The sequence below is a fragment of the Pogona vitticeps genome, chromosome 1, assembly GCF_051106095.1.
Source record: "Pogona vitticeps strain Pit_001003342236 chromosome 1, PviZW2.1, whole genome shotgun sequence".
Lineage (NCBI taxonomy): Eukaryota > Metazoa > Chordata > Lepidosauria > Squamata > Agamidae > Pogona > Pogona vitticeps.
In genome coordinates this window covers 16492459-16636637 of record NC_135783.1, presented here as the reverse complement: position 1 = coordinate 16636637, position 144179 = coordinate 16492459, and the positions used below count along the sequence as shown (strand labels likewise).

At 41.8% G+C, this 144179-nt stretch overlaps 2 long non-coding RNA genes across 2 annotated transcripts; both read right to left on the bottom strand.

Moving 5' to 3' along the window:
- Nucleotides 1–35871: 35871 nt before the first annotated feature.
- LOC144585158 (uncharacterized) lies at nucleotides 35872–120775 on the bottom strand. Its single transcript, XR_013539675.1, has 2 exons — nucleotides 110222–120775; nucleotides 35872–51127 (listed from the first exon to the last, which is right to left on the bottom strand). It is a non-coding gene; the product is annotated as an uncharacterized LOC144585158 (long non-coding RNA).
- A 2846-nt stretch (nucleotides 120776–123621) lies between these two features.
- Nucleotides 123622–143409, bottom strand: LOC144585155 (uncharacterized). Its single transcript, XR_013539671.1, has 2 exons — nucleotides 131065–143409; nucleotides 123622–127694 (listed from the first exon to the last, which is right to left on the bottom strand). It is a non-coding gene; the product is annotated as an uncharacterized LOC144585155 (long non-coding RNA).
- Between the last annotated feature and the right edge of the window lie 770 nt (nucleotides 143410–144179).

Here is a 144179-nt window from a genome sequence, read left to right as displayed (position 1 = left end):
ACGTTTCGCCAGTCTCTGTGGCTGGCATCTTCAGAGGACAGCACTCTGAAGATGCCGGCCACAGAGACTGGCGAAACGTTAGGAAGAACAACCTTCAGAACACGGCCAAAGAGCCCGAAAAACCCACAACAACCATTAGATCCCAGCCGTGAAAACCTTCGCGAATATGTTTTATGATTTCTCGGTTTTTATCCATTTGTATTAGTACTTCTTCATTGGTTGCCTACTTGATCCACCTTTGAAATGTTTGCATCTTTTTGGTTTTTATGGTAGTCCATGAAAAAAATAATCCAAAATCCAAAATGTCTTAATCTTATAACTGCAGAGCCGGAAGGGACCCTATGGATCATTGAGTCTAGCCGCCCTGGTCAAGGAGGCGCAGGGGGGAATGGAATCCCAGCTTACCTAAACAAGTGAACTATCCATGCTGCATGGTGGAACACATAGCACTGTACAATCACATTCTGAAATTTGGTTTTATGTTTTTGTTGCACATTACATCTTACATCTTAAAAAGCAGTTCTAACCCATCTCTATTCTGAACATTATTGCACATATGTAGTCTTCCTGTTTGGTAAACCAAAATCTAGGGCAATTAGATGTGTTAAACACATTCATTTTGGATTTTTAACTGCACTTCTTGGTCTGCTTGCCTTTGACCAATGATCACCATCTGCAGTTGCCACACAATACAGCAGTTAAACACTTAGAAGAACTGTAGGTTTTTTTGTTATTTTGAACCAGTTTCTCTAGCTTTGAGATTGCTGTTTAGTTCCATACAAAGCTCTGCTCATTACCAGCTTCTGGTTTCTATAAGATTTAGAGTATTAGACAAGGACTGGAGGGATCTGGGTTAAAATCCCCACTTGGACCTGAAGCTGAGAGGATGATCTTGGCCCGGTCACTGTCTTCCATCCTATGCTTTAAGACAGGTTAAAAATGGGGAAGACTCCTTATATGCTGCCCAAGGTTTTCTAACAAACAACATAATGATTAATAAAACAAGCTCAGAGGGACCTGGGATTAGAACTCCAAAAAGTTACTTTTCTGGACTACAGCTTCCAGAGTCATTCCAGCCTGTATGCCCATCCTTCAGCTAGCATGGCAAAACGGACCTTAGAACTGCAGAGTTGGAAGGGACCCTATGGATCATCAGTTCCAGCCCTTCTCAAGGAGGAACAGTGGAGAACTGAATTCCTAACCTTTGGTTCCAGGGTGAGATACTGTACTTAAATCACTGAGCTATCCAGCAGTTCATTATTTATCTGAGCTATGTTTGGGGGGGGGGGGGCATGTTCTTAAAAGCTTGCACCAAGAAGTCTTTTTTCTCATCTGGTGCTGCAAAAAGTAATTACAGCAGGTAGGAACCAGATAACACAGATCCAGGGAACAAATAACATATACCATAACCTGACTTAACCTGATGTTCCAAGACAGAATGTCTTTACTGTCAGCATGGAAGAGTTACTGCTGTGGACAAGGACTCTTATATTTTTCTAGTTCTCACGGTTGCAGGGACCATCCTCAATAAATGTCATAGTTACTGCTATGATTTCGAAGCTTCTCTCCTGTGCACAATACAAGAACAGAGTCATCTGCAGTGTAGCTGGCACCGATAGCCTCATGAGCATTGATTTTTACCATGGTTCCCCAGGAAAGATTTTTTTTCTTGGTCCTGTTGACTTCTCTCGCATAGATTAGACGGCTGGTCCGAAAGGCAGCAGAATACGGCTTGGAAGCTTTGAAACCTAGCAAACCTGTCTCTGCAGTAATGAACAGAAAACTGCGGCGGCTTCAGTTCGTCACTCATCCCACAGAGAAGGCTGCGGCTCCATCTGCGGCAGGAGGCCAGACTCCACATGGAAGCTGTCAGCTGAAGTCAACATGATGGAATGGCAGCAGGACAAGAAACACAGAGACCAGCTGACATTTCAAAAGATTGCAGATTAACTGCTTCACTTATAATGTTTTGGGAAGTGCTGCTATTGTATGTATCCTGTCATTGTGCACTAAGATGGAAGATCGGTCTGTCAAGGCTTATGAGGGAGGGAAGACAAGGAGCTCAGTGGCTGAGACTGTGCTTAGCATGCAGACTACGACCTCAGTTGTGAGGCAGGCTCATGTGCGGGTGAAGAGGGAGTTGTTTAGCTATTCTGCTCTCCTACCATTTAAGGCTTCAAAGAAATAAATAACACTTGGAAAGTGCATAGAAACCTACTCATAAACTGTTGGCAACCTATTGATAGGAAAAGCAATGAAGAAATCAACATTGTAACTCTACCATTCAGTACAGGCTGAAGCTTCTGTTGCAGATTTTTGGATTTCTTTTTAAACTTCTCTAGCTGTGCAGCAGAAGTACAGGGATTCACAGAGCGGAGGAGTTTCACATTCTCCAAAGTAACCACTCCTTTTCTCATTAACCGGCACTTACAGTCTCAGTAACTCTGAGACATTGGTAGGAGAAAGAATAAAAGGCTTCATTACTTAACATATCAAACAGCAAACTAACAAACGTGACTGCTTTCAGCATTAGACTTCAGCAAACTCACCACTTCCAACAAACATCAGAGGGGGATAAAGCACTGAGTAGAGAGGCAGGGATCTTTTTAAATTCAGAGACAGGAGGGAACTATTAGTGCTTGACAGTCACTCCAGCCCAAAAAAGTACCTTTTAGTCACACCTACTTGAGGTAGCATGCAAGGCTGTAAGAACTCCAGCATCCTTGAATTCATTTTCAAGGGCAGCCCTACATATAGTATACTGCAGTAATCCATCTGAAGATTTATCTGTAACATGTACTGGCCAGGTTCAAAAGATACACCATTGACCATATGCTGCCCCAGCTTGCCATTAAGGCGCAGCTTGGAAAGAAGAATGGGGACGTGGTGGCGCTGTGGGCTAAACCGCAGAAGCCTCTGTGCTGCAAGGTCAGAAGACCAGCAGTCATAAGATCGAATCCACGTGACGGAGTGAGTGTCCGTCGCTTGTCCCAGCTCCCGTCAACCTAGCGGTTCGAAAGCATGCAAATGCAAGTAGATAAATAGGGACCACCTCGGTGGGAAGGTAACAGCATTCTGTGTCTAAGTCGCACTGGCCATGTGACCACGGAAGATTGTCTTTGGACAAAATGCTGGCTCTATGGCTTGAAAACGGGGATGAGCACGAACCACCTACTTGAAAGAATGTTACTGGCCCAAGGCCACCCAGTAAGGATCATGGCCAAGTGGGAATTTGAACCCAGGTCTCTCGTGCCCATCTCTAAACCTAAGTTACAGGGTTTGTATGAGATTCACCAGAGGAAAGGTGAGCTGCATATAGAACAGGCATTATCCCATAACAAAACCTAACCCCATGAGATGCAAGCCTCCAGCTATAGTTGCTATTACAGGCTTCAAAGTACACCAGGTTGTCTGTTTGTAGTGGGCTGGTAATCCAAAGGATGGGGCTAAAAGGCCAGTCTATTTCAGCTGTCAGTTTCCTTTCTGCGTGCCCAAATTGAAGTCAAATGCAGAGCTATCACCTTCAGAGCTCTTACTTGAAAGAAATGTTTGTTCCAGCTGTGAGGATGTCCCTGAAGGATGAGAAAGCACATGTTGACCTATCAGTGCTTTTGAAAGGAGTCCTCTAGCGTAATAAGAACAGAATTTTAAAGGATGGAGAATCCTTCCCAGTGAAGAATTCAACCTCTTATTAAGCTGCTGCAGCAACGTAAAGACATGTGAGCCAAGAAGCACCCTATGTAGCAGAATCAAGGTACTGTATATAAAACGAGGATGAATAGAATGTTGTTGATCATCAGCTTGATATCCTTCCAAATGAATTACTGGATAAAGGAGGAACAGGGTATTTCAATGACAGGCAATTCTGGGTTGGATTCTTAATGAATGGAGAAAGCAGAACTCTGATGGCATTTTCCAGAGCTTAGAGGGGAGACTTTTTCAGGCTATAATTCTTAACTTGCTCCAGCCAGCATGATGGCTGGGCAGTTCAGTTCAAAAAAGTGTTGGTATTTTCATGATATCTGCACTAAAGATTGGAGATGTTGTTTCCCCCTGAAATGCGGTGTGCGCACATTAATCCTGGAGATGTAGGCAATTATCTGAATGTGCAGTGCCAGCTAAGGCAGCTTCTGTTCCCCAGAAACAGCCATCACTCCCTGGCAGAAATCTATTTGCTTCTTGTTAGCTGGCTGGGAATGCTCGAATTACATTCTCCTGTGCCACTCACAAGCATTTAGCTCCTATAATATCTGAAATGGTGTATTTCATGGTTAATAGCCACCTGCCATCAATGCTTATTTATGCAAGGATGTAGGAAATGTGATATGTGCTATCAAGGCAGTTTTTACTCATGGAGAGGCTACTGGGATTTCCAGTGTATGTGAACGTGTAGTTACACATTAAAAAAAACCTCCTGGGTTTCTGTCTGGTTTAGCGTGCTTGAAATTGGGCTTAAAACACCTGTTTACACGACAGGCACTGAAACGTGCATTTTTTAGGCAGGAAAGTTATTTTAAAGAGACTCCAGGAAGCTGCTCATTTTTAACTCAGTTATGAATGTGATTTATTTTGAATCGTTTCAGCATATAGGAACTCCTCTGTTGGAGTAAATTGTGTCTGTGGGGTTTGTCAAGTATTGTATTGCAAGAACACAGGTTTCAGACTGCAGAATATCCTGAAGTCTCATCTCTCTTTTTTTTCCCCCTAGCTGTTTCTCTTTTATTGCTGAATCATGTAAGCACTGGAAATTGCTGACAGCTGCCTCTGTGTTTTTAGTCACTTTATTAAAAGTAACAAACAACACAGCAGTGGAAGGGAACAGGAAAAGCAGAAGCAGCAGGAAGAGGATTTGTAGTGAGAGTCCCAGAGGAGTCCCCTCCTGTCCAACAAAAGGCTGCTGAGTATTCTCCTGAACACTGTTCTGACACTCTTATCAATTACCTGCATTGGTTGTCTATTCTAGATAGTAATTACCATTGAAGAAACATTTCCTTAGGAACAGTGCAAGTCTTAGAAAAAAGCTAACTTCTTTACTTTGTCATAGGTCAGAATGAGATGTATAAGAACGTCTGCACCTTAAAACAACCCACTCCTTTATCCGAAACAAAATGTTGCAAAAGAAAGTGGGGGATGAATTTGCTCTGGCAGCCATGTATTTTCTGTCAATAGAAAGCTACAACTCAGAGACTGAGAACGTCCCTTTTATGGACCACACTTTGCAGAATTCTTCTGCCTTCAGTCTTTGAAAGTCTTGAAAAGGTAATTTTTACCAACTGCTCCTCATAGTAAGTGATCTTTGTAATCATCGTAGAACTGCAGAGCTTGAAGGGACCCAATGGATCATTGATTCCAGCCCCTGTCTAGGAAGCAGGTTGGGGGATCAAACTCCCAACCTCTGACTCCACAGACAGATACCTAAACCACTGAACTAACCAGTAGTTCATGTAGCTCTCAAAATGAGTCTGGACCTCACCCGCACCTCACACTAGTTTATGCTGAAGCACCTCTTTCTCCCAGAAGGACATTGTGACTCAGTTTTCTGATGCAACAGCATTTTGTCACTATGGTGTCTGAAGCATAATGGGAAGCAAGCATCTTACATTCCATCCAAGGGCACATACTATTAAACCATGGTTGATTGGTTGGTTGGTTGGTTCTCTCTTTTTCAGGGTACTACCAGACATGTACGGAAGTAAGAGCTGGACCATAAAGAAGGCTGACCGCCAAAGAATTAATGCTTTTGAATTGTGATGCTGGAGGAAACTCTTGAGAGTCCCCTTGACTGTAAGGAGAACAAACCTATCCATTCTAAAGGCAATCAACCCTGAGTGCTCATTGGAAGGACAGATCCTGAAGCTGAGGCTCCAATACGTTGGCCATCTCATGAGAAGACTCCCTCGAAAAGGCCCTGATGTTGGGAAAGTGTGTAGGCAAGAGGATAAGGGGAAGACAGAGGACGAGATGGTTGGACAGTGTAATCGAAGCTACCAACATGAATTTGACCCAACTCCGGGAGGCAGTGGAAGACAGGAGGGCCTGGTGTGCTCTGGTCCATGGGATCACGAAGAGTCGGACATGACTAAACGACTAAACAACAACAACAACAACAACAACATATAAATGTCATATATACGCTCCTGGATTTGTCTCCGAGCCTGGATGCCCAGGTTTTGGCTGTGGCCAAAATTGCCTTTGCAGGGGGAGGAGGATGTAACCACACCACTTTGGATTTGTGGACTGCCCAACAGTGGACTAATTGGATGGTTCACATGGTCACAGCCGTGTGTGCTTATTTGTTGATCTGTTCATTAAAGTTGAATTGCAAAAAGACATTATATCCAGACCAGTGGATCCCTTTTGGGTCTCTTCCCCATGGACGACTTAGTGGCGTGTGCAACTGCCATCATTTCCGTGTCACTATGAAAGGTCCTTGTGCTTCAGCATTACTCCCACAGACAGGCTAACCAGCTGAGCATGGACCAGGTCACACCTATGAACCAACAAGTTCTACTTGGTCCTAAAAATGTCTGCTTCGGTGTGAAGTGTGAAGGCAGGAGGATAAGGGGATGACAGAGGATAAGATGGTTGGACAGTGTCATCGAAACTACCAACATGAATTTGACACAACTCCAGGAGGCAGTGGAAGACAGGAGGGCCTGGCATGTGCGCAGGTCCATGGGGTCACGAAGAATAAGTCACGACTAAATGTCTAAGCAACAATAATAACTAGACAGCCAAATTATCCCAGTCTGGATCAATCAAGATCATGCTAAACAGGGTTTCTTTGAGGTGCACTGTGTCATTTAGGGTGATCCTTGCATCCAAATGCAAGGATCAGCCCTGCTGCACTTCAAGCAACCCTGTTTAGCATGATCAAGACCAATCTTCTTTCATTTTAAAGGGAAAGAAAGCTTCCCACACCTCAAGATAAGTAAAGGGAGACAAAACAAATACCTCTCCTGTCTCCTCTGTGTCTTAAGCTGCTTAACGATCTTGAGAAATGGGAAGCATCCTTTCCACTTACCTGCAGAGAGAAAGGAAGATGAAGCATTCCATTTCTTTTTAATTGTTCCTAATTGACACAGTCCATCAGCAATAATTTGAAAGTGTCTTTTAAAAATATCTTTCAAAGCATTGTTGATGTACTGGCAAGAATTAAAAAGAAATGCAAAACTGCCTTTCCAATCCCCTCTACAGTAGAATGGAAAGGAAGCTTTCCATTTTTCAAGATTGTTCAGCAGTTTCAGCAAAGGGACAGCCAGCTACTTTGGTTTGATCCCAGAGGCTGAAACTAAATCAAAATGGAGTGATCCTACCTACAGTAAGCAAAACAAAACAAAAGAAAATGAAAAAAATAATGAAAAAACCCATACCCAAACCCCAAACAAAATAGGAGCCCCTGATAGGGACCGGAATGGTGCTAGTCAGCATCAGTCATGGATAGGCTGGTTTGCAATGGCATGTACACCATATGTTTGCCAGGAGAAAGAGCGATACAGCCTGTCTGCAGCCTGGATCAAATTGTGGGGCAAATGCCTGTGTAATCATACTCTCAGTTTGCTCCAGAGAGCATACAGGAAATGACCATTACATGGAAAGAAAAACACCAAAACGAAGTCCATCTAAAAGGTATTGAAATAATTGAGCAATATATCTGGCTGCTGAGCCAGAGGTTGAGAGTTCAATCCCCTATTGTGCCGTCTCCTTGACAGGGCTTGACTCGATCATCCATAGGATCCCTTCTAGCCATGAAATTCTAAGATGAGTATGACTATTAAATATGTAGTTAGATAAACAGTGGAGAGATGGAAGGAAACGAACAGCATGTTGCATTAAAAATGATTAAAGTACAAGAAGTGAAGCAATTACAAGACAACTATCAAAAAAGGCAGTGATGAAAAGAACAAATGAAACACAAAACGAATTGCATTACCTAATCAAGAGCTAATAGAGGACAAATTTATTGTAAGCCTAAAAATCATCTCCAAAAAGCACCACTACGAGACTGCTTCAGCAAAATTCAGCAGTAAAGATAAAGAGGAGAATTTGAAAAGAGACATAAGTCTTATTCAGGCATTACTAAAAGCCAGCACTGTCGATATGCTTAGTGGATTGCCTTGCCTTGCCCCATCTGTCATTATGGCATTCAAGGGTTCAGCAATCAGGCACAAACACAAATGGTTTTTACTCACAGGTAGGCTCTACCAGTGCCTTAGGGGGAAAAAAACTAGCCCTATTCCATAGTTCTGCAATCTGTGATCATCGACAGGGTAACAAGGGAGATGCTTGTTCATATGAAGAGTAACAGATATGAAGAGAAGGGTTCCTGCTGACTTGTAAGACTTGTACTCAAGCAAGAATCCTGGAAAATCTGGGTTCTTGCTCTTGTGTAGAACCTACTGACGAAGAGGACCCCTTTCTGCTACAGAGTTGGTGGTGAAACATCAACGAATGCAGCAACAAATGGGGCGGTGCTTAGGATTTTTGTCTAAACATGTTCTAAGTGTTTTGCATGTATAACTCATGAATAAGGGCTTAGATCCCACTCTACAGAGATACCGAAAGCACCAAGCACAAAAGTCGTGGAAAGAAAAAGAAAGACGTAACGGACAAAATTTACAGAGTGAAGTTGCTTGGTTTGAGTGAAGGCAGCAGTCAGCTGGAAGGATCAGAAGCCAGAGCCAGCCCTATCATTGGGCAGAATAAGGCCACTGTCTCATGTATCAGATCATCAGGAGGACAACAGTGGCAGCTTCCCCATCCCCCACAACCACCTCAGCTATTTCTCCTGAGATGCTTGGCTTTTAGCCACTCCTGGAGGACAGAGTTGTGGCTTACATTTAGAGAACATGGAAAAACCAAATTTAAATCAAATAAATATAAGTATATTCTGAGGCCTCTAAAATGTGGCAGGATGATGCTCTGAATTCCAAACACTGGGCATGAGCCTGTCAGACACTATCTATACATGAAGCCTATTTGCATTTTGGTTCTGGAGAACATCATCCCATTGCCATCACTGAAAGAGGGTATCTACTTGTGCTTCTGCACATGGAATGCCCTCTGATCCTTTCCTCATGGAGTTAAATGTCTTGTGGTATCCATAGAAGTAACAAAAAAAATGAGAAAAGTCACATCCAACACCTGTTTATGTCTGGTGGCATTCCAACATTTCCTGTCTCTAAAACTGGTTGTTTAATGTTTCAGTTAAAAAAAATTCACTCCAGTCAAAGCTAGCTCTGAATTGATAAACTACTGGAGCAAAACCCCTGATAATTTCTTTGCTCTTTCCTTTTTAATTGTGGCCTATCTTTTGAACTTCCTTATCTTTGTGACAGGAGCCATAAAATATCTGAATTCCATGTTCCGGCCCTGTTACTAAATAAAAAGATAGGCTTTATAAATGACTATAAATCTGCCAACTTCTAACTGAACCAGGGAACATGAGAAGCATGAAATTAAAACGGAAATTAAAAGTAAAATAAAAATGAAATGTTGGAGGGATTTGGAATTTGGCTATTCGCTTTTTAGTGCAGAATAAAACACAGAGAGGTATGCCCCACTCTGTCCTTCTCCCTCGGAAAATGGAAATGGATGCTTTTTGATTAAAAGAAATGAAAAACTTTTATCAACAATGTATGGTTTTATTTTCACTTCAGTGCAGTAAGTTGAAGGTAGAGTCGGCCCATTTGAATTGACAGAATTTACAGATTAGTTGGGCTACTAAATCTCTACTGATTCAATGGATCAACTCTAGTACATATTTACACATGTGTGTATTTCTTTGTAGTCTGGAACTTTGTTGATTAACATATTGTGTCACACTAGAGTAAACTCATTGAATCAGTGGGAATTCGGTGAGCCAACTCCTGTACTATTGATTCAAATGGGTCTGCTCTCCTTGCAATTTACTGTACAGGAGCTCTACATTGGAGAAACCAAACAGGCACTAAACAGGAGAATGGCCCAGCACAGGAGGGGCAATGGCTCAGGACCACAATCCTTCATTTGAAGGACAAAGGACACTCATTTGATGACCAAGATGTACTCATTTTGGACCAAGAATATAGGTGGCTTGAGAGAAGGGTCAGGATACATGTGCAGGAGTGGAGGCCTTAGATACAATCGGTCTCCTATTTATCATGATGCCCTTTCATCCTTCCCCAGGAAGATCAGGACCACACACACCAGAAAGACCACTGTTGACAACCATTAACGACCCATAATAATGGGTGGAGAAGGACTGCAGAAATGGGATTATCCCTCGCCCCCAGTCATTTGTCCTTCTAAGGAGCCTATTCAGACCAGGGGGAAGTGAAACCAACATGTATCAGGGATCTCCTATCAACTCTCCTCAGACTGAAGAAGCTACTTGGATGAATAGCAAAACATTTCAGCCTAAGAAGAAAGAAGTCCAGTTGCCATGACTCAATTTCCAGATAACCTCATTTGGATGACTGAGAATCTTCACAGATATATTACTGCGCTAAAGTAAGTCACCACTAAAGTAGGTCCATTTGAACTAGTGGAACTTAACAGAGGACATGGCTCGCAAATCCCCACTGATTCAATGGACCTGCTCTAATGCCACTTGCTATGTTAAACAACAGGCTTTTAGCCATAGCCTGCCTGCCTGCCTGCCTGCCCACATTCCTTCCTTCCTTCCTTCCTTCCTTCCTTCCTTCCTTCCTTCCTTCCTTCCTTCCTTCCTTCCTTCCTTCCTTCCTTCCTTCAAGAAGAGCCCTGAAGCATCAGGCCAAGGGCCCATCTAGTTCAGCTTCCTGTATCACACAGTCTCTGGGAGTACACGGAAACAGCTAGAGACCTGTCTCCTGATACCACTCTCCTGCATCTGACATTTTGAGGTACCTTCTTTTTAAGCCTGGAAATTATACATCCCCATTCATGGCTTGTAATCTGCGATGGACTTTGTATCAGAGCATTGCATAATTCAGCCACCAGCATCCCTGCATTGCTTCAAGTGATTACACAATCTGAAGTGATGTGAAAGGATCCAGTGTCAAAAATAGTCAAAACCCCAGGGGTGGAGGAAAAATTTATGGGTTTAGGAGTGAAAATCCCAGGCTGATTCATATTTACTTTTACATTGCCAATGGGGAAAAAAAGGCGAATCAGACTGGCCCAGTTCCATAGCATTTCTCACATTTTATGTCAGTGTAGTTGCACCCTAAGCTCATAGCAGCTTCATCGCACGCTCCCCACTGATGTCCAGTGTTAAAAGGAAAAGTATGTGACACTGTCTTTTTTTCAAGAAATAAAAGCTAGGAGTAATACTACTTCGCCGCAATTCAAGAGCAAAAAAAGATTCAATGAAGGTCTATTCCTATATCAAAACCTTAGAATTTGGCAGACTGCTTTGAAACAGCAGAATCACAGTGTAATGGCTGAGACCATTACTAGTAAAACTAAGAAGCAAAATAATACTAATAATGATTCCAGAAACACCTGAGCTATAATGCAAAAACTCATAAATATTCTCAAGTAAGAGATATTTGAAAATCTAACCGTTCTTGTGTTCTCTTCAAAGGACAACCTTTAACGGCAGAGTCTTACATTTCAATGCAGATTTATAGGGAGAGTCATAAATAAGAAAGAAAAATGGGAGGATGCAAAGTTAAAAGGATTATTTGTGCCAAAAACATTTTAAAATCTTTTATTGATTCCGCTGTGCTGACTCTTTTCCTAAGTACCATCCCAATTGGCTATATATTATATCATAAACAGACAAGAACAGCTGAGATAGAAGCCAAAAGAAAACCAACATTGTGTATGATCACTTAAGTTTATCAACACTCGCATAATTATTGATGAATGAGAGTAGAACACATAAACAAACTCAGTTGAAAAACACTGAATGTGAGATGATTCGGAAATGCTCTGTGTGACATATTTCTGACACAGATCACTGGTCACTATGGCAGCTGTCAATATTTTCTTGGATCTTACCTCATAAGATACTACGGAGGGTCTGGGACAAGTCCAACAACAACAGTAGACAATTTTTTCAATACATCCCAAAGTAACAAAACACAGTCCTAACACACAGATCTGAATGAACTCTTCTTAAGCATGATGTACTGGTGAGTGGACCCGGTTGCATTCCTGGAGGCATCAGGTAACAGGGATAGTTCTATTCCTTTTGATAGACGTGGGACGAATTGGCTTACTCCCACAGGCAAGTTTCTAGTTTATCCTGAAGTAAAAAAGTAATTAATAGTCAAGAGGTTTTTTTAAAAAAAGCTCCAGGAGTGAACTCAGGTGCAATGTGTTTATTTTTCTGAGGTTAGTAAATTGAGTACCTTGCTTTCAAAGGGGGGTGGTTAATATGTAGTCTGCATAATTAAAAATTGTAAACTGCCCAGAGAGTGCTTTAGCGCTATGGGACCATATATAAGCAGCAGGTTTTGCTTTTGCTTTGCTTTCATCTCTTTGCAGAGATGTACAAGCAACTTTCCTCTGAAAAACCATTGGCAAAGGCCAGCTCTACCGTTAGGCAGGATGCCACAAACAGAAGCTATTGGGAGTCAGAAAAGAGCAACATATTGTTAGTTAGTTTTGGAAGAGGTAGCAGTGTTAGTCTATGCAAGCATATCAGGCAAAATCCAAAGAAAGAAAATAAATAAAACAAAGAGAGAGAGACCAAAATGTGTGGAAGTGGGCATGTCCACGAAAGCGTACATTAATACATAATATTTAATCTTTAAGGTGCCACATATTTTTGTCTTATTTTGTTTTGCTGTGTTTCTTTGGATTTAGTTATTTAAGTTATCATATATTTATTGCTAGGGATCAGGGGGTTTTCTGCCTTGTCTGCCAAAATAAGTTGGCTAGATGTAGATACTATATACTTTGGCTTAGCGTCGGAGTGCTCTTTGCTGCTACGCCTTCAAAGAAAGCACTCCAATTATAAGCAAAGTCCATAGCAGTAGAGTTGGGATGAGCACAAGATTTCACCTTTCTTTCTCTCTGTCTGGGCCATGGAATCCCACCTCTTCCCCCCCCTTTCTCTTGGATGGGGGCATAGGGGAGCAAAGAAAGTAATTCCTAGAAGAGTGATCTGGACAATATAGACCTTAGATGTATCTAGTTATCAACCATGTAGTTACTTGTACTTAGTTACTTTTGAGTAATGAGTAATGTAACTTGTATTTTTAATATTACTTTTTAGGTGTAGAGAGTAATTCATGGTTACCTTCAAAAGTTGCTTTTGTGTCTTCTTTAGAAGGGATTTGACCGAAATTCTTCAAGTTTTATGTAATTCTCTCATCAAACCCTAGTTTACAAGGGAAATATTCTTTGTCTTCCTCTTTCATACTTTTGTAACTATTTCCAAGGTGCAGTATTAGAATTGGTCGCTAGAGGGAACCACAGAGTGTTTCCCAAGCATTTTCTAGGCTGCTGGTAATAATAAATAATCTACAGTGCAACTTTTCCCAAGAACCTAGCAACTATCATCTCTTGCTTTTCTCATAGATTTTGAAAAGGGCAATAAGAAACCTTGAGAAAAGAGGGAGAAAATCAGTAGTAATGTGTAAGATGAGATAACCATTATCCAGTAAATTGAATGATTAGAGTAACACTAATGGCAGTCTGGCTGTCAAGAAGTAATGAATAAAACAATGAGTTCCTTTTAAAAGGTAACATTCCCAGTTGTGAGTCTATGGCATTCTGAAAGACAGCTCATCCTCAGGGCTGATTTCCCCACCCCAACTTGAAATACCTGCCTTATACAATACTTTTGAGTGACTTTTCTCAAAAGGATTTTTAAGTCTTCAAATAGTGGCCTTTCTCAATACCAGCACAGCCTTTCCAAGTGAGACCTCAAGCAAGTAAGCAACTGCAGAGGTCTGAATCCAAAGGGATCAAAAGAATCTGTGTGCAGTACTGTGCTCCAATATAGAATAAGAACATTTGGCCCATTACCAATTAATTTCCTTTTAAAGTGGCTGTACAAAACTGTCAGCCGGGCACCGCCGGGACTTGGCAAGCCTTAACTTTCTTTTTAAAAACAATGAGCAAGTGGGAAATTATATTAGCCATTTATGTTCAGTGACAAATGTCCTAAATTAATATTTGATCCATTGTTCTGTCTGCTCAGGCTTGGCGTATAGTGAGAAGCGAACATTTTGCCACTTGCAGGCAGCAGGAGTGAAACCGGTTCAACTCTGCGCCGTGACTAGCTTTGCTGTTCCAAAGGCCAAGGCCTATATATTTATACTCCCTAATGTATACTTCAGTGGTGCTGTTTGTGCTTTTAGTTCTGGCACTCACTCTTTGTATTTTCAAAGTAGCGAGCAGGGATTTGAGCTGTGTGACACCTTTGAAGAGAAAAGTGGGCCTCACATAGCTCATGCCACTCAGAAACTATATTACTGTAATAATGTGGAGTTCTTTTCCTCAGTACAGCTTGGCAAGCTCACAGGAAGGAAGATGGGAGTAAGAATCTCCACTTTTTTTGGACTCTGGTATATAACACCATTATATACCACAGCAGAAGGGGACGACAGAGGACGAGATGGCTGGATGGTGTCACCGAAGCTACCAACATGAATTTGACACAACTCCGGGAGGCAGTGGAAGACAGGAGGGCTTGGCGTGCTCTGGTCCATGGGGTCACGAAGAGTCGGACATGACTTAACGACTAAACAACAACACATAACACCGTATACTGCACTTAAACTCAAACCTGCGCAACTCTATATCCAAGGCTGGCCAATGTGGTTCAAATATGGCGATAACTCTGGCCACCATGACAAGATAGTTCCACAAATTTCTGGAGGTCCGCAGTATTGGGGACTCATTACAAAACCTGTTGTACGGTAGCACCTTAATTAGTTTAACAGAGATGTAATACATGGCTTGGGTCCCTGGACCATTTTATGTCTGCTTAATTTTAATGAAAGATGCACATTAAGGATTAAGAAGCAGCTTCAGCAGAGCGAGCTGAAATTGGAAGTCCACAAAGACAAAGAAGAAATTTCGTATTCATGTCTGCACAGGCAACATCCTTGTAAAACCCAGCTGATAATTTAATATCCTAGTATGTGCATGATTAAAAACATTTCCCTCGATGTTCTTATGCAGGTTGTTTCTTTCCACAGACCATTAAATGGTCCACTAAGTGGAATGCCTGGTTATGGAGGCCTGGGCGGGGATGAGGGGCTCCCAAGTGGCCCGGCCAGGATGGCCCAGAGCATATGTGACTGGGCTTGTTGGCCCTCCCACCCGAGCAGCTTTGGGCAGCCTGCCAGTTTCAGAGTGTGATCAGAAGGAAGGCTTGGTAAACCAATTTTCAGGACTTTAGATGCAGCAGACTCCAGAGGTGGGGGATCACCATCAGTTGGAATCGTTTGATGAGAAATAATTATTAACTAGACTGCTTTCATTCTAAAACCACATAGCAGGGCTGGCTCAAGACGATTTGCTGACTGAGGGGGAAGGATGATATTATGTTCGCCTTTGTTCCCTGTTATTTGTTGTTCCATGCTGTCAAGTTGGAACTGACTTGTAGCGACCGTAATAAGGCTTTCAAGTCACTCAGATATTTTAGGAGTGGTTTTACGAGTTCTTCCCCCCCCCCCCGGTCAGTTTCCATGGCTCAGCAGGGATTCGAACCTGAGTCTTCTGAGTCCTAGTCTGTCACTCTTTCCACTGCACAAAACTGGGTACCTTATTCCATATACAGAAGCCAAACAGATTGGCAGGTGAACTTTCCTTCAGCACTGGCAATCCGGCTGGGGTCTGCTGTTTCAACTGCAGGCCACAGTCCCTGTTGTGTATGTGCAGAAATGTTTCTGGGGCATATCACTCTGTCCTCCAAGACTGGAGAATAGTCAGAGAAGCTCAGAATAAATGGTTGGGGGACTACTTCTGTCTCCACCATCTGACTGCGTCCATCTTGCTAAGTTTAAACCTCCCTCCTGAAGCAGGGGCTCAAACTAGTTTTGTTAGGATAAAGACATTCCAGAAGAATAGGCTAGGAGCAGTTATATATATAGTCTATCCTGGGATTTATAGTCTATAAATATTTATAGACTATAAATCCCAGGATCGCTCAGTCAGCATGGCTCGATGCCTTACTAACTTTCATAACTGTTAAGGCTGGACATGGCCAAAGTCTTCTAAAATTCAGCAAGACTGGCTCTTTCAGAATTAAGCCAGAAGAGAAGAGCAAAACACACTCCCTGCAGTTAAGCTTCCCCCCTCATGCATGACAGGAATTCCTCAGAGACGCATGCCTAGGCAATCAGATGTGCAAATTAAGCTAGAGTTTAGGATGATGGTAGCAGTGATCTGCAACATCACTCTGGGCATTTGGTGAAATTAAAATGGCCTCTGCAACCAGCCTGGCTTGGATTAAGGGCAATTATGGGGAACATAGAAGGAGCCTCCCGGAAGAGTAGAAAAGCATTGTGAATACACTGCGGCGTCTCCTGGGCAAGCGAGCAGCGAGTAAACCCTTCATTTCCGGAAGAGTGGCATTGGAACAGTGTTGAACTCACCCACTTTATGGATGCCAACCTGCATCTATAAAGACTTCAGCCACCTGGACGTGGCTGAAGTCGAGGAAAGGTTTCTGCGCACATCTCAAGCTCCGAGTGCTTCTGATCGAAAACAGCCTGATTGTCTTGACATTTTAATTGGTTTTTGATTTTGCCTATATTTCATGTGTCCATGATTTTCAATGGTGAAACGTTCTGATATGAGCAAAGGAAGAAAGTGCAGTTATTACTGACAACTGTGGTAGCTGTCTTGGGTTGCCAGGTCTCAGGGAGTTGCTCTGCTTCCCTGTTTCCAGATGGGGAGACAAATCTTAGGGCCCGTGATGGACATACATTTTTGGGGCCCTGAAGCTTGAACTCCTATGGGGGCCCCTTTGTAATGAGCATGGAGTTCTAGGTAACCATGATTATCTTCTTCAATGAGGTTGCTCCATGAGGGTTCACCACAATTTTTCTCTTACATACACAAAAACACACAACACACACACACACTTTTGCAATTGTTTCACAAGAGTATGCCTCTGATGACATGAAATGTCTCCATCCTTTGGTCTCAGGTTTTGGCTCTGAAATTGTTGCAGAGTTTTGAATTTCTGGTAAAATTGTCCTTTCATTACAATGTAGAAATGCAGAGATCTACAGAGAAGAATAGTTATAAGTTCCCCAGAATCCACCTCTTTCTCATTAAGTTGGCACTTAAAGTCTTAATAGCTCCCTCTGGAGCTAGGAGAAAGAATAACACATATTTCTTTACTTAATTACAGACTTGTGTATGCTGCTTTCCTTACTGCGCATATAATTCACAACCAACTGAACGGATCAACAGCGAACAAACAACTGCTTTCCAACAGAAGAAAGAGAGGGTAAAAGCACTCATCAGAGAGGCAGGACTCTTTGAATTCAAAGGTTAGAAGGAATGATTGATTAGTATCAGGTAGATCATCATCCCAGCCTAAAAACATCCCTCCTTGTCACACAAGTTGCAGACAGCACGTGGGTTTGCAGGTAAAACTCAAACGGAAATCTCAAAGGACAGTGAAGTTGTTGATCTGAACAACTTTAGGAACTGCTTTTTTAAAAAATCAAGCAAATGTAATTGTTAGTAGTGACAAATGTAATTTGTCAAGCAAATGTAATTACATTAAAAATGTAATTGTTAGTAGTGGTGTTATGGTTAGAATGTTGGACTGGGTCTTGGGAAATCAAAATTCTAGTCCCCACTGAGTGGGAGAAAAACCTTCCCTTGGTGACCTTAGGCTAGTCACTCTCCCTTTCTCACACAGCACAGGGATATGAGGTTACAGTTGGAGTGAGGAGCCATGAACGGCACCTTGAATTTAAATGGGGGTAAACGGAAGTAATAAATGCAACAAAACATTTTCACACCCACCCTCCAAAGGAATATTCCACATTCTACCACCTTATTCGGCAACACAGGCAGACTGGATCAGGCCAAAGAAAACAATTTCCTCAAACCCATTCAGTAAGTAAGCTAAAGGTACGGAACAGGGATAGTTTGTGGACCGAGCGGGGGGGGGGCAGGGACCTCACTTTAAAATGTCAAGAGGGGACTCCCGCCAGCTGTGGTCACAAGGTGCCTGTGGAACCAAAGTCTCCCATAGCAGTGGAGCCTCGTGGCGCAGTGGTTAAATCGCTGTACTGCAGCTAAAACTGTGCTTACAACCTGGGGTTCAAATCCCAGGTAGCCGTCTTGAGGTTGACTCAGCCTTCCATCCTTCCGAGGTCGGTAAAATGAGTACCCAGCTTGCTGGGGGGCAATGTGTAGCCTGCATAATTAAATTGTAAACCGCCCAGAGAGTGCTTGAAGCGCTATGGGGCGGTATATAAGCAGCACGCTTTGCTTTTGCTTTGCATAGCAAATGGAGTTTTTTCCATGATCCAGGGTCCAGGGTGAGCTACAGTATGATCCTAAACAATTTGTTGGTGATGGTTGTACACTGAACTGGCAAGACTAAGCACCGTGTGATATGGGAATCTATAGTCTATGCAGATGGCCTCCTCCAACCCTCCCCCATTACCCTGATCCTTCTTTCTTTCTTTAAAGGATTGCTCTCTTTATCTTTAGTCAGCATTTGGGGGTGACGGATCATGCTGTTGCCATGGAGGGCATTGCCAGCAAATAGGATATCAAGCAAAGATGCCAGGTGGCTGGCACCAAATGTCAGGTCACTAAGGAGAAGAGAGAGAAAATGACAAGAGAGGGAAGGAAATTAAAATTTGCATGGGTGCGTACACACCACACAATAGCTTCCCACAGATTGGTAGGTTAGAAGGAGAGAACACTTTAAACACAGTGGCTATTAGATAGTTTTTGGCTTCATCTGAATATGTAATATAATATCCCAAATCCATCTGTCTGTTGATCAATTGATCAATAATTATATCACGTAACATGCAATATATTACATGACATTACACAACGCACACAGGATACATATGACCATTATATCTTATGTACTGTGAAGTCACTTCCAACTTACAGCAAGTCTAATTGAGTTTTCAAGGTATGTGAGATGTTTGAGGAATTTCTTATCATTCCCACCCTTCAGGAGTTTCCATGGCCAAGCAAGGATTTGAATCCAAGTCTTCTTGGATCTTAGTCCAGTGCTCTATCCACTATGCCACACTTGCTGAATAGTTATATTTGTAATTGTTTCTAAAACCTAAGAGCTGGCTGGATAGCTCAGTGGTTTAGATATCTTGGCTGCATAGCTGGAGGTTGCAGGTTCGATTCCCCACTGCGCCTCCTGGGAGAAAAGCCATCCCAACTGGCCTGGGGCAAGCTCCACAGTCTCAAGATTCCCCTTAATAAGGGAATGGTAACCACTTCTGTGTCTTCTTTACCTGGAAAGCCCTGGAAAGGGTCACTATAAGTCAAAATTGACTTGAAGGCAAACAATTAAGACTAAATAGTGGGCTCTTGTGATGTCATGGGGAGGACCCTCCCCGCTGGGAGCGGGGAGCCAGAAGACACTGGGAACAAGGCTCAAGGTTTTCCCTTCCCCGCCTTGCTACAAACAGTACAGTGGGCCAAGTGCGTGCCCCCTCTCTCTCCAGTCCGCTCCCCTCAGTTCTGGCTTTTTGGTGTGTAAGCTCCCCAGAGGGAGACCACAGCTGCGATACAAGGACATCTGCAAGCGAGATCTGAAGGCCTTAGGAGTAGACCTCAACAGATGGGAAACCTTGACATCTGAGCATTCAGCCTGGAGGCAGGCACTGCATCACGGCCTTTCCCAATTTGAAGAGACTCTTGTCCAGCAGGCTGAGGCAAAGAGGAAGTCACAAAAGCAGCAAAATCAGGGAGCTGGACAGGGGACAGATTGGATTTGTCTTCAGTGTGGAAGGGATTGTCACTCTCGAATTGGCCTCCTCAGCCACACTAGATGCTGTTCCAAGTCCTCCACACAAAGCATGTTATCATAGTCTTTCGAGACTGAAGGATGCCTAACTAATTAACTAATAACACACGTACAAACACCTGTGTGCTGAGCCAATGAACCCTGGTATCAGCCTGGAAGGAGTGAAAATGGGTGTTTGGGCTTTAAAGCCACCCTGTTCACCAAGATCAAACGTCCTCTTCCCACGCAGAGCTTTCTCTCCCTGCCTGGAGGAATGGAGAAGCAATTCACTGAGGCTCCAGCTGCTGCCCTGAGACATTGCAAGCCTAATTATATATAACCATCTTGTAGAGGGAAGTTATTAGTTGAATATATCACGGTCCTTCAGATGTTGGCAGACTGCAATTCCTATTAGCCCCAGCGGGCATTGTGGGTGGTAGGGGATGATGGATGCTGTAATGGAATACCACCTGGAGGGTCAAATGTTCCTTATCACTAGTATATAGGATTTAGGAAATGCCTGTCATAAAGCAGCAGCCATCACAGACCACAGAAAGGCGACTTTTTTGTTTTTTAATTCCAGGCTAGCATAGGGATCTGTTTTGTTTCTGAGGAGACAACGACTCATCTATTCCAGAGGGACGAAAATGCCAAATCCCCTTCTTTTGGTTTGTCCCTCTGTATGTGTGCATGTGCACACATATATATGACTCTTGTATAAACGCAAGAGAGTGTGGGCTCTGGGCTCACCTCACCTTGGAGAGTTAGCAAGTGAGTAAGCTGTTTGGTCTCTCAGGCACAGAAGAGGTGTGATGAAGAGAAAGAAGAACTGATGGCCTTAAAAATATGTTTGAAAAAAGTAATCCTCTGTTATTGCACTAAGCTCCATCCTTGAAACAAATTGAAAAAATAAAATAAAACATGCCTCCAGGAGAAGACAAAAAAAAAACCTTGATTACAAATTTGGATACTGTATGAACCGAGCCAAGCCTTACATCATGTGGATGTTGAAGAAAATACCATTATTATCATTGATGGGTGACTCAGTCAAAGAACAAATGCTCCATCTGGAAAAGCCCATTATTCGAACAGTTCATTATTCATAGAGGAAACAAAAAAGAAATTAACTATGTTTTTCCACTCCATCATATCTTGTTGTTTCATTGCCTTTTCCAGCCCAACCCTTCACAGAATTCTTGGACGGAAGTCATGCTGGATTTCATTGGGTTCAACACTCATGAATGTCTGCTTTGGATTGCTGCCTGCAATAGTTTACAGTCAAGTCTGAAATGAAAAGAAACCGCACATTCAAGTTCTTCTAGCTGTACTTCAATAGCGTTCTCACTTGTGAATCTCAGTTTTATTTCAGGAGCCCCATAGATTTTTTCCCCCTTTAAATGCTTATTCTACAACAGTAAAGAAATATGTTTTATTTCCGAAAAGATGAATGTGAAAATGGGATGGAGCAAGAAAATGCTGCAGCCCCCTCTCATCTCTCCCACCTCTTGTTTAGAGAACCAGTCGGCCATCAACAAGATATAGAGCCTGATCCCACGGACAATAAAAACTCCTCCAGTATTTGGTTCTGCTTTTAAAAAATTGACTCAAATTTAGACATACACACAAGATGCACTCTGCCAGGGAAATGAGTTTTTCTTGCTCCTCTACCAGAGGTCATCAGCTTCTTATAGCAAAATTCAGGCTTAAACTGAAGAAAGTAGGAAAAAGGCAGTGGAAGACAGGACGGCCTGGCGTGCTCTGGTCCATGGGGTCACGAAGAGTAGGACACGACTTAACGACTAAACAGCAACAACAAAACTAGAATCCATTTAGTTTTAAGCATATGTGGAATCGATTCATTGTTTGCCCCCCCCTTGCTCACCTGCCCAGTCACTCCCCCCCCAGCCTGATCATCACCCCCCTCACCCATCCACACAATTGCTCCCCACAAGCCCAATTGCTGTTTGCCCCTTTGCTCTTCCCTCCTGCCCCTCACTTGCCCACCCACCAGTCTGATTGCATCAGCAGCAGCCTGACCACCCCTGCCAGATCCATCGCCCGCCTGCCCTCTCGATCGCTCCTCCAACAGTTTGTGAAAAAAATGGGTGTCTGCATTTTAAAACATGTACATTTAAGCCTAGAATGGGGAGGGAAATCTGTGTCTGTCCAGCTGCTCATTGTTCCTGACCGTTGGCCATGCTGGATAGGGCTGTGAAGAGTTCCAGTCAAGCAGCATCTGGAAGGATGCAGGTGCCAAACTAAATACAGCAATGCTGTGTTGAAAGCAGACAGACAGACAGACAGACAGACAGACAGACAGACAGACAGACAGAATAGATAGATAGATAGATAGATAGATAGATAGATAGATAGATAGATAGATAGATAGATAGATAGATAGATAGATAGATAGATAGATAGATAGATAGATAGATAGATAGATAGATAGATAGATAGATAGATAGATAGATAGATAGATAGATAGATAGATAGATAGATAGATAAGTTGGGTACTAGACTGTGGAGTCTGATGTTGAGAGTTCGATGTTCGTAGATCGTTGTTAAGCTCACTCCTTGCTTTCATCACCTAGCCCTTCTTCAAGCACATAGTTTTGCCATGTGTTCTCCTTTCTTTTGCAATGGAAGGTCAGATCTGAGGCTGCCTCAAGATTGGCCTTCCCTACACTTACATACAGAGAAGGTAGTTCTCAAGATGTTTGTACTCAAATGTATGTTTTATTCTGCTTTATCCTGAATGAATATCTTGGAACAATAAATATGTGTTTCTCCTTTTTCCTTTCCTAACTAAGCCTGCAGTCTCATAAGGTAAATGTTTCCTTGTTCTAATGATGCATTTCATACCTTTGTTGTCCTGAATTGCAATCACGTGGTATAAAACACCTTGGAAAATGTCCCAATGTGTTTTAATGTTACGAGTTCATTTTCTCCTATTTGAATAGTTATGGCCAGCTATACTGCAGTACAGATTTGTTTCCTCCTCTGTTTCCTGGGGCAGTACAGCTTCTTACTTTAATTTTTTTAAAAATATATTACTAACCGATACTGCAAAATGTTGGGTAGGGGTTCCTTTTCGGTTAAATTTCCTTTGTTGCGCCAGTGCTGCTGGAAGACATGCATTGACTTGGCTTTGGAAAAGAATTGATAGGGTCATTCACATGTGTCAAATTACTAAGGAATAAATTGATACGCCATCAGAATAAAATAACACAAACCTTCTGATGAGAGGTAAATAAACTGCAGTTACACCACTGGCGGGGTAAATAAATGACCTTGCGTTGTGTGACCACAAATGTATGCAACAATCTAACTGGGGAATAAATAGGGAACCTTTTGTCTCATGTGATCATGCCCCTAGTGGGTCAACAAGCTGCTATACTGGAGAAGGAAATGAAAAGGTTAAGTTTAGAAAGGGAAGAACTGAAAAGCCAAGGAATAGGACTATGTGGGGGGGGGGAGCAGTTTGGGTGGGAAGCGAAGGAGATAAAAAGGAGTGAAATGGAGATTCAGGGCGAAGGGTGATGGAGCGTGGAAGAGGAGGATAAATCAAGAGTGGAGGGCGATTGATTCGAAATTGTGAAAGGGGATCTTTGGACAGGGGAATAGGTTCAGTTTAAAAAGTATTCTGAGACAAAGGAGAGCAAGATTGTAGACGGTAGTTACCTCAAAAGCCTCCTTATTGAGGAAGGACAGAAGAAAGAGAAAGGACAGAGAGAGAGAGAAAGAGAGAGAGAAAGGAGGGAACCTGGGAAAATACAAAATGTCACACATGCCCTGGGTCATCTCATGTAACAAGTCCCTTCAGAACCAAAATCCTGGGGCAGAAGGTTTTGTAGCCAGTTGGGGGAAGGATTTATTATCCTCACAGGCAGTAGGAACAAATTATTGTAAAATGAACCTGTCCCTGTTTTAGGGTGGGAGCTTAAAGATGATCGTTTTACCCCACTGTCTGTTGCAAGGGACTTCTTAGTTGTTAAAGGAGGTATGTTTAAAGATAGACCTCTGAAATCCAGTCCCCTGATCATCCTTGGTGCCCTAATCTGCTCAGTTTGTTGACATCCTTCTTAAGCTGTGCTGTCCAGAACCAGACACAGTACTCTGGATGAGGCCTGGCCACTGCTGTATAGAGGGGAGCTCTGTTTAATAATAGAGCTGGTCCTATATCTGCTGTAGTAACTTAGGCTTCTCTAAACATTGGACAATCCATCCAGACATGTTCCTGCTGCTGGAATTTATCGGCTGAGAACTGTGAAGTAGCCAGTGTCCTTGAGGGCACTGGATTTTATTTCTGGAATCTCTGCATGCCGATTCCTAACCCTAAAGCATATTTTTCCTGTTTTTGTTTTGGTAGATTGAAGTGGTCTGATTTTAAATGCATAGGCTGGTACCCTATATGCTTGTTTTGTGGGCACAACCATTAATTATACAGTAAGATCCCCCCACCCCGATCTGCTGGATCAGCATTCACAGATTCACTTATCTGCTACCCAAAAATATTAAACAAAAATAACACAGAAATACGTGTTTATATGTATTTCCAACAGTGTATTTACCAGAACTAGTCACTAGAGGGAGCGAGAGACAATGCTATGTATAGCATTCATTCTGTGAGACTTGGGACCCATCCCCTGACAGATTCTGTGGTCCTATTCTCTGTGTGTGTGTGCGCGCGCACGCACGCGCATGCATGTGTGTGTACATGCACGCATGGTTGGATTTTTTTCTGAATCACCACCTGCCAGTCTACATACCATAGCTACTGTACTTCTTTGCCAGTGTGTGGGTAGTGCTTGACTACAGATTCCTCAGACCCAAGAAATTGAGGGATAAAATCACTTGGCCACCCCGTGCCCAGTGCCTTGGCATCCTCAAAGCGAGGCATGAGAAATCATTGTGCTGCAGAGACTGGCAGGCAGCCATTCAAAGAGGTGGGGGCAGGAGGCTCCCCACTGCCTTCCAATCTGGATGTATATACATATGTTTTTGAAGTGAGTCCATCTGGACTTTCAAACAGAACAGAGTGTCCCTTGGTTTTACTAGCAGGTGAGCTGAGTAAATATTCAGGCAACTTCCTTTGTACACAGAACACATTTTAAAACCAGACCTCCCTTTACAACCAGAGAGCTTTCAGATCATCAGAGACCAAACCTATATGATGTGTGCTCTTTCGAGCCAGACTCCCCAGTGATTCATAGTAAGCTGTTGGTCTACAGGGCTAAACTCCACAGTATTGAGTTGCACTGTGGCTGAAACAACTTTGGGGGAAAATACCTCTTGCCAGGGTAAAGAAGAAATAGGTCTTCTTAATGCTTTTTAAAAAACCTGCCTACTTACTGAGATAACTTGATTGTTCAGCAATGTTTATTTTATTTTTGCACCGGAGCCTCTCTAATCTTGTGGTGTAGAAGCCTGCAGAATCAAGCAGAACTTAATAAACTACTTGGATTCTGCACTGGATTTAGAGGCATTGTAGGCATCCTTCAGTCTCAAGAGACTATGGTAACGTGCTCCGAATAGAGGTCTTGGAACAGCGTCTAGTGTGGATGAGAAGGCCAATTTGAGAGTGACAATCCCTTCCACACTGAAGACAAATACAATCTGTCCCCTGTCCAGCTCCCTGATTTTGCTGGTTTCAGGATGGCCTCTTTGCCTCGGCCTGCTGGACAAGGGTCTCTTCAAATTGGGAGAGGCCGTGATGCACCACCTGCCTCCAGGCTGAACGCTCAGATGTCAAGGTTTCCCATCGGCTGAGGTCCATTCGTAAGACCTTCAGATCCCGCTCGCAGATATCCTTGTATCGCAGCTGTGGTCTCCCTCTGGGGACCTGTATACTACAAGATTAGACAGTCTCGCTGCATTTCCTACAACTGGCAAGGGACAATCTTATTTTTCTAGATGTGATGTGAACTCTGCTAACCAATGTGATATCCAATCGGCTAAAGTCTATTGTTTCATACAGCTATCTACCGGCTCGCTCTGCAAACACACATTCCCTATTCAGCAGAGTTGCCTTCTGCAGCTCTTGGTCATTTGCCGCAGCCCCTCCTTGCAGGACACACCATTTGTCTGGCAGTGGTGCTTATTAGGAGAGCTGTGCCAGCCCTTGACTTAATTCTGTGGCAGGCAGCCGCTGTGTTTGATTTACCCAAATGCCATGCCCAGCATCGTTGCCGGAGATGGGTTCTTAAAGTGATGGTATGTTGGTCGCCAGCTAGCACAGATTGGAACCAAATCCAGTCTGTTCCTCTGTAATGGGTATTCAATTCTGCGGCCACCAGATCAATATATCTGAAGCTAGGAGGGGAGACAGGACTGACTGGTACAGGCAGGGATTTCTGGCACTGTGTAGGATTCTTACCAGTGCTAGATTGGGCCGGATTGGCAGGCAGCCTATCAGTCCCTGTGGCTAATGGCCTGGGCCTGTGGCAAGTCCCCAACGGTCTGACACTAGCTCTGAGTTAAATATATCTACAGGGTGGATATTGTGGGAAAACATTTTCAATTCATGTTTAATAAGAATCTTCCAAAAAAAATATGACACACCGCTTTGAATTTAGAATGGAAAGAACTTGAGAGTGAAAGAAGTCAAATGCAGGAATGAAAATAAAATAAAATGGTAAGAGTCACTCTTCTAGAGTCGGGTCTTTGGGTACTTAGTGCTTAAAATTTGGAACTAAAATCCCAATAGTAAATATCTTATTGCTATTCCTAACTAGAGTAGATGCAGTGAGCTTTACATAGGAGTCACCCTATGGGTAACAGGCTGATTATCAGGAAAAATTCTTAACTGTTAGAGCAGTATGACAATGGAATTAATTACCTTGAGAGGTGATGAGCCCTCCAACACTAGAGGCATTCAAGAGAAAGCTGGATGGCCATCTGTCAGATCCCCTTCGATTTGGATTCCTGCACAGAGCAGGAGGTTGGACTGTGTTTAGTCGTTTAGTCGTGTCCGACTCTTCGTGACCCCATGGACCAGAGCACGCCAGGCCCTCCTGTCTTCTACTGCCTCCCGGAGTTGTGTCAGGTTCATGTTGGTTGCTTCGCAGACACTGTCCAGCCATCTCATCCTCGGCCGTCCCCTTCTCCTCTTGCCATCACACCTTCCTAACATCAAGGTTTTTTCCAAGGACTCTTTTCTTCTCATGAGATGGCCAAAGTACTGGAGCCTCAGCTTCAGGATCTGTCCTTCAAGTGAGCATTCAGGGTTGATTTCCTTTAGAACTGATAGGTTTGTTCTCCTTGCAGTCCAGGGGATTCTCAAGAGCCTCCTCCAGCACCACAATTCAAAGGCATCAATTCTTCGGCGGTCTGCTTTCTTTATGGTCCAGCTCTCACTTCCATACATCACAACAGGAAAAACCATAGCTTTGACTATTCGGACTTTTGTTGGCAAGGTGATGTCTCTGCTTTTCAAGATGCTGCCAAGATTTGTCATCGCTTTCCTCCCAAGAAGAAGGCGCCTTTTAATTTCAGGGCTGCTGTCTCCATCTGCAGTGATCATGGAGCCCAGGAAGATAAAATTTGACACTGCCTCCATATCTTCCCCTTCTATTTCCCAGGAGGTGATGGGACCAGTGGCCATGATCTTAGTTTTTTTGATGTTGAGTTTCAGACCGTTTTTTGCACTCTCCTCTTTCACTCTCATTACAAGGTTCTTTAATTCCTCCTCACTTTCTGCCATCAGAGTGGTATCATCTGCATATCGGAGGTTGTTGATATTTCTTCCGGCAATCTTAATTCCGGCTTGGGTTTCTTCCAGTCCAGCCTTCCGCATGATGTATTCTGCATATAAGTTAAATAAGCTGGGGGACAATATACAGCCTTGTCGTACTCCTTTCCCAATTTTGAACCACTCAGTTGTTCCATGACCAGTTCTAACTGTTGCTTCCTGTCCCACATATAGGTTTCTCAGGAGACAGATAAAGTGGTCAGGCACTCCCATTTCTTTAAGAACTTGCCATAGTTTGCTGTGGTCCACACAGTCAAAGGCTTTCGCATAGTCAATGAAGCAGAAGTAGATATTTTTCTGGAACTCTCTGGCTTTCTCCATAATCCAGCGCAAGTTAGCAATTTGGTCTCGAGTTCCTCTGCCTCTTCGGAATCCAGCTTGTACTTCTGGGAGTTCTCGGTCCACATACTGCTGAAGCCTACCTTGCAGGATTTTGAGCATAACCTTGCTAGCGTGCGAAATGAGTGCAATTGTACGGTAGTTGGAGCATTCTTTGGCACTGCCTTTCTTTGGGATTGGGATGTAGACTGATCTTTTCCAATCCTCTGGCCACTGTTGAGTTTTCCAAACTTGCTGGCATATTGAATGTAGCACCTTAACAGCATCATCTTTCAAGATTTTAAATAGTTCAACTGGAATGCCATCACCTCCACTGGCCTTGTTGTTAGCCAGGCTTTCTAAGGCCCACTTGACTTCGCTCTCCAGGATGTCTGGCTCAAGGTCAGCAACTACATTGTCTGGGTTGTCCGGGATATCCAAATCTTTCTGATATGATTCCTCTGTGTATTCTTGCCACCTCTTCTTGACGTCTTCTGCTTCTGTTAGGTCCCTCCCATTTTTGTCTTTTATCATGTTCATCTTTGCGCAAAATGTTCCTCTAATATGTCCAATTTTCCTGAACAGATCTCTGGTCTTTCCTTTTCTGTTATCTTCCTCTATTTCTTTGCATTGTTCATTTAAGAAGGCCCTCTTGTCTCTCCTTGCTATTCTTTGGAAGTCTGCATTCAAGTTTCTGTAACTTTCCCTATCTCCCTTGCATTTTGCTTCCCTTCTCCTCTCTGCTATTTCTAAGGCCTCGTTGGACAGCCACTTTGCTTTCTTGCATTTCCTTTTCTTTGGGATGGTTTTCGTTGCTGCCTCCTGGACAATGTTACGAGCCTCTATCCAAAGTTCTTCAGGCACTCTGTCCACCAAATCTAGTTCCTTAAATCTGTTCTTTACTTCCACTGTGTATTCATAAGGGATTTGGTTTAGATTATACCTGAGTGGCCCAGTGGTTTTTCCTACTCTCTTCAGTCTAACCTTGAATTTTGCTATGAGAAGCTGATGATCAGAACCGCAGTCAGCTCCAGGTCTTGTTTTTGCTGACTGTATAGAGCTTCTCCATCTTTGGCTGCAGAGAATATAATCAATCTGATTTCGATATTGCCCATCTGGTGATTTCCATGTATAGAGTCGCCTCTTGTGTTGTTGGAAAAGAGTGTTTGTGATGACCAGCTTATTCTCTTGACAAAACTCTATTAGCCTTTGTCCTGCTTCGTTCTGAACTCCAAGGCCAAACTTCCCTGTTGTTCCTTTTATCTCTTGGCTCCCTACTTTAGCATTCCAGTCCCCTAGAATGAGAAGAACATCTTTCTTTGGTGTCAGTTCTAGAAGGTGTTGTAAATCTTCATAGAATTGTTCAATTTCAGTCTCCTCAGCAATGCTGGTTGGTGCGTAAACTTGGATTATTGTGATGTTGAATGGTCTGCCTTGGATTCGTATTGACATCATTCTGTCATTTTTGAGATTGTATCCCATTACAGCTTTTCCCACTCTTTTGTTGACTATGAGGGCTACTCCATTCCTTCTACGGGATTCTTGCCCACAATAGTAGATATGATAATCATCTGAGCTGAATTCGCCCATTCCTGTCCATTTTAGTTCACTGATGCCCAGTATGTCGATGTTTATTCTTGCCATCTCCTGTTTGACCACCTCCAGCTTCCCAATGTTCATAGATCTTACATTCCAGGTTCCTATGCAGTATTTTTCTTTGCAGCATTGGATTTTCCTTTCACTTCCAGGCACGTCCACAGCTGAGCGTCCTTTCGGCTTTGGCTCAACCACTTCATTAGCTCTGGAGCTACTTGTACTTGTCCTCCGCTCTTCCTCAGTAGCATGTTGGACGCCTTCCGACCTGAGGGGCCCATCTTCCAGCGTCATCTCTTTTAGCCTTTTGTTTCTGATCATGGGGCGTTCTTGGCAAAGATACTGGAGTGGCTTGCCATTTCCTACTCCAGGTGGATTGCGTTTAGTCGGAACTCTCCACTATGTCCTGTCCGTCTTGGGTGTCCCTGCACGGCATAGCCCATAGTTTCTCTGAGTTACTCAAGCCCCTTCGCCACGACAAGGCAGCAATCCATGAAGAAGGAGGTTGGACTAGATGGCCTTATAGGACCCTTCAAAATCAACTATACTATGATTCTATCATCCAGCTGTTGATTCAATGGGCCTATTCTAGCAGGTATTAGCAACAAAATACTGGCTTTTGTATTTAACCAGGGATGTTGTTTATTCATTAGATTTATACCCCGACCATGGTCTACTGTGGGCGGCAAGTCTTTGGGTGCGAGTCCCAAGTTCGAATCTCTATTAAAAACAAACTTTTTCCCCCCAGGAAAAAAGGGAGAGATGGATGGGTTGAGTCTGAGTCAAGTCACCGGTGATTTGACAGAGGATATTGCAACTGGAGTCGACCGCCCTGCCAAATACTATGTAACGTTCTGCTCCGCTGGAAGCGAAGTTTTCACATCCACGTAATGTAATTCGTCAGCATTTCAACATATTTTCATTTTCATTTTTTTTCTTTTTCGCTGGAGATGAAGTACAGTACTCATAAAAAAAACCCAACAAAATCTCATCATTCATGCTATCATTTCTGCATCTGATATTTAAATCAGAAGTATCTCCCATAACATGTCCACCTTCATATTATCATCACATCATATAATTCTCAACTGAAAGCATGTGTTCAGCATTCTGTAGCAATCTTTTTTAAAACTGGCAAAAAAAATCTACTGAAAGAAATCCATCATGACTGGGAGAAAAAATAGTTGGGCATTTTATTTTTATTTTTTTTAAATACAAATTGGCTGTGTTCCCCACCACCACAGACAGGACCTCTTGCAATAATCTTCTTTTCCCTCCATCTATTCTTCTTCTTCTTTTATTGTCCTCTTCTCCAGAACTGCATTGATTCTTGATTTAGAGATTTCCCTTTTCCTCTTGTTAACACATATTCCAAAAATCTACCCCATATATCATAAAAATTATTCTTTTTCAACTCTCCTTTCTTAACCTTTAAATTACAAGTTAGCTTACCATTTAGAGCTATATTCCATATTTGATTGTACAATTCATCCATTCGAAATTCAGATTTTGATTTCCATTGCCTAGCTATTATTAGTCTAGCTGCAGTTAATAAATTGTTAATCAATTCTTTAGTCATCTTATCATATTCTACTTTCTCAAATATTGATAACAAAGCGATCTCAGGACTAAATTCTATATCTTTTTCACACATGTCATTTAATTCTTTAAAGATTAGTTTCCAAAATCTTTGTACTTTTTCCACATTCCCACCACATATGAAAGTATTTACCAATTTCTTTCTCACATTTCCAACAGACATTCAGATAACTAGCATTTACAGTATTTTATTTTATTTTGTCAGTGTTAAATACCGTCTTAAGCCCAATATTTAAAGAATTTAAAATTTTAGTTGGGCATTTTATACAGTTGCCTTATAAACTACAGACCTGCAGGTCTATATACAGTCATGTGAAAAAGCAGGTACACCCTCTTTGAATTCTATGGTTTTACATACAGTATCAGGAGGACATAATAAAAATCATCTGGTCCTTAGCAGATCTAAAAATTGGGTGAACCTCAGCTGAACAACAACACATGACATATTACACTATCATGAGTTATTTTCCAAAAATAAAGTCAAAATGTAAAATTCTAAGTCCCTGAGACTGTGCGATGCTTTTCTAAGGGCAAAACTATACCTTTCTCAGTCTTATGGAGCAGTGGTTAAACTGCAGTACTGCAGTCAAAACTCTGCTCACGACCTCGCTCTCAGCCTTCCATCCTTCTGAGGAGAGTAAATTGAGCTCCCAGCAGATGGGGGGCAGTATGTAGCCTGCATAATTAAAATTGTAAGCCACCCAGAGAGTGCTTTAAGTGCTATGGGGCAATATATAAGGAGCACACTTTCCCCCCTCACCATTAGAAGCTAAGCTCTGTTAGTGTGTCAGAGATAGGACAGAATATTTCCTCATATTTTTCTGACCTGCTATAGTAATGACAAGGTGATGCATTAATAATACGAGGCACAACAAATGACTTGTGTGATCAAAGTAACAATAATGAAAACACCAGTCTGGCTGTCAAGAAGCAAAGAGCTCAAGTTCCATTTACAGTGTAATATTTTGAGCTCTACTTTTTTCTGAGGCTGCGATCGGATGGGCATTTAGCCTGCATTTTGGTCCACTGTGGGAAAGAATTGATTCATTCCTTTTTCTGGCAATCACACAACGTAATCACTATTATCCCCAGAGGGTTCCTACCCATACCTTTCTAGGACCCTGTCAGGCTTCTACCTATTTGGTAGGATCACTCTAGTTTGGTCCATTTCCAACGTATGTGATTACTGGGAATGGATCAAAAGTGGTCTGAATGCCCGATATCGTGAAGTGCCTTAATAAGCGAGCCGCTTCAGGATATCGGCAAATGTAAAATTTTCTCCGCTCCTCAGCAGTGGGACACAGGAAGTGAAAAAAATATTTTTTTTTTAGACTGTAATAGACCATTGTTGATGTGCTGCATCACTTATTACATTTTTAATGTTATTAAAAATGGATTTATGTTATTATAATTGTATACTTTTCTGTGTTAGCCGCTCAGAGTGGTACCGATTTACCAGATGGGCAGGACATAAATCAAATAAATAAATAAATAAATAAATAAATAAATAAATAAATAAATAAATAAATAAATAAATAAATAAATAAATAAATAAATGTATTTTCTTTGCCTTGTCTGAAAGGCCAGTGGAGAAACTTTCTGCAGCTGAATCCATGGCTCCAAAAAGGCCATCCAAAGACAAATCCTGAGTCTCAAGGCAGAAACACAGATCTTAGGGCATAAGATACTGAAGGAAGAAAAAGTTTGGTATTTGTGTGTGAAGTGGCTTTAGACCCACAATGACCATTCCCGGCAGGAATCTCAGGGGCTCAGTGGTTCAATGCAAAGCTGTGTGCTTGTGTGTTGGTCCCATTGGCATTATGGGACCAGATGCACGGACGCACTGGCTCTCTCCCCGATGCACTATGCTTGTTTTTGGCATCTTGGGATATTGACACTAGATCTATCATGTCACATAGAGCAAGGCAGAGAGTGGGATGGCAACGTCACCTCTCACAAGTCATCTTTTTATTTATTTATTTATTTATTGCATTTATATGCCGCCCATCTAGACGTAGTCTACTTTTTGTGTTGGTCCAAGCATCAACAACAATGCACGGCCTGGGGTAGGGGGAACAGCCACTCCTAAACTTTTCCTGCCCTCCCTCTGTCATAAGGGGCCTCAGTATGGCATCGAAAGCCCTCTCAGGTTTTGACCCTGACATCTCAGGGAATGGGATCCTAACCATCTGCCCCCCCCCACATCCCATAGAGATTGCTTATCAGGGGCTTGCACTTTAGATGTTAGCTTGGCCTCTTCTTTACCTTTCTTGAGCAATGTACAATGAGTGTCTTCCTTTTTCAGCTCATAACAAGCATCAACAGTAAGCAATGAGAGATTACAATGCCACTGCAGGATTGTCAGTCTGCCCTGCAACTGAACTGGAAGAGTTCAGACAGTGAATCACTGGAGACTCGCTGGTGTGTTAAGAAACAACAGGGATTGCCAGCTCTCCCCATTTTGTTTAGCTTTTTTAAAAAAAACTCTCTCAGCTGAAAGAGAGTGTATATATTTGTGGATATGCTTACATGGCATACCCAGAATGATACCACAAAGTAATTATTTTTCGGATGATATCATAATGCAGACTAAAACTGATTTAGCTGTGCAAACAGAATCCCCCAAAACAGAAAGAGGCATTTTTTTGATCTGTTGGAATGAAACAAAATGCAGATTTCACAGATGAACAATAAATGCAGAAGACACGCAGACCTGTGAATTCTCCGGAGCGTTTCATGAGGCTGGTAATAATAATTGTTGTTATTATTTTGTCCATTCCATGTTATGTTGATCTTTTCCAGAATTTCCTAGGTGTAAAGTACATAGAAATGGTTTCCAGCCCCTCTTTCATGTGGCACTCTGAACTTGTGTAGCTTACTCAAGACTGCACAGTTCTATTAGAACTTTCTCAGTTGGGATAACAGGAGAAAGCACTTTTTAAATAACATCCAACTGATTCTTGTTCGGACTTCCATGCTTGTTTGGATCCTGCCCAATACTTTACCTCTTAACCTGATTAAGTGGAAGCAGTCTTGGTGGGAATTGGGTTGGGGATTCCAGTATCTTCCAAGTAATGTGGGTGGAGATGATGAGAGTTGTAGTCTGAAGGGCAATGATTTGAGGGAGCCTGCCTTAACTTGTTTTAATATCTCACCAAAATCCTCTTGGTTTTACTGTATGTTACTCCTCTTCCAGGCTTCTTCATTCCCAGAGTCTAGAAATCCTAAAAGTACTGAAAAGTTTAGATTTCTGGCTTCGCAGCCAGAGGTTAGGAGTTCAATTCCCCACTGTGCCTCCCTAACAGATACTGGACTCAGTGATCTATAGGATCCCTTCTTGCTTCGTAGTTCTAAGGTGATGGCTCCCTCCTTCAAATAACTTGTTGACTCACTTCTTACAACTTCACTTGCAGATGGTAGAATTCTCTCCCTCCCTCCCACTCCCTTGCAAATTGCTGGCTCACATTCAAGAGACCTTAAACCTTGCCTGTTGGATCCAAAGATTTCCAATCAAATCATAAGATATTAATAAGAATCAACACTCTGGAAGAATTCTGTGGGAGAAGCTGTAGAGCAGCCTCCGGTGTCATCTGCTAGGGCATGGTGTGACTTACATGCCATCAGGAAGAGCTTCATAAAGTGAATTAAAATGTAAAATAGCAATTTTATGTTAAGTGCTGTCAAGTCACATCTGACTTATACTGACCTTAGCATGATTTTCAAGATATGCAAGATATGTAAGGATTGGTTTTTATCAGTTTCACTCCACACTCGCACCCCAGTGAGTTTCCATGAAGGAGCAGGGATTTTAACACAGGTCTCTTGAATCCTAGCCCAGTACTCTGTCTACTACACCACACTTGCTCTCAAAAATAGCCATAGCCAAATTCCCTGTTCAAACAATAGCCATTTCAACATCAGCTCAACCTGCTCCACACCTTCTTCTGCTCCTGGAAGATAGAACTGTTGCACGTTTTGAATCCTGCTTGTCAGCTTTATAATAGATGTGGGCCAACTTGTGGATGAGTTTTTGTAGGTTTTTAACTGCATAATTCAGAAGCCTTAAATATGACATTGCCACCATTTTCCTAGACTTTTGGCCTCATTCTAGTTTCCAACAGCTCTTTTATCATTAATAATAATTGTGTGCCGTCAGGTCATTTCTGACACGATGGCCCTTTTCAGAGTTTCCTTGGTAGAGGGTAGAGTGGTTCACCATGTCCTTTTTCTGAGAGCATCCTGGGACTGCGCAGCTTGCCCAAAGCCACACAGGCTGGCTCATCTGAAGTGCACAGAATGTAATTCTCAACTTCTAGCTCTATATCCTGATACTTAACTCACTGAGCTATCCAGCCAGCTTTATCATTAACACAACTTCATAATCTTCTTCAGATGGAGTGTGTCTGAATGAGGCGCCTCTTTGACGACAGTTAAGAAAGAAGAATAGGAATCCATTATAGCAGTATAAATATCTGATTTTATTAAGTTTCAATCCACATTTTCACCTTCCTTTATAACAGGGCTGGCGTCTGTTCCAAAGAACATGCCTTAGCTCCTTCAATCCTGAAGCGTTTTCTTTCTAAAGATGAAAAATCTGTGGAAGCAGGATAGGTGAATTCTATAGCCCCAGATACTCGGAGCAACTTTTTCTAGGGTCACTTTCAAAGTCTTTGGACATGGAGTGTCCTACATCTGAACAAAAATAGATCTTGCACTCCATAGAATTGCAGGGCAAAAGGGGTGGTTTCTGTTGTGCAACAAAATGTGAAGGCTTTTTCGTTGTGTCTCATTTAAGCAGAGCTTTTCTGCTGCCGATGCTGCAGTGAGTGTGATGGTGTTAGCAGCAGGGGCTGTAGTGCTGTCGGGGTGGGGAAGGGAGTAATACAGGCACTGAGCCCTCAGAGGTGCTCATTCTATGCACTACAACCAATTTGCCCACCCTGCACTGCTGCTTAGGCAACAACCTAGTCCTCAAGATAAACCTTTTGTGGCTCTTATCATAGAATCACAGAATCATAGAAAAGTGAAGTTGGAAGCGGCCTACAAGGCCATCAAGTCCAAATCCCTGCTCCATGCAGGAATACAATCAAAGCATATCTGCCAGGAAATAATCCAAGTTTTTCTTGAATGCCTCCAAGAGACTGCCCAAGTTATTTTGCTGCCAGGGGCAAAAAGCCAAAGTGGTTATCCTTCCCATTTAGCATACCAATGCAGACTGCCCTGGGAACAGAAAGATAATGGTAATGGAACAATACCCTCCCCTGACCCGAAGCGAAAGTTATCTAAGTGTAGGAGAGACATCACTTGCTCCATTCAGCTCCATTCTCAAACACTTCTTAATCAAGTACATTTCCATGTTATTTTTCTATAGAAAAGGTTTTTTTTAGAAAATGTAGTCTGAAGCTTTAAATGGGAAAGCGGCTTCACAGTAAATCACAAAAGAATCAGCAGAGGCAGGACCAGAGGAAGGAAAGAAAGGGGGAGGGATGAAAAGTAAGTTACACCACATCCAGTATGAATGGTGAACTCCCAAATCAATTGGTGGCCCTGTGTGACTGCTGATTGAGATTTCAAATGTAATGCAGGCTGCGAATCAAATCACAGCAATGCGGTTTCCTGTGCAGTTGCACCCTTAGCCATTTTTGTGTTGGTTTTTTCACTCCTGGATCACTTCCAATTCTGTTTCTGGGAAAGAATTTTCCATTTCATTTTAGGAGAAACGGACTCTCAACTGGAGTGGCTCATTGTGACAGTAAATTACTGTAAATTCTGTGAGGCCTAGGGGATGCATTTTTGATCTACTGCCCTGATGTGTGTAAGAATAATTAATTTGTAGATGACTGACACAACATTTTGCAGCTGCTGGTTAAGCTCACCGGGTATTATTTTTAGAGGATGGCGAATCATGCAAATGTGTATTTTTAGATCTATGACACAATCATTGTGGTACTTTATCAACAGAGTTGGTGCCATTTGTTATCATCATGTTCACCATGGAGCGTTAGTCCTCCAGTGGCTTTTTCATTAACCTTGGACAGCCTCTTTTAAGACTCCATATTCTTAAAGTGTGGCATATTGTTATCGCACAATTAAAGGGCAAATGAAACATAACATGCACAAGCACATGGCAATGTTCCAATAGTTTCTGTTTTTAACAGAAGGGGCCACAGCAGGCTGCCGATATGGAACAGAGAGAGCTTCAGGCGACAGCTTAATTCTTTCCTCACTGTCCATTTTTCTTTTCAAAATCACCCTAAAAGCTGCTTCTCCCCACTGTAGGATTTGAGATGTGTCTGTATGTGTAGTGGGGAACTAAATTGGTTGATTTGCAGAAGAATAAAGTATAATGGAATAAGAGATTAGAATTGTGGCCCCCTTTCATTCCTCTAGTGCAGTGGTGTCGAACTGTGGCCCTCCAGATGTTCTTGGCCTTCAACTCCCAGAAGCCTTCACCACCACCTCTGCTGGCCAGGATTTCTGGGAGTTGAAGGCCAAGAACATCTGGAGGGCCACAGTTCAACACCACTGCTCTAGTGGGACGTGTTGGCGCTGCGAGTTAAACTGCAGAAGCCTCTGTGCTGCAAGGTCAGAAGACCAGCAGTCGTAAGATCGAATCCACACGACTGAGTGAGCTCCTGTCACAGCTCCTGCCAACCTAGCAGTTCGAAACCATGTAAAAATCCGAGTAGATAAAAGATACCACCTCAGTGGGAAGGTAATGGTGTTCCGTGTCTAGTCGTGCTGGCCACGTGACTACGGAAACTGTCTTTGGACAAACACTCCCAAGCCAACTACACCAGAGCACAGAGTGCTGTCCTCTGAAGATGCCGGCCACAGAGACTGGTGAAACGTTAGGAAGAACAACCTTCAGAACATGGCCAGAGAGCCTGAAAAACCCACAACAACCATGTTGATCCATGGTTTGGCACCCCACTCCGCTCTGCCTCCTCCAGCTGCTGCTGCAGAGTGGGCTTCCACTCAAGGGGATGGGGTACCAAACCACAGATCAGCTATTTGGGCAGGAAATGAACCATGCCAAATTGCCAAAGCAGCAGTTCATGGTCATGTTTAATTACAAATGAGCTTCATATAGAGAATCAAACCTGGATTCCTTTATTCTAAGACTACTATCGCAAGATACCATTTCATTGGCAGATGATGGAGTGAGAATGTAAACATATTTATAGTATAAGCTCAGTTGGGGCACATGCAGAAGGTATAATCATTAGAGATGGGGAGATTTGTCCATTTTGCTTTCTCCTGCATTTACGTGTTTCACACATTTTGCCTTCCAAATATGAAGAACTGGCTTAAAAATGAAAACAAAAACCAAACATTTTTTCCCCATTGGGATCAGCCATACTGAATAGCAACAACTGTTCCTAGCAGGACAGGGCCGTGTTCTACCTGTCTGTCATATAGGTAGGTGTTAAAGATGAGTAGCTTCTTACATAATCCTGAATACTAACATGACCAAATAAACAAGATTTAAAAGCCAAACTTTCAGGAGTCAAACATTCAATCTCCTGATTCTAGGTCAGTGGTCAGGGAACAGGGGTAAATTACCCCAAATGGGGTAAAAATGAAAATCCTGGGGGTAATGAGATGGTCGCAGCAGGCATTTTACCCCCAGGCATTTTATTTCTGACCATGGTGTGTGTAGGCGGGCGTTCTGTCACGGGGAGAGCGAGCCCTGGCAAGGAACTGCACAGGGCACTCTCCTTCAAAGTGTGGGGGGGAGGGTGGTGTACCAGGCCAACTGGACTCTTTGCCCGGCGGAGCCCCGGCTGGGGCTCTCCTTCCTGCCCACACCCACCTGCCTGGTGCGCTGGCGAGGAGGCCCCCTTCCTGCCCCGCCTCATCTGAGCTCATAGCCGGTGGACCTGCGGCGCCTGCCTCCCCTCGCCAAGGATGTACTTTCCCAGCGGTGTGGCAGCTCCAGAATGGCCGCCTGGGTGGCGGTGGCAGGTCCCGGGCAAGTTCAGAGGCCGGGGGACAGGGTCGGCCACGGACAACGAGAGCCGGGGGGGGGGGGATAATGTATATAAAAATTGGGGGGGGGGAATGAAAAGTAAAAAAAAAAGTTCCCTGACCCCTGATCTAGATGAAAAAACAAGACAAAAACTAGTTCACTTTGCTTTTCTTCCACGTTAGTTTTTTAAAAACTCAGTTTCTTTCCATCCTCAAAGTGGATCTGTTTGCAAATTGTGCTTAATTTTTATGAAGAAAGCTAACCAAAATGGAACGCTCTTCTGTCCCTAAGAGGCTGCTTGCTAAACGGGCCAGTTCCTCGCAAGGAGCCAAAGAGGCTTATGGGCTGTGCACTCCAAGTTAGAAAAATTGTCCTTTGGAAGGATTTCAGTTGCCGCTCACTTCTCTTCTCCTGCCGCAGTGCAGCTGTATCCACATCTCTGGCTGGAGGAAAACCAACAGCCACAGCTCTGCAGTTTAATCCAGAGTGAGTTCCAAGAGGCGACAGTGAAAAGTTGCATGGATCTTGGGATAAAGGAATAACAAAATGTTGTATTGTTTCATCCTGATCCCCCGATGCACACCTGATGTAGCATACAAGTAATACAATGACAGATTATCTGTCTGACTGCCTGGCTTGTTTCCTGTGGCAGGAATATATATATATTAAATGCAACAAAAATCATCACAGATTTTGCAATTTTTAAAATAAAACAGTTTCATCAGGTGAAATGTGTAAAAGGTTCAAAATACTAGAAGGTTAACAGCCAGTATTAAAAAATAAACTAGAAGCTAAATAAATTTTAACAAAAATACTATAAGTGATTAACAGGATTTAAACACTGTAAAAGCCTAAAACAAGTCAAGTTCTTTCTTGAAAGAATGGTACTAAAATCTTCTGCCTCTCAATGTTGAGATTTGAAATTTAAAAATACAAATACCTAAAATATAGTAATTTGACATACAAACATACTTTCAATTTCAAAAGTATAACTGGAAAATGTTAATACAGTATGTTATACATTTTTATTCATCGGTGGTTTGGGGATCTGGCTGCAGAGCCAACAGATGGGAGTTTGATTCCCACCATGCCTCCTGCTAGTACAGCCAGCCTAAAGAAGGGAATTGTAAACACTTTTGAGTATTCTCTACCAGCAAAACCCTGAAAACGGTCACTATAGGTCATAATTAACATGATGGATAATGATGGCGACATTTTTATATTAAAGGGTGATGTTTTTACATGTTTGTATTAAAGTGCACTATCGAAAAGATTTTGTGTTAATTTCAGTAGTACTGAGGAGTGTGATACCTTAGTACCCTTTAAGATAAAGGCCAACCTATTTTACTATTTTGTAGTCTTTAACTCCTGTTGTTCACTAACAGCTAGCAACAGGGGGAAAACAGTAAAATGAAATGCAAAAATGCAAATCAGGAAGATTAATGCCTGCTTGAAGAAGAAGGCCTTAGCCTGGTGCCTAAATGTTATGGATAGGGACACCAGATCAATCTCATTTGGAATGGCATTCCACAGATGGGGGGAGGCACTGTCTCCTTATAGGTGGTGGTGCCGCTGACAGAAGTTCTCCCAAAGATGAGCTTAATAGTTAGCAATTATGCTTCACTGTTGGATGTGCCCTCAGTCTGTTTAATATATTAAACAAATTCACGAATGAGGGGTTTACCAAAGTCTGCTAAGGTCGAGGTGCCATTTAGAACCTCTACGTGTTCAAAGGCACGTTACCATCTCTGAGTACCACACAGCCATTACACCAAGCCCCAGGAGTCTGGGAGTTTCCATAACTATTGACCACCCAGCATGATCAGGGGCTAGGATGATGTTGACTATAGCTCATCAACATCAGACAGCTACAAGTTTCCTGTGTCTTATTCCTAGAACAATTTTGTTCTGATCCAACGAATCCTCTGAGGTGACACAGTCTGTTAACTAAAAACACTTAACATCTTTGTACTACTCCCTAAAAACCTATGCCAAGGCTTTGTATCCCCTGTCTACATGTGTGTAACGGAGGGATGCAACTGAGGCTCCTAGTGGGAACATCTAGTGCAATACCTACACTTTTAGAGGTTTTCAGAAGGAGGGGTACAAGATTTGGGGCGTCATAAGTAACAGAGTCGCTTCCATACTCTTTGTAGCATGAGAACCATGCTCTGTTAATTACCCTCTAGATATGCAAGACTGGTGTTAAAGCAGCAGACATTACCTGGATTCCTCTGTCTTTGCATAACGAGTGAATTTTGTGAAAAAGCCTGAAGAATTAAGACGATATAGATTCCACATGCCCTGGAATATACAAATTTGATTGGAGGTTAATGAGACAATTTGTAGGCCAACTTTTAGTGCTGGAATAGAGAGATCTCCTGTAAAAACAATTTACTTGTTTAGGGATATTACAAAATGCCTATGCACATGTGAGTACAGTACTTGAAACCAGCAAATCTGGTGAAACGTGTCATGATCCTGAAGATTTGGCTCTTCCGCCAGGCTTTCGCTGCGCATTAAGTTTTTGAGATCTCAGCCTCCCTTTTGCCATCCTTTTTATCACCCTTTCATCATCCTTTTTACCATCTTCATAGCCATCTATTTTAATTTATCCTGCTGCTTATTGTATTTGTTTGAATATACGTATTATTTTATTTTTATCATGTTTTGATGTTGTGTTCTCGAAGGCTTTCACGGCTGGGATCTGATAGTTGTTGTGGGTTTTTCAGGCTCTTTGGACGTGTTCTGAAGGTTGTTTTGCCAGTCTCTGTGGCCGGCATCTTCAGAGGACAGGAGTCACTCTAAAGATGCCGGCCACAGAGAGACTGGCAAAATGTTAGGAAGAACAACCTTCAGAACACGGCCAAAGAGCCCGAAAAACCCATGACAACCATTTTGATATTGTGTTGCTTATCCTGTTGTTAGCTGTCCAGAGTGGCCTGGTTGCCAGATGTGCGGGGTATAAATCCAATAAGTAAATGAATGCATTCTGTATATAATGCCAGGAGAGGTCTTCACACCAGAGCAGCTATTTCCTACTCTTATTTCAGAGCATTAATATAGCCAAAGACTTCAATGCTGAGCCCTTCTTTGTTGTCAGCTTGCTTCCACATACTCTTTCACATTCCCTATTTGCTGGAACAGCAGGGAATTTCAAAGTTGCTACATTTTATAGTGCCACTTCATATGTCTTGGGAGGAAAAAGTCGCAGAAACATAGGTATCTTGTCTTTTACAAGAGACAGAAAACATTTTGGGTTGACCCCATCTTCTGCCTTGTATTAAAGCAAGCAGAGTATGAGAGGGGCTGGTTTGCTCCTAAAGACGGTAAACAAACCATGTCTTGGCTGCCGCAAACCAGACCATCACCAGAATGATCCTACCCACAACTTTTCTGGCCCCTTTCATTGCAGGTAGGATTGCTTTGTTTTGGTTCATTTCCAGTACATGTAGTCATTGGAAATTACATGAAACTTTTCCGGGTGGTGAAGACCAGAAGGGATCATGGAGAGCTCTAGAGGGATCCCTCCAAACTGGGAGAATGGGTGGCAAGAGGGCAAATGTGTTTCAGTATAGGAAAATGTAAACTAATGAACATTGGGGCAAAAAAATTCAAAACTTTACGTATCGGTTAATGGATTCTGAGCCGTCCATGATGGATCAGGAAAGAGATCTTGGTGGGCTGGTGGACAGCTCGATGAAAGTGTCAACCCAGCGTGCGGCGGCAGTGAAGAAGGCCAATTCCATGCTTTGTTGTTGGTGTTGCTTAGTTGTTAAGTCGTGTCTGACTCTTTATGACCCCATAGACCAGAGCACTCCAGGCCCTCCTGTCTTCCACTGCCTCCCAGAGTCTGGTCAAAGTCATGTTGGTCACTTCGAAGACCTTTTCCAAACATCTCATCCTCTGTCTTCCCCTTCTCCTTTTGCCTTCACACTTTCCCAACATCAGCGTCTTTTCCAGGGTCTCTTCTCTTCTCATGAGATGGCCAGAGTATTGGAGCCTCAGCTTCAGGATCTGACCTTCCAGTGAGCACTCAGGGTTGATTTCCTGCAAAATGAATAGGTTTGATCTCCTTGCAGTCCAGGGGACTCTCAAGAATCCATGCTAGGTGTCATTAAAAAGGGGATTGAAAATAAAACAGTCAACATTATAATGCCATTGTAGAGTGGTCACAAGACCAGATAGGTGGGATATAAATAAATAAACAAACAAACAAATGCTGGTAAGGCCGCACCTGGAGTATTGCATACAGTTCTGGTTGCTGCACCTCAAAAAAAACAGACATTGTGGAAATGGAAAAGGTGCAGAAGAGAGCGACTAAAATGATGACTGTGCTGGGGCACCTCCCTTAGGAGGAGGCTACAGCATTTGGGGCTCTTTAGTCTAGAGAAAAGGCACCTGAGAGGGGGGGGACATAATCGAGACATATAAAATTATGCAGGGGGTGGATAAAATGGATAGAGGGAAGCTATTTTCCCTCCCAAGACATCCACTCCAATTGAGTGTTGGGAGAGTGAGAACAGGCAAAAGAAAATATTTCTTTACCCAGTGTGTTGTTAGTCTGTGGAACTCCTTGCCACAGGATGTGGTGATAGCATCTGCCCTAGATGCCTTTAAAAGAGGATTGGACAGATTTCTGGAGGAAAAGTCTATCACAGGTTACAAGCCATCGTGGGGATGTATAATCTCCAGGCTTAGAAGGAAAGGACTTCCAAATGCCAGATGCAGGGGAGGGGGATCAGGAGACAGGGATCTCATTGTCTCATGTGCTCCCAGAGGCATCTGGTGGGGCCACTGTGAGATACAGCAAGTTGGACTAGATGGGCCCTTGGCCTGATCCAGCAGGGCTCTTTTTATATTCTTATGAACCAAAGCAAGCCTTCTTATTGAATCTGCCAATATCGTAAAGTGACTTAAGAAGACAGCCACTTCAGAAAACCAGGTAATTAAATACTTCCTTGGCTCCAAGAGGAGCTGAAGAAGTGAGAAGAAAATTGTAAGTGTATTAGGGCAGCAGCATATATGTGCTGCATTGGTTTTTAAAAATAAAAGCCAAATGGAAAGCTTCTTCCTGAAAGCGGGAAGAGACAGGAAGGGGCATCAAGGGGGATGTGCCAATATCTTCAAGTGGCTCCTTTCTTAAACCACGTCACAGTATTGGCAAGTTGATAGCAGGCTGTTGCAACAGGGTGGCTTGAGGTCTATTTGCCAATGGATGTGAGGATCTGACTAAATGTCATACTGGACCTCCTAGCAACTCTATTTAGTCTCCTCCAGACCATTCTAAAATGGTTATGTAGACCAGTGGTTCTTAACCTTGGGTTACTCAGGTATTTGAACTGCAATTCCCAGAAACCTCAGCCAGCACAGCTGATGGTGAAGGCTTCTGGGAGTTGCAGTCCAAAAACACCTGATTAACCCAAGGTTAAGAACCACTGATGTAGACAATCGCCATGAATGTTAACTAGTAGCCACCAGCTATCACAATATCACACGTGGTCAGCAGTGCACCTTAAAATAAATGTACTTTGGGCTCATCCAAACCAAATGCATAAACTTTATATTCTTTCCAGCTTCTGTGAAGCCATTCACTGGAAACTATGTGCAGTGGTGCCTCGCAAGACGAGCGCCCCGTTTAACGATGAAATCGCATAATGACGAACTTTTTGCGATCGCTTTACGATGTTTTAAATGGGTTTTTTTCGCTTTGCAATGATGGGTTCCCTGCTTTGGGAAACGATTCTTGCAAAACGACGATTTTCGGCCAGCTGATCGGTGGTTCCAAAATGGCTGCCGGGTTAAAAAAAAATGGCTCCCTGCTCTTTTCTGGGACGGATTCCTCACTGCACAGGCAGGGAAAATGGCCGCGCTATGGAGGATCTTCACTGGACAGTGAGTTTCAAGCCCATAGGAACGCATTAATCGGGTTTTAATGCGTTTCTATGGGCTTTTTTATTTTGCATTATGACATTTTCATTCTACAGTGATTTCGCTGGAACGAATTAACATCGTAATGCGAGGCACCGCTGTACTGTACGTAGATCCCTGTGCCATAAAGCTGTGTGTCATGGTAGGATGAGCACTTCCAAACTAGAGTGATATCTCTGAGGGCAGAAACAAGCAGAGCAGATAGGAATAGTCTGTATCCTTCAGAAGTGCTCAGCTAAAGGCAGTGAGTGCAGTGTTGTTCAACTGGCAAGTGTGAATCATTTTAAGATCCTTGCCATATATTTAGTTTAAAAAAAGAGGGAAGAATGACATCATTAAGTAACATCAACCCTATGATCTCATTTGCCATAGCTAAAAATAGAAATCACTTTCGTCTGACCAACAGGGGCAGTACAAAAGAAGAGAAAGGTTGTTATAGATGAAGGAAGCAACAATTACAATCAAAAAGTTTCAGTTATTCTCATGTGAGACAGCCAGATGTTCTTGAACAATTTCCCAGGGGCTGCCTTTCGGCTCAAAATGTAAACTACCCAACTCAGGCTGTTTCTTATCTTGATTCATGAGAGAGCACAGGGTGATCAAGAGAGACCATGCCTTTTGATCAAAAGGATATAAAGCAGTTTTTGTTCTTGGACTACAATTCCCAAAAGTCTTCACCACCTGCTGTGCTGGGCAGGATTTCTGGGAGTTGCGGTCCAAGGACAGGCGATAGCCAAGGGCCTGCCTACACAGGAACAATAATGTGGAAAATAGAGAGGTTACTTACCTGTAACTGGTTCTTCAAGTGGTCATCTGTGAATTCACACTAATGGGTTTAATCTGCGCCTGTGCAGAGGTCTCCAGAATATTGCAGTGGTGTCCAACCTTGGCACTCCAGATGTTCTTGGACTTCAACTCCCAGAAATCCTGGCCAGCCGAGGTGGTGGTGAAGGCTTCTGGGAGTTGTAGTCTAAGAACATCTGGAGGGCCAAGGTTGGACACCACTGTAAGAGCTCATATATGCATTCACCAGGACCCTCCTCCTTAACATGTTGTCCACCCGTCCTGGCGATTACCTCAGTTCCCAACAGCCCGCCGCTGCACATAAGACAGACATGACAGAGAGAGGGGAGGATGGGCAGGAAGTGTGAATTCACAGATGACCACTCGAAGAACCAGAGTTACAAGTAAGTAACCGTTCTTTCTTCTTTGTGGTCTCTGTGAATGCACACAAATGGGTGATTAACAAGCTTACCTCAAAGGTGGAGGGATGTCACAGCAAAACTGAGGACAAGACCACACAACCAAAAGCTTGGCCCTTACATCCAAACGATAATGGGATGCAAAGTGTCGATGGAGTAGACCAAGTGGCAGCCTTGCAAATATCTGGAATAGGTACACCTCGCAGAAAAGCCATGGAAGTGGCTATTGCTCTGGTGGAGTAAGCCTTAATTTGTGTAGGCAGAGGCTTTTGAGCAAGCTGATATGTGAGGCATATGGTTTGAACAATCCATTGAGGAGATACATGTGTTCCTCTATGTGGCAAATGTATAGAAGCAGTGTCTTAGACTTCCAAAAGGGGAAAGTTCTTTTGACATAGAATGCCAGAGCTCTTCTCACATCTAGGTGGAGAGATTGCTTGAGATCCATTACTGGTGACGGGAAGAAGGTAGGGAGGACAACAGGCTGACGGACATGAAATTCGGAAACAACCTTAAGGAGGAAGGAGATGTCTGGATACATCATGACGTTATCCAGATGAAATTGCAGGAAGAGAGGGTCTACTCGTAGGGCTGCAAGTTCGGATGCCCTACGGACTGATGTGATAACAACTAGAAATAACACCTTAAAGGAGAATAGACGCTCAGAAGAGGTGGCAAGAGGCTCAAAGGGCGGTAATGAGAGGCAATGGAGAACAGTGTGCAGGGACCACTGTGGTGGAGGGGAAGGTCAGGATGGATGTAGGTTGGTGACACCTTGAAGAAACTGCTTCAGAGTAGGATGTCTGAAGAATAAGGCAGCATCTGAGTCCTTTGGTTGGTGAGCTATAATCATGGACATATAAACTTTGATCGTAGACAATGAGAGATGACAATCGAAGAGATAGGAAAGAAAAGCCAAAAACCACAGGAAGGGTAGTTGGAGCCATAGGGAGATCATTTTGAAAAGTGAATTTCTGGAAATCCTGACCATTTATAAGCATAAAGCTGATTTGTGGCAGGTTTTCTCACGTGATCGAGGATGGTGCTCAACGAGAGTGGATCCTCCATGCCGTGAGATGGAGAGATTGTAGGTTGGGATGGTAAGTTTGCCCCTGATGCTGGGTGAGAAGGTATCTGAGGAGGGGTAGACATATGGAGTGAGAGGTTGTTGTTCTGAGCATCATGAACCATGTTTGTCTTGGCCACCATGTCCAAATCGCAAGCAAGTTGAGGTTATTGATATGCAGACCTTTCTTGTAAGGGGACCAGGTTGCATGAACTTGCAGATTGTTGCAATGTGCGCCCCAGCCAACAGGGCTGGCATCGGTTGTAATTTGAGTCATCAATTGGAGAGGTGCAAACAGTCTGCCAAGAAAGAGGTTGGCTAGGGTGATCCACCAAATTAACTGAGAGGCAAGTTCCTGTGTGACCTGCAGAAACATTGTGGGTGGGTCAAGAAGAGGGTCGAATAGGGAGAGGTACCATGATTGTACCAAGCGCATTTTTAGTTGAGTGTGCTGGATAATGGATGTGGTGGAGGTGATGAGGCCAAGAGGCGTTGTACTTGATGAGCCATGATGAGCTCATGAGACTGGAAGTAGTTGACAAGACTACGTATCTTGATTGCACATTCTCGAGGGAGATAGGCTCTCATGTGACGTGAGTCTAGAACAGCACCTATGTAAGTAACACTTTGAGAGGGAGTTAGTACTGACTTGGTGACATTGACTTTGAGGCCCAGATCTGCTAGTAAAGAGAGGGTGAGAGCAATGTCCTTCAGCGCTTGTGAGTGTGACTGAGCTATGAGTAACCAGTCATCGATGCACGGAAACATTGAGATTCCTAGAGTGCAAAGGTATGCTGCTACGGGAGCCATGCATTTCGTAAATACTCGCGATGCAGTGGAAAGGCCGAATGGAAGGGCATTGAATTCATAGGTAGTGTGACCTAGGGAGAAGCGAAGAAATTTGCGGTGATCTTGTCTGATGGTAATATGGAAGTATGCGTCGCTCAGGTCGATGACTGAGAAACAGTCTCCCTTTTGCAGAAGAGGAATACGTTCTAGAGTCACCATGCGAAAATGCTTTTGAATGATAAAATAATTGAGGTTGCGAAAGTTGAGAATGGGCCGCAGACCACTGTCTCATTTCGGGACAAGGAAATAACGAGAGAAGAATCCAGGGTCGGAGGCACTCGGCCTGATGATTGAAATGGCTTCTTTCAAAAGGAGAGATTGAATCTCTAGCTCAAGGGCGCTGGACAACGGGATTAGGACGGTCCACGGTGGGGGAAAGGAAATGAACTCTAGTGCGTATCTGGTGGATATAATTGACAGTACCCACGAATCGGTGGTTATGCATGCCCAAGATCGAAAATAGGCTGCTAGGCGGGTGGTGGGAAGAATGGATAGGGTACGAATATGGATGGTAGGCGAGTCAAAGATTCTGTTTGTTCTTTTTATCAGGACACCTGAAGGATTGGTGAGGACGCTGAGTGTGCTGACGCGGTTGCAACGTGGAGGATGATTGAGGTAAGTAACGTTGTTTTTCAAAACAGAGTGATCCTACCCACCCCAGAAAAGTAGAAGCCCCTGATAGGGACCGAGAAATGTGAGGGTAGGAATGCTTTGGGAGATGGCTTAGTTCACTCCAGCAATTGCATCATGTGACTGCTGGAAAAAACAGCAAAGCAACTTGTCCCTGCAGTGGACCAAACAGTGGGCTAAATGCTCACCTGATGGCACCCTAAGTTTTCTTTTTTCATTTGCCATCCCTCTCCTCTCTTCCAGTTTGTGTTGTGGTTTTTAGATACAAGCTGGAGGTCAGGGAAGTTCTTGTCTTCTTTACTGCCAGGAAAGCCACATCAATAAACTTATTAGCTGTAGAGTTGGATATGAAAGCTATAAATAAATAAACCTACCACCTAGCCAACCTCCAGAAGCTAGGGAAAGGGTCAAAGATTTATTTTTTCTTAGCAATTGCTCCTGAACATACATTTCCATTCATGATTTTTCTATTTCTGCAGCCCACAACTGAGAGGTCTGAGAAAGACTTCCTCCTCCATCACATAGATTTTTTTAGCATTAATGTGCCTTCTTTCTGTACTATACTTGTTCTTCGGAGATATTGCGCATCCCCCAGTCTTAGCAGGTGTCTATCATTCAAAAGAGCCAATTACTACATGCAATGCAGTTAAAGGTAGGAAAACAAACCTCTATTCCAGGTCTTTGCAGCTACTATTTTAAATGCAGATTAATATTTGATCCACTAAAAGAAAAGATTATGCTGCGGACAAAGAGCATATCTTAAAATAGATCGTGTGTGTCTCTAGCACTGGGGAAGAGATTTGAGCCTGTAGAGATAAATTAAATATTTAGAAACCTGCCTGAGCTGAAAAGGGCTGTGATTTTTCACGTTACCTCCTGCTGTCCTACCAGAGGACTTCCTGTCCCACATAAATCAGCTAAGCTATTTCATTGACTTTTCCAGATCCATCATTTATAGTCAATATCTACCAGAAGTCTGGCAGGAGACTGGCGACACTTGGAACGCTGGCATTCTGTTCCCGGCTGCTTACAATGATCTCCATTGCCACTGCTTGGACTTTACTATTTGAGACTACAACTCCCAGGATTCCTGAATGAGCAAGTTTCAGTTCAGTACCTCATGTTCTGTTGTGAAGCAAACTGTCCTCCGGTCTCTCCAATTGGCTGACTAAGTCCTGGGAATAGCGTTGGAAGTGCCCTTTGACCCCTTGGCTGCCTTTTACATTTAAGATGTGTGTGATCTGCAGCAAAGAGAGAAAGGGAGAAGTAAGGAGAGCCTGTTTCGCTCCAGGCCACCAAAGGCTTCTTCTCCTGTGTGGAGGGGATGCAGGCATGCAAGCAGGCAATGCAGAGACTGAGAGATGAATTTAAAAGCCATCATATGAATTCCGGTAGCTCTACAGAAAGCAAGATAATGAAAAAGACAACAGTGCTTCAGGCATATTTAAAGGGCATGAAGCCTTGAGAATAACCCCAAATCTAGGACTGGTACTACTTTGGGAGTTACATTTTGGCAGAGAATCTAGAGAAAACTTTTGTTAATTTGTGTGCCTAACAATGTATGCCCAAAGACCTCCTTCAAGGGATATTATTTTATACATTATGAAGCTGTGCATATGTCTGGGGAAAATAGAGATGAATACGTATTTGAGGGCGGCCAGGGTATAAACAAATACTGGTTGAATCTTTTGCTCTCATCAGCTTAGACTGTGAGATTCCTCTCCTCCAGGTGAGGGCGACACCAGGTGTTTTGTCAATTTTTCATCAAGGTCTCAAAAATTTATGCAAACCACAGAAACTTTTCCCTTCAGGAAGCAGAGAACATACAGAGGATTTTTTTTTTAAAGTTATACCTCACCTTTCATCTAAAAAGGACCCACAGAAAGCATAGAACCACTGCTGATTGTTTAGAAAAAGTATCACCCTTAAAGGCCTTTCCTAATAGTTGTTGCTCTTTGCCACCATTTGTGTTGTTTGCTTAATTTGTGTTAAGAGTAACCTCTGCTGAACTCTCCTTTTCCTTGAATGTGAAGACAAGCCAAAGGGGGATTTCCACTGGGAAGTGAAGTGTTTTTAAAAAAACCACTTTTCAGAGTGTTCTTTCCCAACACCCTAAGGCCATGTTGGCTGGGATTCTCCTTGGTTCATGATGCTCAGCAGCTCTGACAGTGCAGTTCACTCTCTTGGTTTGGATGCTTGTGTTTGTGGGTTGACTTTATCCTGCTGTCTCTGAGGCAATCTCTCTCCCTGCACACTCTTCATTCTCCGCTCTTCTCTGCTGTCTCTCACATCTTGAGAGCTCCACATGCAAATTTCTCTCCGTGCACTAGATGAGCTGAAGACAAGGGAAGGAAAAAGGCATAAGATACTGAACTTGTTCTCAAAAATCCCCAGGGGGTGGACCCAAGTAATTCTGCAGCAACACTGATGGACTTCAGTATGTAAGGCTTGCGAGTAGAGAGTCCGAACCTGCTTTCAAAAGAGTGTCAGAAGGATATGTTATGATTAAAACAATTGGGCCATGTTGTAATTAAGCCACTCTTTGCAAAGACAAGAAAGAGGAACCTTAAATAAAAGCACTTTATGCATATGATTGCTAGTGAAGATCTTCTGCGAATAGTTGTCTCCTCCGAGAAATATGTCATGTAATTAATAAAGAGTATAAGGTAAAAATTGTACAACTGGCTGTTGTTGTTTTTTTGGGTTTTTTTGGGTATTTTGGGGAAAAGCCTCGATTGAATTTATTTATTTATTTTTTAACATGACTGTTTCTTGGTCAGTTCACTAAGAGACATTTATTGGCAGCTATTGTAATAAAATTGTATTGACTGCGGGTTTAATCCGGAACAATTCAAATGAAACATTCAGTACATCCTCCTCTGTCCTCTTTTTTTGTCTTTCTATGTCCTCCTTTTGGTATCCATGTATCGGGCAGCCCTACTCATATCAGATAAAAGAGAAGATTGAAAACAGGTAACATATAAATAATATAAATAATAAAATTAATGAAATGAGCAGAACAGACCAAACAGCGGCCTATTGGTGACTTCTGAATAAAAGACTCATAATCAGGATGTTGCCAAAATCTGTTTCACATTGGGAGAATAACCAAGTAGGACCTTGACTTGGCTGAGATGAGTCCATATTAGAGATGGGGATAGTCCTAATTGTTAACGAATATGAATAGCCCTGTCCCAGGTGTGCCTAACACGGCTCAGGCCCTCAGAACTAGCCCGTCCACTTATACTTTACCGCACTGCCAGCTGCCTACTTTTCGCGCCAATTGCGGAAGTCGCTCTGCCATCTCCTTGATTGGCTAGCCACTCAGCAGCCATGTGTGGAGATTTGTCCTCCCGTCCCCTGCCAGGAGTGGCCAGCCAAGCAGGGAGATGGCAGAGCGACTTCTGGGACTGGTGGGAAGAGCGGGAGGCTGGTAGGGAGGCGAAGTGTGAGTGGACAGGCTGGTTCTACAGGCCAGACCGGCATTAGATGCACCTGAAACAGAGATATTCATATTCATTTACAAATATCCCCATCTCTAATCCATATCAATCCTGAATCTAGCTGAAAAAAATACTAGTCTTATTACTGTTAGGTTAAAATGACATACCCATTTTAGCAGTTAAAGATGGCATCTTTTGCTTTGATTTCTTTCCTTTGATTGTATTTTATTCATTTGGCTTCTATGTCATTGTTCTATAATTTCCCAGATTATTTACACATAGTAATTCTGTGCTTTGGTTTCCTACAATTTGCTCATTTAGAACCACAGCACAACCGCTGCAAAATATTTATTTGGCTTGGTACATCATGATTCAGATGGAAGGTGGGAATCACTTGCTTCATGGAGAACACACATATATTTAGTAACTCCAAAACTATTGGCTCGATCACACTTACAAAAATCCACTGTTGTACTGGGTTCCCCTTTTTTAAAAATTTTAAATTTTAGCCTGCAAATGATGAACATATATGTGCAGAGTAGTCTGCTAGGGGAGCGAGTTTTTCCACTCCCTTGCCACAGGTCCGTTTATTTTGGGTTGGATGTGGAATCAATTTATTGGAATCAATTCCACATATATGAAAGCCCCATCCACTTAAAAATGAAATAAATCGCCAAAAAAGCTGGCACCCGCCGTACCCTTAGCCCATCTGGTCTCCCTGCTTGCTTCCTTGCCCCTCACCAGCCTGATTGGCCCTTCACCCACCAGGTCACTTCCCCTTGCTTGCTCCTCGCTTGCAACCTCACCCACTTGTTTGTCCCCCTCACTCGCTCACCCTCGTGCCCACCCCCACCCTATCCCTCACCCACCCACCCACCCCTCAGGCACCTGTCTGTCCGCACCATCAGTCATAAGGATAGTCTTGAGCCAGATCTGGCTTGATGGCTCATAATTATTATTAATTATGATCCTATTTTCACTGGGGCAAGTTCCAGGAGTGTGGTCAATCAGTCATAAAGTGAGCCAGGGAAAGCCACAGACAAACCAGCAAAGAATCCATGGGGGAGCATCCATAGTTGAGTCTGGTAAACAAAGCCAGATTCATGCACTGATGTAGGTTGGAGTAGGGGACCCTAAGGAACATCTCCAACTCTACAATTCTATTATTCTTAAGACACTATAATATGTCACATTTATTTGTTCCATTTATGCCCCAGCTTTCCTCAAACTTGCTCAAGGCAGTCTCCTTTGTACTCCTCCTCCTAGTCACATTATTTGTCTGTTTCATTTTTACACTGCTCATCTGGCCAAGTGCCACATTATCCTCATAGCATCTCTGCAAGGTAAGTCAGACTGAAAGAGAGAGAGAGAGAGAGAGAGAGAGAGAACTGATCCAAGGTCACTAGGTGAGTTTCATACCTCAATGGGGATTTGAATTTAGTCAATGGGAAGAGTGCAAAATGTCAGTAAATATACAATTATCTTATTTCAAAGAAACCAAATATGAGATAAGAACTGTCTCTGTTTGGAGACTTAATTGTGTGTAACCATATTATTAAAAATAAATTGGACAATTTATGTATGCAGTTCCCACAAACTGTGCTTAGTGCTTTTCTTGGCTTCACAAGTATTGGTGGGGAGGAACTGCTAATTATGTATGCATTTTTATCACCTCCTCCTCATCTCTATTTTATTTTTATTTTTTGGTCAGGCTATGAGTTACGGAGTTAGAAATGACATTAATGAAGGACAGTAACAAAGATAGCTGCAAGTAATAAAATAATAGACAGAGGGAGAGACAGACTATAAATTAAATTTTGCCCCCAAGGTGAGATCCCCTACGTCCTCTGAGTGTCAAAAGGTGCTGCCAGAATCCCATAATAATATGCAAGAAATGGATGAAAACGTCCAGTGACAAATTCAACAAGTTGTGTGGATTTTTTTTAAAAATCCTTCTCATTTAAGTTCTCTTAAAACTGCTGTACTGCAGTCAAAACTGTCAGCCTTCTATCCTTCCAAGGTCAGTAAAATGAGTACGCAGCTCTCGGGGGGGGGCAATGTGTAGCCTGCATAACTAACTTGTAAACCGCTCAGGGAGTGCTTGAAGCACTATGGGGCGGTATATAAGCAGCATGCTTTGTTTGCTTTTGTGTAAAAAGATGTTCAAGATTCAATTGAACTGAGGTGTTCTAGGCCACACAACTGTTCTAGGTCTTCTTTAAAATGGAAAGCATCTGAGATGCCCTCCTAAATAAATGCCCCATTCACAATTTGACAGTGATACCATTCTAGATGTGGATTCATCCATTGCATTGAGTTTGGACCTCATCTTAGGGCCTTTGATGCAGCTTAGATGTTGTGACCTGGTGGTGAACCTTCCTCTGCAGGACAAAGCCTGGAAAATTATCCATGTGTCATTTGTGCCATTTATAAGGCCACACAACATCTGAGCCATAGTGGGAATGGTAGCAGTGGTAACAACAGTTGGACACATTTGCCCCCTGGCTGGCTGTAGAAAATCTGTGTTACCAAATTACTTGGTTAGCCATGTTTTGCTACAGCTGTGGGCTGATAGATTCAAAAATGCCTTGTGCTTGTTTCCACCATTTGCTGACCCCAAAGTAGTTCTGGACTTCTCCCAACCCTTGCCTGCCCTGTTTTTGTGACGTTAAAAGGACCTACTCCATGATCTCTCACGAGCCCATCCTCTGGTCGCATTTTCTGGTCCTGAACTCCAGGAAATGGAATTTTGTGATCCAACAACTCTTAGCCACACAAACTTTTGATGCATTATAGAAACAAGTCTTGTAGTCGTTTGGGGGAAATAAGCAGGTGTTTGAATTGTTGTAGTTTTAGAAGAGGTAGCCACGTCAGTCTGTGCAAGCATATCAGGCAAAATCTAAAGAAACAAAACAAGGACAAAAACATGTGGCACCTTAAAGACTATTATATTTTGATGTGAACTTTTGTGGATCACAACCACTTCTTCAGACATATGAGGAAAAATGAAATGGAGAATGAAATACAGACATTGTAATATCTTTATTTCATTCCGCATTTTTGCTTCCTCCCATATGTCTGAAGAAGTGGATGTGATCCACAAAAGCTCACATCAAAATGTAATAGTTTTTGAGGTGCCACATGTTTTTGTCCTTATTTTGTTTTCTTTGTTTGGAGTCTGCTTGAAATTGTTCTTTACTGTGGCTTGCATGTAGTGCTTTTACTGTATGTTAGCAAATGCTGGTAATTTGAGGCCTCAGAGATTTTTAATTTAGATTACAGAGAAGAAGGGTGCAAAGAAATGTCACCTCCTTTGTCCTCTATACATACACAAATCCCTCTTTGCAGTTGAAAGGATGCAGGTTCCGTTCCCAAAGACAAGCGAGCTTTCAGATTTGACAGATTAATCCCCCTGACACCAGTAGGGAAATTTGCCTTCTAGAGTTCAAAAAGTAATACCGTATTTCTTCGCTCTACTGCCAGGCATGTGACTATTTTGTGGCTGTTGTTTTATTGTTTACTGTTACTTTATTGTTTATTGTTTTATTGTCCCAATTACTTATTTTTGGTTTAAAAAGAAAAAAATTCAAGAAATGTGAATATATTATTATTAGGACATGTTCTCAGAGAAGGTTGTGGAGTTTTTATACCTTATGCTAGCACATAAATCACTGTCACAACTCACACATGAATGTTTTATTCTCCCAGGAAGGTGTTTTTCAAGTGTCCACACATCACAGAGGTTCCATCTGCCTCTGACCCTCCTTTATCGTTATTGTGACCCTGCTCTCCCCCCCACTTTGGCTGCCCATTCATTTTACTGTTACCCACCATGACAGAATGTGGATATCCCAATGTCCATAAGACAGACAGACATATGATGTATACACATACCTGGAACATATACAAAACTCTTGTCCTTTTAGCTTATAACTAGGCATTTGTGGTGCTGCTGCAGGTTAAACCGCAGAAGCCTCTGTGCTGCGAGGTCGGAAGACCAGCAGTCATAAGATTGAATCCACGACAGAGTGAGCTCCCGTCACTTGTCCCAGCTCCTGCCAACCTAGCAGTTCGAAAGCATGTAAACGCAAGTAGATAAATAGGTACCACCATGGTGGGAAGGTATCGGCATTCCGTGTCTAGTTGTGCTGGCCAGGTGACCATGGAAACTGTCTACGGACAAACACTGGCTCTATGGCTTGGAAACCAGGATGAGCACCGCCCCCTAGAGTCGGACATGCCTGTCAAAGGGAACCTTTCCCTTTACCTAGGCATTCAAAGTCCTTTTCTTTTTATGTTTAGCAAGTGAACTAGTGCTAAACTGACAAGACACAGTAAGCATTTGAATCAGCACTACTTCATTTTTGGGTAATACGGTTAAACTAGAAGAAACATATATTTTTAGAAAAAGATTCTACAAATTGTAGTGCAGCTGACATCCTCAACCATGCAAGTTAAGGGCAGTCAAAATGAGAAGCATTTACCCATCCACACACCCACACACCCCATGGCCCACTCTGCAGATCATCATTGATGTCATCTGGACATATCCAACAAGAGCCAAAACAGGCAAATATCAGTTATCTCTCACACACCAAGACAAAATATGGTGAATATAAATGCTTTTTTAAAAAAATCCCACAAACCCTGCTTGCTAAACAAAATCTACTGAGTCCTCAAACCAAAGGAGTGGATTGACTCACAATTAACACAAATGCGATGGTATGTGATGTCAACTGCCCTGCCCAACTCTTGTAAACTCAAGCCTGTGGCTTCCTTTCTGGAGTCAGCCTATCTTGTATTTGGTCTTTCACTTTTCCTGATGCCTTCCACCTTTCCAAGCATTATTGTTTTTTTCCAGAGGATACAGTACTGCCTTCTTATGATGTGCTCAAAGTAGGAGACCCTCAGCTTCAATATTTTTGCCTCCAGAAATTGTTTAGGCTTGGTTTGATCTAGGACCGACTTATTTGTCTTTCTGGGAGTCCAGGGTATCTGAAAAGCTCTCCTCCAGCACCACATTTAAAACCAATCCATTTTTTCCCTTTCAGCTTTCTTTACTGTTCAGCTTTCATGTCCATACATGGTGATTGGAAATACAAGACTGTGGATGATTTTGGTCTTGGTTTCCAGTGGCACATCCTTATAGTTGATTATCTTTTCTAATTCCTTCATCGCTACTCTTCCTCATCTCAGTCTTCTGACTTGTTTTGGCTACAGTCTACATTTGGATTAATGGGAATACAATATCTCAAAGTAGAGCATAATACAATCACATTTATTAAATTGGAATTATAAAGGAACAAACTTTAGTAGGAAGAGTGGGAAACAAGAACAATAAATAAATGAAGAAATATAATATACTAGTTCTGATTGAAATTCAGAACAGAAGAAGAATGAAATTAAAATAGGTTGGGAATATAAAACACACACACACACACCTTTCAACAAATGTTTAAATTGGGAAAAGGTGCACTGGATTAAACTGCCCATCAGCCTCACTTTACATTCTGCACAAAAGAAAGCAAAGGTACCGTAGGCTGTTGTTGTTGTGTAGTCGTTAAGTCGTGTCCGACTCTTTGTGGCCTCATGGACCAGAGCACGCCAGACTGACAAATTTTAAAGATGCTTGTTCAATATGGTGATTATTGAAATACATGCAGAGAACTAAAGCCAGCAAGAATGGAATTCAAATTGGCATGTTTTTCCTAACTGGGAGACAGGAGCATGGATTTATCACCTAAATTCTATGCAGTGAACGTACACAGAGACCAAGCAAGTAAACTTAAATTGATAGACTGAGATCATGAATAAAAAAGTGTTTTCATTGCAGGAAAAATTCTGAGAGGGGCTGATTAAGAATATTTGAAATAAAGAAAGGAAAGCAATTTTGAAATTATGATTCAACAGAACTGGAAGCCACCAACCTTAGAGCCCAAAACAGACACACCTATTTGTGACAGAGCACCTAAGCCACCAAGCAAGGAGGCAAGAATTGATAGCAATGGCACAGGGATTGTAAAGCCTCTGATAAAAAATGCCCTACGATTAGACATGGATCCATCAGCCATCCAGTCTCATTTCTCCCTGCTAAGCATGTCTATAGAAATGCAAGCTGGAACACTGCAAATGAAACAGCATCATTCAGAACAAACCCTCAGAGGAAGTGGATATTATACCATGAAAACTGTAGATTACAATAAATTGAGTTGTGCCACAGAATTCTTTCTGGAGCTGGCTCTTACATGAAAGATTGGAATAAAGGAGGACCGGTCTTTTGGAACAGTAAGTATGCAGAAGGTCATTAGAAGGTCTCTAGCTTCAGTTCTGGTCACTCTGGAGGGAAGCACCTGAACCACTTGTCCATTAAGCATCCGAACATGTCCGAAGGAGCTCAATTAATCTGACCCACATTCCTGCTTCAGACACACTTGGAGAGGATAAGGCATAAAGAAGAGCCAGAGCAGCAAGAGATGTTACTGCCCGAGGCAGTGGATAAAACAATGGCTCTACGTTGCACGTTCTGTCCAGATTTGCAGCTGAATCTTATTTCAACAGTTGTGACAGTCCGTGTCTTCTGTCTCAGCTGAGGGCAGCAGAGTAGCTAAGGGTCTACGGAGCAGGATGCTTGGCAGTCACCACTCTGGCCTCCCAGGTCTTGCTCCTGTCTCTTGCTCCATTCCCAGCATCTGCCAACGTTCTGAAAACGGTAGTCTTAAAAGATAACTGTTTTCTCTGCAGTATGTCTAGGCTCACATTTATGAATTGGCCTGGTAGCTAATTGTATCCAAGAAAGAATTGCATAAGCTGAATGAATGGGCTGGCAGAAGAGACAAGTCCTTCTATCCCTCCATATTTTTATGCTGGGGATCCCCTCATCCAAAAAAAAAAAAAAAAAAGAAAGAAAGAAAGAAAGAAAGAAAAAAAGAGCTCATCATGTTCAGTCGTTTAGTCATGTCCGACTCTTCGTGACTCCATGGACCAGAGCACGCCAGGCCCTCCTATCTTCCACCGCCTCCCAGAGTTGTGTCAAATTCATGTTGGTTGCTTCGATGACACTGTCCAACCATCTAAAGTGGTCCAGAAGAGATAACATTCAAATATTCCAATGGAAATTAAGATCAAGGCTTCTTGGCATGCTACATACATTAGTAACTCAGTTATCTGCAATATCTTAAGGGTATAAAATACAGTTTTCTCCCTTCACAGGCTCTAGTCTGTGGGAAGCCAGTTTTAGCAACTCTATGGTAGCCAAATCAACCTTGTACTATACAGATTATCATACTGTCTACGTCCTACTTTTGAAATAGTTTGCATTTGGATAGTCCCATTCCTATGTTAATGGATCCATTGTCATTCCGTCTGTTGTCTGTACCCCCACCTGGTCATGACCCCATGGGGATATGTATAACTACCAATTGTGTGGTCTCAGCACACCCATATATCTGAAGAAGTAAATTGATCCATGAAAGTTCACATGAAAAATCTGTCAAACAAAGTATATCAATATGCTGTGAACGTGACATTGCCATCTTTTAGTTACCTGAGTGGTTCTTAGGCTCCATTGAAATGATCATTTGTAAACTGAAAGGAAATAATAACATTGGGGGGAAATGCTATAACAGGGGTCTCAAACACACAGCCTGCAGGCCATTTGCGGCCCGCCGGATGATAGTTTGTGGCCCCCGCCCTGCTTGCCCTCCCTGAAGCCCCCATGCATCCTCTGCTGTCAAGAGTCAAAAAAAGCCTTGCCTTGCTCGCCGGCTCTCTCCCAAGACAGCCCCTCTTGCACCCTCCATCCGGAACTTTGGCCTGCCAGCCAGCCCGCCTGTCTGCTGGCTGGCAGGCTGCAGTTCCAGATAGAGGGTGCAAGAGGCGCTGCAAGGCTGCAGTTCCGGATGGAGGGTGCAAGAAGTGCTGCAAGAGCCGGCGAGTGAGGTGCACTGCTGGTCCTTTTCCCCGAGTGCCCGAGATGCCACCGAGCGATGCGCGCTGCTGGCCCTTTCCCCCTTTTTCCAAACTCTTTGGGAGACCACAGCTGTGATACAAGGACAATTGCAAGCAGGATCTGAAGTCCTTAGGAATGGACCTCAACAGATGGGAAACTGACATCTGAGCATTCAGCCTGGAGGCAGGTGGTGCATCATGGCCTCTCCCAATTTGAAGAGACCCTTGTTCAGCAGGCCGAGGCAAAGTGGAAGTCACAAAAGCAGCAAAATCAGGGAGCTGGACAGGGGACAGATTGTATTTGTCTTCAGCGTGGAAGGGATTGTCAATCTCGAATTGGCCTCCTCAGCCACACTAGACGCTGTTACAAGTCCTCCATACAGAGCACGTTACCATAGTCTTTCGAGACTGAAGGATGCCTAATGGTAATGGTAATGTGAGCAGATCAAAGAAAACAAATTTCGGCTGTTTGAAAATCAACAAGGGTCAGGCTTCCTCTGAATTGCAATATTTGCTCAAACTGAGAGAATAAATTTTTAATTTATAGATCTATGAAATGTATAAATCTTGCTCAGATGTTGATGGCTTTCTCATTGGGTAACCTTACTGAATGGTTTGTTTCTCATAAGCTAAGTGGTGACTGCATATGGCCAGAGAATTAAGTGTTAAAAACGAAAACTCAAAGGCTGTGCTGGCTCGGTTAAGTGGATACGTGGTGTCTGGCATACACACCTTAGGTGGTCCAGGTAAAAACTAGCCAACCAGGTTATATGGCAACCCTAACAACAACAAATGTGTGCTGTCAAGTCAATTCTGATTCGTGGTGACCCTTTCCTGGGGGTGCAAAGCAGAGAGCCCTCTGGGACTGTGCAGCTTGCCTGAGACCACATCGGCTGGCTATTCTGGGAAGCACAGTGGGGAATCGAACTCCAAACCTGTGGCTCTACAGCCATATGCCTAATCACTGAGCTCTTCTGCCAGCTATGGCAACCCTAGAAGGGGGAAAAACCAGAGTTATCTCTTACCACCTCACCCACTCTCTTTTCTGCTTTTAATGGAGCCTAGTACACCAGTTTCTGTTCATGGAGTTTTCTTGGCAAAGATACTGGAGTGGCTTGCCGGTTCCTGCTCCAGGAACTGGCAAGCCAAAATCCTACAAGGTAGGCTTCAGCAGTATGTGGACCAAGAACTCCCAGAAGTACAAGCTGGATTTCAAAAGGGCAGAGGAACTAGAGACCAAATTGCTAACATGTGCTGGATTATGGAGAAAGCCAGAGAGTTCCAGAAAAAAATCTACTTATGCTTCATTGACTATGCAAAAGTCTTTGACTGTGTCAACCACAATTAAGATTGCCAGAAGAAATATCAACAACCTCAGATATGCACATGATGCCACTCTGATGGCAGAAAGTGAGGAGGAATTAAAGAACCTCTTAATGAGAGTGAAAGAGGAGAGTGCAAAAACGGTCTGAAATTCAACATCAAAAAAACTAAGATCATGGCCACTGGTCCCATCACCTCCTGGAAAATTGATGGGGAAGATATGGAGGCAGTGACAGATTTTACTTTCTTGGGCTCCATGATCACTGCAGATGGAGACAGCAGCCACGAAATTAAAAGATGCCTGCTTCTTGGGAGGAAAGCAATGACAAACCTCGACAGCATCTTAAAAAGCAGAGACATCATCTTGCAGACAAAGGTCTGCATAGTCAAAGCTAGGGTTTTTTCCAGTAGTGATGTATGGAAGTGAGAGTGGACCATAAAGAAGGTTGACTACCGAAGAATTTATGCTTTTGAATTGTGGTGCTGGAGGAGGCTCTTGAGAGTCCCCTGGACTGCAAGGAGAACAAAACTATCCATTCTGAAGGAAATCAACCCTGAGTGCTTACTGGAAGGACAGATCCTGAAGCTGAGGCTCCAGTACTTTGGCCATCTCATGAGAAGAGAAGACTCCCTAGAAAAGACGCTGATGTTGGGAAAGTGTGAAGGCAAGAGGAGAAGGGGACGACAGAGGATGAGATGGTTGGACAGTGTCATCAAAGCAACCAGCATGAATTTGACACAACTCCAGGAGGCAGTGGAAGACAGGAGGGCCTGGCGTGCTCTGGTCCATGGGGTCACAAAGAGTCAGACACGACTAAACGACTAAAGAACAACAAGTGCACCAGTCCAATATGTGGCCAAAGTCTCTTATTTGGGAGTTTGGGTGGGTTTGCTTGGTCTTGTCCGCCAACTTGAATTTCTTTCTGGATTTGGATGGGAACACTGTCCCATGAGTAGCTGAGGCATATTTCAGGAATATGTAAAAGAGGCATTCTTCCCCTTTGTTTTGGCTTTATTTCTGACAATGATGCATTGAGGTTTAATATAGTATAAATAAGGCTGCCGTGTGGAGATTAATTGACTGTATCTTACCAAGTTCCACATGAACTGTTTTTAAATATCTGGAACACCCTTTTTTAAAGGAGAAAGAGTTTGTTAACTTGCAAAAATTTTTGCTGCAGCTTGTGGAGAAATATTATGTGAACTATATAAAATATAATCACTCTGGCCGTAAGGCATCATTTACAGAGAGTAGCCCACTGTTTGAATGTATGTTAAGCAACAGCCTTCCATTATTTAAAGGGCTGTCTAGACCAAATCCAGTTTATGATAAAGAATTCTAAGAAGGGAGAGCAGGGACTTTGGAGCTGGTCATCAATCATTACAGCAAAATGTTTTTGACTGGACCTAGTTAGAGCTAAAGTGTAGGAAATATAGACTATAATGGAGAGGAAATCTGTCATAGACATCACTGTAGCAAAGAACAGCATGTATGCAAATTCTAAGGGATAATATGTTTAGCCCCACCAGCAAAGTCAGAGCTCCATCCATGCTTTCATGTGTTGGTAGATAACATCTACTGAGATGAGCCATTTCTGTCAATAGAGATTCCCCATGTCGTTTACAACAAGATCCCAGTGTTCTTGAGGTAGCAATTTGCAAGAGCAACTGCACAAATCAAGTTTCCAGTGATGGTATCACTGCCAGGGGGCAATTTTTGATATTTTAAACATCCTCTTTCTGTCCCACAGCTCCCTTGGCTTCCATGTGATAAAATGGGAGTCAGAGAAGCTATGGGAGGAGGTTTTTCATTTTGGATGACATCTTCCATCATCCCGGACCATTGGCCATGTTGCCTGAGACTGAGGAGAGTTCAACAACATCTGGAAGACCACATGCTTTCCATCTCTGTTCCCATAAGTGCATTGGATCTGGACCTAGCCATACACAGAACAGATCCAATGAAATCAATAGGACTTAGACATGACTATCTGCATGGGTCTCATCTTAATATGACCATCTCACCTCTGTTATGTAACCTACATAATAAGAATGACACAAGAAAAATTACTCAGACACATCCAATTTTCAACAGTTTTGGAAGGTAGGTTGATATGTTAATTCCCACATTATATTTTCCATGTTTTAAGATGTAGAACAATTGTTTGTGCCTATGGCACCCCAAGCCATGCACCTGTGTTTTCAGAGGGAGCGTAACCCCATTCAGCACAGGATGAATCCCTGTTCCTTGATCTGCCTTTCAACTGACCAGAAGCATGTCTGTCTTGTCTAGATTAGGTTTCAGTTTATTCATGCTTATCCAGTCCAAACTGAAATATTATTCATATTGTTCAAAGAACCAGCAGCTTTGCTTCTGCCTCCTCATTATTCTTGTTTCCAGGAATACGTATATCGTGTTGTTCCCTGGTTTAAATAGCCCTGTAAGGATCCATTACAGCTTGAGAGATGTTTTCCCTTAAAGGATGCCAGAAGGACAGTGGAAACAATGGAGATAAATTACACTACATGTCGCTGAAATTGAGATGCTATCAGATCCATTTCTGAGAGCGAAGAATAGTTACAGATGAGACAGGCCAAGTGCAAACATCATTGGTGGCATGATCAGAAAAAGTGTGAGCTCCTCATATTCTGTTGGCTGCACACTTTTCTCCGAAACCCGGGTCTTAATTACAAGCCTAGGCAATGCTGTAAACTTGCAGAATCCACTTCTACCACGGTATCTAAGCAAGTGAAAGCTTCTCAAATGGAACACAGAAGCTCTGTTGCATGTTTTTTTAAGGTTCGTGGCATTCATCTGTGTTGAGACAGGTGTGCTAACCCCACCCAGCTATCAAGATCATGGAAACGTGAGTGGCTGTACTATGGGAGGCACCTTTCAACTTCTGACATAAGCGAGAAAACTATTCTACCCCTGCACCCTAGGTTTGGCGTACATTGACAGACTACCGTGGCACAACAGTCTCCCCATCTTCAAATGATCATGTTTTAAAAGGATGGTGGAAGGGACATGGCTAGCGTGGTCCCATCAATATATGTTAATATACTTTAAAGTGCAATTGAATACAGTTTTGCTCAGGTAGGATCCACATTGTTCTATGATTTTTGAATATTGCAGCAGCAGTAATAAGAATAGTCCAGATATTTTGCTACCAGTGTAAAATAATTGTCCATGCTGGAGTATTATTTACAGCCTTTTATGATGTCTGTAATCTGAATGACTGAGTAGGACTTTTCTAGGCTGGGGTGATTGTCTATCCATCCAGCACAAACCAATTGTTCCTCCTAGCTTTTGAAACTCAAGGAGAGCCCTACATCTCTGCTGAATGTCGTACCCCTGTCTGTTGTCAGTTGTCAGCAGTTATTTGTTGCTGTTGATCTGTTCAGTTGTTTGCTAGTATGTGTGCACTAAAGAAAGCAGTGTACACAACTCTGTAATTTCATGCACCCATAAGTAAATAATGTTTTTATTCTTTCTCTTACAGGTGTCTCAGAATGAGTTACTGAGACGTTAAGTGCCAGTTAATGAGAAAGAGGTGGACTCTGAGGAACTTGAAGCTATTCTTCTCGGTTGATCTCTGTATGTCTACGTTGCAGCAAAAAAAGAGAATGCTACCAGAAATTCAAAGTTCTGCAACAGCCAATATCTGCTAGATTGCTTCCTGTGGGAAAAACTCAGTGAGTTTGTAAACTCATAATCTTTCCTACAGATTTTTAGGACATTACTCCTAATTTTTAGATTTCACCATTTTCTCCACCCTTATACTAGCAGTGTTACAGAACAAGAAGCGCAGTATGTCATCTTATAATCAAGCACAACATCCAAGATGCAGATAGTTCATTTTGGGTTCACCATCTCCATACTGGATATTTTAACTATATTGGATATTTTAATCCACTTGCACCAAGATTAAAAAAAAACCTTGCATTGACTGAGTTAATAATAACCTGCAGAGCTGGAAGGGACCCTAAGGTAAAAGGTAACGGTTCCCCTTGACATTTAGTCAGTCGTGTCCAACTCTAGGGGGCGGTGCTCATCCCCGTTTCCAAGCCGTAGAGCCAGCGTTTGTCCAAAGACAGTTTCCGTTGTCACGTGGCCAGCACGGCTATACACGGAACGCTGTTTACCTTCCCACCGAGGTGGTACCTATTTATCTACTCACATTTGCATGCTTTTGAACTGCTAAGTTGGCGAGGAGCTGGGACAAAGCGACGGGAGCTCACTCCGTTGCATGGATTCAATCTTATGACTGCTGGTCTTCTGACCCTGCAGCACACAAAGGCTTCTGCAGTTTAGCCCGCAGCACCACCATGTCCCATAGCGCCGCCACATCCCATGGAAGGGACCCTATGGATCATCAAATCCAGCTGCTGTTAAGGAGGTACAGCAGGGTATCAAATTCCCAACCTCCGGTTCCACAGCCAGACATTTAAACTGCTGATCTATCCAGCAGTTCTGGATAATTAATGACTCTACTGGAATTCCAGTGCAGTGAAGGCTAACAGTATATTTAAACATTAGTGTTGTTATAGAATCATAGAATAATTGAGTCGGAAGGGGCCTGTAAGGCCATCAAGCCCAACCTATCTGCTCATTGCCGATCTGATAGTTGGCTGTCCAATTTTCTCTTGAATGCCTCCAGCACTGGAGTGCTTACCACTTCCTCAAGTAATCGGTTCCATTGTTGTACTGCTCTAGCAGTTATGGAGTTTTTATGTTCCATCAAATCAGAACTGACATATAGACATCCTAATAGGGGGTTTCAAGTTAAGTGTGATATTTAAGGGGTGGTTTTACCAATTCCACTCATCCAGTGAATTTCCATGGCTGAGCAAAGATTCAAAACCAAGCCTCTTGAGTCCTAGTCTGTCACTCTATCCACTACACCATACCAGGTATTTTAGAGTTGAGTTGAATGTAAACCTGTCGATGAAATATAATCCTGTACATGAAAACTGACTCAAACCTGGGGACCATCTTACATAGCCATTATGTTTTTGAAGTAACGACCTTAATGTGAGTTTAGAGATATGCACACTGTCTGGGAAATGATGAGAGCAGTACCCAAGAAATGCCAACATTCAAATCCCCATCAGATCTATTACTCTTAAAAAGTAATGTAATGAGACTAGTAACAGTGTTTTATTCTAATGAGCAACCTTTACTAGCTGTGCCCCAATCTTTGCCATTCATGGTCATATGGCAAGATTTGGGCTGTCTTCATAGTTTTACATTTTTAAAAATAATAAATAATGTAATTTAAAACAGCTTGGTATGAATAATATACAGTGGGGTCTCTACTTAAGAACTTAATCCGTATTGGAAGGTGGTTCTCAAGTTGAAAAGTTCTTATGTTGAATCTGCATTTCCCATAGGAATGCATTGAAAACCATTTAATCCGTATCTGCTCTTTTCCATCCATAGAAACTACAGTGGAACCTCTACTTAAGAACTTAATCCGTTCTGGAATGGTGTTCTTAAGTTGAAACGTTCTTAAGTTGAAGCAAAATTTCGCATAGGAATGGACTGAAAACCAATTAATCTGTTCTGGCTGTTTTTTTGTTATGTAGAGGTGCGTTCGTACATTGAAGCATTAGTTCCCATAGGAACTAATGCAAAGCTGGTTAATACGTACTCTACTACTAGGGGGAGATTTTTTTTTAACCTAAGATGACCTAAGGTTAAAAAAAGAGCAGGAAAGGTTTTTTTTCCTGTTCTTATCTTGGATTTCTGTTCTCAAGTAGAAGCAAAATTTAGCAAATGGAGCGGTTGGATTGTTCTTAAGTAGGGACGTTCTTAAGTAGAGACCCCACTGTATTACTTAAAACTGATGGCCTTTTTTGCTGAAGCATATAATTGGCCATCTCAGTATCCACCAAAGTGAAGTGGATTGTAATGAAAGAATGGGCCCTTTTTGCATTAGGACAAACAACCTATTTCCTTAGGTCAGTATTTTATTGTCTAAACAAGGAGCGGAAGGGCTGTGGAACACTCTTCCAACTGAAATTTGGCTGGCACCCTCGCTGGGTGTTTTCAAAAGCCAGCTAAAAACTTGGCTATTTAAGCAGGCCTTCCCTCCAGTCAATTAAGTGATTTCCATTTCTAGTTTTTCCTTTTTCCTTATGGTATGCCACCTTGGTAATATTTTGGTTGGAATCAATTGTTATAATTGTTATAATTCTAATTATAATTGTAATTTTTATGATTTTATATATGTTATATTGCTGTGTTTTATTTATGTAAGCCACCCCAAGTAGATATCGTCTAGAGGGGTGGGGTAAAAATCAAATAAATAAATAAATAAATAAATAAATAAATAAATAAATAAATAAATAAATAAATAAATAAATAAATAAATGTAAGCATGCAGCCTTCTCTTGCATGTATCACCTCACAGAACCAGTTGCAAGACCAGTCTCGCAACCAACACAAGAATCGGTGCATGATAAGAGACTGCTGGAACAGGAGGGGATATTTATATGATTGGCCAATTTATTTTATATGAAGGTTTGTGGATAACACTTTTTAATTCATAAAATTAAACATTAAGGCCAGAATCCAATTGCTTTTTGCCAATTATAGAACTGAAATTGTGGAAGCTGCCATGGCTAAATTCTACTAATTGACAAGATGCCAGTCATGTGCTGGGTGTGTTACCAGGTGCACAACTAACGGGGGGCACAGCACATCATCCTGTAGTTGCAGCAGCTTCCATGATTTCTCTTTCATGCATGGTGACAAGCAACTGGAGTCTAACTTAAAATTGTTAGTTAATTTTGAAAAAAACTGTAGGAGAAAGGCAGTAGGTTACTATAATCTACACTCTTCCCTCACAGCATTTTGTTTTTCTCTTTTCTTTCTTTCTTTCTTTCTTTCTTTCTTTCTTTCTTTCTTTCTTTCTTTCTTTCTTTCTTTCTTTCTTTCTTTCTTTCTTTCTTTCTTTCTTTCTTTCTTTCTTTCTTTCTTTCTTTCTTTCTTTCTTTCTTTCTTTCTTTAGTCCTTCAGATTGGCTCTTTCTTAAGTTGCTTCCCCAACCTGGAACTTTCCAGATATCTAGACTACAAACCCACCTACCCCTGGATGCATTTAGAAAATGCAAACTTGAATAATACTGCCCTAAAGCATTGATTAATGGATTCTGTTCACATAAGCTTTGCTACTGATCTGCAAGCTTTGTCTAAACTGAGAAATGGGAAGCTTTCTTTCCACTCACCAGTGGAGGTGAAGGGAGAGGTTTCCCATTTCATTTTAATTATTGCTAACCAACAGAGTGAATCAGCAATGCTTCCAAAGCATCCCTGATGCGTTAGCAACGCTGAAAAAGAAAACTTCACCCTTCCCCTTGGCAGACGAGCAATCAGGAAACTTCCCATTTCTCAAAAGCATGAAGCAGGTTCAACAAAGTGACAGCCAAGCAGCCACTTTGGTTCGATCCCAGTGATCACACATGCCGGAAGCAAACCAAAATGGAGTAATCTTACCTGCACCAAAAAAAACCAAACACATTACCCCCTGGCAGGGACCCAAAAAGGTGCTGGTAGATATCAATCAAGGGCATATTTGTTCATGATCCCATGTAGCCCTTCCTCAACCCAGACCAAGCTGTGGGAAATGTCTGTCTGATTGTACACAGAGAGAGGAAGTTGTGGAACGGACAACAAATTATAAATAAACAAATAATATAACTGTGTAATTAATTACCATTTAATTGATATTTGCATAACAGTATAAACAAAAGTCCTTTAGTCCTAGATGTTCAAATTATTGAGAAGGGGTCTAGTAGAAACATGCAATTGGACAAAACTCTTCCGGACTTCTAGGCAAACCTTTATGGGGGTGCGGTTCCTGCCTGTGTCCTCTGAATGCCAGTTGATGGAAATCCATTCCTGGCCTCCCCTCTCAGTTTTCAATATAACTGTGGATTACTGTGAAATTGGACTCTCCCTTACCACACATACCCTCCCTTAACCTCTTGAAAGGTATGTCCAAATGGACAGAACATTATGTTTTTCCTATTTAGGAAGATTCTATGATCAGTGTAGTTAGTGAGGTGAGAAATACGCTCAATTCTTCTGAAAAGAATAGGACCTCACTACTTGTTGGTTTGGGAACTTGCTACATGTCAGACCATCTTTCCCTTCCGCCTGTGTGACCCAATCTTCACAGGCCATGCTCTTACAAGTTGCCACACCGAAAGAAGCCAGGAAGAGATCTGCTTGAAACGGCCTTCTCGGTTGTGGCTCCTTCTGTGTAGAATGGACTCCTGGTTGAGCTATGCCTAGCCCCCTCCCTAGTAACCTTTAAGAGGATGCTCAAAACAAAGTTCATCGCTGAACCCTTTATGGGCATTCTCTCCTAATGATTTTTATGGTCTCATTACACCAATGTTGCCCATCTAGCCATAATTTGGCATGTTTGACTTATAAATGGCAGTGTGGATCAGTTTTTGATTTATTTGATTTAGTTGTATCTGGTAGTAGTTTACTTATTATATTATTTTATATGATCTTTACTTTTGATGGAAACTGGCCAGAGTAGAGCCCAGCACTAATCAAGCAGTATACAAGGATATGAAAAAAAACACAATCTGACTCTTAGTAAAATAGCACTTACCAAAAAGGCGTTTGCTTTTTTTGTTTTGCTATATTTTACTGTAGTTCTCAGTGCTATTTGTTTCTTTGAAAAAGTAGGGCAACAATGGATGACCCTGTTCACTGAGATATAATTTAAGTCACGCTCCAGAGTAAATGGTTCAGAGAATGCTTGTTGTCCAGATTTCCAGCAACCTGAAAGCTAAACAACATGATAGATATTAAATGCTCAGTTGTTAGTTAGGGATCTCTTTCTTTTTCACATACATGGTTAGAACCACTGGAAATTTTTGATTATCAGGGATGAAGGCATTGTCCCTAGGACCCCCTCTACAACCCGCTGATGCCATGCCTCTTGGCCTTTGCTGTTCTCTCCAAGCTTGGCAGAGATTCTCACAGTTGCACTGATGAGTGTTGTATTGATTTTCTGAGCAACAATATAGTGCTGGGAGCCAGGGAGTGGAAAAGGAGGTTGGGTTAGATCAGTGGTTCTTAACGTGGGCGATAATGCCCCCCAGGGGGCGATTTCATTTTTCAGGGGGGCAGTAGAACGAAAAGGGGCAGTGTGGGGGCGCTGGAGCAGAAGGGGGCGGTAGGGGGGGCGCTGGAGCAAGCTAAACCTGTGAAGATGGCTGCAGCCTTTTTACAGTGTGCATGAATATATATTTTCCTCCAATCTTAATTTAGTTTCAGAGTTTTTGTCTTGAAATTTTTAGTTCCTGCATTGCGGTTTGTTTTTATGCCCTTTTTATATTTCTTTTTGCGTCTTAAAATTCGCTTGCAACTAAATAATTAAATGTTACTTTTTGGGAGCATTTCATTTTCTTGGAATTGAATTTTGTTTTCAGCGGTCATTGGATTTAAGTGTCATAAATAAATAAATAAATAAATAAATAAATAAATAAATAAATAAATAAATAAATAAATAAATAAATAAATAAATAAATAAATAAGATATCATCACCGTGGGGAGGGGGGCGATGATAACTTCTTCAATGGCTCAAGGGGGCGTTTCTTTCAAAAAGGTTAAGAACCACTGGGTTAGATGAATGGGTGCTGTGTATCATGGTGCAACAGGCTGTTTTTGCACTCTGGGTCTGGGAGCTATGAGTAACAGGCAATTTAAGCAGAGAAAGAAAGAAAGAAAGAAAGAAAGAAAGAAAGAAAGAAAGAAAGAAAGAAAGAAAGAAAGAAAGAAAGAAAGAAAGAAAGAAAGAAAGAAAGGAGAATTCCACCTACTTTTCTCTCCCTACTGCTTGCTTTCTGAGTACCTCTCTTCCCCCCTCCCCAGGAAATGTTAAAAGATTTGCCCAAAGGAAATTGGTACAATAGAAAAGTGAGTCACACAGGGAATAGTTAAGCGCCTCTCCTCTACCCACAGCTGCACTACCTTCTCCTTCGGCTAATCTTTGCAGCCCTTTGGCATAGACCTAGTTCTGCTGCTGGCCATGTAGTTTCATGCTCTAAGAAGTTTAAGGCTAGGCCCTTCTCCCTCCCTCATTTTATCACTGTTAGCATCAACAGGAGACTAGATGTTTTGGCTCCCAGGTTGAAAGGAATTGGAGTGGTCATTTTTATTAACTCCCAACTTCAAGCAATACCTTTACCCCGTGGGAGTCATGGACTGGCTTCTTAGCTGATCCGACATCTCTAAGCCCCAGATTGTCTTTCTAGAAGTACATGAGAAAATGATCATAGTTACATCAAAATCCCAGATCCCAGAAATGACTTGTCAAAAGTAATATAGTTATTGGTAATTGTTACTTGTAAAGCAATGAACAATGCAACTGGTGATAACAAAATTATTTATATTAATGAGTAACACTTAAGTTACTCAGATAGAATGAATAACTGTTATCTTCCAACACTACTTTTAAGGACATTTTCAGAGGCATTTTGATGGGAATTCTTCAGCTTTGATGCCAATCTCTCATCTGTCCTAAGTAGCAAGGAAATTGTTCTTTGTTTTTGTCTTTTATATCTTCTTAAAGTTTCTAAAATGCAGAATCAGAACTGGCCATAAGAGAAAACAAGAGAATACTTCCCTGTATTTTTCTGCTTGCTGGTAACCACAACACAAAGCAATAATAAGGTGCAATGCAACAACCTGCTTTTGTGATCACAGCAATGATAAGAGCAAACTGGCTGTCAGAATGTAATGAACAATGTCATTAGTTGCTTTTAAATGTTAGAGTTTTGAGCTCTGGAAAAGTGTAAAGGTGGAACATAAAAGGGTGAGCCAAATCTCATTGGGGGGGAAAAACGCCGAAAGAGAGCTGAAATCATTAGCCACACAAAATATGAGGTGGACACATTTCTTCTTGAATCAATTTACATTCCATTAAAACCGGAACCTAGATACGTTATCCAGGGTTCCCAGATTCTTTGTCCAAAATAATTCTACACCTGTTTGCTACAAAACTGTAGGGCTTAGAAAAGTTGCCATTTGGATTACAATGTCCAGGATTTGGTGGGAGGTCCTGTGTGTTGTAATACGACAAGATTACTTTTCCAAGTTCTGTTCAGTAAGGAAATGACTAGTTAGTATAAATGCTGAAGGCTCCAATGGAAAAGAACAGAACAAGAAAAAAAAAATTCATAAAATGTGATGTTCGGAGTCTCAGGAGGCTTCATTAGTTTTAAAATTCATCATTCCAAGTGGACATGCCACGTCAGTGATTCTGACCCTCTCAAACAACTATCACATCCTCATCTCATCTGTCTCCCTCAGAGGTGCTAACTTGAAGATAATTGCTTTACACGCCAGGCTGAGCACCAGCATGTCTGGGAGAGGAATGTTTAAGCATATAGAACACAGAGTGATACAGTGGAAAGACGGAACAAAGTGGGCATCAGCTATCTTGTCCAACTCCTGTCCCTCCTTCTGTCTACATGACAACACCAAACATATTGCCTGGGCCATCAAGCTCTGTGGGTCATGACGAGACGTCATTCTGTCATATTCAAAATGCTATCAGCGCTGTTGGCGCATTCTGGTCATGTGTGCAAATAAGAAAGGAGAGGTAATGTGTAGCAGACAGTGAGTCGCATAGGTAAAGAGAAAGGAGAAGTAATGGCTAACAGGAAAAAAGTAGATTTTAAAAAAACCCTCCTGACTTCTGCATCCCATATGATTTTTGTGTCAAAACTGAGCTTCCCTTTAGTGGCTATAGCTCAGCTTGAAATATTTACCATCCACCAACATGGAAACAGAGCCTGCTGCGATCATGCCTGATCACTTTTCATTTTGTTTCTTACCCTTCAGGTTCTCCCACCCCCTAATTTAGAGGAATTTTTAAAAACAATATTTAAGTATGTATTCGCGAAGGCTTTCACAGCCGGGATCTAATAGTTGTTGTGGGTTTTTCGGGCTCTTTGGCCGTGTTCTGAAGGTTGTTCTTTCTAATGTTTCGCCAGTCTCTGTGGCCGGTATCTTCAGAGGACAGCACTCTTCAGAAGATGCCGGCCACAGAGACTGGCGAAACGTTAGGAAGAACAACCCTCAGAACACGGCCAAAGAGCCCAAAAGACCCACAACAACCAATATTTAAATAAACCATTCAACTGCACTGCATCACATAGGCACTAGTCTAGCTGGCTTGTTATTGGCATGTGATTTCCACCCATCTGGTAACTTTATTTTCTTCATACAAACACTAAGCCAGTTATTTTCTTCTCCTTCCTTTTCCCTTTTCCTTACATTTCATTCTTTTGGAGCTTTTTGTCATTCTGCCTTTCTTTATTGTTGCATTAGCAAGCTTTACCACCATATTGCACATGAAGGTCTATAGTTAATAGCAGATTCTCAAAGGAGATGAGGGATAAGTCTGAATTGCAGACAAATATACTATTTGCAACACTGATGCAGCACTATGCCACTTAGAATAAAAACAGAGAAAATAATTACTTGAAAATTAAATCAAAAACAAAAAAAAATAACAACATGAACAGCAACAAACCTTCCATTGCAAATGTTCAGAAAAGCATAAACTCCAGACAAGACAGTTATGGACAAGGATAGAATGCAGGTGGAGTCATAAGAACATAAGATCATAAGAAGAGCCCTGCTAGATAAGGCCAAAGGCCCATCTAGTCCAGCTTTCTGTATCTCACAGTGGCCCCACCAGATGCTTCTGGGAGCACATGAGACAATCAGATACCTGTCTCCTGATGTCACTCCCCTGAATCTGGCATTTTGAGGTCCCTTCCTTCGAAGCCTGGAGATTATATATCCCCATCATGGCTTGTAACCTGCAATGGACTTTTCCTCCAGAAATCTGTCCAATCCCCTTTTAAAAGCATCTAGTCCAGATGTCATCTCCACATCCTGTGGCAAGGGGTTCCACAGACTAACAACACACTGGCTAAAGAAATATTTTCCTTTGTCTGTTCTCACTCTCTCAACACTGAATTGGAGTGGATGTTTCCTGGTTCTAGTATTGTGTGAGAAGGAAAAGAACTTCCCTGTATCTACTTTATTCATCCCCTGCATAATTTTATATGTCTCAATCATGTCCCCCCTCCCTCAGGGCAGATTCATGGATGGATCAAAGTGTATTAAGAAGACTTAAAAAACAACGATTCAACCCTGCATTGAATCAACTTGATTCAATTGAAGCTGCTCCATGAGGGCAGAAACGGTGACACAAAAAACACATGACACAAATGAATACAATAATATCCTGTGAAATGCTCAGATATTATAGGCAGTGTAGCCAAACCCTCAGTAAACAGGCAAGGGTGTAGAATTTTTTTGTGCATGTACATCCTGGTAGGTTCAGTCCCAGAATTCAGAAAAGTTACTCTCCTTTGACACAGCTCCTAGAACAGTGGTTCCCCAGATGTTCTTGGATGACAACTTCCAGAAATCCTGGCCAGCACAAGTAGTAGTGAAGACTTCTAGAAATTTCAGTTGAAGACCATCTGGGTATCCAAGGTTGGGAACGACTGGTCTTAGAATCCTTCTCTTTGTCCTTTTGCTTACAATTAACAGGATCTATATGCTATCCAATAAAGTAAACTTTCTGGCCAGGAAAACAAAAAATAGATGTGCAAAGAATGATATTGTTATGAGCAATGTTCCCTCTAAGCTGTGCATACATGTTTGCCCAGCGCTCTCTCAGGGTTGCACATCGGAAGCCAGTTTGTTTACTTCCCATTTTGAACGAAGCCCCATCCATCCCCACACACATGGTGTGAGGCTTCCGCACAGCAGAACAGAAACGTAGAGGGAACGTTGGTTATGAGCACAGTATTACTGTCACAATATTCAGCAAAATATTACTGTTTTTATGCACGGCTAACCGTATATTGATTGAATGTCTTCTTTGTAACTATTTGTAGTCGAAATGTTTGCTAAAAGAAACCACTTGCAACTCTTTCCAGTGGGAGAAATACTCTTTTTTTCGCAGAAAATGATTAATTTTAATTATAGTCATCACTACTTAGCACTCTGCTGAATTGCATGGTCTGATTAATGTATAATTATATTATAGTGCATATATCAAAAGCTTAATTCAGGCAATTTCTCTGTAAGACAAGAATGGCAGAGACTTATTAATAAAGCTGGTGAATTATGTCAGGCTAAAAAAGTAGGAGGATAATCTGTGGACACAGGAAATGGAACTCCTCCTTACCCCTTTTCCAGTATGTTGTGCATCATCTTAGCTGAATTGCTAAAGAAGAAATCATACATTGTCCCTGACCATTGGTGCAGCTAAACTTCCATTGTCTCTGACCGTTGGCCAAGCTGGTAAAAGTGATGGGATTTGTAATTTAACATAGAGATGGGCATGAACCTAGTTTATCTCTATTTGTCCCAGTTTGTAATGGTGGCAGTACAGGTGCTGCTGCTCCCCTCCCCTGCCTCCTCAGCCGATTCAGCCACTCATCAGGCCCAGTTTGCTTGCTTGATCTCCCAGTCAGGAGCAGGAGCACAGCCTTCTCTGCCACGCCCTTTTGTCTGAGTAGGAGATCAGCCAAGAGGGCCAGGCAGAGAAGCCTGAGCTGTTGCAAGAACTGGAAGATCAGTTGAGGAGGTGCAGGAAACTAGGAAGCTGGGCTTGGTGAGTGGCTGGTTGAGCCAGAGGGAGGCAGTGGAGGGGAGCAGCAGGACCTGTCCTGCCACCTTTATGAACTGGGACGATCTAGGATGAACCGATTTGTACCTATCTCTAGTTTAACATCATGTTGAGGTCCACAGGTTCCCACACCTATCCTAAACCCAACTTACGGTTCCTCCTTTAGGAGTACTTGGTATCCTTAATATATCTGACTCATCACTGAATCCATGACATTCTGTGCGGCACGTTTTATTTCTGTTTTCAGCATTTTTTCTAAACTTGCTTTTGGGGGGGGGGGGACGGAACGGTTCAGTGATTTGGCACTTAACAGTGAAAGCTGAGTTATTGAATCAACGTCCTAGTCAGAGGTTTTCAGTTAGCTTCTGATTAGCTGCAGTCACACACAACAAATAGCTCCAGTAGTGAAAGAGGATTTTCCTCTCTAATTTTTGAAATTCCTATGCGAAATAATTTATCTATGGAGAGAAGTTGCTTTTTAAGCAAAGGTTTGGACATGAATAATTATCAGCTCTGTGACTGTTGGTTAACAAACTGAAGAAAGTTGGAGGAAAGGACATGGAACTCTTCCCCCCAGCTGGAAAAGCTCTAGGTCACAAATTAGGTTAGTTTTTTCAAACTTGATAGATGCCTTTCTCTGTTTAGAGTAAGTATGGTCCAATTAACGATAGCTGTCAGTTGGCACCATCTTGTCTATAGCTTGCAGTGTGAGAAAGTCTGCTTAGGTGCCACAAATTCACCAAACACCCCAATATACAAACAAATCAACAATCTCTAAAACATAATTATCTTTGTGCTTGTGTGACATTAAATCAAGAATAACATTTCCAGTGCCCCTACTGCTTGTATAGGTATCTGCATGTGGTGTCAAGTGTTAAAAGTGTACTTGATCCACACTAGTTGTGTTTCATTTGTTTGCTTGCCTATTGTTTTTGTTTTCAAGAAAACAAAAATGATTGCAGTGAGCAAATGAAGCAGTAAAATATAATTTTCTTGGGTGAAATAAATACAGGATATATTTTGGTGGGAAGTAGGGTAGAGAAGCTGTGCATTTCAGAGGCGCCTGTAAACTCCAGGAATGGTTTAATAACTGGAGTGCACAAAAAGCGACAAATGTTGGCATATGTATTTTTTCCAGAGTAATGCAAACAGCATAACTTTTGCAGACAAATTGTCTCAAGTTAAGAAATTAACAGACAACACATAGTTGTTTCTCAGGTTGAGGCAATTGGCCTCCACAACTCACACTTTTTGTGTTATGCTGCTGCAACTACACAAGAGGATATATGTGACCGATATTACTTAATTTATTTTCTAATACCACCTATCTAGCAAATTGCTACTCTGAGCAGTGTACAGAAAGTCTTCCTTTAAAAAGCTCTCTTTTTACTTGTTTATAAAAGGCACGGAGGGAAGGCGGCTGGTGCAACTCCTGTGGGAATACATTCCACACAGAAGGGGCCACAGCATAAATGGCCCGACTTTTCTGGCAGTTTTCTGGTCCTCTTGAGGTGTTAGTGTTTATAGGTGCATCATCTGTGAGGACCTGGTCAGACGGGCAATCAAACTTGGCAGAAGACATTCAGACAGGTAGTGAGGTCCCAAACCATTCAAGACTTCGTATGTTAGAGCCAGCACCTTAAACCTGGCACAGACACAGTCCGGGAACCTATGCAGGCTAGCCAGGATCATTTCTTCAACCACTAGCTTTTTGCAGTGTTTTCCAGTCAGGTCCAGGGAAGCAATATTTGGTCCAAGGTGACATCATGTTCAGGCTGGCAAAAGGGAGATTGTCACAGGCCCACAAACTCCAGAATGGGCAAGTGCTAGGCAGGCATAGGCCAGGGATGTGGTGGCGCTGCGGGTTAAACCGCAGAAGCCTCTGTGCTGCAAGGTCAGAAGACCAGCAGTCGTAAGATCGAATCCACGCCACGGAGTGAGATCTCGTCGCTTGTCCCAGCTGCCAACCTAGCAGTTCAAAAGCATTTAAAATGCAAGTGGATAAATAAGTACCACGTTGGTGGGAAGTGACAGTGTTCCGTGTCTAGTTGCGCTGGGCACGTGACCACGGAAACTATAGACAAACGCTGGCTCTATGGCTTAGAGATGGGAATGAGCACCGCGCCCTAGAGTCGGACATGACTGGACTAAATGTCAAGGGGAAACTTTATGTTTACCTAGGCAGACAAGCTGGGGGGCCAAGGAGATGGTGGGATGGTTACACAAGCAAGAAATTGACCCTGTCCCTTTTAAACCCATGGTTAAGCAGGAGATGCCAAATTCTGCTTTTCCTGTCTAGTTCTTCCCACTTATTTTTATCTGCTTCCTCTCTGTTGCTGCACGGCAGACAATTTTGTCCTTTTCAGTACAGCAACAGGAGGATTAAGGTAGATGAAAAGACCAAGGATGGCACATGGCTTAAAATCTCCTCCTTAATTAGCAGTTTCTAAAGGCCAGGTCAAATCCCCAGGTTATGATCTGACCACAAAATCTGCAGCCAGGAACAAAGATGGCCAAAGGATGTCATATTCTAAACTATATTTCTGTCAGAATAGTGTTAGCTCAGCTCAAAATCATAGTGGTTCAATGCTGTATTGCTTTTTAAAAGTCTGGCACATTATGATTATGGCAAAAATTGTCACGACTGTTCACGGTAGAATGGGCAAATGCAGACAATTAGTACATTGCCTAAAGTGAAGAGTATATTTTATAAAAAGCTTTCAGTAAATGCAAGCACATCCTGGGCATCATATTTATAATAATGGTTTAACTTTCGGCTTGATCTATTTTTATTTTTCTTCCTTTTTCTCCTTGGTTTTTTAGACATTTAGATTTGTCTTTACAGTGATATACAACAATCATTCTTCTGCTTTTCTGTGCAAGTTTGTCTCTTTTTTTATTTTTTAAGTGGTTGTGAAGAGACTGAGTGTTTGGGAGAATATGAATGAGGGAATATGATTGTTTCACCTGTGCTTGACCCTACGGATATATGAGAATTGGAAGAAAGGTCAATAGGTGAAGGGAAAATTTGCACCTTGCCGCCTTCTCCTGAACACTTCAAAGAGGAAGCTGGCATTCCTATGTTATCTTTATCTTCAAAGTACTCTTTCTTATGTATAATGAGCATCCTGAATGTGTTCCCTTCCATGACTCAGGGCAGGGGTCCCAAAATGGGTTCCCTGGATATTCTTGGACTGCAGCTCCCAAAAGCCCTGGCTACTAGCTGTACTGGCAAGGGCTTCTGGGTGTTGTAGTCTAAGAATATCTGGGGACCCAATGCTGGGAACCACTGCTTCCAGGGATGTAAATGTTGGGAGGTGGGAAGGAAAGGTATTGAGGAATGTATCCATTGTCCTGATAAGAGATGAAAGAAGAATATAAGGGATGAAGGGTCATTAAGTATTAGTGGCAGCATCCCACCCAAAATGGCCCATATAACCTGTCTGTATAAAGAGAAGCCAGCAGTGGTGCTGCTTCATTTGTACTTTCCAGTGAGGGAACTTTGTCTCCCCATAACTTGGTCTTTCTCATGAGGAGACTATGTCCACAGTATCCTATTCTGCTTAGGTGTGAGTAGGGAATAGGTTAGATTAGATCAGAATTTATTGTTTTATAATATGAAGAGTGGTAGAATCTACCAGATGGGTGGGATATCAATCAATCAATCAATCAATCAATCAATCAATCAATCAATCAATCAAACAAACAATCAAACAAACAAACAAACAAACTTTCTTTGCCTTGGCCTCACCAAGCTCCTAGGAACTGGTCAATGTTTAAAGGTGTGGTGGCAGTGGTTTCTTTAAGTTAAATTCCTTGGAAGCACTGCCACAAGAGAGGACTGGGGTACAGCGGTCTCCATCAGACTTGACAGACTCTCTCCCCTCTACCACTTCCTTGAGTGTCCCCATCTCAAGACAAAGAACAGCAGGATGACTGAGAGCCTATCAGAGGAGTCTTCCCCAGGAACTGTGACATTGATATGAGGCGATACATACCTCAGTAGCTTTTCCAGACATACAGAGACAGGGTGTCAGTGTAGGGAACCAGGAAGTGATGCATTAGCCAATCTGGACTACAAGGGCGAGATCTTGTTTACAAGTGAAATGTCTTTAGGAATTGGCTCTTTAAAACACTAATGGAGACACATTCACCTATCAGTAAAGAAAACAGCATCACTGAATGATCTTGTACCATAGCTGTTTCCTGGAAAAGTTTTATCCTAAAGGAAACATTCACAGACATTATAACAGAAAAATTATAAACAGCATTTTTCCTAGACAGACTGTAAATGTGTAACAGTTTGCCAGCAAATCTCTAATAAATAGGCCAGATTGGCTTTTACTAAATTACATTTTAGGAGCCCTGGGCCTCTGATTACAAGATCCAGAGTTCAGTGAATTGAGAACATAAGAGGAGCCATGCAGAATCAGACTGATCTATCTAGTCCTGTATGTTATTTATAAATCGCCTACCAGTTGTGAGGGGGAAGCTTAATGGTGGGAGCTTTTCCTGTCAGCTTTTTTCACCGCCCAGCTTTCAAAACCATACCTATGAGCGTAGATTATTTTGGTCTTGGTGTCCAGTAACATGCCCTTATATCTGATGATCTTTTCCAATTCCTTCATTGCTGCCTTTCCAAGTTTCAATCTTCTTCTGATCCCTGAGGGTAGCTGTTGGTTGCAGTAGCAGATGTTGTCCGAATCTGCCAGTGTTCAAGTGCTGCTTTTTGTCAGTTGTTGGGAGAATGTTGCATCTCAATTACAGAAGGGAAAACAAGCAAAAGATTCTGTTCACTGTGTAGATGGCGCTGACCATTTAAGTTCCAGATGACATAACCAGATGTCAGAGATTTGGGAAACTGAAGTCCATAGTGGTTTCGTTATCTGGCTGCAGAGCCAGAGGCTGGGAGTTTGCTTCCTCACTGTGCCTCCTGTGAGTAGAACCAGCCTACAGTGGTGCCTCACTAGACGATGATAATCCGTTCTACTGAAATCGCTGTTTACCAAAATCATTGTCTATTGAAAAGCATTTCCCCATAGGAATGCATTGAAACCAGTTTAATGCGTTCCAATGGGGAAGAATCGTCATTGTCTAGCGAAGATCGGCCATAGAAAAGCCGCTTTGAGAACCGCCGATCAGCTGTTTAAATAGCTGTCTAGCGATGCTTAGGTCCCAAAAACACCCATTTTGCGAGCACGGAGGAAGCTATCAAAATGGTTGTCTAGCGAAAATTGGTTTGCAAAGCAGGGACCAAACATTGTCCAGCGAAATTCCCCCATAGGAATTACTGTTTTGCTAATCGCTATAGCAATCGGAAAAAGTCAATGTCTAGTGAAAAAACTGTCTAGCGAGGCACCACTGTATATGGCCTTGGGCAAACTGCACAGTTCCTGGATGCCTCCATAAGAAGGGAATGGTAAACCACCTCTAAGTATTCTGTACCTAGAAAACCCTGAAAAGGGTTGCCATAAGTCAGAATTGACTTGACAGCACACAGTGACTATTATTGAACATGACTATTTAACCCAGCTCTACCTCTTCAGTGTAAAAAAAAAAAGTCCTACGAGGCAATCACTCATTTCACCTTTCCCATATCTCTTTGCCCTCCAATGATGGGAATGAATATTGGATTAATCAGGAGAAGCGGAGAGTCCTAAAGGTTATGATAAGAATAATGAACAAAAGAGATTTATTGAAAGAAATGTCAGTGACAGGGGCAATGAGGTGGCTCAAGGGAAGGAGGAGGAGGTCAGGGTGGGGGGCACAACTACCTGCCTCCCGTTGCTCTGATCATACTAAGCGAGAGTACAAATGTCATTTCAGTCGGATATAATGAGCCTCTGAAGCCAAATAGTTCCTTATCAAGGTCATTTTCCTATGGATCTATTTAATTAGTGGTAGATATTTTGGAGAGATAGAAAGTGACTCAGTGGGCAGAATATTTAGTGGGAGCAACAAATGAATTTGTTCACAAAAATAGATCCTTTTAAACATTTTAGTACCCCAAGAAGCCAGGTTGCCCCCCCTTGCCCTACCATCTCAGGCAAAGACTTTCCTCTTCTTGCAGGCTTTTAAGCAGTGAGTTGTCTCAAGAGTGTTGGTTTTTAACTTACAGATTTTAAAATATTTAACATGGTTCTTAATCTTTGTTTTTAATCTTAATATAGGCTTAATTGTTAAGATCAAATGGATTTAAACTGTGATTAAAAACACGATTTAAATAAAAATGATTTTTTAAAAATTTCAGTCATGTTTTATATCAAATTCACCCTATTTTAATACATTTATATAATATTTTAAAACTGTGTTTCTTTTATAGTTGCATCCGTTGTGAGCTGCCTTGGGTCCCCTATGGGGAGAAAGGCGGCATATACCGTACATAATATAAATAGTAGATAAGTTTCCGTGACAAGCATTTAATCATAGGCAATCTATCATTTAAGCAAACTCCAAATTGAATCCTAGGGATAGGCTAGTAAAGCCAGAAGCAAATCTTTAATAAACTCCTTAACATTTCAGTGGTTTAGGTGTCTGGCTTCAGAGCCAAAGGTTGGAGGTTAATGGTTGTTGTAGGTTTTTCGGGCTGTTTGGCCATGTTCTGAAGGTTTTTCTTCCTAATGTTTCGCCAGTCTCTATGGCCGGCATCTTCAGAGGACATGAGGCAGAACTCTGTCTGTGCTCTGGAGTTCTGACTCCTGTCCTCTGAAGATGCTGGCCACAGAGACTGGCGAAACGTTAGGAAGAAAAACCTTAAGAACACGGAAAAACAGCCCGAAAAACCTACAACAACCATTGGATCCTGGCTGTGAAAGCCTTTGAGAATACGTTGGAAGTTAAATTTTCCACTGTATCTTCTTGATGGGAGGGGTGGGGGTGGGCTCAATGATCCATAGGGTCCTCCAGCTCTACAGTTCTAAGATTCTGAGGTTTCAACTGCAAACAGCAGGCACATTATGTACTGAATGCCCAAGGCATGCAAATTAGAATATGAAATGGTCCATGAACATATAGGAATAATGTGAAGGGGTCATGGATAAGGAACCTGTGAAAGAAGGTCTGTGAAAGAAGGCCTCACTTGATGGCACTTACCATGGTTCTTTAAAAGAAGCTGCAACAATTAAATTCGTACAAAGCTCACATGGTTTCTGCAGAGCAGATATGCCTTAAGGCAGTCATTAGCTGCATTTGCACATAATGCTAAATCAGGAACAGAAAACAGCCTGTGTAGAATGCCAGTCAAGCTTGCTTGCCCCTTGTTCCATGCAGAGAAACAACGGCTGCAATCCTATTGCTTAGTATTGCTAATCAGCAAATAAAAAAATCCCCGCCACGATTCTCTGGGGTATTCATGTCTGAACACGATTCTCTGGGGCGCCCACAAGAATTGTGACAGGGACTCTTCATTTCCTGGCTAGGAATGGACTGAAAGTGACAATTTTTCTTAGGCCAAGCACCAGGATTTCAGTCGACAAACCAGAAACTCACTTTCACTTTAGGAGATTCATGGCTTGCCACTACGTGCATTGTATTACTAATTTTGCCAAAGCTTCACTGCCCTATTGGGTAAGCCTAGATCATAAGAGATTGAAGAGAAGGCAAATAAATAAATAAATAAATAAATAAATAAATAAATAAATAAATAAATAAATAAATAAATAAATAAATAATAGAAAGGAATGTCCAGGACTGGGCTTAAAATGATCATATTGCTTCTGCATTAGGCCTGCTTGTTTTGTTTATCTAGGAGAAGTCTCTATTAAAGTGTCTATTAAAAAAGTGTCTATCTAGGAGAAGTGTCTGGAGGCAATTGATTTGCTTGGGTGGGCAGCCGGAAACAAATGCCACCCCCTTTCCATCACCAAAAGCCAACATTTTTGCTCCCTCCAAATCCTGCATCAAATCCTTTGTTGCCCCACTCTTGTTAAAGCTCTGTACAAACCAGAAATCATGATATAAGGAAACTCTAGTCTGTTAATGAAGCCATAAAAGAAATCCAGAGTTTGTACTTGACTCAGCAACTGGCTTGGTTTTTATCCTAGCTACCACAAATATTTTGCCTTTAATGAGTTTTATCGTTTGTTATTTTCCCTTTTAATTGTTTTGTACTTTTTAGTGCATGTCTATCTGATCTCTTTAGGGGAGAAAAATAGGGTATAAATGATTTTAATAGATTTGCATGTAATGTGATGACAAGCCAGGATTACTAAAATGAAGCTGAGGAATATGTATTGCCCTTAATCCCAAACAGGCATTTAAACCCAATCTATGAAGATTCTCAATCATCCAGGTGTAGTTACCTGGAAGTTGAGTCATGGCAACTGGACTTCTTTCTTGTTAGGTTGAACCATTTCACTGTTCACCCAAGTAGCTTTTTTAGTCTGAGGAGAGTTAGTAGGAGATCCCTGATACATTCTCCACATTGGTTTCAATTCCAACCTGGTCTGAATAGGCTCTTTACATAGAAGGACAAAGGACTGGGAGTGAGGGATAATCCCACTTCTACAGTCCTTCTCCACCCATTGTCATGGGTCGTTAATTGTTGTTAAAAGTGGTCTTTCTGGAGGGTGTGGTCCTAATCTTCCTAAAGAGGGATGAAAGGGCAGCATGATGAATAGGAGACAGATTGTATCTAAGGCCTCCACTCCTGTTGAGTGAGGTATTTTCTATATGCACATGTTTGGCCTCCCTGACCCTTCTCTCAAGCCACCTATCTTCTTGGTCCAAAATGAATACATCTTGGTCATCAAATGAGTGTCCTTTGTCTTTCAAATGAAGGAACACTGCTGATTGTGGTCCTGAGCCATTGCCCCTCCTGTGCTGGGCCATTCTTCTGTTTAGTGGCTGTTTGGTTTCTCCAAACAGACCTCCAAACACTCCTCTTTGCATTGGACCGCGTATACTATATTTCTCCTGTTGTGTTTTGGTATCCAGTCTTTCGGGTCAGCCAGTCTCTGCCTTAGTGTGTTTGTGGGTTTGAAGTGCACGGGTATGTGGTGTTTACCAAAAAATCATTTTGAGCTTTTCAGACACACCCACCATGTAAGGAATGACCAGCTTCTTCTGTCGTCTCTGGGTGTCTCTTCCATTGTCCTGCTGGGTTGGGACATTGCCTTGTTAAAGGCCCATTTTGGATATCCACAGGCCTTAAGGGCTGTCTTCAGATGTCCATCTTCCTTCTTCTTGGCTTCTGTGGAGGTGAGGATGTTTCTTGCTCTGTGGTTTAGTGTCCTGATGACCCCTAGTTGTGTTGCAATGGGTGATGAGAGTCAAACCTCAAGTATTAATCAGTGTGTGTAGGTTTTCTGTAGATTTCTATTCCTAATCTGCCGTTGGATCCTATGACGACTGCACAGTCCAGGAAAGCCAACTGATTGTCTTTGGTGTCTTCCATGGTGACTTGATATTTGGGTCCACATGTGTTTATGTGCTCTGTGAAGGCCTGTATCGCTACATGTTGCTCAGCTAAGATACCTCCATGGCACAGTGGTATTTTGGCATGGAGGCGTGGTGGCGCTACGGGCTAAACCACAGAAGCCTGTGCTGCAGGGTCAGAAGACCAAGCAGTAGTAAGATCGAATCCATGTGACGGAGTGAGCTTCCATCGCTTGTCCCAGCTCCCGCCAACCTAGCGGTTCGAAAGCATGCAAATGCAAGTAGATCAATAGGGACCACTTCGGTGGGAAGGTAACAGTGTTCCGTGTCTAAGTCGCACTGGCCATGTGACCACGGAAGATTGTCTCCGGACAAAACGCTGGCTCTATGGCTTGGAAACGGGGATGAGCACCGCCCCCTAGAGTCGAACACGACTGGACAAAAATTGCAAAGGGGAACCTTTACCTTTACCTTAAGATACCTCCATGGCACAATGTCAAGCAATCTTTACTCTGCATCACATAATGACTTATGAAACCATACATATCTCTGTGTTGCATTAATTAGGACACCGTGGGGAAACATTAACATATATATGGATAATCAAGCTACCAGAAACAAATTTATTCATATCTATCATCTTGCCAACTGGGGAGAAGGGATGTTTACAACACATTGGATGACAATATTTATTTTATTTGTTTTTTATTTTGGCATAATCGCGAGGCTTGCCTGTCATAATATCTAAGTTTTAGATTAGCAATAGATGCAAAGTGATAAAACACAACATGGCAATACAATTTAAAAATTGTAGTAAACAACCACCCTCCAAAAGAACAAAATAAGCTTTGAATTAGGCCATGTGCTCCTCCACACAGTAGTGTTGTCTCTGGTTATTCTAGGGTTGCTCTTTCCAAATACTGTATCAGGAAAAACCTCTTAACTGTTAGAGCAATACAACAACAGAACAAATTACCTCAGGAGGTCGTGACACTCCAAAGCTGGTGGTGACATTCAAGAGAAAATTGGACAGCCATCTGTCAGATCCGCTTTGATTTGGATTCCTATACTGAGCAGGAGATTGGACTCGATGGCTTTATAGGCCCTTTCCAACTCTGTTATTCTATTATTCCAGTGAAACTAAACAAGGCTTGGAGTGGTGGAGACCGACCAGCTTAAACACATCCATAAGGAAACATAATTAAATGATACAAAGTGCAGGGCTAGCCATGCATCAATGTGGTAACAGAGTCTAAATGCACAGACTAAGGACTGGAAGCTACTGGAGCAAACAAAAATACACTACCAATTGTGTTGTTGATGCTAGTTTCAGCCTTGTATTGTGTGGACCCTGGGATGCAATAACAGTATCCTGGGTTGTTGTGAGTTTTTCAGGCTCTTTGGCCGTGTTCTGAAGGTTGTTCTTCCTGACATTTCGCCAGTCTCTGTGGCCGGCGTCTTCAGAGGACTGGAGTAGGAACTCTGTCATGCTCATCAGAGTATCATGGGTACAAGGAAAGTTAATCAAATGCTTAGTGTGGCTGGGCTCTTAAAGGAGAGTGTGTACAGTATTCCATGCATTGGATGTGAGGATCTTGAGATTTTTTAAAGTTCCAGTTTGGGAGGAAACCAAATGAATGGATTTCTCAATTTGTAATGTAAAAGCAATATATGTCTTAGTACATAGGAGCCATCAGATGTGCGCTCTCTCTCTCTCTCTCTCTCTCTCTCTCTCTCTCTCTCTCTCTCTCTCTCTCTGTGTGTGTGTGTGTGTGTGTGTGTGTGTGTGTGATTGAGAGAGAGACAGAGACAGAGACAGAGAGAGAGAGAGAGAGAGAGAGATGTGGAGAGTAGAGGAGAACAAGCTTAAAAGATCCTGCAGACTTGCTGTTGGGGAGCTGTGCCTGCAAGCCTTCTTCCCTGCACAAGCAGGAAAGCAGAATTCCTTCTGGATTCGTACCAAGAACAGCATATGTCGAGCAACCCAAGCTTCTCCTTGCATGCTCCATTGAACTAGAACTAGAGGCTGCAGCTGGCTTCTGCTGCTGGAGACCACCTTCTGCTCTAATCTCTCCTGCCTTGTTCGGTGAGAAAGAGCAGGGTGAGGGTGGAGAAGGAGATGTGGACCTCATGAATCTCAAAGGGAAGTTTGAAAAGGGTCAAAGGCTAGCTTCAGTGCAAATATATTCTGATAAAGATGTTCTCGAAGCAAGCGACATGGTGATGACTTCAAAAACCTGGTGTTATCCAAGCTTTTTGCCCCTGACACAGCCACCAGCTATGAACGTTTGTGTTCTTTTCTTTATGTCTTTTTTTAACTATGTGATTTGTGCACGTTCTTTATTGACTTCTCTCTCTTTTTCTCTCCCAGAGAACAGAAGCACCTAAATCAGCATTTTCAATTCCTCAATGGGTGACTCATGGGCTGAGAGAGAAGGGCGTGGCCTCCTAATTTCAAAGTGATCCTCTCCCCATGCCTTACCCCTTTGCAGATCATGCCCCCCACCCCGTGTTCCTTCCTAAAAGCTGAGAACAGACTTTTTTGGCAATCCCTGTACAACTCAGGTATTGTCCCTCCTTTGCTGGCTGCATTTCTGCCACCAAATTGGTTCTCTCCCAGCCTCGCCCTAAAGGTCAGACATTAAGTGTTTAATCGCTAGCATCTAATGCATATTTAAGCAAGTGTCTTCGATGTGGTTATTTTTAGTGATCTTTAACTATTTGCTGTGCACAGACTCCTAGCAAAGATTGTTTCCCATATACAAAAGCAAAGGATGCTTGTACCAGTATTTTTCAGCTCTTAATATTAGGAATGATTGAGCAAGTTCTAAATATAGACACTGGGAACTCAGGAAACAAACACCTGTGCTGTGATGTACTGTATTATCTTAATGGAAATATGCTGGGAAAGCAGAATGCCATAGTAATTCCTGCTGTCTTGTATACTCTTTGGTGACTCCCCTAAACTGCCCATTTGTTTGCTGTTGTCTGTTAAGTGTTCCATTGAATTATTTGTTGTTTGTTTGTTTATTTATTCATTCGTTCATTCATTGTTTCAGTTTGATATACCAAACCTGCTAGTGCCACAGCACTACATTGGATTGTTGCCATAAATTAGACAATCAAATAGTTAATATGATAGAAACCATAAACATCTAACCATGTAAAAACAGAGGGTGCCCAAGTGTTAATACAACTGTATAAAAACAGGGGGGGAAACCCAAATATTGACAGCAAATAACTGAATGGAGATGTAAAAGTACCTTGGCTCAACTAGGGTCAGAGTGGAAGGCTTCCCTAAAGAGTCATGCTTCTAGTTGCCTCTTAAATGTCTCGAGAGGAGGCCAGGCGAAGCTCTTCGAGGAGCTGATTCTACAAAGGTGGAGCCACTGTGAAGAAGGCCCTACCTCTCATAGATTTATGGGTTTCTCTTGGGGGGGCGAGGGAGCTCCCCAGAGGAGCCTTGTCTGCAATGACATTGTAGGTCAAGCAGTTGACATTGGGGCAAGATGCTCTGACAAGTAATATGGGCCAACAATCTGGTTGTTTAAAACGGAATCTAGTTTTAGAAACATAAAAGGGGTGGTGAATTCAATGCACTGGGATCATCTTCTGCCATTTTATTATCACATCTGGAATACATACGAATACGCACTTTATCTTTCATCCAATATCCTAAGCAGATAGAAACTTGTAATTGATTTATTTTAAATGATACAAGTATGGATGTTGCCTGAAAGTACTTAATATTTATGTTCAAGACAAAAAAACTGGCATGAGTTCAACGCACAGCAAATCGAAAGGCAGGATTTATTGAATTGGAATCATAACTGAAAGTGCAAGTACATAGTGAGAAAAATAATAATGAATCTGCTAAGAAGCTGCACCCCAGAAGTTGGGTTTCCCAAGGTTAATTCACTTTAGCTGGCCACATAGGAGTCAGAAAAGAATGAGGAATTTGTCATTTTGCCTTATTTTCAGTTTGTTAAGGTCGCTCTGCTTTTGATATCCAGATTTGCAGGAAGCATAGCTAGAGAAGAGCTACCTTTCTAAGCTGTTCCCTAACAACTTCCTCTTTTCTTCTCATCCCCTTTTATTTCCTTTGGTCTCCTACATGCCTAAGTGCAATGGCACAAAGTGTTTTTTTTTCTTTCAAAAGAAAAGAAAAGAAAAACACAGTGAAAGAGGGAAACAAGCAGATCTGGACACCAGTTTGGGGTAGGGGAGAGTTCAAATGGCAGCCAGTTTCCCATCTGAATGGGCCCATTGCTCTGCCTCTCTCACTGCTTCTGTAGCGAGGTAGAATTGATATTGGAGCAGAATCGAACTAGATTTTAATATAACCCTTAGCAGAGAAAACACAGGCCTAGGCCCAGGAACATTCACACATAGCTCAGGTAAAGAGAGCTAATGAGCCAAACAGAAATGTTACAATGACATTCCATTCACACCTCGTATGGAATGTCATTGAAACACTTCAGTTTGGCCCACCCTCTTTTTGATCTGGCAGATGGCCTGGTCCTGGAAGGCAGGCAGGAGGAAACCAGTGATGACAGGACAAAACATTCACACCAGGGAGCCAGAGTGTGAAGGCCCAGGAAGAAAACACATAAACATACCAATTGTTGTTGTTTAGTCCTTAAGTCTTGTCGGACTCTTTGTGTCCCCATGGACCAGAGCACGCCAGGCCCTCCTGTCTTCCACTGCCTCCTGGAGTTTGATCAAAGTCATGTTGGTAGCTTTGGTGACTCTATCCAACCATGTCTGTCCAAACATACCAATAGATAAGGGAAATAGACACTGTTGTCCCCAGACTTTAAGGTGCATCGTGGGCCAAGGAAAGATAGGGCACAATATGCATATTCACAAATGATCAATAGATTAGCATAGTTGGCATCATTTGCCCAATGAGGGACTGGATCGAAAGTTGGGGTACAAGTGACCAATAGAATTGTAGTACTTTTATTGCTCTTTGTTTGTATCATTATAAAACATATGCATTCTGTATTCTCGGAGTCTTCTCTGCTTTTAAGAGAAGTCCCAGCTGACATTTTCTTTGCTGCTATTCAAATAAAATTGGGCCTTTGGTTCAGCTGTTGCATCTGCCTGATTCGGGTCTGGAAAAGCGAGACCCGAAATTGGCCGGTAACAGAATGGCTTGGGAAAAAAATGGCTACAAACTCCTTCACAGAAGGATCAAACAATATGCAATGGCACCAGTTATCACACAGCCTGGTCTGGTACAAATGGATTTGCTACTAAAAAAAAGTGGAAGCCCCAACTGTAGAGGGGAAAAAATTGGATCGGCAGGAAAAACTCTGGGCTGATTTATATTTACTTGTACAGTTGTGTTCAAAATTATTCAGCCCCCGCTGAAATTGAATGTTTTGGCCATTTTGACATTGATTTTGATCATTCAGTCATCTTGCTTACATTTACATGAAAGAGGCACTTGTAGGTCAGAGAAATATAACCTTAAGTTTATAATGAAATAACCACAAATGTCTTTTCTGTGCTCACATCATTATTAGTTTTTATTCAACCCCCAAGTGACATTCAATCTTAGTACTTAGTACAACATCCTTTTACAGTTATAACAGCTTTTAAACGTGAAGCATAGCTTGACACAAGTGTCTTGCAGCGATCTACGGGTATCTTCGCCCATTCTTCATGGGCAAAAGCCTCCAGTTCAGTCAAATTCTTAGGCTTGCGCACTGCAACTGCTTTCTTTAAGTCCCACCAGAGGTTCTCAATCGGATTTAAGTCTGGTGACTGCGATGGCCACTCCAAAATGTTCCAGCCTTTCCTCTGCAACCATGCTCTAGTGGACTTGGAGGAATGCTTGGGATCATTGTCCTGTTGAAAGGTCCAACGTCTCCCAAGCCTCAGGTGTGTGACGGACTGCATCACATTTTCATCCAATATCTCCTGGTACTGAAGAGAATTCATGGTACCTTGTACACGCTGAAGCTTCCCTGTACCTGCAGAAGCAAAACAGCCCCAAAGCATTATTGACCCTCCGCCATGCTTCACAGTAGGCAAGGTGTTCTTTTCGTCATATGCCTTGTTCTTCCTCCTCCAAACATAGCGTTGATCCATGGGCCCAAACAGTTCTAATTTTTTTTCATCAGTCCACAGAACACTATCCCACAACTTTTGTGGTTTGCCCACATGACTTTTGGCATACTGCAGTCGACTCTTCTTATTCTTGGGAGACAGCAAGGGGGTGCGCCTGGGGGTTCTGGCATGGAGACCTTCATTACGCAGTGTGCGCCTTATTGTCTGAGCTGAAACTTCTATACCCACATCTGACAAAACTTTTTTCAGTTCCTCAGCAGTCACACGGGGACTTTTCACCACTCTACGCTTTAGGTAGCGCACAGCAGTCGAAGTCAGCATCTTCTTTCTTCCACGTCCAGGTAGCATTTCAACAGTGCCCTTTGCCTTGAATTTGCGAATGATGCTTCCTATGGTGTCTCTTGGTATGTTTAACTTCTTTGCAATCTTCTTATAGCCATTGCCCTTCCTGTGAAGACAAATCACCTCTTCTCTTGTCTTCCTGGACCATTCTCTTGACTTCACCATGTTTGTAACCACACCAGTAAATGTCTAGAAGGAGCTGAGTATCACAGTCATTTTAAAGCTGCCTAATTGGTGCTTATTATGCTTGATTGGTGCTCAGTGACATCCACAGGTGTTTTCAATACCTGTTCGAAAACACCTGAATGAACCTCTCTTCTTCAGAGTGGTAGTCTTTAAGGGGTTGAATAATTGTGGCAATGAAGAAACCACAAAAGAAACATTTACTACTGTATTACATAAACAATTGATGTTATTTTAGTTGCATTTGGTTCTTTAAAACGTCCTTGTAGGATTTCATTCTGAATACAATTCCAAATGTACACTATAGTCCCTAAACCCCTTTACAGCATTGGGGGCTGAATAATTTTGAACACAACTGTATGTTATGTAGTCAATGGAAAACAGTATGAGTCTCATCATTCCAATCCCAGAGCAATTTCTACATTATTTGCTACTGTAGTCACTCTCTTAGTCCAAGTGAAGATTTCTCGTGTAGGATATCTGCAAATAAAGAAGGCTGGTCTTCACTTTGCTTTTGAAAAAGCAGCTGTTCTGCTAGAAAGGCTTCACAAACACATGTACTTCATTAAAATGAAAGGGGTGAACTGTGTGGCCATTACAAAATACAAATGCAAGAATAGGCAATACCTTTACAGTATAGGCTAATAATAATAAAAAAATTAAACACCATACACTATGCCAGTTTTCGTGGGTAAATCCCACTTCTTCAAAGCAAGTATCAAAAGTCTGTGGAAAGATGAGATTTGCTCTGCATTAATTACTATACTCTCCACCATTGATGGTTAACCTTGTGTGAAATGATTCAGCTAAGAAGTTCATATGCATTCGTATGATATCATGATATTAACTGTAGGTGTTTGTTACTTACAATACTATTTTGATAAAAACAGATCCCATTTTTCCACCTGGTACTCCCAACTTCAGTTGAATTATGCAAAATCAAGTTACTTTGAGTCACTGACTTTTCCTGAGACCCGCAGAGTGTTCACAGAACTTAGATTTGGGCAGATGGCCACAACATATCTTGAAGGGAGGTATAAAGGAATCCCAGCAAAGAAGTGGAAATGGGTCTAAGGCTGCTATCAGATTGAGGACCTAACTCACTACTTGTTACTCTGTCCTCTCTATGAAAATCTCAGAGAAAGGTTTTTGTCTACCGTTATTCTGCTGTATCCCAACTGTACTTCAATGGAAATAATAGTAAGACTACTCACTGATAAAAAGGTAAAGGTAAAGGTTCCCCTTGACAATTTTTGTCCAGTCGTGTTCGACTCTAGGGGGCGGTGCTCATCCCCGTTTCCAAGCCATAGAGCCAGCGTTTGTCCGAAGACAATCTTCCGTGGTCACATGGCCAGTGCGACTTAGACACGGAACGCTATTACCTTCCCACCGAGGTGGTCCCTATTTATCTACTTGCATTTGCATGCTTTCGAACCGCTAGGTTGGCGGGAGCTGGGACAAGTGACGGGTACTCACTCCGTCACGTGGATTCGATCTTACGACTGCTTGGTCTTCTGACCCTGCAGCACAGGCTTCTGCGGTTTAGCCCACAGCACCACCACGTCCCCTACTCACTGATACACAGCTGTATATTATGTACTCTGTTGCACAATTTGCTCTGGTAGCTAAGAAGTTAAGGATTTGATTTTTTTTAAGGTTCATTATATTATATTTGACTATATCTGTATTTTAAAGAATTGTGACGGCTTTTAGCTAATACAATAAACTTGAACTGACTGACATAAATGTTGAATATAGTGACTTTGATATTATACACTGTGCCACCATTCCCAGAACAGGTTTGTAAGTCTGCCTTTGTAAAGGCCTATGGCCAGAAACAATAAAGGTACAATATGAATGTGGAAAAAAAAATTTTTTTGATGATACAGTGGTCCAAGGGTGAATACACATGTGCAAGCTAACCCTCAGTCACATAAGGCTCCCCCCTACACACACACACACACACAGAGAGAGAGAGAGAGAGAGAGAGTCTGTGAAACATATATGAGACAGTCCCAAAAACTCATGGCAGATTATTGTTCCAGTTTGCTTCTTGAGCAATTCCAATTTGCTTCTTGAGTTCATATTCAAATTGCAAACACCATTGGGGGTGTGGATTGAAATTCTACCCCAGGTAGCATTTGGCTGGATTTCTCCTCCCAACTCTTTAAACAAAGAACCACCAAATAATCATGTTTTTTGAGACTTCTGTTTTTAGAGCATATATTTTCCTCACCTATGTATTTTGTATTTAGCATGCTTTGTTTAGTGATATATCACTGAAAGGTAAACAAGGGCTTAATTTTCATGTCTGATTGTTGATCTCTGAGGATATTCCCTTGTGGAAAGCAAAGGGGGTTAATGGTAGGGAATATGTATTGCCCTTAATATCTAATTTGACAGAACAGACAATTGCCAACTTCAACAAATCATGATTCTTTGGATCAGGACACTCTGACTGTTGAAGGTGTTCTAAAACTGAAATAACTCAGAATCTGACTATATAGTAAGGGAAATGTGAGTTAATGTGAGTCTGTGGAACTCCTTGCCACCGGATGTAGTGATCCTCTCTCTCTCTCTCTCTCTCTCTCTCTCTCTCTCTCTCTCTCTCTCTCTGTGTGTGTGTGTGTGTGTGTGTGTGTGTGTTCATGTGTAAACTCCTTGTTCTCCATCTAGAGGCAATAGGTAAGGGGAAGTTCCTTTGTTAAAGCACCACTTTGTGTGAGTGTGAGTGTGCATGTTGTTGTTTGTTCCTTTTTGTATCAAAGTGATCATAGGATCACTTTGATAGGATCATAGGATGAGATGGCTGGACAGTGTCTGCGAAGCAACCAACATGAAATTGACACAACTACGGGAAGCAGTGGAAGATAGGAGGGCCTGGCGTGCTCTGGTCCATGGGGCCACGAAGAGTCGGACAGGACTAAACGAACGATCATATGCTTTGAAGCAAAGTGAAAGAATTTGTTTTTTTTAAAAAGCAGAAGGGTATCTCATTAAAGCTACAGATTGGAGCTGTGGGACTCCAGGCCGATTTACATTTCCCATTGTGTCACGTGAACAATAGGAAGAATACAAGTGAGCCCACCCCGAACCCTGTATTTCCTTCATTCACCTCCCCCCATGTAGTTAGGTTCTCAGTGGAGTAGATATGTCCTTGGTAAAAAATTTGGCTTTAGCTTGTTTGGTGACAGATCTGTAAGAGCTAAATGTCAGCCAAACCCCAAAATTAATTGATTTGATCTTCCAGCAAAAGCCAGGGAACTAAGCAGCTATAAATTACACTGACTTTGGAACTGCTGGTAGTCTAGAAGATGTCAGTTGAAAAGAAAATCTCCTGACCTGCAGCAGAATGGTGATAAGAAACTGTGTATATATAGTTTGTTTATGACAAATAATGTACAGTATGTACCTCTGTATAATGTCTATAATAGTCCAGATTTGTGTAGTTCTACAGGCAATGGAAACACAGCAGGAGAAAAACGCTCAGGCTATAATCTTCCACCCCTGAGTACCGTGACCACAATCTGTACAACTGGTACACAAATGTAGGCAGGGGATTTGTTGAGCCAATGCAAGCAGTATGATGTCCTGGAGAGAAGAGACCACAGAGTACCAGGCTCCATGCCAGAGATTTATCCTTTCAGGAGTCAGAAAGCTCTGTGTCTCATTTACTGGCCCCAGGACCTTCTAGGAGCAAAATCAGGCCCTCCACATGTCACATCTAGTTTGGGGGAAAAATCAGCTTGGTTTCAGGGAAATTCCAAGAGCTTTGTGTGGGGGGTGGGGGAAACATATTGTTTTAGAAGAGAATAGTGCTTTTCCAAGAGACAACTATTTTTAAAAAAACGAAAAAGAGAGGATCTCTGTGGTTTTGGGGACCATAAATATAGCCCTGAGGTACAGCTTGTTTCGCGCACCTGCTTTGACACTTCCATTTTGTAAGATGGGATGAAGTCTGTCTGTTTCTGGATATCAAGGCATAAGGAGCTCAGACCTCAGTGGAGCAAGTGGTTCATAAGGAGGCCCCTTGCTGCTATGATGTCCACCCACTTTTGACAATGGTGGTTGTCCTGTGGGACAGCATGTGATAATGTAATATGTGATGACTTTAATAAAAATCAACATCTAATAACTTTATTGTGCGTCCTAGTTCTTACTTTACCCAGGCTTCATGCTCTGGAGAGGACACTCCTCAATACAGAGCTTGTTACCATAGTCTCTTGAGACTGAAGGATGCCTATATAAATGCATGAGGTGACATTTTCATTTGGTTTATATGTGGTAAAGGGTGCTGGTAAAAACTCTTCTGAGCACTCCCTACCTGGAAAATTCTGGAGTCGGTTGCCATATGTTGTGCCCCATATTTAGAGGAGCCTCCTGTCTTCCATTTTGTGCCACTAAACAAAGCTGCTTCAATATTCCCATGATTCAGAGATGGAGCAAACACCAGCCAACACTGCATTATGTTTTGGGAAAAACAGAGGGAGCTGGGGACAGGCGTGCTTATCAGATGTTACTAATGAGACTGTTTATACTTCAGCTGTGCATACCTGAGTTTATAATAGAAAGATGCTGGCTAAGGAGTAGTTCACACACTGTGTTACTCTTCAAAGCATAATGTAGTAATGATGTATTGCCCAGCTGCAGCTTATTAGTATAAACAGCAAAAATGTATAAAGTCCATTTGCTCAACCCCAAAGAAGGTTTTGGCTTCGTATTGTGACTTGTGAGCCACACTATCGTTTGTTCCAACCTATTGGGTTCATCTGCGCATTGCAAGCTTCCCAATGAACATGTCCTTGTAAATAAACCTGGAGCTTGTCTATTGTTTCCTTGGGATTTTCTCAAATCCTGCTCTTACACCATGAGTTGGAATCAACCTGGCAGCACACAGTGATAATGATGATGATGATGATGAGATTGGTTGTTTTATTTTGTTTATATTGAGCCACTTTTATGTTTAACATGTATACCATCCAAAACAGTGCTGTGTACTAATGGGGTGGCATATAAGTGATTGATTGATTGATTGATTGATTGATTGATTGATTGATTGATTGATTGATTGATAAATAAATAGACACATGAAGGCACAGTTAGATGAAATAATGAGGAAACAAAGTTGAAGTGACATTTATTTTTTATTTGTTCATACCAGAAGCACCACAAAACAACTAATAGAATGTCATATAAAATTAAGCAGTCACCTGTATGTGTGTGTGTGTGTGTGTATGTGTATGTGTATATATATGTGTATACACACACACATGTATATGTATGTATATGTATATATGTGTGTATGTGTATATGTACTGTATATGTATTATGTATATATGTATATATGTATTTATTTGCAATTTTATTTTTGTCTAGCCAGCTTTGACTAAAAGCTGGCTAGACAATAACAAAATTGTAAAGCTTAGATAAGTATGTCAGACAATTTTTACCAGACAATGGGCAGCATCAAGAGGCAGCTGACATCAAGTCTTCCATGGTACAGATGGATTTTTGATTTAGGAGGAGGGAATCTAGGAAATGTTTACCAGGCAGATTGGTTGCGAGATGGATGGGTCAGGGAGCAAGTGAATCTCTCTTGGGAAGGGAAAGAGATCAGAAACCAAGATTTAGGGGAAATTTGAGGGGAGAAAAACTTTTCTCACAGCACAATGGGTTTTTCCCCACACTGGATTTCCTGTGTTCTAATTCATCCTGGTTCCCATTTACCAACCACAAGATGGTTCTTCATTAGTGCATAACATGTAGGGGCCAAAACCAGTTGAGAACTTTCTGTATAATTTTCAGGGGCTGATGGCACCATATATCTGTTTAGGTACATCTCTAACTCACGAGAGGCCAACACATTTAAGTATCCATCTCCATAACTAGGCCATTGTTCCAGGCCCAAAGAAACGTCATAATCACACTGAAGTTCCCAGCATCCCATTTTCCAAGCATTTAGGGTTTCCTGCCCTATATGACAGCCACGCCTGCTTCTAAGCCATCTTCCTCCCCCTTTTTCTGGCACTTTGCCCTTTTAAGCCCTCTGTTCCTGACATCAAGATGCCTTCAGAAATAACACTTGCTTCTGCTGACTCCAATCTGTAGCCGAGTCCTGATGGAATACTGAAGTAATAGAATAATCTCAATATGATTATTTTTAAAAAATCAGGAAGAAAAATGTAAGCAGCGCAGGTGCAGATTCTAGCATTACTAGTCAGAAAAGAATAACACGGACATTATATAACATCTCAGAATTCAGGGGTTCACATTTGAATGTATGGCCAGTTTGTACTGAAAAAAAATTACATTTGAGATGATGTGAGATAATATGAAAAACTGTTCTCTGCTTTTTGACCTGTGATGGCTGATTGACAGATGTAAGCCATTATTTATTTTATTTATTTATTTATTTATTTGACTTATATCCCGCCCATCTGATAAGGCTATATCACTCTGAGCGGCGAACAACAACAAATATACAATTATAATAACATAAATCAAAAAATCAATTAACAAAACATAACATAAATCATAAGTAATAGATAGATAAGGAAAGTCAAATAAATTAAATTAGATTAGATGCTGGCAGGAGGGAAGGCCTTAACATAGAACCATGTTTTTAATTGAGTTTTAAATGTACCCAGGGTAGGGGCTGCGCGAATCTCAGGAGGGAGACTGTTCCAAAGGCGAGGAGCCACCGCCGAGAAGGCCCGGTTTCGCGTCTTATCTGCCCCATCATGTATTATCTTCAAGATTGCTGTAAGATGGGCCAGTGTTACTGCTATTGCTTAGCACAGTAAATTGCAACTAGAATAGGCCCACTGAATCAATCAAATTTATGGCGGAACTGACTCACCAAATCCCAGCTGCTTCAATAGGCCTACTCAAGTCAACAAGATTTCAGTCATAGTTTCATGGCTGAAATGTGTAACCATGTGCATAGGTTTAAATTGTATAGACATGAAGAAGAGCTAAACAGAGAAATGATAAAGGGTAATTGTCTTTCTTGACCAGAGCTTTGAAAAATTACCTTTTTAACTGCTATTCCCAGAATTCACCTGAGTATGCGTGCTCACTAGAGCATTCTGAGAATTATAGCCCCCCCCAAAAAAGAGACTTTTCTAATCTCTATTCTGTCAAGATTTTCACAGAATATCATTGCTTTTTCTAGTTTTGTGATTTGTTGTGATTGCTGCTGCTGTAGTTTAGTTTCTAGTGTGAATTTGAAACAATCCTTTTCAATGTTTCTGTAAACTAGTAGAGGGGAAATAGAAAGTAAATTAATGAATTATTAAAACAGAGCTGGGTGCATATGTCTGTTGAACATGGGGCCCACCTTTGAGGTGCTGAATGATCAAAATGCTGACCATAGGCCTCTCTCTTTTTATAGTGTTTGTTAAAAATTGGCAATATATTCTTGTATACCCTTCAAAAATCCTCTACAGTGTATGGCACCGCTATTTGGCTTGCCTTTCATAAAATGTCAAGATGTATTTTCTTGCCTTGCTTTTTAAATTAATTAGTAGACAGTATTTTGAAGTGGTTTTTTAAAGAATAATATATACACATTTTAAACATACTTCACTTCCTTTGCTGGGACATCTTTTTTCAGAAAATTAAGCCAGATTTGGCAGGCAAAAAACTGGCTTCTTCAATTGCTGTCTGGAGCCAGAGGATATGAATGAGGATAAATCTTTGAACTGCAGTATATCAGACGTGCTGAACAATATAGATCCTGGTAGTGTCCAGAGTATTCAAATAGAATACCAATGGATGTAGCAAGTGATATGAGTTAATGGGGTAGTTGGGTATAGACATAGTTCAGGTGTGTTTTCCAGCTTGTCTTTTCTAGATCTAGCTGTAGATTGATAGCCTCCCTTACTCTTTTTTCCTCTGAGGCCATTTCCTACTTCCTTTCCTAGCAAGAGAGAGGCATGCTCACATGGCTTTTCCATAACAGCTGAACTGACCAGTGTGTATAGCAATCCAGACGTTTATAATGTGAATTTTAGTGGTATAGTTCTGTATGGGGTCAAAGTGCCAGCATTTTTCCTGAAACCATAACACTGTAGAATCCCTTCCTCGTGGCTCTGTCAGATCACTCCCTCTATTCCTTCACCTCCAGCAGCTGCCAGCTCTATAGGTTGGCTTGTCCTTCAAAATTACCATACCTTTGCAGTTTGCACCTCATAAGGATGGATATACATTTTCCCTCATCCTTTGGACTTTCTCCTTTGTGTTGAGGAGGAATCTTGTCCTGCCTCCATGCAAAACAGCAGGCGCTAGCTCACCCTCTTATTTGCCTGCCCGTTTGTCTGATTTGGATGACTTGGGGGCTGGTTGGCTTTCTGCAACCCAATCTTTGTCTCTGTGCACATGCAAAGTGTTAACCAAAAACCCAGAAAATGAACCATTCATTTGTTGGGCTGCCTGGAAAACTCTGCTTCTCCCTCACCCAGTTCTCTCTCTCACACACACACACATTCTCTATGTGTTTGTGTTTTTCAGTATTCTGTTGACGAGCCCAGGAGAAGGAGGAAGGGTAGCATAGATGTGTGGGAGGCAAAGCAGGAAACTGCAACTACATTTTGATAATATTATGGGGAGAGCAGACAACGTTCTGCCCATATGCTGTGAATAATTTTATAGGAACTGTACTTGTAGTCTGTACCTGGTGCCACAAAGGCTTCCAATCTCTGATTTTCGGATGACACCCAGAATTTGGGATCCATTCGATATAGCTTAGGCTGTGGGTTCTAAGTCTCAGAGAATTGGATGCTGCCAATTTAGCAACCCTAGACTGGGAAGTTTGTCCTCATGGCTTCTGGTCATGCTAGGAGCTGGCATTTTTTCCTGGCTAATCACTGTGCTGTAAGGAACTGTCTTCCTGGAACACTTTCAGAAGAAGTGTGAGTTTTCAGCCATGTCCTAATGGAAGGGTGGGGAAATTTTGTGGATCCAGGGACCAATGTTCTGTCCCTAGGATTCTCTGAGAGGCTGTATAGTGAGAAGGGTGATTAAAGACACCAAAGCATAAGTAGCTGGAAACCCACATCTGGTTTCGTAAACATGAGTATTTTAAATGTTAAACTCTGCAGTGGGATCTCCCATTATGTACCTAAAAGGCGACTCTCTGCTGCTGAAGGCCTGTAAGATCAGCAATTGACTTTTTTTTACTGGATAAACTATTTTTTTCTGTGGGGACAGGACGGGCCTGATGGGGTCACAGGCCATTGCCTTCAGAACAGAAGGCATCCGTAAGGGACCTCCTTTGTATACTGTACAGTATTGTGCTAGCTGAATGTGAACTGCCAGGATGACTGGCTGTGATTTTAATAACTCTTGCTTCTTGAAGCAGTTATTACAGAATGAATCTCTGCAAAACGGCAAGGCTGCAACTTTTGGAACAGACATCTCCTTCTTGTGGAATCAATATTCTGCGGCATGCATGACATTTGGATTGAATTTTGCACAGAAACAGGACTGTGGAATATGGCATCAGTTAGGTATTTAACCCATCTTTGAAGAAACAGGAGTGAGAAGGGGTGAGGGGAAGGCTATAGCTGTCAAGAGCTTTTTCCATTTAGAAAAGAGAAAATGGCTCAGATGAGAGAGGTCTAGAAAATCATGAACAGTGTAGAGAGAAAGAGACTGGAGAAAATTTCCCTGCTCCCTTTCCTGCTTGGACTATTAGAATTCAGGGACATGGGCTCGAAATTGATTGGCAGGAAATCCAAGGCTGAAGATACAAACAAGCAAGGTACAACTGCATGTAGCCAGTGAATTAGATTTATTGCTATCAGCCACGGGCCTTTGCAAAATATACAGTACAAACCACTGAGAATCTATTTTTTAAATGACACAGTGTGTAAAATAGGATTCTCAGAGCGGATTGTCTGGTTCCGTCCCAATACTCTTTTCTGTGCCATTTATACATCCATGGCGAAGGAGGACAAAGAAAACACTGGTTTGCCTAAAACTGGATGCCGATGTATCTGTTCACATGAAAGGTAATTGTAATAAATAATAATAGTCTTAGAACTGCACAGGTGGAAGGGAGATTTCTTTAAAAAAAAATTAAACAGAATTACAGTTTATTTTACTCCAGTGGGGAATTTTATTTTATTTTTTATTGTAGAAAAGGGTAGCTGTGTTAGTCTGTGCAAGTATTATAGGAAAGTAGCAAAATAGAAATAAAAATAAAAAGACAAAAATGTGGTGGCACATTAATGACTAACTTTTATATTTTTTTTTAATGCCTGATGAAGTGGGCCTGTCCATGAAAGCTCACATTAAAAAATTGTAAAAGTTGGTCTTTAAGGTGCCATGACAATGTTGTCTTTTTTTAAAAAAAGCTTTCAATGGAGCTTATGGAGGAGTTGATTCACCCGAATCCCCACTGGTTCAATGGGCCTAACTCCAGTGGGACTTACTCCTCTAAGCAATAGAATTTCAACCAATGTGTGGTTTATTCTTGCGTAGGAGTTCAAGTAGTTCTTTTGTACTTTTCTCCTTCTGCTCTTGGAGTGCTGGTGCGTGGTTGTATTTTTCAACATTGCAGCAGCAAATGGAACACGCAGTCATACACAGCCATAATATTTACTGATGAATGGACAGATCACCGTTTTGAGAATCAAAATAAAATGAAGAACATAGGTGTCTTCTGCAATCAGAAGGAAAATAACTACCTGGAATTTTCCTCAACAGCCATATTTGTCTTTGCTGCCTGTTTAGTGCATGTGTTTTGGAGTGGGAAATGTTCCCCTTACTTCTGCTACCTGATTTTTGACTATTATTGGAGCCAGAGAACTAATTATGTTAATGGAGGAGGCCAAGGTGTACATTGACTACTGAACAACTCCACTGGATGGACAGCAACGGGCTCACCTCTTTAGATTGTGAATCAACTTGAGCAAAAGGTCAGCATTGCTATAAAATGAGACAGGGCCTTCTCTGCGGTAGCTCCCAAGACCCTGATATTGGGAAAGTGTGAGGGCAAGAGGAGAAGGGGTCGACAGAGGACAAGATGGCTGGACAGTGTCATCGAAGCGACCAACATGAATCTGACCAAACTCAGGGAGGTAGTGGAAGACAGGAGGGCCTGGCATGCTCTGGTTCATGGGGTCACTGAAGAGTCAGACAGGACTAAACAACAACAACAAAGGTTCATAACAATAAATGCAAACTACTTCCTTGTGTTTTCTTCTCTACTAGCAAGAGGTCTTTTGCAGAACTAAAGTCTTAATTGCCCACTCTAGGCCAAGCCATAGAAAATACTTAGAATAGTAACAGGGATACTTGAGGGATATTGCATAACAATACACTGTTTTGTTGGGAAAGTTCATAACAGTGGTTCTCTGCCTTGGGTAGTCCAGGTGTTTTTGGACTGCAATTCCCAGAAGCCTTCACCACCAGCTGTGCTGGCTGGGGTTTCTGAGAGTTGAAGTGCAAGAACACTTGGGTTACCCAAGGTTGGCAACCACTGCTCAGAAGGAAGCTGGGGGTGGGTGGTGTAGTGGGGTGGCAGACGATGCCACTGCCCCTACTGATCACAGCATTTTGTCTTGAAGAAAGTTTATGAACTAAAATTCATTAAGAAATTAAAATATTTATTGAACTGGATGTTATGAGGCACCTGGAAGACAGCTTCTGCAATTTAGAGATGTTCTTTCTGTCCTTTAGTTATAGACGTACTTTAAATAAGGCCTTTATAATTTAGTGATTATATTTCTTATTAAAACAGTGCTGGTCACTTTTCCGCTGGCTATGCTCTGTAAGGAATTAGAAGGAAACTGGGACTTGTAGTCATACAAAGATGGAATCTGTTAGGTTTATTGTGCAGTTGGATTTAAACTACTGAATATGTTCTCTTGGGATTGTTGTTCTAAGCTTGCTCTGCCTGGCACTGAGATAAGAAGCAAGGTTGAGAAGATCAAGGGGAGAGAAACAGCACATACCACTTAATTGGGACAAGATTAGCCACCTGGAAGATCTCATGTGAAATGTGGGCAGTGGGCTGTGTACTTGATCCTAATTGGTTGACAGCTTGGAAGAGTCAGAAAGAGGGAGGTCTAGAGACACGTAGAAGAATGGTTGTTCATGTATGTGACAGATGAATGGGACTGATGGTGTGATGTTGTGGAATGTGAGGAGAGGTATGACTTTTTGAAAGAGAAGGGGGAGAGAGAGAGAGAGAGAGATCATCCAGCTTCTCTAGATGCTAAGCTGTAGATGCTAGTCAAAACGATAACTTAACTTAGTTTAGCTATTTATTATTTTATATAAGAAAAATTATTTTAATCATAGTAATTGATTGGATATGACATGTTTTATGATTTTTAATGCTACAACTGCATTCTAACGAAACTACTTTATTTTCTCAATAAAAACAAATATAATTCTTCAACAAAGGACTGGTCTCTTGAACAGCAGGACTTCACCTAAATCCAGTGGAGATGGGAAAAGTTACTCATTGGTACTAAATAGAGAGGTCCTACCTAGCCAGTCTGTTGTGCTGTCTAAGGAAGCACACAGTCAACGGTTGATTGCCTTGTAAGCAAGCAAGAGTTCTTTTTTAGGTCGAGCTTTGTCCACAGGGCAAAGACTATGCCCTTCTGAGGTGAAAGGACCTACCTCAGGTACTAAAAGTGGTAGTCTTGCATCTACAGTGACTCCTCGCCCGAGATCACATTCTCTTTAGGGAGAAGTGATTCTGACATGCTCTTCAAACAATTTGCAACTTTTCAAACAGCCTCTGCAGTTGGCAAAAATCACACAAGTGTCCAAATGATATTTAGCTTTTTGGTATTTCTGAAATGCTGGTTTGCAGATCTGAACTTTGGGTGCTAATAAAAGAAAAGTGTTTCAGGAGGGGAGAGAAGGAAGAAAGGGCATCGACATTTCTGCAGAAAGGTAGCAGGAACATCACGTTGCAGGCAGTGTGAAAAAATAATGAAGAGAGGGTTGAAAAATTATAGTTGTACTGCCAAGCCCAGGAATGCTCCTGCATGTACAATTTTTCACCAGGGTACACAGTCAAATTAGTACGAGGCCATTGGAGAGGCTGATTAATGGCCATTGAGTCCAGAAATGCATATTTAATGATACTACACAAGTTTTCTGGCTTTTCAGAAAAGTTGGGAGACGTCTGAAGCAGCCAAGAAAAGACAGAACACAAGACCACACAAGACGCTGTCCTTTCATGAAAATGACTGAGGCCTTAATATGATATTTATAGGATGGCTATATAGTCACTGTGAAGGAAAGGAGGAGGATAGTGAGCCATCCTCACCCATAGAGACACCAGGGGAGGAGAAAGGGAAGATAAGAGGTCTGTCTGGTAGAAGAAAGAGAGGGAGGAAAAGGGGAGGAGCTAGAAATGTCAGTATAGGAGGGAAGTATAAAAGATCAAGGAGAGAGGAGTAGATTCGAGAATGAAGGAGTAGATTCAAATTATGAGAGAACGTGTGGTCTTTTGAAAGACTTTCCTAACCAAAAGGTCGGTGGGTTGTTACCGGACCCAGAGGTGAAAAGAGAAGGAGAAACAAAGTTTGAAACTCAAGAATGGACGGTGATTGTTTTCCCACGGGGACAAGGAGGTGGAAGGAAGGTGATCCGACCGGATCAGATGTACAACAAGCAACTGAAAGAGGGAGACTGGGCTCAACACCCGTGTTGCGGTACCATTTGCGCGGTACCAATGGTTACATTTTATGTGCTGCCAAATCGTATTTGAACTTGTGTGAGATATTTAAGGAGTGGTTTTGCCATTACCACTCACCAGTGAGTTTCCAAGACTGAGCAAGGAGGTGAATCCAGGCTTCTTGGGTCTTTGCCTGACACTCCATCCACTACACCACACTGCCTCTCATAACATCAGTTACTGGGAAGCTGAATATGATGTAGCATCCTGGATCGCTGATGCTGCATTGAGCAAGGGGACAGACTGGATGGCCTTGAAGGTCCATTAACACTCCAGGATTCTATGAGAATCAGCATGGTGTGGTAGTTATAATGTTGGAGTGAGACTTAGAAAATCTGGTTTGTAGTTCTCACTGAGCCATCAAAGTCACTGGACGACCTAAGGCCAGACACACATGGTCAGTCTAACCAGACTCAGAGTTATTGTGAAGAGAAAGTGGGGGCCCAAGACCTATATATGTGATTTTGTAGTCACTGGGGGAAAGGTGGGATATAAATGTTACAACAACGACGATGACGATGGCAGGCCAGAATCCTATTTGTAGATTTACATCACTTGCTGTAGATAATTGACAAGATGCCAAGGAACATTCAGGCCATGTGCCTGGTCACATGTTATCTAACAAAGGTTTACCACAGCACCTCATCAATTAGGCACAGTTAGCAGCAGCACATTCACAAATCCTATGTGAACACTAGTAATATTCCAATATATAATGCTGTGACTTTGCTCTACAAATCCCCTTTCCCTCAAACTTATTCCCAGTGATGCAGGTACACAGAAAGACTGCATCTTTAATTTTCAATGTTCAGTCTGCTAAGGTTTTAATGTAAGGGGAAGAGGAAGATGTCTGACAAAAGCAGCCTGTCTTGTACAACACCATGTTTGAAATTGCTACACGGCACAGATCTTCTTTGATGCATTGCAGAAATTCTATCCTGAACTTGTACACCTGTCTGATTCTGGAGGAGAGCTAACCATTGACTGACTTATATATATTAATTCTCAGATGTTTCCAGAGACCTTCAAAATCCACTGGACATGAAATGTCTTTCTAGAAATACCTTGCTACAACGCCTCAGGGTTTTACCTATTATGGCCTCAGATAAAGCATTTCTGATTCACAGAAGTCTGACTTCCACATCAAACAGGGGGTGTCTGAGCAAAATCAAGTTGCACAAAGAGTATAGCCAATTCCAGCTTCCCAGTCACCTGCCAAGAAACACACCAGGCGGATATTTTAAACGTTACCTAAAGAATAAGAAAAAGACAAGTTGGAAAAAGAGGAAATACTCTTTTAAATTAATAAGCCAATTCAAATAAAAGACAATTGATACCGGAAGCACCCACACAGGAAAATAAGGTACATAGCCTAAGATAAACACTGAAGGTCCTAAGAGAAAAAAAGTAAAATAATTTCTGAGCTAGTGTAAAGTGCCAGTCTTCTCAACTTTGTAATTAATGAATTAATGCTCCCCCCCCCCACTAAGGTATTTGACTAACTTTATATCCTGTTGGACAGACTCTGGGAAATTGCCCCAGAGGGAGACCACAGCTGTGATACAAGGATATCTGCAAGCGGGATCTGAAGGCCTTAGGAATGGACCTCAACAGATGGGAAACCTCGATGTCTGAGCATTCAGCCTGGAGGCAGGTGGTGCATCATGGCCTCTCCCAGTTTGAAGAGACACTTGTCCAGCAGGCCGAGGCAAAGAGGCAATCCCGAAACCAGCAAAACCAGGGAGCTGGACAAGGGACAGATTGTATTTGTCTTCAGCATGGAAGGGATTGTCACTCTCGAATTGGCCTTCTCAGCCACTCTAAACACTGTTCCAAGACCTCCATACAGAGCACATTACCATAGTCTCTTGAGACTGAAGGCTGCCTACAGGACAGACTCTCAGATGACACTCTTTGGCCAATCAAATTAAATCTTCCAACTTTCCCAAAGACCACTCTCTGACACATCCCTCTGACCGAGGTGCAGCTGGGGCAATTTACAACTTCACTTTGAAATTATACTCCATCCTTGAGTTGAAGCTTATCTCTTCCCAGTCCAGATGGCATACTATTTATCACCTCCCATATTGATCACTTATCACCTCCATCAACCCAAATCTCCCAACCGTTCTCTGATGATGCCTGGCTGTTTGACCTGGGAGCCATTAATTACCTTTTTGTGTTATTTAGGGTTTTTCCTCTGAATTCTTTTACTGCAGGATGTTTTAAATAAGAAAGAGAGAAGGACTGAAGCTGATAGAGGAGGAACTGCCTTTCCATGAGCACTGTCCTCTGAAGACGCCGGCCATAGAGACTGGCAAAACGTTAGGAAGAACAACCTTCAGAACATGGCCAAAGAGCCCCAAACCCACAACAACCATTAGATCCCAGCCGTGAAAGCCTTCGAGAATACATTCCCTTTATCATTTTCCTGCCACAACTTGAAGTATCTCACATTTTGGCTTTGCCTCTTATCACCTTTTTCAAACTCAACAGGAAAAAGTGAAAGAGAGAAAGAGATTCTATTTTTATCAAACCATCACTCCAATAAGACAGTGATGCTGGTTTTGATATTAAGTAAAATGTGTTTCTTTCTAAAATGAGCTAATGGGTAATGGATTCCATGTTTCTAAACATGGGCATGTTGAATAGGGAGAACTGCTGCTTGACAAGGATCTCCAAACAAATAATCTGTCGGTATTCCTGTGATTTCTTTTTTCCTAAAATTTGGTCAGGGTCCAGAACTGCCAGTCAGATCTTCTGAGACCAGCACTTAGACACTAGCATATCTCTCCAGTGGGGGGCTCCCTACACGATTTAAAATGGCAGGCAGAGTGCAAGTTACCCCAGGTAATTACTTTGATCTCCAGTTTGGGGTTTCGTAAACCAGAGATCACTCTTGTTATTTTCAGCGAGCCTTGTGCTTCGTCAAGGAGGTCCTGGAAGCCTCATTGTGCAAAGTCTCAAAAAGTCCCTTTTTACAGGCTGATAAAATAAAATCCCATCAGATATGAATGACAAGTTTGGGGTTATGTCAGTACTGACTGATAGGCAGTCTCTTGACCAAACCTCAGTAGGATTCCATTCTGTTGTTCAAGGAGAGCATAATTAAACCAAGCAGTTTAGACACCTCACAGTTCCAGCCAAACTCAGTATCCACGATCCTAACCTGAAATTTAAAGTATGTCGCTGTAAAGGCAAGTAAAATACAGTAGCTTTCAAAGATATTCAGGAAAAAGTTTGGCTACTTAGGAGAGACAGCTAAAAGTGGTAGAAACCAGTAAGGACAGCTATTGCTATACCTGTGAATGAAATTAAAACCCACCCTTAGTTAAAATCCAGAGACAATGTTACTAATGTAAACAATTTAAATTTCAACTTCTTCCAAGAAATTACTTGGTTAGAGAACTGTATTTCAGGTACATGAGAAATTATGGATTTATACTAAGGATAAGATTATACAAAAATGTATACTTTTTATTAGTATATAATTCAGAGGATGAAAGAGCGAAAACAGTGATGATTAAATGGGCACAAAATTTTGGTTATAATATAGATATAGACGATTGGACTCGAATGTGGAATGAAAACTATAGATGGCTCAAAACAATAAACTTAAAAGAAAATGTTTTAAATATGTTTTATATAGATGGCATTTTACACCTGTAAAACTGGCAAAAATGATGCCCAGGACTAGCAACTCATGTTGGAAGTGTTCTCAGCAACCAGGAACTTTTTTATATATATGTGGTGGACATGTGATAAAGCAAACAGCTTTTAGAGACAGATAAAAGATATTACACAAGAAGTTATACAACAAGAAATAGCTTTTTAACGAGAACTGTTTTTGTTGAATATTGTAACACCCAAGTCCCCCTGAGGAGGGTATGGGGCTTGGACTGGGAGTTGCTCTGATCACAAATCTACCACTTTTTCACTGAGGTAAGTCTGTAAGCCTCAGCAGTGCATAGCATCTGTGACAAGGATAAGCCTGACCATTAAATACCACGTTACTCTGTACTTTTAAAGTACTGAAACATGGGTTTTGTGATTCCTCAGAACAGCTCAGTAACATAGGACTTCTCTATGGTAGCCAGTTAGTGATCTTTTCCACTCCTCTGGATTTAGTTTAACCTTGCTGTTTCAAGAGACTAGTCCTCAGTTGAGATTTTATAATTATTTTTTATTAAGAAAATAAAGATACATAGAAACACTTTGTTTGCAAAAGCAGTAGCAAGAAACATGTCCAAAAATTCCAATAGTTAAATAAAGCTGCTATTTCTTATTAAAGGAAGAAATACTACAGATCTAAGCTATGGCAGGCTATTCCCACCCATTCTTACCGTAATACATTCTGTAAACATTCCTTCACATAGCTTGATCCATTTGAAAACTCTCCAAGCTGGCAAAGCTAAGAGAAGCTCTCTTAACACCTCCTATCATCCATCTTTTCTTACATTCCTAGGACCTCCTTCTTCTTGACGCATCATAGCTGTAAACCAATTAGCTTCAAAGAGGCATGACCCAACTCTCCACCCATAATTCTCATGAGATGCAGGTGCCTTATCTTCTCCCAATTAGGATGGTATGTGTTGAGTCTTCACACTGGGCCTTGAGTCTTCTTGCTCCCTTATCTGAATCCTCACTGTACCAGGCTAGCAGAAAACATATTCCAATGCCTTCAAATCATTTCACACAGAACCTATCTGACTCCATTTTCTCTAACTACAAATCCTACTCTGCTTCATATGATCACAAATACAATGCCAGAAATTGTTGATAAAAAATTAAATATATGTTGCTGCACATATTTACAGCGGCAAGTCTGATCTGGGCCCAAAAGTGGACAAATCAGGAAAATCCAGAGAAAGAGGAGCTATTAAAAAAATTATTTGATATAGCAGAAATGGATAGACTGTAAGAGACATTATGTGAGAATCGGAGAACATACGTTAAAGAAAGCTGGAAAATGTTTTATGACTGGGCCCAGAAACAGATATGACTAGAGAATATAATATAGGTTATGGATTCTAGTATTGTATCACAACCATAGGGTCAAGGGTATATTAGATACTATATGAATGCAAACACTTCCTTGTGTTTATGTTTTGTTTTGTGTTACCTCCTGTGATGGGGTTCGCTACCTCCCTCAGGCAGTCCCTCATTTTTGGCGGGAAACAATAAAGGCTTAGTCTTTATAACTTTCAAACTGTGAACTTTATTCTCCCCAATGTCCACCAGCACTTCACTTGAAGGTAACAACGGTTCCAACTTAGGCAACAGGCCACTATTATCAACATAACTCTTATTAAAGTCCCACGGACTTAATGGTGTTGCACTCCACGCCATTCCTTGTCCTCCGACCGCGTGGGTGAGGCACTCCTGATCGCACAAATCATCCCACAACATGAGTGCCTCACCCACCCCCTCTCATCTGGACCCTCAGGAAACGGAGAAGTGGTTTTCTCCCACCCACGCCGCAGCTCAGCCTCTCTTGGCACCACTATCACTGTCCATTCGTGGGTCACCACTCGCCTCAGCTTCTCAGCTTCGCGTTCCAGATCGGGGAGGAGTCCCCTTACTTTTAGATTGGGAAAGTCCTTTAAGAGTCCTTGGGTGCGAACTCTTTCCTCCTTCTTTTTCCGTTCGTATTCCTACACCACAGTGCTGAACCAAACCACCCCTTCCTCGCTTTTATCCTCCTCCCACACTGACACCTCCTGCTCTGCCCACTCCCCTTCCACCAAACAGACCTCCGCTTTTCCCGCCTTTTCCTCAACTTTCAAATCTCCCACCTTTTCTTCTACAGCCCCTGTCATCTCCTGGTGTTCCCCTTTTTTCCTCTGTTCCTCCGTCTTGGCAACTAAGGACGGCACACTGTTCACCTCTGTTCCTTCACACCCCCTTTTCTCTCCCTGTATTTCTATCCTTTTGATGGTTGTTTGTGTGTTATATAACAGTAAAAATTTCTAAAAGAAAAAAGAAATTATGAGTCACAGAATTCTTTCTTTCTTCAAGACATATTAAATGACCAATAACCAATGCTGCAATGCTTAACAACATCAGCATGGACCAATGAGAGTAACCAAACCTCCAAATATTTGGGGATTTAAATAACCAGGGTTTAATGGAGCTGAGTACTGGCATCATCTCTGCACAGCTATATTCTAAGTTCATCACACCATAAGAGAGGTCTAGCCCTGTCTGTGTCATCTTTAGCATCATGACTAATCTGGCCTTGCACTCACAATGGGAAACACAAGTAGTCTCCTAAAGCAGAAGTCATGTACAATTTTAGCTGTCGTTAAAACCACTAGGTACATTTTACTAAATATAAATGACCTGATCTTGAAATGGAAAAGGTTCACAGTGTTGCTGATAATATAATCACTTCTTGGGGGATTTTTAGAGAGCACTTCATTAAATTGTCCCCGACCTACTAAAGACAAGATGAATGCAGTTCCATCTATGAAGGAAATAAATGGGAAGGGAAGTCATCCACCCTTCAGACACACTGTGCATGACAGGAGACACACATTCAGCTGAAACAGCAGAGGCAGAAATTGCAACCAACGAACCAACTAGGAATACTGAGTTAACTGAGAGTCCCAAGTTTCATTGATCATTCAGAGAAATCAGGGATGTGAAACGGAAAGCAGATCACATAGAAGCAGAACACAGCAACTGTAAATCTCAAGTAGCATCATAGAATAATGGAGCTGGAAGGGGCCTATAAGGTCATTGAGTCGGCTCCCCCACCCTGCTCAATGTAGGAATCTGTCAGGTGGTTGTCCAATTTCCCCTTAAATGTCTCCAGAGTTGGAGCACTCCCCACCTCCTGAGGTAATTGGTTCCATTGTCATGCTGCTCTAACAGTTAAATGTGGCTTTCTGTAGCTGAGCCCATTATTACATGTCCTGCACTCTGGGACGGTCAAGAACAGATCCTGCCCCTCTTCTGTATGGCTACCTTTCAAGTGCTTGAAAAGTGTTATCTCAACTCAGTCTTCTTTTCTCAAGGCTAAACATTTCTACAGTAGTTGAAAAAAAGATATCATAAGCAAGAGGTGTATTTGAACATACATGCTTTTGCAGTTTGGTTCCTTACTCTGAAAATATGGTGGATTCTGAGGACCAGTTTTCAGCCTCATCTCTAAAGGGGCAGCTGGGCATGGCCAAAGAGGATAATTACATATTTTTAATTTAAAAAAAAAGAAATATGCAATCTTAATGTAAAGCTCACTGTAGTGCATGTTTGCATTTGCATATGTCTAAAAAAAGTTATAAGCTTGAATTTGTGAGAGCTGAGGAGGGCTATCAAGGACAGGACATTTTGAAGATCATTCATTCATAGGGTTGGCATACGTTGGAGGCAATTTGATGCCACATAGCAACAACATCAAGAAGAATAAAGTGTAAGAACACTGCAGTATGTTCTCTGTCTTCAGTTCAGTGTCTGGTTCCTATCATGTGTAGACAGCTAATGTTTGACCAAAACATCCAGGTCACTGCAGGGGCCGTGGCCATCACAACAAGTTTCTTCACCTTCCCTCCTGCATTTGTAACGGTTATCCATATGAATATAGCGAAAGACATGATGATGGCAGTTAATTCTGTAGTAATTATCTCTAAACAAGGGGGACCAAAATCCAGATGTGGCAGTGATTAGCTCTAGCCAAGTGGGACCTGCAAGTTGATTCCAGTCTCGACATTTGTGCAAGGAGAACAAACCTATCCATCCTGAAAGAAATCAAGCCTGAGTGCTCATCGGAAGGACAAATCCTGAAGCTGAGGCTCCAATACTTTGGCCATCTCATGAGAAGAGAAGACTCCCTGGAAAAGACCCTGATGTTGGGAAAGTGTGAAGGCAAGAGGAGAAGGGGACGACAGAGGAGGAGATGGTTGAACAGTGTCATTGAAGCTACCAACATGAATTTGACCCAACTCCGGGAGGCAGTGGAAGATAGGAGGGCCTGGCGTGCTCTGGTCCATGGGGTCACGAAGAGTCGGATACAACTTAACAACTAAACAGCTAGAACAACAAAACCAAATGAATCCCATAACCAAAACTGCAAATGCTGGCAGAAATTAGTGCAAGACATTTTGATGCGGTGGGTATTTACATAGGTAGCATGGGTAACAAAACCTGTGGGCCAGTGGCTATGTTAGGGGGTTGTATGGACACTGCTTTGTCTTTCAATTCCTTGCTGCCAGTTTCCATCATGCTATAACTTCTGCTTTTTAAAACTGCTGTCTCTCTTTGCCTGCTGGTAGGATGAGCTCTGAAAGCTAAACACACTGGCCTAAAATAATAGCACTACAAGGCGGTATCCACACTAGCAGTGCTCTTTCACTTAGGGTGCACTGTTAGTGCTGGGTTGTACTTAGGACTGTTGCTGGACCTGCTTGGTTGAAGGCACTAACCAAATTATTGATTCCCTGCCCCTCAGTTTCTGAAATGATAAAGTATAACCAGATCTTTCTCAGGAACAATTCTTAAGTCTCTGCTCATTTATACTTTATGGCTTCAACATAATCATGCTTCTTTCCGAATGATCCTTCTCCAAACCTGCTTTTTGTTACATCTTGCTTGACGTCTATTTTCACTCTTCTCCCTTTTGAAGAACTTGTAACTGGATGAAAGAAATAATTCTCAGAATAGGAAAGAAATAATTCTTAATATTCCTCTGCAATACAAAGAATCTCCATGCTTGATGCCATTCTCCCCAGACGGTGAGCCCAGCTCTGAGCATAGAAAAATTACTTTGATGCACTGCAACTCCCATGCTGGAAGATTCCGGGTGCAATAAGTCCAAAAAAAGTTACTTTCCTCTTATCTGGTGAGTTGACTACTCTCTCTTCATCACCAAATAAAAATGTTTTCACCCCCACCCCACTTTTAAGTCTATGTGTTTGGAATTCCCAAGTGTTCTGTTTTTACATACTCTTCCTTTGATAGCTAGGATACATATTGTTTTACTTGGCTCTACCACTTTCTGCTGGTAAATTGGATTTAAAATCTATTGATCTGGGTTGGATTGGGCTGTTCTTTATAACTTGATTTCTGTTTGATTTCTAATTGACTTTTAAAAGCTCCAGTGGTTGGATATGGTTGTTTGCCATTCATTCCCCCAATTGTGCCCTTAGCTGTTACAGCAGTTAGCAAGCTTTTTCAAATTATATTAATTAATATAAGGAGAAGGACTTATGAGAAAGACTGCTACTCAGTGTTTTGCTTTTTGATGGCTGCTGTGATCCAGCCATTCTGGAAAATAAAAGAACGCTACCATAGGCCCCTTGTGAACCATTGATTCTATTTATTCAGGACTCAGGGGCATCTTCATTGAAATCACACTTGTGCGACCCATAATGCACAAATTGTCATCAGATTGTTTCCTGGCTTCTTATTATTTATAGCAGTAGGACACCAGGCTGCCTTTGAAATGCCATTGGCTGTACGTGCTGTTTATCCACGTGTGATCATTTATGCTATGTCGGGTTGCACTTGAATCCTGGTGTGTTTGATCTCCAGGCTGTAAATTGAGAGATGAAGAGGCAGTTGGATCCATGCTGTTTGCACTTAGCAACGTTCAAACAGTATTTTGGGTTCTTAACTTCTTTGTTTCTGAGTGTTTACTAGAGCAAGCTACTAAACAAAAGAAGGAATGTATTACAAATGTGCACAAATGCAACAGGATCCTATAGCACTCATGTTATTCTAAGATGTACATAAGGAACATCAAACCTCCAACAGTGTTTGTGCCATTATTCTTTCTGGTCATGCCTAATGATAATAAGTCAATTTGTCATAGATACTGTACTACAGGCTTCAGGCAACCATTTGAGAAGGAATGTAACTCACTGGTAAGGTAAAGGTAAAGGTTCCCCTTGACATTCAGTCTAGTCGTGTCCGACTCTAGGGCGCGGTGCTCATCGCCGTCTCCAAGCCATAGAGCCAGCGTTTGTCCATAGACAGTTTCTGTGGTCGCGTGGCCAGAACGACTAGACACAGAACACCGTTACCTTCCCACCAAGGTGGTACCTATTTATCTGCCCGCATTTTTACATGCTTTTGACTGCTAGGTTGGCGGAAGCTGGGACAAGCAACAGGAGCTCACTCCGTCGTATGGACTGTTGGTCTTCCAACCTTGCAGCACAGAGGCTTCTGCGGTTTAACCCGCAGTGCCACCACGTCCAGCATGTTAAAAACTCCCCAGTTCCACTTTTGGCATCCTGGTAAATATTCTTGTCTAGAGCCCCAGAGCAGTAGCACAGTGGTAAGTTCAGATGTATACATAAGTGCTCATCATGATAATGCCCATAGCGCTTCCCACGAGGGCAGTCCAAAAATGTAAGCAGCTGGGTCAGTCCATATGAAGATTTTGCACTGCGTCTACATTGTCTATTGGTTTGTGTTATCATGCATGGTAAGTAACTGGGCTTGATTGGGAGTTGAATTCAGGAGGAGTTGTGCCCAGAGTGGCAATTAGGCCACTTGAGAAAGAATGTTCATGAATGGAACTGCAAGCTGATTGGTCTGTATAGTTCCTGACCAGAGAGGTTCTGTTTTGCATATGTGTGAGAGAGTTTGTGAGGGCTAGCCAGCCATGTAAGAGCTATGTCTTGGTCTGTCTTGTGAGTTAAAACGGTGAGTTCAGTAGAGTTTGGGAAGAAGAATGGATGGGGTCTGTTTGTGAAGAGGTTGTTATGGTATTGATAGTACTTGTGTTAACAGTTGAACCAAGGATCAAGCTGTCTGTCTGTGGAACAGTAAATGTGTACAATTACAGAGAAAAAAATTATGATTATACAGTGAAGATATGACTTACTTGAATTTTAACTGTTAACTGAGGTTAACCTGTTAATTTTTATATGATACTTGTTTAATTCTCTTTAAATATTTGTATACTTACTATTTTTAGCATTAAAAGATTGTCCTTTTAATGATGCAAGCTGCCTTGGGTACTTTATTTATTTATTTAACTTCTATACCACCCATCTGGCTGCCAAGACCACTCTGGATGGTTTACACATTAAACAAATAGAACATCAAACAGCAATTTAAAACAATGAACATAATAATTATAAAATCAAAATTAAGTGCATATATAATTAAAATTAAAAATAATTAAAATTAGATGGAAGCAAGACAGCGGGACTGATAAGATAAATGTTGAACCAACCTCTGTGTTATAAAGTACGGAAAGGCCTTTTAAGGAGAAAGACAGGGTAAAAATATTTTAAATGTTACAATTTGTTTCAGAAACAAGTGTTTCCCTAATTTCCCTGTATACATGCAAAAACAGAATTTGTTACAACAGGTTACCTAAAGACATTGTCTGATGTAAGTCCTTTCAATTTATCTATAATGCCATTTCAAATAAAATCTGCTTTCTGTGTACTAAGGCAGTCTAAAATATAAGACCTTTTTATGCTCAAATGAAAAATCTGAGACTTTTCTTCCTGGCCCAAATTGAGGGCAATGTAATGCTTAATTCCCTGGTGGCAGATCAAGACTTTTTAAACTTCAGTGTTCAGTAGACTTGGGCAAACACTGTGTTTATGTGTGTCAATCTTTCTCTTGGCTCCTGCAAACATGGCATTTATATCACTTTAACCTCCTTGTTAAGCACTGACCTTATTTCCTTGGTACTTTTGCTTTCCTATCTTGCTATACATTTGGAATCTAGAGACTGAGTGGCAGTTTATAATGATGAAGCACAGATATCTCCTTTATTTTACCTTATTTCGTTTCTGTGGCTTTAGCATGGGGGGGGAGGCAGAATGCAGTTTGTAGTAAACTCCACACTCTTTCAGAACAAAGTAGATGGGGTGGGGGACACTGAAAAAGGCATCACAATTGCAATGAGCCTGATATCTTGCTTCTTGCCAGTATAAAGTTAGTAACAGAATGTTTTCCTGATTTTGTTAAATACTGTACTGTATTAAGATGATGTCCTTTCAGATAACCTCTATCCTCTTCTACAGTGATGCACTTGCTGCTTTTCGATGTTGTGTAAGTAGCAGGGCTGGATTAAGACTTCAGAAGCCCTAAGCACCAAAAAGATTATGGTGGCCACTACAAATATAATAAGCGGCAGGTCCCATGGCTTGGGAAAAACATATAATACACACATTATTTGCTTGAAAATATGGTAGTTTAATTGTATGTTGTTGTTTAGTCGTGTCCAACTCTTCATGACCCCATGGACTAGAGCACGCCAGGCCCTGCTGTCTTCCACTGCCTCCTGGAGTTGGGTCAAATTCATGTTGGTCGCTTTGATGACATTGTCCAACCAATCCTGTCTAATTGTATAATATGTGGCAAAGAAGAACTACATATTATATTCAAAATCGTATGTACAATCAAATTACTGGCTTCCAACTAAATCTTGCACTTTCATGCTTTGATTAACGTAGACAGATTTTGTCAGAATCTGTAAACTAAAAAACTCAAATAAGAGCTTAAAACTCCTTTTGGGGCACTCTTTAACAGTAGCTGCTATTACTTTGATTTGCAGATATAGTGCAGAAGCCATGAGTCTAAAAGACCAGCAGCTTTTTTTATCCCTATCCCCACCGAACATCCCAAAATACAGAAGTAAAACTTTAAAAAAAACACAAAGCAATAATAATTGATTGATTGATCATTTCACTCAAAACACGAGTTTTCTCCCTAGGGGAATCTCTATACTTTTTAAGGTTTTGCTCATTCATATTCAGTTGCTTTAAGTAGGGAGATGGCTTTCTTGGGGCTCTTGAGGGAACGGAGGGAGTTTGATGGTTGGCTGGATGTGGTTTGTTAAGGAGGGTGCACCATTTGCACCAAGGTCCGTGGTAAATCTGGCACCCCCCAAAAAAAAACAACCCCTGTGTGGTGCCCCCCTTTACTTGTTGATTACCAAAGCATATGCTTATTTTGTTTAATGGGGTTGGTAAGTGTCCATCATTAAAAGATGGTCCATGGGGTCACGAAGAGTCGGACACGACTAAATGATTAAACGGCGGCCACATCTTCTACCAGCTGAAATTCTTTTTCTAATTAAACAAACAAGGAACCAAAACCTACCTTGAGTGCCAAAGACTTGATGGCATCAGTATTCTGCAAGCCTGAGAATGCAGATTTTCTGTTTATTAAATCCAGCTCATCCCCAGAACATGCTAACAATATACTGTATTGTAACAGGATTAAATCAATTCCCATGGAGGGTCTCCTGAAATCTATGCTACCGTGTGACCTGGGTTGCTAAGCAGTTTGGGAAAGAAGAGCTAGATCTGATTCCCCCTATTAAGGAACAGCTTTCAGCAGCTTATGTCATAGGAAGTTTTCCTGCTGTACAATATAACTCTTGATAAAATGGGGATTTGCTGCTGTGCCCTATTGATTCACTTGTGGTCTGCTGGGACAGAGGAAGGCTGAGGAATGATATACGAACTGTGGAGTCACTCCTGCTTGGCCTTTTTGCCATTCCAAGCACCACGGTGGCCTTCACGCTGTGCTTTTTCTGAGGGTCGGACTGTTTGATACATTAATTACACCGCAGAAGGAGAGCTACTGCAAGGGGTAAAAGACATTTTTAAAAATCCTACCACAAGGTTCCCTTGCTCTACATGGTGCAGATTAGTTTGCTTTTGTTTTGTGATCAGTCATCAGCATATAAATACACGCTATATTGGCAGATCTGATTATACAGGCCTGGCTGCTTGGAAGGAATTAATCTCTGGAAGAATAACATCTGATCACTTTCTGATTGTGCAGCTGGTGGTGCCCCACCTAGTTTCACCCTGAGCTGGGTAGAGGCTGCCGGCTGCCTTGTTCTTCCTCTGATGTGAAGGACCTCCTCAATGAAGAGCAAAGGCCAGATATAAGGAACTGGCTGGTAACTACCAATGCAGTTTTACCAGGGTTTACTCAGAAGGAAGTCCTACAGAGTTCAGTAGGACTTACTCCCACATAATGGTATATACAGCACTGCATTCCAAGTGTCATGGAAGGTGTAAGTACAAGACACATCCGTCAAGCAGGCAGGTAAAAACTTAGATGATGACAAGGAGATATAGGCTACCCTACTCTGGGGAAACCCTTCCACACCGGCCCCAGCACCTTCCCCAGCCTGAGAACATAGTCATTCCGTTTTTCTTAGAGGGTGAAACCCATTTCTTTCCCATTTGATTTGCAGAGCCAGCTAAGCCCCTTAAAAATACAAACAGCTGTTCCATGCAGTAGAGCCCTTGTCAGCCTTCATATGACTTCACGAAGAGACTCGCAGCTTTCTACTGAGACATGCCTCCATAGATCGGCAGTTAGGAGCTGTCTATGGGCCTGAGTTTTCCTTCAAGAGATCTGGCTCAACTGTGTGTAAGGGACCCCACTTTTGCTTTCGTTGTGATCCCCAAACTAGATTGAACAAGATAATCCCTGTAGTTTTGCCCTGTACAACCTGTCACCTTCCTTCCTCAAGTCAAAAAGCTCTCCCTTCTCCAACAGCTAATGGGTGATGACCTGCCAGCTGCTTGGTAATCTGTCTGTTTACAGAAAACTACGCCGGCACTAAAAGCACACATTATTGAACCTCTGCAGGTAGCCATGTTTGATTTGGAAGGGTCAGATTGCTTGAAGAACCATCTGTTTTTGGGTGCAATTTGTTACGAGTGAAGCAGATTACTACTGTGCTAATAATATTCTGTGCATTCTGAATTCCCTCTGTGATATAACCTTGTCAAATACAAAATGGCTGCCATGTTACTACAAGCTAAATTAATTCTGCCTCATGATTCTGGGTGTCAGTACACAGCTAGGTCAGAAACCAATCTGTGAGGTTTGGAAGTAGAACATTCCGTAATTGATGAGTTCTTGACGTCGTGATAGCAGTCTTGAAAGGCACAGAAGGAAATGCAATACAGATAAAGTTGCCATAGTTATATGAGGTGTGTGTACTAATTAGAGATGGGGATATTTGTACTGTACTTGAATATGAATATCCCTGTCCCAGATGGACCTAATGAGGGTCCAGCCCCCAGGACTGGACCATCCACACATGCATCCTGGTACTGCGAAAAAACCACTCTTCCCGCCAATGGCACCAGTAGCGCCACTATATCCTTGCATGGCTGGCCACTCAGCAGCCATGCAGGGAGACTCGCCCTCCCACCCCCTGACTGTCAAGCAGGGAGACAGCAGAACTCCTGGCACCATTGATGGGAGGAGTGGAACCCTTGAGGCACTAGGGTGCATGGGTCCCAGGGACTGGAACCTTATTAGGTCCAACTGGGACAGGGATATTCATATTCATTTACAAACACAAATATCCCCATTTCTAGTCCTACGTCCAACTTAGGTCAATTGTGTAGGCTTTAAAAACACTATAAAAATCTGCTTCCCTAGAGCAGAGAGTTAGGCAGGGAGAAAATATTAACACAATATCAATCACACCATCTTTAGCTGTCTGTTTCCTGCACCAGGTAATAATTAGACACATGTGCTTGGCTATCAAGAAACTGGGTAAGTGAGGGATCATAAACCCTGGTGTGTTTTTTGAAAAATTCAGAATTGTAGTCAATGCCTGAAATGAGCTGACTGAGAGAAGTGGGGGGAATGCCCACCCGTAATTGGTAGGGAGTAACACCTACAACTTACCGGTCTTACCACGAAAGCCAGGGTGGCTCATTCCGTGGTATTGAATTAACTGGGAAGATGGTTTTCAGCTGAGCGAGGGGAGAGGGCAGAAACTGCTCTTGTCTTCATTAACATTTGTGATAACCTGATACATGATAGGAAGATTCTCCTGGAAGAGTCCAGGGGCAGAAGCTTTAGGTACATACTGTATAAAAAATGGCGACAGTACAGTAGTTACTTTTGTGAGTTTAGTTATCTCTTAGGAGATACTATGCTTCTTTGTTGTGTATGCTCTTAGGCTATGTTAGAGTATATGTACTGGAACAGTTTAGCTAGTTTTCTTATTTTTGTGTGTGTTTTCTCTGTGTGGCTCCTGCCTCAAGTTTTTAAATTGTTCCAAAACCTTTTCTGAGTTTCTTTACAGCTGTAGCAGCTCTTTTGCTCTTTTTAACATCTTCACAATCTATAATAAAACATAACATTTCTTCATACAGTTGTTTACCTTTTTGAGTTCAGAGGGTTTGTGGTATTTAAATACAGGCCTTGCCTTGCCCAGGAGCTGGTGTGTTTTGTGGATGTGGTGACATTTCTACCTTGCAAGGTTAGTGTGGGCCTCCCTGAACATGACGATCCTTGACATTGGCTACACCTTTTGAACTAGTGGCAAGAGATGCCCGACAGCATTTTACATAAGCAAACAGGCTGGCCTCTGTGAAGAAGAATAAATGGACACAAATCTGACATAAAATTCCATATAACAACAACAACAACATCAACATCAACAACATCAACATCAACATCAACATCAACATCAACAGCAACAGCAACAGCAACAGCAACAGCAACAGCAGCAACAACAACAACAACAACAACAACAACAACAACAACAACAATAATAATAATAATAATAATAATAATAATAATAATAATAATAATAATAATAATAATAATAATAATAATAATAATAATAATAATAAAACCATGGAGAAACACATTGCTCTCCCAGGACACTCTTTCTTTGATTTCAAAGCATCCATCCTTGAACAAAATAATTTAAAAGGGTACAAAAGGAAACAGGTGGAGAAAAGTTCATCAAGAGGTTCAATTGTGTCTGTGTTGAATAAAGACCAGGAAAAAACTATCTTTAAGTTAATTAGTTCATCTAATTAACTATCCAACTCATCTTTGTTTGATAATCACAATTTGAGCTATTTTCTGTACCTGCTCTAATTTCAAACCTCCACCCATTATAATATGTCTATAAGTTCTCTGACACTTCATTTGGATAAAGGCATTTTTTCTTACCATACATGTAGGTTAATCTGTTATCTATAGTTTTGGTATATTTTGCATTTCTATTGCATGCTGCATTCTTTCTGTGTATAAATATCAGCCTACCAAGGTTGAAATGCAGGTGCTGAAATGAGCTAATTTACAAAAGACAGTTAATCTTTATGATGCCACAAGTCTTTGTTGCTTTTGCTGTATGCGGCTATCCCTGTACTTCTTTAATTACAGTTACAAGAGTGTGGCATTAGTAACTAATGGAAGAGGAATATTATATTGTTTTCCAATGTTTTTATTGTTTCCTATTATTGTTATGTTTTGCTGTTTTTGCCCCCCAGTAGCTCTGCTACTAGTTATTGGGGGGGGGAATAAAAATGTAAACAAATGAATGGATGGATGGATGGATGGATGGATGGATGGATGGATGGATGGATGGATGGATGGATGCTGGCTTATGCTGTGCCTTTTTCTCTGCACGGGTGCTGAGGCATCTATGATGTATATGAGAAGAGACTTTATGTTGTTCCATATGATACCTTGCAATATTCAGATATTTACTTTAAATGGCTGCCACCCTTAGCGATGTTAATTCGTTCTGAAAAAATCACTGCTAAGCTATTTCATCGCTAAGCGAAATGCGGTTTCCCATTTAAATGCATTGAAAACCGGATAATCCGTTCCAATAGGAACGAATTGCTGTCCTTAAGCAAAAAATTGCCTAAAGAAACATCGCTAAGCGAAACGCGGTTTCCCAATTGAAATGCATTGAAACCTATTCAGTGCATCTCAATGGGGGAAAAAATACAACAACAAATTAAAAAAGAGTCAGAACAAAGTCAAATTTGGTTAACAAAGGGTTTATTAAGTGCACTTTATGATTTCAAACGTTTTAAACAGTAAACTTTAACTTTATAAATAACAAAAACATTTAAAAAACAGCAAACATGAGGCTGTTTAAACCATTGTTAAGCGAAACAGGGGACCCAAATTTTAATCGCTATGCGAAGCATGGTCCCAACCATCGCTAAGCGAAAATTACCCATAGGGATCATCGCTAAACGAAGTGCAAAAACGCTCTGAAGTCGTTGCTAAGCGATTTTGTCGCTAAGCGGAGTGCCTGTTAAGCGAGACACCACTGTAACTAAATATAACTAGAATCAAGAAACTAAAGAAATTTTTTTAACAAAATTGCAGCTATAATGGTATTTAGCTCTTTGAAAGTGGCTATACTATAAATGTAACTGAAGTATTGTTTAAAAAGTAACTTTTATAGACCTTTCTACATTGCTGTCTTTCTGCTAGCTTGCTAGACTAGAGCTAAATCAGATAAGGACACTGCAATTGACCATGACAGCCCATAGGTAACTATCAGAGGGAGAAAAGAATTGAGCCTCAGAGAGTCAGAACTGATGAACACTGTGTAACTGTCAGAGTGAGGAAAACCATTGTGTGTAGGCATCCTTCAGTGTTGAGAGACTATGGTAATGTGCTCTGTATGGAGGTCTTGGAACAGCATTTAGTGTGTCTGAGAAGGCCAATTTGAGAGTGACAATCCCTTCCATACTGAAGACAATCTGTCCCCTGGCCAGTTCCCTGATTTTGCTCGTTTCGGGACTGCCTCTTTGCCTCAGCCTGCTGGACAAGGGTCTATTCAAATTGGAAGAGGCCATGATGCAACGCCTGCCTCCAGGCTGAACGCTCAGATGTCAAGGTTTCCCATCTGTTGAGGCCCATCCCTAAGGCCTTCAGATCCCGCTTGCAGATATCCTTGTTTTGCAGCTGTGGTCTCCCTCTGGGGCGATTACCCTGCACTAAATCTCCATACAGATCTTTTGGAATCTGACCATCAGTCATTCTCACTACATTCCCGAGCCAACGTAGATGTTGCTGTTTCAGTAATGTATACATGCTAACAATTCCATCTCGTTCTAGGACTACTCTATTTGGAACTTTGTCCTGCCAGGTGATACCAAAAATATGTTGGAGACAACACATATGGAACATGCTCAACTTCCTTTCCTGCCGTGCACAAAGGGTCCAGGACCCACTGCAGTACAGGACTGTGCTCAGGACACAAGCTGGATCTTGGTATATGCTGTCAGCTTCTTATTCAGCCATACTCTCTTTGTCAGTCTAGACTCTAGAGAACATGGTAGCTGCTTTGCCAATGTGTTTATCCAGCTCGACATCTAGGGAGAGAGTGTCAGAGATCATTGAGCCAAGGTACACAAAGTCATGAACAACCTCTAATTCTTGTGTAGATACAGTAACAGAGGGGGGTAAATCCATTGTCTGGCCCATGACTTCAGGCTGATTGTTAATCCAAAATATTGGCAGGCCTTACTAAAACAATTCATAAGTTGTTGGAGCTGTTATTGTTCAAAATAAGGCTCAATGGCCAGCATGGATGGTAGAGCCAGACAAGAACTTTCAAATTGCAGTTCTTTGGCTCACCACATGGGGCAGTTGCTCAGGATGCAGATGGTTCCTAAACCCTTACCTCTGCTGTTTCTGACAGAGGATTTAATTTCTACCACAGCAAAAGCTAACGTGGCACTAACACTTTGGCTTTGACTAGTCCACAGGGTGTCGTTTTTGGGATGCATCATTGTTTACAAGACTACAGCTCAAGATTACAGTTTTACAATGCAGTAGGGTGGCAGCCATTTTGCATTTGACAAGGGACTATCACATCCACTCTTCCCAAACATGAAATGGCAGCTCTTTGACTGTTCTGTAGATTAATTTTGCTTGTGAGCGTAGACCAAAGAAGTGTGCCTTCAACAAGATAGGATTAGTGATTAGATTTTCTCTTGGGTTCTAAAGAAATTTATTAGAGGCAGGGAACGTAACTCAGGAGAGAAAAAGTTGAATAGAAATTACAGCTTGGCAGGTGTGCAACCTACATAAATCAAACCAGGTCTTGCATTTTTATCATACCATATGAATGGGCCATGTGGCTTTATTTAAATGGAAAAAATTGAAAAACCTGAGAACAGGAAGCACTGTTTATTCAAAGCTGAGCAGCAGCATTCTGCAAATTTAAGAAATCACTGAGGTCAGGTGCTGAGTGGGATTAAAACAAAAAGCAGTCATGTCACCGCTGTGCATAATAATAAATGGGATTAACTCCTCCAACCACAAATAAAGAAAAAATCAGAAGTGACAAGCTTACTCATTTGAGGACCAAAAAAAGAACTGTTCTAAATCAGGCTAGGAAAACCTATCTTTCCCAGCATTTGGGTCTTGCCTCAGCTATTAAATGCCTACAGGAAACCCACAAGCAGAATATGAACACAACTGGAACCCTATCGTAGTCCATTGTGAGCACAGATTTTTTAAGACTAAAGAAAAAGAGTTGCCTTATGTTTGGGTGTTCCGTTTTTTCTTCATTTCTTATGAATACACACTAATTTCAGGGCTTTAACATTTTCAAGGAACCAAACACTTATTTTAACATACAGCCTAATGGAAAAACAGGGATTCAGCCGTTCCCATTATGTCCGTTGTTATGGAACTAATCAGGTTGGAAACATGTGGCTCTTACTTCAGTGCTCTGTCAATGACTGGACTGCCGATCTGAGCCAGAGAATAGCTGTATCCCTTTTTACCTGCCTACATGGCAGAGGTGGACAATGATGAAAGCACTCAGGAAAAATATTGATTTAATATGAAATATGTTGTTGGGGGAGAGCTTTGCCAAGACCCTGGACTGCCATAAAGACAAAGAAGTGGATCTTAGATCAAATCAAGCCCAAACTCTCACTAGAGGCAAAAATGATGAAACTGAGTCTATTCTACTTTGGGCCCATCATGAGAAGACAAGACTTGCTGGAAAGGACAACAATGCGAGAAAAAGTTGAAGGCAGCAGGAAAAGAGGAAGAACAAATATGAGATGAATTGAGTCCATGAAGGAACCTACGTCCTTGAGTTTGCAAGAGCTGAGCAGGGCTATTGAGGGCAGAACATTCCGGAGGTCACTCATTTATAGAGTCACCATCAGTCAGAGGTGACTTGATAACCCGTGACAACAAACATGGTAGAAGACAAGATCACTGTGGCATAATTGGAGGTCTGATCAATTACAGTAAGTTGGAGGTGCTCTCTCTCTCTCTCTCTCTCTCTCTCTCTCTCTCTCTCTCTCTCTCTCTCTGTGTGTGTGTGTGTGTGTGTGTGTGTGTGTGTGTGTGTGTGAGTGTGTGTGTGTGTGTGAGAGAGAGAGAGAGACCAATGCCAAAATAAATGTAGTGCCTCTTCAGTTTGCATACATGCACCTGCTCACACAATCATCATAAAGAAGCACTTCATACAGCACACAACTGAACTATGGCCTTTGCTTCTACAAAATGCAGTGACAACAGCCTGATTTTGAAAGGAGATTAGATAAATTTGTGAACGATAAGGTCATCAGTGGTTATCACAGGTGAGAGCTATTGTCTCCAGTAATGGAGGCCATGTAAATCTCAATGAAAGTTGATGGTGAATATAGTCAGTGAGTTACTGTCACTCTCTAGCACCACTGTTGGGCATTCCATAGGTATCTAGGAAGAGAATGCTTGACAAGGTCTTTGATTTGTCCCAACACAGCTCTTCTTGAGCCCAAGACTTGCAGCTGACTCTCTTCACATCTGTGAGTGCAGGAGTCTGCCAAGGGCAATCCGGGATGTTTTTCAGGACCACTTTTGCCAAGCTGGCATGGAAAGAGGATGGCTTGGCATGTGCAGCTTTCCATGGTTGACCTTCTAATATGAGTGTCTCCTAGTTGTTGCTGCCAAGATTAATGAGTTAGTCACAATTATATCTGAAGAAGCCAGCAATTTCTGTGCCACTGATGAAGCTTTGTCCAGCATCTATGCTGCAGTTGGCGTGGAGCTGTTAATGAAATACAGTATCTTCTTAAATTTCTTCACTTACTGCCAAAGGAGAAGGAAGAGAAAAAGGAGAAGGGCTGATAAGAAGTACAATTCAGAAAAAATGTTCAAAAGATGGGCCTCTGGTGCAGGAATGAAGATGGATACCAAACTGTGGTGTTTAACAACCCAATGCGTTGCTAATTAGCAAAAAGAAAACATGAAATAGCTCAGTCAGGCATCACTCTCACCATAGGTACCTGTTTCACAACCCATCTCATCTTTTGCCCATCTAGGCCTGCATTGTTGATGACTGTCCAGTATATCAGATCAAGGTATTTTCCACCATCTGATCATTTCAACCTGAGGAGCCAGAAACTGAGCCAAGGATACTAATTTATATACTCTTGCACCAACATACTAATTGCAACTCCTTCCAGTGCATGCAAAGTGTGACTTCTTCCTCTAAGTAATCCTCCTGGTCATTTTGGCCCTTAGATTTTTCAGGGACAAATATCCATAGGTTATTCCAGGTAACAAAAATTAGGTAACCCAACAATATTTCTGTTAAGCCATTATTCTCTCTCCATCTCCCACTGCATGCCCATGATTAAAATGATGCAGATATCTCAGCAATGGAAATGGTTATTTATATTACAGCTTCTGCTAATGGTGAGAATAATTGCATTGAGCACTTAGACTGGGGGAAGAGATGATTCTCTAGCCCATGGGCCTAAAGGCATAGAATATGGCAAAGTCATTACAGCAATGATGCCGGCAGCTGGATTACTAACGCATTGTAACTATCACACATTTCTGCTCTCCGTTTTTCTGGATAAGAAATATATACAGAGTAAATCTAATTGCTTCTGTCCACTAAAGCAGACCCACTGAATAGAAATCCAGCTATTATCCATGAGCAAGGGATAATAGCAAGGTTATGCTCAAAATCCTACAAGGTAGGCTTCAGCAGTATGTGGACCCAAAACTCCCAGAAGGATTCCAAAGGGGCAGAGGAACTAGAGACCAAACTGCTAACATGTGCTGGATTATGGAGAAAGCCAGAGAGTTCCAGAAAAACATCTACTTCTGCTTCATTGACTATGCAAAAGCCTTTGACTGTGTGGACCACAGCAAATTATGGAAAGGTCTTAAAGAAATTGGAGTGCCTGACCACCTTATCTTTCTCCTGAGAAATCTATATGTGGGATAGGAAGCAACAGTTAGAACTGGATATGGAACAACTGATTGGTTCAAAATTGGGAAAGGAGTATAACAAGGCTGTATATTGTCTCCCTGTTTATTTAACTTATATGCAGAATACATCATGCGGAAGGCTGGACTGGAGGAATCCCAGGCCAGAATCAAGATTGCCGGAAGAAATATCAACAACCTCATATATGCAGATGATTTCACTCTGATGGCAGAAAGTGAGGAGGAATTAAAGAACCTCTTAATGAGGGTGAAAGAGGAGAGTGCAAAAAATGGTCTGAAGTTCAACATCAAAAAAACTAAGATCATGGCCACTGGTCCCATCGCCTCCTGGCAAATAGAAGGGGAAGCTATGGAGGCAGTGACAGATTTTACCTTTTTGGGCTCCATGATCACTGCAGAGGGTGACAGCAGCCATGAAATTAAAAGATGCCTGCTTCTTGGGAGGAAAGCGACGACAAACCTAGACAGCACCTTTAAAAGCAGAGATATCACCTTGCCGACAAAGATCCGTATAGTCAAAGCTATGGTTTTTACCAGTAACAATGTATGGAAGTGAGAGCTGGACCATAAAGAAGGCTGACTGCTGAAGAATTGATGCTTTTGAATTGTGGTGCTGGAGGACGCTCTTGAGAGTCACTTGGACTGCAAGGAGATTAAATCTATCCATTCTGAAGGAAATCAACCCGGAGTTCTCACTGGAAGGACAGATCCTGAAGCTGAGGCTCCAATACTTTGGCCATCTCATGAGAAGGCTCCCTGGAAAAGACCCTGATGTTGGGAAAGTGTGAGGGCAAGAGGAGAAGGGGACGACAGAGGATGAGATGGTTGGACAGTGTCGCGAAGCAACCAACATGAATTTGACCAAACTCCTGGAGGCAGTGGAGGACAGGAGGGCTTGGCATGCTCTGATCCATGGGGTTATGAAGAGTCGGACACAATTTAGCAACTAAACAACAACAACATTGTCCCTGACAATAGGTTCTCAGTGGTATTTACTGCTAAAGGATTTTCTGAAATTATGCTTTTTTTGCGGCTGGTTTTATTTTACACTGTTTTACTTGACTGTGATGTTGGGAAAGTGTGATGGCAAGAGGAGAAGGGGACGACCGAGGATGAGATGGCTGGACAGTGTCTGCGAAGCAACCAACATGAATTTGACACAACTCCGGGAGGCAGTAGAAGATAGGAGGGCCTGACATGCTCTGGTCCATGGGGTCATGAAGAGTCGGACACGACTAAACGACTAAACGAACGAACGATGTTGCTAATATCTTTGTTGTACTGCTTTATGTGATAAGATGCACTGGAATGTTGCCTTGCTTGAAAAGCAAGTGGCACAATGGGGTCTAAAGTGATTCATTCCTTGTTATTTTTATATATTTCATTTCTAAATGTTCTCTATCACTTTTTCATGACCAGAAGCAATCCCACTGCATTGTGCGAAAATTGTAAGACTAATATAACTGCGAAAATATAGTTTTTCATCATTTGATACAGTCATAAAACTAGACCCACAAATGATGTAATATCCATTTAGATTTTAAATTCAATTGGTTTTAAACATAGAAAACCTCCTCAAAATATCTGGAGAACAGGAATATTTTAATTAGAATTCAGAGTTGGCACTAATCTTATCACGCTGAAGAGGGGATTTCTAGATATTTGGTGCACCTGTCTCAAGGACGGTACATCAAGAAAATTCTTCTCTAAAGGTATCGCTGCCTGAGCAAAATGGCACAGGAAGAGAGAGCTTCAAGCTATTTGAGGTAGACCAGGGATAAGCACCTGTGGCCCCCAAAAATATTCTTGGAGCTGTCACAGAACATAAATACATTTAAAATATTTTAATACATGTTACACATTATGCATGTATTTATATACTGGGATACCCAGTGTGGTGTAGTGAATAGAGTGATGGACTGAGACTCAGGAGGCCTGGCTTCAAATCTCTGCTTAGCCATGGAAGCTCATTGGGGGAGTAGAATTGATAAAAAACACTCTTTAAATATCTCATTTGCTTTGAAAGCCCTGCTAGGGTCACTGTAAGTCAGTTGCAACTTGACAGCACAGAACAAACATACAAGTGGTGCCTCGCATTACGACGTTAATTCATTCCAGCAAAATCGCTGTAGAACGAAAACGTCATAAAATGATTTTAAAAAGCCCATAGAAATACATTAAAACCCAGTTAATGCGTTCCTAGGGGCTGGAAACTCACTATCCAGCGAAGATCCTCCATACCGTGGCCATTTTTGCTGCCTGTGCAGCGAGGAATCCGTCCCAGAAAACAGCGGGCAGCCATTTTGTTTACCCGGTGGCCATTTTGAAACTGCCGATCAGCTGTTAAAAAATTGTGTGGGGAGAGAGAGAGAGAGAAAGTAAGGTTGTGGTCACAAAAATATATTTTATTATATTTTTATTCAGACTTTTAAAAAATCAGGTTCAAATCATGTGGTATTTAAACTAGTGGCACTGAATGGAAATTTATTTATTTCTGGTTATTTAAACCCGTTTTGGCATCAACACTGCTGAAATTGACTCATTTCCATAAAACCGCATTAAAATGAATCAATTTTACAAAGTATTTTAAAAAGCTCCTGCCAGTGAGTTTGAAAAAAACTTGCTTTGCAGCACGTATAAATCGATTTCACCCTTGCATTGTGTGAACAATAACATCTGAATCGATTTAAATGATTACTATTGCCAGTGTAACTGCAGCTTGAGAGACATCTGAATACCGTAATGCTGTTAGAAGTGCACTTGTTTTTATTTAATTAATTTCTGTGACAGTTGGCAACTCCTGTTAGCCGTATTCAGCACAGCAGTGATTGATTTGGAGAGAGTAACTGCCCACCTCTCTGACATAAACTACTGTAAATCAGCTTCTGGTCAGGACAGACATTTGCATTATACCTGCCAAGATAGCATGCCATTCCTCCCTAAGACAGAATTAACTAGGTGTGCTTGGAAACACTATACAGTGCATGAAGTCATAATTTTGGAGAGTACCACCACCAAACTTTTGAAAGTCCAATCAAGAGTAGGGCTTTGGAGCAGATTTAGCCCAAACCTGAGTGGCTAACCAATTCAGAATGATTTGTATGAGGTCTGGATGGAAGCAAAATCGCCAGATTTGATTCCAAGACAAAGCAAAGCAAAGCAATAGAAAGCAAATTTACAAATCTATTTGTGTCCACAACAAAAATTGAATTGGACGAGGCAGAAATTGCTTTCAGCCTTTTTTTTTTTTTGGAGCAAGCTTTAAGGATTCCTCTTATGCAGACTCCTGAAACGAGCTCTCTGAAATTTGGCAGTTTTTCTCCCTTTCATCATGTCTCCAAGCCCCAAACTTCATGTTCACCCATGCAAAAGCCATTTTTGTTTTCGAAAACAAATCAACAGGAGGCTTAGAAGTCAACTAGAATCCAGGGCATAGATTGAATCAGATAGGTTGCAGATCAGTCCAGATCAATTTAGGACCCATTCTGCAGCTACAAACTGGCCACTAAACCAAATTGTGGGACTCCTGTGGAGCCCTAAAAAGGGGTATTGTGATAGTTTAAAGACTAAGAACTTTTATCTAGTTTAAAGTATGCCTTGCAACCCACTTTTCCCCATTGAAAGGTAAAGGTTCCCCTTGACATTCTTAGTCCAGTCGTGTCCAACTCTAGGGGGCGGTGCTCATCCCGCTTTTCAAGCTGTAGAGTCAGCGCTTGTCCAAAGACAGTTTCCATTGCCACGTGGCCAGCGTGACTAGGGAACGCCGTTTTACCTTCCCACCAAGGTGGTGCCTATTTATCTACTCACATTTGCATGCTTTCGAACTGCTAGGTTGGCGAGGAGCTGGGACAAAGCAAGAGGAGCTCATTCCGTTGCGTGGATTTGATCTTACGACTGCTGGTCTTCTGACCATGCAGCACAGAGGCTTCTGTGGTTTAGCCTGCAGCGCCACCACTGTTGAAAGCATATGCTAAACAGAGTTCAGGGAGCTATAAATTCTTTGTTCTCACTTCCAGGACTATAGAAAAACATGACCTCCCTTTGGAAGTTTTTTTTAAAAAACAGACTTCTGAAGTACTGATTGGGCATCAATCTGTGCCAGGGGTTCAAACATCAGACTGCAAGGTCAGTGCAAAACATTGCCTTGCACATCTGGCAGTTTACAAGACAGCAACTCCGTCAGCATGGATCTTTCAGATCCCTGAATTTAGATGTTCTTCTTTCATCAGACATCTGCTGCAAGGGATTCGCCGTTTCAGCCATTTTTTCCCCTTGTGCCTTTGGAAAAATCCATGCACCTTTTAGACAACACATGATTTTGCAATCCCCATGCATACAGATTCATTATTTTTCAGACAGAATGTTTCCACAATCACTTCATATCATGTCCTCAAATGAATGCAACTGAATTCAAAGCCAGCTCAAGAATTAATCATTCTGCCAACGACTGTCTAACCATGTAGATGTTTTACAATACTTACAACATTGGGCAGATGTTCATAATTGTTATCATGAGCAACACAACTGGAAAACTAATTTTTTAAAGTGGCAACAAAAAGATAACAAAGCAATTACACAAGTAACATGACTTCCTCCCCACTCTGAAAGTATGTTTCAGTATCTTCCAGTTCAATAGCGGAATGCATCGTAAATTTGTTCTTTGACTAAAAATGTTAGGGCCAACTAGAAGATTCTTCCATTAATTTCATTTCCCATTAACAGATAGCTTATCTATTTATTCCTAAATCACAGGATATTTCTCCTAAATGATTGTAAGTTGCTTTCCCCCAAGTTAACAGCTTTTTTTTCAAAGTGCTGATAAGCAGCAATTTTTAGAGATCTTAACTGCAATATGGAAGAATCATTCATGGTAGAAATTGCTACAATGGTTTTGTCTCACTTGGTTGGAGTTAGACCTGTAGGTCAGGAGAAGACAATGGGTTGTTAGACTCCGAATCCCATCTTCGATAACTTGCACTGTTGCTTGGCTGGGGAACTTGGAGCATTGCAGTCTCAAAAGACAATGTTTCCAACCTCTTGTAATCCAAAACAGTAGGATTGTAGCCAAGGTTAAAGACAGCTCAGTGAAACAAAACCAACATTGATTGTGTTTAATATGCAATGTAGACACAGCCACATGGAAACAGGGGCTGTGAAGATAATGGCTGACGCATTCATGCCTCCTAACATTTAGCACATCCACCTATAGCGGTCGAGTTGCTGTTTGGGGTTTCCATTTCAGGCAGTCTGCTGGTTTGGAGAAACAAGGCTCAGGAATGCAAAGTGCTATCAGCTCTTCTTCTGTCATAGCTCCAGGAACCCAGATATAATACAGTGGTGCCCCGCATAGCGACGTTAATCCGTTGCAGGATTAATGTAGCTATCCAGATTCGTCGCTAAGCGGGGGGGGGAACCCATAGGAACACATTAAACTCCGTTTAATGCGTTCCTATTGGGGAAAAACTCACCGCTATGCGGGGAATCCTACATCCAGCCACCATTTTCGCCGCCCGGTAAGCGAGGGCAGGGCGCAAAAACGCTGTGGGTGGCCATTTTGTTGACCCAGTGGCCATTTTGGAACCGCCAATCAGCTCTAAAAATTGCCATCAGGACCCACAGCTGATATTATTTCAATTAAAAGCCTTCTGGAACAGGAAGGTTTTGACTTGGCGCTGAAATGTCATCAGTGTCGGCGCCAGACAAATCTCAGGCTGGAGGGCATTCCATAGTCTGGGGGCAGCTGCCGAAAAGGCCCTTTGTCTACAAGCCCTCCCTCTTATCTCCTTAAGGGATGGCTCTTTCAAAAGGGCCCCCTGGCTAGATCTTAATTGCCAGGTAGGTTCATATGGAAGGAGGCGGTCCTTCAGGTATCCAGGGCCCCAGCCATTTAGGGCTTTATATGTCAAAATGTTGTCCTGTCTGTCTGTAAATAAGGAAGGAAGGAAAGAAGAGGACCCAAACAATTACACCAGTTCCCTTTCCTTGAATAATTTTAAGTCCAATCAAGGAAAGGGACTGATATTGTTTTGGAAAAACTGAAAGAAACTGAGTGCTCAGCAATAGACCTGGCAATGGAAATCACCCACACCAAATCAATAGTGGGACTAACGCTTGGGGGTTGGAGAAGCCCTGATTCTGCTTTTCAAGTTGGCATATCTAGGACAGTCTTAGAAAGCTCCTCCATCAAATGCAATGAGCAAAGGGTTCCTGAAGTGATTACAAACACATCCCATAATCCGGCTTCATATTCCAACTCAGCCCAAGAGACATGCCTACACTTCTAGAAAATTTCATTTTTAAGGAGACCACAATGGACCACATCTGCTCTCTATAAATGAAGATTTGAACTTGATCAACAAATTCCGGAAAGAAAGCTACAGTTTCTTAACCACCCTGGCTAGGTTTTGTGAGATAGAGACAAGAGGCTTCCACTTCCATATTATTCTGATCTTATATTTTAAATTGTTTATATTATATGTTGTTAGCCGCACAGAATAGTCAATTGACTAGATGGGCGGGGTATAAATTCAATCAATCAATCAATAAAGCAATATGAGTACTAGAAGCAAAGGAGAATGATTTAAACATTGACCCCAAAAATGGAGGAGAAAGTAAAGAACCTAGCAAAGCATTGAAGAAAAAGAAGAAGCTCTCAGAAAAAGAGTAAAAAATCAAATCTTCCAGGAAAGGTCCAAACTCAACTAAACAACAGAAGAGAGCCCACTTGAAAAGGCTGCTCAGTCTTTCACCTAAGAAGACTTGTAATTCTCCCCCCCCCCCAAAAAAAGAGAGCTTTCACAATTAAGAGATAGGAAGCATGCATCCCAAAGTAGTAAAGAGATCTAATGATCTATCTGTTCCTCTGAGTGAGGAAAAAAAACATATTAAGGCCATCCATTGGTGTATCACAAGGTCCAGGGCAGTACAGAGTAACTGGCAGGGACGTTGGCAGGCCCTCCCATCCAAGTCCGAGTCTTCGGCCCCAAGTTGCAAGCCGCAAGTCTGAGTCTCGAAGTCTTTTTGCCCCATTGTCTTCTCTTCCTCCTCCTCCCCATGCCAAGAGACCCAAGGAAGAGGAGGAAAAGGAATGGTAAGTGAAGGCCACCACCTCCTTTAAAAAAAAAGACACAGATTCACATTTGACTTAGAAAAATGGGTCCGGGTCACAACTTGTGACCCAAGTCTTCTTTTAAAAAAAAAAATCGTGAGTTGAGTCCGAATCGAGTCGACTTAAGTCAGACTCAACTGCGAGTCACAAGTCCCCGTCCCTGGTAACTGGGTGAGCTTACTCAAAGAATAGTCATTAGAGGTTAGTCAACATCAAAACGAATCTAAACCAAAAACACCACAGCCATGGGACCTGGGATTATATTGCCAGAAGCAGGTCTGTCTTAATTTTCCAAAACCCAAAGGCTTGTATTCCAGTTTACAGCACAAAACCCTTCTCTTGGAATTACTATGTAGTCCTACAGCCCCTCAATATTGATGATATTCTCAACATAGAAAATTTGTTTTATGAATATCATCCATTCTGTAATGTTAAGAGACGATATGAGGCTAGGAATAAGCTTCTTAATGTGGGCCTGACAATGATAGACTTGTTGAAAATAATGCTCCCACTGCTCTATTTCATAAGCAGCCAAGAAACAAGAGAATACTTAATGGGGTTGGTCCACTAAGAATCCTGCAGGACACACAAAATAATCATTACAGGAGGCATAGCCAAAGTCCAAAGTGGCAACATGATTAAATTATACACAAGTTGATTTGAACCCAGAAGAACCGAAACTTTTAAGCTCCTATATAGCCTTGCCCCTACAGTCGGAAGAGGAAATAACTGACAGCCTTTCATCCCTGTGAGATGTTCTCATCTACATCAGCCCAAACATAACTTCCCATGACTCCCTGGTAAACAAATGATCACTACCATGATTCTCAGGGGTGTATGCACCCCCCCCCCAAGAAATGCAATAGCAATGGTTTGCTTACCAAGGAGTAAGGAATGAAAATGTTATGAACAGAATTTCAGCCATTATTTTGTTGTTCTGATCCAGCAGCCCACTACTTAAGTAACAACGCTGTTCCTCCTCAAATAGCCCCAAATTGATGGTTAACAGTTTCTTTCCAGGCCACTTCAAGACCTTGGTTTAATGTCCTAAAATAGTTTGGGACCTGATTATTTAAGGAGCCATTGGCCTCATACTGAACCTATCCAGTTGTTACGACCTTCACAAGAGGCCTTCTTGGGAATACCAACGTCCATAGAAGCCTCCTTAACAATAACAAAGGAGACAGCTTTCTTTTGTGTTCCTTCCAAACTGGAGTGGCCTCTTCCAAGTTGCAATTAGTTTCCACACTTGCTGGTGTTAGGAAGGATGTGAAGACACATCTTTTCAAACTGTTTGGTGCCTACTGAATGTTGGATTGATTTCAATGGGTAGATTTTTCTAATATTTGAAACTTTTTGTTGTGCAACATCTTTTTAATTACATTTGTACATTGATGACTGCTGTTCCTTAGTGGAAAGATACATAGAAATATAATAAATATTAAAACTTGTGATATTATATGCGCAGTGCCTTTGGTACTTTTTGTCTTAGCAAGGCAATATATGTTTTATCAGTCTGGGATCCACTAAATTATCATTTGTGAGCAAGCTTTCAATTTTGGATATTAAAACAAAAAGGAGGTAAAGGGAAAATATGATGGTAAAGTCACAAAGTTTGCAGTATGTCATAGTCTTAACTGGAGCAGAGGAGGTGTTGTACGGATGTAGTGTAGGCTGCGCTAAAATAAGATTCAGATTGCATTAAGAGCAACTGGGACAGAGAAGCAATAATGGTATTTTTCTCATAGTTTCAGGATATAAAATTCAGCAATTTACTCCCACAAATGCAATATTACATTGGGGTGCTAGGAGGACAGCTTTGGAACTGAAAAGATGTTCAGCTTATAGAAAGACCTCCAACTCAAGGTCTTCTAGCTCCCTCTGCTGAACCAGAGTCAAATTACCTCCAGTTCAGTAGCTGTTCTGGACGAAGTCCTCAGAGCTGAATAAGCTGAACACGCGGATGTATGTATCCATGGACACATACTTTTATTATTGCATGCTTTCATGCTAAAACATTGTGCCCTTTAGTCTTTCTTAAGTCTCAGATGGATTTGTTACAACTACAGTATTCATAATGATAAGTATGTGCCTTGAAGTTGGTTCCGATTTATGGTGAGTCTTTCCAGATTTTCTAGGTAAAGGGTACTTAGGAATGTTTTACCATTCCCTTTTTCTGGGGGCAGCTTGGGACTGTGTAGCTTGTCCGAGGCTACACAGGCTTGTTATATTCCTGGGAGGCACAGTAGTGAATCAAACTCCTAACTCCCAGACCTACAGCCAGAATACTAACTCACTGAGCTATCCAGTCAGCTACAATATCGTCACTGTAAATATAATATAGGAGTCTATGTCTTGTTACTTATACCTGCCAGTGTAACTTCAACAGCATACCAGTGGTGCCTCGCATAACGAGCGCACCGTACAACGACGAATTCACATAGCGATCCCTTTTTTGGGATCGCTAATGCGAAGGCATACCGGCAGCCCCAATGGGCAAAACTCGCATTGCGAAGACGGGAAATCAGCTGATCGGCGGCTCCAAAATGGCTGCTGCGCGACCCAAAATGGCCGCGCGCAGCGTTTCCGCACCCTGCCCTCGCTTACTGAGGGCGTGAAAATGGCTGCTGGATGGGGGAAACTTCACTAAACTGTGAGTACAGAAGCCATTGGAACGCATTAAACTATGTTTAATGTGTTCCAATGGCATTTTCCGTTCCGTTTAGCGATGTTTCCCCATAGCGACAGTTAATCCGGAACGGATTAACCTCGCTATGCGGGGCACCACTGTAATCTTCAAAGGGGGGTTGCTGTCAGTTTAGGAGCCTTTGTCACACAACTATTGCACAACCTTTTACACAATACTGTAAGTAAAACAAGTGCTGACTTTTTAACAGGCAGCAATTAAATGCTAAAATTTACATCACTGGAGTTATGCCAGTGCAGCTTAATCGGATTTGGTCTATATGTTTTCCTACATATATGTTAGAAGAAAATACTTGAAGGAAGGTCAGCATTTATACAGGGGTGGATAAAGTATGATTCTCTGATCTGTTTTTGTGGCCCTCCCAGCTATTCACCGGTCTTCCAGAAAAAAAAAGTTGGATCACTGCTTTTGGTGGTCTACAGAAATCATTCACTTTTAAATCATTCAGTGATCTAAAATAGATCACGGAGCATTTCTGCAATATTTTAATATCAAAAAAATTACATACATTTCAAAATTGGAGGGGTGTTTTTGCAAATTGGGGGAGGCATTTTTGGTGGACTTTACAGCCCCCTAGAAGGTCCTAACAGCATCAAATTGGTCCCTAGGTTGGCCAAAGTTGCCCCCCTCTGATTTCTACCGTAGGAAATTGCCTTCTACTGAACCGGGCCTTTGGTCCATCCTTCTCAATATTGTCTATGGTGACTGAGAGATGATGTGATGGCCGTTTTCAAGTTTTTTTAAGGGCTCTTATGTGAAAGGTAGAGTGGGCTTGTTTTTTGCAGCTCAAAGGAATAGAAGCAGTGGATTCAAGCTATAAGAAAGGAACTCCAACAAATTAGGAGGAACTTCCTAACAGTAAGAGTTATTTGACAATGGAGTCAAGTGCTTTGGTGAGTGGTAGACTTTCCTTTACTGGAGACTTTTAAGCAGAGTTTGGATAGCCACCTGCCGGGAATTATTTAGGAGTGGACTTCCTGTATTGGCAGAAGCTGGACTTGGTGGTGTCCCTTCCAGCTCTACAATTCTATGAGTTCTACGAATCTCACAGGTAACACCTCTCCTGGGTTTCCTGAATGGGTCTTTCTTAGTCTTACTTAGAGATATCTCAGATTGAAACTAAGGTCTTTGGCATGGGGTGGGGAAAAGCATTCTCTTCTGCCACTGAACCAAAGTGGCCTACAAGAATCATAAATGTGAGGTATTCTAGAAAAAGTGACTCAGTTCTCTCTGGATATACCAACTTTGCATACTTCTGGAATATTGTTCTCCTACCACCCCATCCACCAGTAATGCAACAATATAGATCTCATCATCTCATCTCAGATAGGTTACAGTAGAGCCACTGATTTCTGCTGAATTTGTGTTTCTGTTATCTCTTTGCTCATTAATGAGGCACTCTGATGACATTTTTCCAATTAGAGAAATGAAAACATAAGAAACGTTGTCTGTATGTTAATGAACAGGTACACTGAAAGGCTATGATGTATGAAAGTATAAAAACAGGCTAAGTGCCTTTGTTCAGGTTGATACAGCGTGGGATTAGATCTCACCTTTACTGCACATTTACTGATTTCAAGGGTTGACTCCTTGCTGCTGTCCAGGGTCTCTTGGCAAGCAGAAGGGGTGTGAGATCAATATTTCTCTTTATATTGCTGTTTAACTGGTCTTGTTTTCTGTTCTACTATCTCTTTCAGAAAGTTTTTACCTTTCCATTACTATTGTGCTGATTATCATCAAACCAAAAGAGAACCTCTTGACAAGACACTCACACACTCGATAGTTTTTCCTCATTCGAAACAAGCAAACTGTTTTAGTGTATCTATATCACCACTCCTACTTCCTGCATTAATGGAGGGGCTAATTTTTTAAAACAACATCAGAAAAACAAAGGGGGTTCTGTTAAGCAGAGTCTCAAACCTATGCAAATCAAGTATGAGAATATTCTTAGATTGCTTTTCTTATTCTTCTTCCAGAGTTCCATTCAATATCATATCAGCCAGGAAGAGAAGGATCAAGATTTTTTTAAAAAGTATATGTGATTTTGGTGAGAGAAAGAGGATGCTTATATTATAATGGACTAATCTGCCAGAGAAAATATGGTCCAAAGGCTCCCCCCCCCCCATTGTGTCCCCTTCACAGCAGAAATAAGGCCACAGTGAAAGGAACAATGACATGCATCCTTTGAAGGGTGATCCAATGTTTAATTTTGTTTCATTTCCCCCACCATCAATGGCATGTTTCTTGAGGTTTTTTTAGGCACAACAATGAAAGTGGAGGGGGGTTTAGGGCTATATGTACATTGATCCTTTCTACCTGTTTCAGATAAAGACACTCTGCACATGCTCAAATGCTACTCTACCCCAAACACCCTTTTATTCTCACATTAGCAAAATGTATAAACTTCCATATCATTCATTATCCAATTCCCATTCCAGACGCAAACAGACTGCTAGCCAAGAATGGGTATGGAAATGTTGATTCTGTTGAAATTCAATGATTGGTGATTTTGGTTGGTTTGGTCTATTCAGAATTTTTCCAAATGGGTCCTTTCTGTTTTCTAGAATCTGGAGTTTCTTTTGGTCCTAAAAGATCTCAGATTGTGGACCCTGTGGAACTTTTGTGGCTTTTCCATTTACCCCCATCTAGAAATGTGGAAGAAGGAAATTGGGTTGGGTTGGTCTACTTGGAAGATGCCACATTCTGAACGGTTTCTAGATGTTTTGCCATGAATGAGTATAAGACTGTGGGTTCTGTGGAAGTTTTACTGTTCACTATATTTCTCCCATCTAATCTGAAGTGACAGGTGAATTTAATTGGTTTTGCAGGGCTGTTGGTGACAGGGCAGTTTGGAGATCACTTACTCATAGGGGTGCCATAAATTGGAGGTGATTCAACGGCATGTAACAATCTGGACTCAGTGATCTATAGGGTTCCTTCCAGCTCTGCAGTTCTACAATGATGATGAAAATGGTGACACACAAACTCCAAGTTCATGTGAATATTTTCTGAACAATGGGGTGGTTAGTGCTGGAATACAAGGTACCTTAACCCCTTCCCCCCCAAACTGGTGCATTCTTGGTTAGACCTTACATCTGATACAGTCACCTGAAGCCCTTTGGCTCTTCTGTGAAATAGGACAGTGGCTGGAACATAGCAGAAGGTCATTGCACATTTGGTATCTGGACAATGCCCATTGACCCCAACTTTTAGGATGCTTTGAGGAGATGTATAAAGGCCTACTTGTCACCAAGATCTTCTGCCTTTAAACAATCAATGCAGTATTTATTTCATGCACAGCACAACAGTAATTGATGAAATCTACTCCAGATGGATGTCTGAAATTAAAAGAAGAAATTCACATTTGTTCCAAAAAAAGCGTTGGTGATTGCTTGAAGAGTTGATTAGCTCATCATCCATTGTGGGAGCGCTCAAGAGCATTTACCCAGGCAGAGATAATGCCAGGGATAGACTGTCAATTGAATTAAGCTATTTGGCTGTATAACAGAAGATGAGTACATTTAACCAAATAAAAGGAAATTGGTCTTCGCAGTTTGCCAGGAGAAAGTAACATACTGCAGTTACAGAACAATAATCCTATTAGCATTATTATCTCAGTGACACTATAATATGGCAGTACAGTTAAAATAGAACATTTCTCCACTCACCTTTCTCTCCAGATAATTTTCCTGCCATACTGTTTCAGTGTAGGGAGGCATGTGTCAATAAATTTAAGAGTTCATAGAATCATGCAATAAGCGAGTCGGAAGGGGGCCTATAAGGCCATTGAGTTCAACCCCCTGCTGAATGCAGGAAACTAAATAAAAGTTTATCTGACAGATGGTTGTCTAACTTTCCCTTGAATGCCTCCAGTGTTGCAACAGTCACAGACACACACACACAAACACACAGACAGACAGACAGACAGACACAGACACACACACACACACACACACACACACAAGGTAACTTGTTCCATTGTTGTACTGTTCTAACAGTTAAGATGTTTTTCCTGATATTCAGTTCATACAGTCATAGAACTATAGAACTGGAATGCATCCCAAGGCTCGTCAGATCCAACGTTCCACCAATGTAGGAACAAACACATCTAATGCGTTCCTGACAGATGTGTCAGATCCAAAAATTAGGTGTTTGACTGTCCCTCGGAATCCTAAAGAAATTCCATAGACCTCCAGGGAACAATCAGAAGCCTGTGTTCATCATTGCCACCATATATCCCAGTAAAAGTTTAACTCCCCAATTAAACTAAACACAGGCTTCTGGTTTTTCCCTTGAGGTCTATGGAATTTCTGTAGGATTCTGAGGAGAGCCAAGCACCTAATTTCTGGGTATTACATATGGCCATTCCACCTCTAATTACAAGACATGCCTCTTTAAATACCTTCTTTTCCAAGTGCTCACAGACCCATTTTCTAGACAGTACATACTGTCAGACTCAGTGTGTTGCACTTCCGAATCGACATTCACATTCATAGGACTGTGCTGTTAGTTTAGTGTATTATAGTCACACAGTTAATCTTTTCCAGGTGAAACTGAGAACTCAACATAGTACTTCAGGTGAAATCTTACCATAGCAGAACAGAGGAGTCACCACAGTTTAAGGTATCAACAAAATGGAACAGAAATTCAACCAAGACAGGAAGAGGTTTGGAAACCCAACACCTATGCAGAATGTAGGAGGTATTTTGGTATGGTTAGTCTAGGGAAGAAAGGGCTGAGAACAGACTTGATAGCGATCTTGAAATACCTGAAGGGCTGCCATGTGCAAGATGGAACAAGCTTCTTTTTTCGCTATTCCAGAGCTCAAGACCCTCTTCAGACAGATCTAAATTTCAAGAAATGAGATTAGAGGCACACATAAGTCATTTCCGATAGGATTGGGCAGTCCAAATAAAACATTGTAATTTTTGAAAAGGTTCTTGAATCAGATCCATATTTGGGAAAGGGATATGTTCTGGGCCAGGTTTGGAGGTGGTTGGAAAAGTACTTACAAAGGTCTGATTTCTGATTTAAAAAAAAAAACACATTTCTATCCACTGTCATTCCCCACCTCACCCTGTTCACAGATAGGCTCTCTTTTTGTCATCTTGTAGCAAGTTAGTTTAGTACTGTAGTTATTTTCCAAATACCAACCACTGCTTTCTCAAAAGGAATCGCTTTCCACTAAAAGCTTTAAAAACTGAACTTGATCTGTTCTGTCATTTAGAAAACAAAGCACCTTAAAGATGCTCATTTTACATAGCCATTTTTCCATGTACAGAAGAATTCCGTAGCCATTGCCCAGAATAACTTACTTGTTTACCTATTTACTTATTCTGGGTAGTTTACAAATTGAAGAGGCAAACAAAACAAACATAATAAGTAAAAACAATAAAAAAAACCAAGATCCTAAACAAAACCAGAAAAGGCAGTGTCTCATGATGGCAGGCAATGACCAAAAAAAAAATCATACGAGGTTGCTATCAAATGCATCTCTTAAGAGCCCCGTTTTCAGTAG